Raw genomic sequence first — 107,500 nt, 5'->3', positions numbered from 1 at the left:
TTTGTTCATGTGTGAGTTCACTTTTGTACAGTTCTTCATAAAAACGAATTGCTCTTCTTCGAATGTCAGAAGGGTCTGACAACAAGACTCCAGCTTCTGAGCGTAAGACATGAATAAACCTTCTCTGTCCATTTTTTTTTTCTCCAAATTAAAGAAAATTTTTGATGGTGCATCCATCAATTCTACGCTTTGAAAACATGATCTGACCAGAGCTCCTTGTATAACTGTGTCTATAAGTTCAGCTAAAGAATTTAGAATCAAAATGGGTCAAATTTCCTGTGTCAGCAACCCCCTGAAGTTCCATTAATTCTTTCTCTATCATTTTCATTGAATAGGTTATGTCTCTCGTGAAATTGCAAGTATATTGTTGGCACAACTGTTTAATCTGAACTTTTGCAATGTCCCACCTGCACCACTGCTGTAAGGACTTGAAAGAAGATTTAAAGTAGTTCTAGTAGTTCTAAAAATATTCCAGAATTCTTTAAAAATCTCTTTAAAATGATAATCGCATAATAAATTATTACTAAAGTGCCAGTAAGCACTTTTTGGCTTAATAGAGCTCAAAGGCATTACACACTGTATCAAGCTATGATCAGAAAAGCTTACTGGAACGATTGGACAGCTTCTGAAAAAACTAAGCTGGTGTTTGAAACCATAAAACCTATCCAACCTTGCTAAAGAAATTAAGTTATCGTAAGCATCAGTCCATGTATATTGTCTCTGATTACCATGAAAATTTCTCCAAACATCAACAATCTCATGTGATTTCAATAACTGAATGAGCCGCTTTTGTGAAAGCTTATGCGGTTCAACATGATTTCTATCTAAAATGTGCTCAGTGTTGTTAATGCTGATGCTGAGGAATTACAGTTGCAACATCTCATACAATGTACCTCAAACTGACTAGTGTATCACTGAGAAACGTCCTGCTCGAGTTGTTCTTGTGATGGAGGTTTGGGTTGAATAACTAGTTCTTCCAGTGTTTCATCATCAGACTTGCGCTCGCATTGATATGGTCAAATAGACGTCATTGTTCGTTACTGTGTTTAGTTTACGGTGTAGGAAGCCTCAGGACAAGCAGAGCTGACGTTGTTATGGCAATGGGCGTTTTGTTTTCGACGCACGCTGTACACGGTAAACCAATCACAATGGACTGAGCTGTCTGGGCAATCAGAGCAGAGTAACTCGTGGAAAGGAGGGATTTAGAGAGAGCGATTCATCTGACGAGTCATTTGAGAATCATTGAAAATCTGGTGATGTGCAAATGTATATTATGAGAAAATGAAAGTGTTTTTTTACCTTTGATGCATGTAAACCTGTTGTAGGAGACTCCAAAACAACATTAGGAAACTTTAAAATAGCATAATAGGGGCCCTTTAAACTAACTGAATCGCAGGCTTGCCAGGCTATCATTACATAAAGTGCAGCAAAACTCAACATAACTACTAAAGGTGGAGAAACACATGAAATATACCTTTCAATATCTGATGGTGTTTCTTCACTGGAGTTTGGTCCACCACCTTTTGATCGGTCACTCTTCACAGACACAGAGTCTGATCTTTCACTAATGACAGAGCAGAAGGAAAAAACACTTTACTACAAGAGGTTCCTCTGCATCAATGAAGACATTTGATGTCCCAAATGGTAATTATATACAGTTTAACTTAAACTATATGAATTATTATTTCTATCTTAACCGCAGACATTAACTTTGGACACACTAGTTATCTTTTGCGGTGTTTCACATTTGATTTGCCAAAAGTTCATCTTTTTTTTCACTCCACAGAGATTCGATTGGATGCAAACAAGCTGTTTGTTCTAAAATTAATGTAAATTGTGTAAAACATTAGGAAGTTTTAAACTAAAGTTTTGCGCACAACAATAGTGAGAGAAGCACTCCTTGTTAGGGTTTTGTTCCTCACAGGGAAAAACCTGAAACTCCAGTAGTGTTTAAAATGATAGTGTGAAAACAGCTGCAGTCTTACCTCTGTTTCTCTGAGAGACTCATCTTAGAGAGAGAGTCCTTTCCTCGCTCCTCCGACATTACTGCAGCTAAACAACCAGTGCAAACAGATCTGCACTGGTTTGTAAAACAGTCAGCTCAACATGACCTGGAGATGACAATATGTTAATGAGATGCTACAAACAAGTATACTGCCATGTAGAGATCGTTCATTAATGGATAATTCACGACCAGCTGTAAATGTAATGATTTTAAAAGCACAGCATGGAAGCAAATAACCACATGACAAAGCAGAGTGCATTCAAATTGTTTCATGCACAGCTGTGGATTTCCCAGTACTGACAATTTAAAGCTGTTATTGATGTTTGCTGTGCAATATTTGACCTGAAGGGAAAATCTTTTATTTTATTTTATCACCTATACAGTTAGATCTAGCATTCTGCCTGCTTCCACGAATCAGACATGAAGATGAAGTATTGCATAAGATTACATTTATTTAAATGAATGAATCATAGCATTTATTTGAATTCATTATCGAGGATGGTGGATGGTGGGGGTTGGGGGTTGGGGGGCATATCTCTCTATTAATTGAGCATTAGAGAGAAATATAGCTAATGTAGCCATTCAGTAGTGAAGCATCTTTATTAATAAGTCGCAGGGAAGCTTTGCTATCATTGCTGGCTTAAAACTTCTCACAGCACGTCTAACCCAGATTGCACAGGTATGTCTCTAAGATGCCTGTTAAAGAACGCTTAATGTGGAAACATCTGATAAACGTCTTAATGAAAGCAGTTTTGCATACATTCTAAATCATAAACTTAATCTTAAATATTTTCTAAATGTCTAAAATCTAATCTAATCTAAATGTCTTAGAGACATATTGCAGATGAGCAACTACAACCTGCAGATGTAAATGTAGACATCAAAAAGATGTCTCTGTGATCTAGGCCTACATGTGCTATTAGGGAAATTGAAGAATATTAAGAAATGGACATTATAATTAGGCTACTGTGTTTAAAACTTGAGGCAGCAAACTGAACTCATATAAAGTTCATAACTTTCTGTATTGTAGTTTAATTTTTTTTTTTACACTCATTTATTTCCAAAACTGTTGATTACTTTATTCAGTTATTTTTCTTTTCATTTTTTATTTGATCATTGCCCCAAGTTCACAATCTATTTTATTATTTTTAAAATGGTCCTAAATTTATTTGTACATTGAGAAAAATGTATTATACACCGAATATATATATATATATATATATATATATATATATATATATATATATATAATTAATATCTGTGTGAACCAAAATATTATATTCAGCAGATTATTAGTATTAGTATTATTAATTATATTTGACGTAAACATTCACTATGAGGTTTATCTGTCTTATCTCTGAAGGTCTATTTTAAAATACTTTCGATTTCGCATTATCACAAAGTAACCGCCCGAAATGAAAAAGGAAAACCTTTCTGAAACGTATTATTCGTTTAAAATAACCCTTTCGAATAAACTTCATGTGTTAACTTTCATCGCTTTCAAAATATTTATTCGTGTAAGTTAATTTCTAGCAGCTTCTGCGTCTGTTTGGAGTAACGGGTCTATAATACTTCCGGAATAAAACAGGACTACTTTAACTTCGAATTTTAAATTACGGTGATAAACAGTATAAAATCAATACTATATTTCCCAAAAATAACTGTAATCAAGAAAGCTAAAACTTACTTGAAGTCTGAAGAGAATTTAGACTTAGATTTCTTTTCTGTCCTTCACAGTGTTCGCTTGTCACATGTAGGCTACGAGTCCAAAGCAAAGTCCAGTATCTGGTGGAAGAGATTTGTCGACTGTTCATAAACTTTGTTAACGATTAACTGCTCAATATGACTTCCTCCTTTTGCGGAAGCATGAAGCAAAGCTCGTGCTGAGAACGGTGGTGGTGATGGAGAAATGGCGCCAGGTGCACATGAAGTGTTAAAACCCCCTGTTTTCACAGGATTGTAAATGCAACACAAATTATTGTTCATTAAATTTATTCATTTTTAACATTTAGTCATTTATTTGTAATAAACACTTTAGTGGGCTATTTAAAAAGTGTTTTTTATATGTTAAATAATTTTTTTTAAAACATACGAGTTTTATAATCTTAATATTGTTTCTTATTCAAAAGTGGTTTTCTTTCGTTTAACACTTTCGGTTTCGTTTCTATAAACTCAGTGCGCATTTGCTCCTCATTCTGCCTGTCACGTGACCTTTTTTTTTATTTTTTATCCTCAAGTCTCAAAATCTACTGGTACTGTAATTGCATTAGGAGAGAACAAGGCAAGGGACGATCACACCAAATAGGCCATTGATTTGATTTAATGTAAATTAATTAATTAATAAAATCTATTATTTATTTTTTATTTTGTTGCATTCCAGTCGATATTGGGAATATGTGAACTTGTCTTTTTTTTTTTTTTTTTTTTTTTTTTTTTTTACAGTCTATGGTGTGAACACACAAAATACACATTTATAAAAGGCATATATGTATATATGTATGTAAATCTCTCTCTCTCTCTAAGTAAAGAGTTAAACTGCACACTCACTCAAATATTTTGATTTCCAACGTCATACATGATAAAACACACATTAAAAACTTTTCCCATATGGTTTGAATGTAGATTCTGGTTTGAGTTACTTATAAATGAGATGATCTAATTATCTGATTTATATCTTAATATACATGTTTCTTAAAATAGCTTACTGATGGACTAAAATATAGGCTATGTGCACTTAATGTGGGTTTTATCATACTCTGTCTTTACCAAGTTCTCTTTAACTTGCATCTCATAAAGGGGTGTGTTTGCTAGATACTAAAGGAAATGAAAATCTCTCTCTCTAAACTTGTATAAAATATAAACACCCGTCTCTTTTTTAGAGATGTTTTAATGTCATTTTCAATTTTCTCTGCACAATCCATCATCAGTGGCCAAAAGAAATCGAAGTGGCTTGACAAAAGTGTTCCACCAACAAGTGCCTGTGCCGTTGTACTTTGAAGATCAGGAGCAAATTGATGCAATCCACACTCACCTGACATCACTTCTGGCCAGCGCACACACACACACCCACAGTGACAAGATCAAATTCACCATGTTAATCCCTACAATTCCTTATTAATTTTTTTTAGCAGTGAGCAGGAGCACTTTGACAGGATAGAAAAACAGTTAAAGAAGAGTGGCAAGCTGTAGGAGAGTAATCTACGGGAGTCATCATAATTCATAAATGGGATTAATACATTTTTTTTTTGTGAACAACAATATTGTCTCTTTCTTCTAAATGGCCCTTGGAATTTTAGAAAAGGGATAAATTGTGTTTGTCTCCATAAAATGCTTTGTAAGACACTGTTTTGTAGCTGTATGACGAGAATAGTACAGCAGATATTTCATCGAGGATCCATATGATTACACAGTACTGTATGTCTAATGGACAAAATATGGTTAATGTGTAAGTTTCGAGCGTCGATTTAATTATGTTATTTCCATAGGTTATTTCACAGTATATCCCCCTACTGGACGCATCAGGAACAACAGGGGCGTAAAACTGCCTGGGCCGTATATCTACCGGCTCCAGTGCTGCGTTCCAGTCCACTTTTAGACACGCACTTGCGAACTTCCCTAAGCACTTCCCCACGGGGGAATCCCCGCCGCCATTTTGAAGTGCGTTCCACTTCGTGAAGTGGACGAGGGAAGTTTAGATGGAGAGACCCTCGTTCCCTCGATTTTGACCGAGGGAGCGAGTCTGCTTCAAATGTACACTTCAGGCACCTATATGTCCCACAATGCAACACGATTGTGACGTCAGTGTATATCTCGTCTAATCACCACCACACAGTCAACTCTATGATATATTAATTATATTTTATTTTAATTTAAAACAACCCAAACACACCTATAAACATTTGGATGCTGCATTAAACAAATTCTTAAAGGGAAAAAAAATGTAAATAATAAATCAACTCCACAGCTGATTCCAAGTGATCAAGGAATTAGGACGTTCCAATTCAGCCCATTGCAGTTTCCGCCAGTAGTGGGCACTCGCAATGACGTACATCCGAGTGAACGAGACGGAGGGAAGTTAGCAAGTGATGGGCATGACAATTTTGGACTGGAACGCAGCACTCGTCTGCAGCCGCCCCATATAGAGGGAAACAACACGTCATCAATCCAGAAGTCGGCCATATTGGCGGCACTGAACGTAAACAATGCCACTGAACTGAACGGACTCGCAAATTTGGCTGATTATTGCTGCTGAAAAATGGTCGTGTTTTGGTCTGTACTAATCGGTCACACTGGGGAAAAACATTTGGAGTTCTATATATAACAGGTCAAATATGTGCTTCCACTTGCTACAGTTATTTTCATGTATGGCCCCTTTAATTGCACTCTCCGCCCAGATCTGGTAGTTCACAAAGTGGGTGGATGTCATGTATGCCAAAATGGCATTCCTAATTCGCTGGCCAGATAGAGAGTGCATAAGAGATTCAGTACCATCAGAAATGCGATTCCAGTTTCCCCATAGATTGAAATGACTTTTCAATCTATCACTACACCACAATCTGAATTTATTGCAAAAATGCATGTCTGTTATACAACTTACAGTTTTTTCTATGATTTTTGTGTTTCAGTGCCAAGACCTACTCAAATTATAAGAAGTGGACAACAGCTAAATATTTAATCGCCTGTCATCCATCTGGATGCATCACCTTCCTTTCAAAAGGCTGGGGGAGTCGGGCATCTGATGTCCATATTGTGAGGCAGTCTGGCTTTTTATCTTCCAGCTACCACAAGCCAGGAGACCAGGTATGTACTAGTTTGTGCAGATGTAGCTGGGAACATTACTTGTGAATACCCCTGACTTTTTTTAATCAATGAATTGTTTGTATGTTTGAATTCTCTATTACAGATACTGGCTGACAGGGGTTTTACTCTTCTGGAAGATTTAGCTGTTCTCAGTGCCCATTTGGTCATGCCAGCATTCACTTGTGGCCGGAAACAACTGCCTGGGAAAGAAGTTGAGGAGTCACGTGTGAAATCGAATATCAGAATTCACATAGGTAAGAATTTTTATTTGAGATAATTTTAATTACAAGAACAATAAAAAAACAACAACAAAAAAAGATGAGATATTTATTTTCTTTTTTTTTAAAGAAAGAGTGATTGGGGTCCTCAAGGGACGGTTCCACATCCTGGATGGTCCGATTCCGATGCGTTTGGTGAAGAGCCTAATGAATGAAAGGCAAAACAAAGAAGAGGCAACAATTGACAAGATTGTTCATGTGTGTGCAGCTTTAGTCAACATGTCCAGCAGTGTGGTAAGTTAATAACAATCCCAGATGACAATCCACATACCTGTTGAAGGCAATATTGCTCATTTACAGCTCATTTTCAATTAACTATTGCACCTATATCATGAACTTTAGCATGAAATGTCTGGCTTTACAGGTCTAACTGTCCTATTGGGAAGTACCATCACTCTGCTCCTCTGCTGGTCCCTGCTATGATGCCTGAAGTACCATCACTCTGCTCCTGCCCTGCTCTGCTGGTCCCTGTCACCACTTCCTTTTCTGCTGCCCTTTCTCTTGCCTTTGACTGCACTCTTGTCATTTGCTCCACTACTCCCTGCCTCAGTGCCTGCGATAGTGGCACTACTACAACTGGCTGTCAGATGATCTTAGTGAGAATTAACAGAGGTTTAGATGTTGATATTTGTTTAATTTGAAGTGTCACCATTGTGGTGATCAGTGTTTGCTTTAGTTGGGCTCTTGGTCCCCTTTCTTTTTACTTTAACTTTTCTTTGGCTGCTGTAACAGTGTGTTTGTGTAACACAATTGTTGTGGCAGAGAAAGCCTAGAAAAAGTATGTGGTGTTATAAGCGTGATGATGATGTAATCATCACAAAACGGGCATCTAATATTGTGTTTAAAGTTTTGTGTTTATATTTGGCGTTCATAACCACCAACCTTGTGGAACTGCATTATTGGTGCCAAAAGCATTAAAATGATCACTTATTTGAAGGTGTATAAAAAGCATGTGCACATGATGTTTTGAGCAAATGTATCATATAGTCACACACAGACATCAAGATTTTGCATATGATTCACAACAATGGTGATAAAAAAATAAAAAAAAAGCTTCATGCTGCAATGCATGATGGGTAGCTTTCATAGTACAAAACTCATCCTTAATTCCCAAGCTTTTTTTGTTTTGATTGTCACCGTTGTTGTGATTCATATCCAAAATCTTGATGTCTGTGTGTGACTACATGATACACTTGCTCAAAACATCATGTGCACATGCTTTATACACCTTCAAATAAGTGATCATTTTAATGCTTTAGACACCAATATTGCAGTCCCACAAGGTTGGTGGTTATGAATGCCAAAGCATCTGACAACATTAGATGCTTGTTTTATGATGATTTCATGATCATCAATAAGCTGAAAACAGCTGATCTTACTTGTTATTGTCTTTCTCTGCCACAACAATTGTGTTTTACAAACACACAGTTAAAGCAGTCAAATAAAAGTTAAAGTAAAAGTAACGGGGACCAAGAGCCCAACTAAAGCAAACACTGATCACCAAAATGGTGACACTTCAAATTAAACAAATATCAACATCTAAACTTCTGTTAATTCTCACTAAGATCATCTGACAGCAATAGTCAAAGTAATTATGTCTAAATGAGCCCATAAATGATGCTGAAAATATGTCCACAATGGCCACATCTGAACTAGTTTTAACCTTGTACGAAGGTTCGATGAACGTCTAGATATCGGACGTGCAGAACACGTCAAAAAAAGACGTCATAAAAACTTTCATTCTGGCTCCTCAGTGGACGTCTTTTCAACGTCCGACTTTTGTGACAAAGACGTTGAAAAGACGTGTTTTGGACATCATTTTGTGTTTAGGGTCAGTCTTGGTAGAATGTGGCAGGTCCAGAAGTCGGTGATGGTTCCCACAGCAGAGCAGATGAAGTCTTCACTTCTGGGTACCCGAAAGATGAGTCCATGTTATGAAATCACAGTAGGAACTCTTTGTCACAAACATCTCCATCTGCGCCTACAAAATAATGACACATACTGTACCCATCCTTACTGTAAAGAACTTGCCCTTTCCCGCCTCTCTTCAGCCTTCAACATTGGAAAAATATTTTAGAGCATTTTGCAATCAAATGGCTGTTCATTTTTGTACTATATTGTATACCTGGGTAAAGTAGGGGTGATTGTTTTTCAAAACGGTTGCACTCTGCAGGTGTCCTCTGAGGTCGTTGAGCCACTGATCTAGACTGCTGCCCATGTCTTGGCCCCAGTTGAAGGGACACTTGGCCTCAACAACTCCTGGCCCACAACAGTCACACATTACATAGCCATCACAAGATGCCCCAATGAATGGTTTGTCCTGTGAGACACGGAACCCAGCCCTCTTCACCTGCAAGTTGACATGTGATGCTCCCACTTGGTCATGCAGATAAATCTGGTTCGAAGTTCCTTGTTTTGGTTGGCCAATCCCTAATGCTATCTTATATGTTTCAAGGGCGTCACTCTCATGATTCCTACCCCAGAGGATACATGGGTGTCTTAATGGCTCTGTTCTTAGGTTGACATATGGTATTAATAAGTGATGGAGCAGGAGTGGTGGGAGAGGTGTGAAGAACTCTGTGTGCAATTGATCCTGTGACCCTGCCAACTCTATGTCTGTGCCATAAGGCACTGCTCGCCTGGTTTACAGTTTCTCTATCAATGCTCAATATATCATCCTCTGATATGCCATCAAGATTGTGGAACCACAGCTTTGCTGATCTTGTAAATTTTCTGTGTGTTTTAAGGCCCACTGCACTGGTTCCTGTGGAGGACAACATCTCCAATACTTGCATTTGCTGGGCTTCTGTAGCTGGAGGTACAGGTCCTTTCTGTTTGCATCTCTTGGCAGGTGGTTTTGCCTTGGCTGAGTCACTATAGAAATCAATGTCTTTAATTAAGCCTGGCTCTACTTTTTTAGTGCACACCTTATTCCACTGACATACAAGATCAGTGCATGCCACTTTGTTGAAACCAAGACGGACAGATGCCTCTAGCTTAAAAAGAACAGCCCCCACATGAGAACATGTCTCTCCAAGCCTAATAGGGAAAGCACGACAATGAATTGGTACAGGTCTTAAAACAACCTAAAACAAAGTGTAAAATTCTACTTTGCTGGTATCTGCTTTTATCTTACCCTGCCATACAGTCACAATGGGCTGCCACAACGGTTCCATTACTCCTCACAGCAACCCATGTGTGATGTGATGGGTCTGTGACTCTCCAGGATGGCTTCACATCAGTCTTAAAAACGACGCAGTCTGAGTTAGTTGGTTTGTGGTGGTACACAACTTGCACCCATCCACTGATAAAAAAGTTGTGGGCATCCAATGAACGGTAGTTTTTCATTGTTGTATGAGTATAAATTCCTATCAATAGGTAAGACAAATAATAAACAATCAGCTTTAACTCATACTCTTCTCATGACAAACTTTTAGTAAATCTTTATTGGGAATGTAACTTTCATAAAGCTAAGGCTGTCTCTTGATTATTAATAAATATGTTAGAGGCTAAAGCTAAGCTAAATAAATTATGCATAGGGTTGCCAACTTCAGAAAAGGAAAATACGGGACATCCGTGGTTATTTATAGGAAACTAAGGGACACTCAAAATATTTGTACAGTATCACACAGTGTATGTCATTTCAGTGTCTGCAGGTAAGTAGCCTATGTTCTCAGACATAAACACATTTGTTTTGGTTAACCTATTTATGTACAATTTAATTCTAAAAATACTTTTAATGTCATACACTTCTTTTCTTTTTACAACAAATCATCGTTCAAAATAATAGCATTTATCTGACAGAAAGCTTTTGGACGAATAGGCTAATTGGCCCAAGCTACAGCTACTTGCACACATAGCTAATATAGCTTTCTAATAGCGAACTTGTCCCATTATTTTAGTAACAGTGTGTGTTTTGATCATAGGTGAAATGATGCTGTTACCTGGTGATTCGATCAAATAGTTGTAGATATCAGGGTATTTCACGTTGGGCCATTCAGTCGGATCATTTTTCCAAAAAAAGGAAGGTAAGGAAAAGGGGCACTGACATAGACCAATACAATTTAACTTATCAATATATCTCCTCCTCTCAGGTTCACATAGGGTGGTGAAATAAGCAATCGACATGGTTAAAATTATGAATGTTTTATTTTTTTATTTTTTTACAATATCATGTCGCGTTACAGTGGGCGTAGTTCTCAGAGTAGTTCGAGAACTATTTGCGCTCTGTCTCAATTGATCCACTTTTATGTCCTGAAACAACCGTTTTTTGGGGTCGACAGCATATAAAAATGTATTTCTGGGTTATTTAGCTTGTTTGCTGTACACCTTGTCACATTGCTGCTTTTAGACATTGTTTTATTTTTTGTTATAAGTCATAAATGACAAGGAGGCAGCCTCTCGCAATGCAAAGTCAATGGAGACGGTTTGATTGTTTTCCCCCCGGGTGTGGGCGTGGCCTAAATACGCTGTGTCTCTATGATGAACTGGTTCTGGTAGAGTCATTTAGACTCGCACCAGTCGAGAGTGAAAATGGCCGCGGTGAGTGAGTGCTCCATGTGTTAAATATATTTTAGTAATTATATAACCATTTTATGGGCTAATACTGAGTTATACGTGCGTTTAGAAGTATGTTGTATGATTTGGGTTTGTGTCACTGTTATATGTATTGTAATATCAAGTTTAATGTTCACTTCCAATAGAATATGCACAAGGGTGATTCCTGAAACTGATCACCGCTGTTCTATATTCATTGTCAACAGGTACAGACCAGTTTCAAATGTGTTATTAATTACTGTTTATTATGTAGTTTATGTAAAAGAGTCATTTAGACTCGCGCAAGTCGAGAGTGAGAATGGCCGCGAATATGCACGAGGGTGATTCCTGAAACTGATCACCGCTGTTCTATATTCATTGTCAACAGAATAAACATCTTAAAGTGCGATTTGGTGTCAAGTCAAGTCAAGTCAAGTTTATTTGTATAGCGCTTTTCACAATACAGATTGTATCAAAGCAGCTTCACAGTATTAAATTAAAATAATACAACAAAGTTTGTTTCAAGAGGAATTTATTGATTGATAAAATTAAATTAAATATCCCCAAAATATCCCCAACTGAGCAAGCCAAAGGCAACAGTGGCAAGGAACCGAAAAACTTCATCAAGTGACCTAATGGTGTCCTAAAACTCCATCAGGTGACCTAATGGAGAAAAAAAAACCTTGGGAGAACCCAGGCTCAGTCGGGGGCCAGTTCTCCTCTGGCATTTATGAGCTAGAGGCCGGATTGTAGTTTGAACTGTAGGATTATATGAATGCCTGGCTGAAGAGATGCGACTTTAATCTAGTTTTAAACTGGGAGAGCGAGTCTGAGCAACGAACAGTATCAGGAAGACTATTCCAGAGTTTTGGAGCCAAATGTGAGAATGCTCTCCCTCCTTTGGTGGTTCTGGATATCCTAGGTATGACCAAAAGCCTTGAATTTAGTGATCTTAAAGAGCGCGATGGATTATAGGGTGATAAAAGATCCGTTAAATAGACTGGAGCTAAGCCGTTTAGGGCTTTATAGGTCAGTAGCAATACCTTGTAATTAATACGGAACTTTATAGGTAACCAATGCAGTGATGATAAAATCGGTGTTATATGATCATATTTTCTTGATCTAGTAAGAACTCTAGCGGCGGCATTTTGGACTAACTGTAGCTTGTTTATTGAGGATGCAGGACAACCAGCTAGTAAAGCATTACAGTAATCCAGTCTCGAGGTCATGAATGCATGAACTAACTTTTCTGCATCAGAAACTGATAGCATATTACGTAGCTTAGCAATGTTTCTAAGGTGGAAAAATGCTGTTTTTGTAACATATGAAATATGATTTTCAAAAGACAGGTTGCAATCGAGTATAACACCCAGGTCTTTTACTGTAGAGGATAAAGTAACAGGACATGATGTTAAAGTTGTATTGTGCGAGGTTTTGTGGGCGGTTTTTTGAACCGATAAGTATTACCTCTGTCTTGGCTGGATTTAATAAAAGAAAATTACGGGTCATCCAATCTTTTATATCTTTAACACACTCTGTCAATTTGGAAAATTTTGCGTTTTCATCCGGCCGTGATGAAATATATATTTGAGTGTCATCAGCATAACAATGGAAACTAATTCCATGTTTCCTTATAATATTTCCAAGTGGCATCATATATATTGAAAATAACAGAGGGCCTAATACAGATCCCTGCGGCACTCCATAGTTTACTGGAGTTATGATCGATTTTTCTCCATTTAAATAGACAAAATGGTAGCGGTCAGATAGGTATGATTTGAACCAGCTTAGTGCTTGTCCTTGAACACCAGTATAATTTTGTAGTCGATCTAAGAGTAATGTATGATCTATAGTATCGAACGCAGCACTAAGATCAAGTAAAACTAGTATTGAGATACAGCCTTGGTCAGAAGCTAAAAGTAAATCATTTGTGATTTTAACGAGCGCAGTTTCAGTGCTATGATGCGGTCTGAATCCAGACTGAAACTTTTCATAGATCTCATTTTGTTGCAAGAAAGAGCCCAGTTGAGCGGACACCACTTTTTCTAATATTTTAGACATAAATGGAAGATTTGAAATGGGTCTATAATTTGCTAGATTATTATGATCTAATTGTGGTTTCTTAATGAGAGGTTTTATAACTGCCAGTTTAAATGTTCTTGGAACATGACCTAAAGATAAAGACGAGTTAATAATATTGAGGAGAGGATCTTCCACTACAGGTAACACTTGACTAGGTGTCCATCTGATTTCAACACAACACAACGCAGAGACAACACTGTTACATATAGACTGCCAAAAGTTAAAGAGAAGTGTGCAAAAAACTGATGAAAGAAGGCGTCTGTGGTTGAGAGAGGCACAGCATCAGCTCATCAACCACATGTGTAAATGAAGTGTTGACTATGGCTAAAATGTTGACGTAAAGTGGTTCACTATGGCTACGTTCACACTGTCAGTCCACTGTCAGTCCCGGGATGAGGAGGAGGGAGGGTCGAGCTAACCTCCGTTTTGTTTGACAATACTTTGAACGTCAACAAGAAGTGACGTCACCCAACATCGCTTAGAGCACCTCAAGTCGAAAAAAACTGTGATCAACGCGAAGTGGGCATAACTTGTGGGCATGAGCCCCGTCTGATTGGTCGTGGTGGCGGTGTTGCAACCATCTATAGAGACATTCTTAATGTTACTCAAAAAACAGGTCACAGGTTTAATTCGTTTGAAGTACTTGTACTACATGTTACACTCTTAGATGTAAGAAATAAATCCCTATTATCTGTAGCCTTGGCTACCGTATATAGACCGCCTGGGCCTTACGCTGATTTCCTAAAAGAGTTTGCAGATTTTCTATCAGACCTATTAGTCAATGTCGATAAAGCATTAATTGTTGGAGATTTTAACATACACGTAGATAATCCAAATGATGCGTTAGGGGCTGCGTTTACAGATTTATTAAACTCCTTTGGGGTCAAGCAAAACGTCACTAGTCCCACTCATCGTCTTAATCATACGCTAGATTTAATTATATCACATGGAACCAATCCAAGCGATATATATATTATACCGCAAAGTGATGATGTCACTGATCATTACATGGTAACTTGCATACTACGTACTGCTGAAATTTGTCATGTTGCGCCACGTTATCGACCAGGCAGAACAATCCTTCCAACCACTATAGATAGATTCTCAAATAGCTTACCTGATCTATCTCAGCTGCTCAGTGAACCCAAACAAACGGATGAACTAGAGGAAATGACTAGCACTATGAGCACCATTTTCTCTAGTACATTAGACATCGTTGCACCAATTAGATTAAAAAAGGTTAGAGAGAAAACTAAAGCGCCATGGTATAACAGTCCTACGCATGTTATCAAGAGAGAAACTCGAAATTTAGAGCGTAAATGGAAACAAACTAATTTAGAGGTCTTTAGAATCGCGTGGAAAGACAGTATGTCACATTATAAAAAGGCCCTAAAAGCGGCCAGGGCTGAGCATATCCGCAAACTAATAACCAAAAAACCAAAATAAACAGACATCACCTGAGCAAAATATACCGTTACAGTTCAGTAGTAATGATTTTATGAACTTCTTCACTGAGAAAATAGAAAGCATCAGAAACACAATTGTAAATGTACAATCTTTAATGGTGTCTTATGATTCAGCCTCAATTATCGCCCCTCAAGAACAACTACACCGCTTTACAACTATAGGACAGGAAGAGCTAAATAAACTTATCATTGCATCTAAACCAACAACATGTTTATTAGACCCAATACCCACTAAACTACTGAAAGAAGTGTTACCTGTAGTGGAAGAGCCTCTTCTCTATATTATTAACTCATCTTTATTTTTAGGTCATGTTCCGAGAATATTCAAGTTGGCAGTTATAAAACCTCTTATTAAGAAACCACAATTAGATCATAATAACCTAGCAAATTATAGACCCATTTCAAATCTACCATTTATGTCTAAAATACTAGAAAAAGTTGTGTCCGCTCAATTGTGCTCTTTCTTGCAAGAAAATGATATCTATGAAAAATATCAGTCAGGATTCAGACCGCACCATAGCACTGAAACTGCGCTCGTTAAAATTACAAATGATTTACTTCTAGCTTCTGACCAAGGCTGTATATCAATACTAGTTTTACTCGATCTTAGCGCTGCGTTCGACACTATAGATCACAAAATACTCTTAGATCGACTACAAAACTACACTGGTGTTCATGGACAGGCATTAAGCTGGTTTAGATCGTACTTATCAGACCGCTACCATTTTGTCTGTTTAAATGGGGAAAAAATCGAAGATAACGTCAGTAAACTATGGAGTGCCGCAGGGATCTGTGTTAGGCCCTCTGCTATTCTCAATATATATGCTGCCGCTTGGTAATATTATAAGAAAACATGGAATTAATTTCCACTGTTATGCTGATGACACTCAATTATATATTTCATCACGACCAGATGAAAACAATAAATTATCTAAATTGACAGAGTGTGTTAAAGGAACACTCCACCGTTTTTTGAAATAGGGCTTATTCACTTTCTTTCCTACATTTAGATAGGTGGGCAAATGCATTTTTGTCTCAGTGCATGCATTGTTTTAGTTTGACAGGGTCGGCGCTAGCTTAGCTTAGCACAATGAATGGAATCCTTTGTTGCCAGCTAGCATGTCCTGAGTAAAAGTGATATAAAACATTTAAAAAACCCACCTAATTACTTCTTGTGGCCTGCGTATTCACAACAAGTACAAATAGTGATGCAGATTAACACTAGGCGATTTCCTAGGCAGATATTGACTTATATATTAAGGACTATATTAGGGGGAAGCACAGGCGAAGCACTGCTACTTGGGAGTGATATCTCTGCGCCCAAGTAGCTGTGCTTCACCTGTGCTTCCCCCTATTATAGTCCCAAGTCAATATCTGCATAGGAAATCGCCTAGTGTTAATCTGCATCGCTATTTGTACTTGTTGTGAATACGCAAGCCACAAGAAGTAATTAGGTGGGTTTTTAAAAATTTTTATATCACTTTTACTCAGGACATGCTAGCTGGCAACAAAGGATTCCATTCATTCTGCTAAGCTAAGCTAGCGCCGACCCTGTCAAACTAAAACAATGCATGCACTGAGACAAAAATGCATTTGCCCACCTATCTAAATGTAGGAAAGAAGGTGAATAAGCCCTATTTCAAAAAACGGTGGAGTGTTCCTTTAAAGATATAAAATACTGGATGACGTGTAATTTTCTGCTATTAAATTCAGATAAAACGGAGGTATTACTTATAGGTCCAAAAAACTGCCCACAAAACCTCTTACAATGCAACTTCAATTTAGAAGGATGTCCTGTTACTTTATCCTCTACAGTAAAAGACCTGGGGGTTATACTAGATCGCAACTTGTCTTTCGAAAATCATATTTCATATGTTACAAGAACAGCCTTTTTCCACCTTAGAAACATTGCTAAGCTACGTAATATGCTATCTGTCTCTGATGCTGAAAAGTTAGTTCATGCATTCATGACCTCGAGACTGGATTACTGTAATGCTTTATTAGCTGGTTGTCCAGCATCCTCAATAAACAAGCTACAGTTAGTCCAAAATGCAGCTGCTAGAGTTCTTACTAGGTCAAGAAAATATGATCATATAACACCAATTCTATCATCTCTACACTGGTTACCTATTAAGTTCCGTATCAATTACAAAGTATTACTAATGACCTATAAAGCCCTAAATGGTTTAGCTCCTGGGTATTTAATGGAACTTCTATCGCCCTACAATCCATCGCGCTCTTTAAGATCACTAAATTCGAGGCTTCTGGTCATTCCTAGGATATCTAAGACCACTAAAGGAGGGAGGGCGTTTTCACATTTAGCTCCTAAACTCTGGAATGGCCTTCCTGATATTGTTCGAGGCTCAGATTCGCTGTCCCAGTTTAAAACTAGATTAAAGACGCATCTCTTTAGCCAAGCATTCACATAATACTTACCTTTTATACTACAGTTGAATCAGATTGAATGCATTAATATTATGAACAGCAGCTACGCTAATTATTTCCCATCTGCTTTTCTGTTGTTATCTCGGGACGCTAGTATCTCCAGTTTGTATCCAGCCTCTCATGGAAACTTCAGATGCCCCAACACCCGTGCGGAGACGACTCGAAACCCGTGCGGAGACGACTCGAAACCCGTGCGGAGACGACTCGAAACCCGTGCGGAGACGACTCGAAGCCTGTGAGGAGACGACTCCACGCCGGCGATATGTTATGCCCTAAATTAATGCATGATTAAAGCTGCCGTCGGCAAGTCTGGCAGATTGGGTCGATTAGCCAAAATTTTGAATGTTTACAACTCTCATGCCCCTCCCCACTACCAGCGAGCACCCTCCCATCGAGGTCGTGCTCGTCAGTGCGTCACTGTGCGTGTGTACCTGATTTTCTGTGAACGCGTCCGTCTCTTCAGCATCTATCAACACCATGGACTCGGAGGTAGGCTGCCCTGGCTAATCTATCCATAGATAGCAATAACCGAGGAATTGGAAGCTTGTTAGTAGATTTTCTCTCCGCCATCACGCTTCATGCGAACTTCAGGCGTGGCGTGTGCATGTGATATTAACGTGCGCGACTCTAGCATGGGCGGACTCGGCGGACTCTCTCAAGCCGACGTGGGTGACCCCGATTCGGTTCGGAAGCAGCAGTCCCCCGGTCAACCGCAGCAAGACATAGGGGATATCACTCAGCGCGAGTGAGGGGGATCTGTGGCGTGTGCACGACCTGTGATTGACAGTCAGATATCACACCCCCCTGCGCTGATTGGACCTGATGAAGCGGGAGCGCTGGATTTTTGCTAAACAAATAACACGCTCCAGGTGGAGTTAGAAGCTCGGATTTTTTTCTAAAACCACCTTATTTATGTTGTTCTGTCGGATTATAGTGTCGATTACACTGAATATGATCAAAAAAATGTTGCCGACGGCAGCTTTAACTAACTGTATTTTTCTATGTACATTTCTGAAATGCACTTTCTGTAAAGCTGCTTTGAGACAATATGTATTGTGAAAAGCGCTATACAAATAAATTTGAATTGAATTGAACTTGAAGGGGCGTAACTTGAAGGGGCGTAACTTGAAGGGGCGTAACTTGAAGGGGCGTAACTTGAAGGGGCGTAACTTGAAGGGGCCCAACTTGAAGGGGCCTAACTTGAAGGGGCCTAACTTGAAGGGGCTTAACTTGAAGGGGCTTAACTTGAAGGGGCCTAACTTGAAGGGGCCTAACTTGAAGGGGCCTAACTTGAAGGGGCGTAACATGAAGGGGCGTAACTTGAAGGGGCGTAACATGAAGGGGCGTAACTTGAAGTCTTGCAGGCTGCAGACAGATTCTATTGGCTGTAGTGGACATGCACCATTACATTTAGAAATAGACTAGCTTTGTTTCCAAATGAACCCCTCTTCTCAGGAAACCGAGGTTACGTTAGGTAACCGGTGACGTTCCCTTTCGAGTCGGTCTCTTGACACTGCGTCACCGAAGGTGGCGCTATCGGGATCTAAAATCGTGATTGTCTCCAGACTGCATTAACAGCCGCCATTCAGTACACCAGGCACATGGATAGGGACGGCACTATCGCCTAGCAACGTTCATCCCGGGACATGAGACATCCATACCGCGAGGCTGAGCACCGCACCGTCACAGTGTTTATGGTTAATGGCGGAGGTCTTGCCAAAGCCTAGTACTGATGTCCACTGCAGCGGCGATGCCGGTGCTGTCATGAACATGATACAAGCGTGGTAAACACCATGCAGATGAAACATGAAGGCAGCAGTAGCACTGGTCCCGTCATTCATATACAGGCGTGGATTAATGCACAGGCTTGCGTTGGCTGCAGCCTAGGGGCCCCACGTGTGCAGGGTACCCGGATTGGCCAGACTATTTTTTTTAATTATTTTAAATTTACATCAGCACAAACAAAAAGAAACCCATAAGAAACAATAAAATAATAATAAGCAGGTGATTGGAATGGATAGATGTGACATTTAGGTCACATCTGTCCAATCAGTTGCTGGTCAAATCATGTCAATCATTTTCATTTACGTCACTGCTATTGCCTGACGGCATAAGTTTCATTCGTCTAATAAACTGACCAGTGAGTAGTAATTCAGCACTTGTGGGTAAGTTAGTTCGGTAGAATGAAATGTCCTCATTCCTTTATATCCGTGTGACTCGCATGTGGCGCTGATATCTGTCTCTCATTAGCAATTACACCCTGCTTCATTCCACAGTCATGTTAAAAACATCAATGTATTCACTCATCCATAAACATTATTAGATCCATCAGTATGACGACAAGATCCATAATTCTGCTTATGCATTATCAACATATGCCTGTTACTGTAAGAGGTTAGTGACCCCTAGCGGCGAAAACAATTACATATTGTAGCTTTAAGTATTTAATTTAATATTGTCGTTTTGTAATTAAATCTTTTTTTTTATAAAAGATACTGTTTATCTAAAGTTAGCATGGGTTTGCTACTGTTACAATTTAAAACCGTAGAAGGGTAAAAACATGCCAGACACACACTGATGTAAGCAACACAGCTACAACTAATAAAATTGATTTACAACTAATAAAATTGTGTGTTTTGTATCGGTGAATAATCAAGTATTGGCATCCACGGGGAGGAGTCGGATCTAGATCCAACTCCTCCCACCTTACATATACCTAAACCTACCCATCTCCACCCCCTGATCCCTAAACCCACCCCTAAACCTACCAATCTCCACCCCTTAATCCCTAAACCCACCCCTAAACCTACCAATCTCCACCCCTTATATCTGGATCCAACTCCGCCCCCTGGATCTCGTGTACTGCATTGAGGTGCTACTGACCACGGGCCCCAAGTAAGTATACTTGAATGCACAAAAAAATAAATAAAAAATAATAATAAAAAATAAAATTATATATATATATATATATATATATACACACACAAACAAGTACATTTTGTAGTAGGCTACATTCTTATTTTTTGTGCTAAATAAAATTGTATTATTATTATTAAATTATACACTATAAATACACTAATTAAAAGTATATTTCTACTTCAGTACTAGTACTTCAGAGCACTTGAAAAAGTATACTAAATACCACTAATACTTAAATTGATTTGTAGTGCATTGAAATAAAGTATACTACCACAAAAATATACAGTTTTATTACTGTATTTCTTAAAAGTGTGCTTTGAATTCTTTAAAAATTACTTCAATCTAGACTTTTATATAGTAATCCTAAATTTAAATTAAATTGACTTATTAAAAATATATTACTAATGTATGGTACTAGTTATGAGTACATTTTGCCAACTGTGGTGCTTAAGTACACTAATATAAATGCACTGATTAGCACTAACACTTAAATTGATTTTAAGTGTAGTCAAAGTAAACCAAAAATACATGTATATTGTATACCTGTGCTGCATAGTTTTATCTTCAAATTGTATTGTTTTAGGGCACTTGGCACTTGTGTGCTTTTGTCCCCCCTCCCCAATAAGGTCCGTTTGGACTTGTGTGGTGTGTGAAGGGATTGTAATGGTACGTCACAATTATTATTTTCTTTAACAAACTTTCTTCAAAATATCTTCCTTTGTTTACAACAGAACAATGAAATGTATAAAGGTTTGGAACAACCTGAGGGTGAGTAAATTATAACTCTCGTGGCAGCAAACTCAAGCTCCTCCGACATTTCTATGCAATACATATATGTATAGTATTTTGTATTTTCAACTTGGCGAGCTCAGTGCTGCAGAATGACCCGCAGGGGTCAGTAATGAACCGAGTCACTTAAAGATCCGAACAACACAGAAGAAACGAGTCGCCCTGATGGAGATTGTTGATGGTCACATAATAAAATGTTGATATTCATCGATTTCTGGAGCGGTTTCTCATCTGCAGAGGCTCTTTGAGCTGAATATATCCGTGTGAGGCGCATCGGTGCTTTGAGTTTTCGAGCCCGTGAAAATGTCTGTTGTTTTTGTTCCCAAACGGCAGCGCGGAAAAGCGCAAATCAACCAGGAGACAATTCAAAGAGTGAGTAAACATTTGAACTCGGTGTTTAATTCGTACACACACACACACACACACACACACACACACACACAGAGTTCGGTTATTTATGGGAGAAACGACCGCTTTAGTTTCTATAAACGACCTCAGCCATATATGTTTTCCGGACTCACGGAAGTGACGAACCAGTACGTTAGTTACGTCATTTATGTGGGTCTCGTATGTGTTGTTGTACTGTCGGTAACTTACGGAGATGCAGATATTAGAGAAATTCAATATAAAGATTGTTGATCCAGTCAGTTTCTTTCTTTCATCGGAGCTTCTCTTGTCAGTTGTCCGTTGTGCGCGTTCACGCAAGTTTAAAAACGTGTTCGTTAAGAAATGTTAAAAGATTTTGAAGCTCAAAAAATCACATCTATCCATCATAAAAGTAATCCATTCGAGGGGTTAATAAAGGCCTTCTGAAGCAAAGCCATGTGTTTTTATAAGAAAAATATCCATATTTATAACTTTATAATGAACTATAATCACTGGCTTCCGGTAACGTCCATATGCGAGTCTAGTTCCGGCGGTAGAGTGACCTCTGAATCGACGAATGATGTAGGATTTAGGAGTAGCATAAGCCAAGTAATTCATGATCAGTGTTTTGCTTTACTTCATCTGCGCTTCCGTGTTCATCAATAGGTCAGCGGTTCAGAAAGATGCTTTGAAATGGTCATGAACTAAATTACCTTTCTGGTGCAGACCTATAAGTGTATAATATGTAAAGTTTATAAGTGTTTCCTGAAGTTAGGCTACTAACTGATTGCCACTGTTTTGCAGCTGCTGGATGAGAACGATCAGCTGGTGAGATGCATCACAGAGTATCTGCAGAAGGGCCGAGCCACCGAGTGTGTTCAGTACGTGTGTTTCATGTTCTCTTCATATGCTTTAATGCTTTTAATGAAGTATGTACTTCATCTCCTTCACAGATACCAGCAGATTCTGCACCGGAACATCGTGTATTTGGGAACCATAGCTGATGCCGGCGCAGAGATCGTCCCGGAGGAGACGCAGACTTCTGCAAACGACTCAGTCTGTTAGATGTTCTGGTTACAGGAATATTGTAGACGCGTTATAATAAATGTTAGTCATTAACTATTGTCTTGCTCAACAGCTCAGTTGTTTATGTACATTCGAATATGAGTGAATACAAGTGATGTATGTGCCAAATTTAGGTACCAAACGTTATTGCGAAAATGTTTTCCCACCTGGTTTGGTTATTTATATATATATATTTTTTTTAATCAGAATCCTTAAGAAAACAGAATCCCATTGGCCGAAAGGAATCCCAGATGTCTTTGCTGGGAAACACTGTATTTATGTACATAATTTCATATTTATACTTTAATACTATGTATAATGAATATATGAAATGCCATAAATAAAATACCATGTTTAAATCCATTATGCACAAAATGCAAATCAGACTCCTTTTGAATCCACATGTCATTGAAGTACTTCTGGTGTTGTTGTACTGGCCTTCTGACTTTTAACTGCAATAAAGAAAATTGAGAACATGAATTAAAGCTACACTGTGTAGGATTTACTCCCATCTAGCGGTGAAATTGTTTATGACTACCAACTGAATATTACTAGAGAATGTCTAATAATGGGAGAACTTCCACTCTCAGTACACTTCCGGCTTCTGAACTGGTTGCTGTTCCACTCTGGTTCCACATGAGGGCGCTCACAGGACGAGTGCAGAATGAATGGAGGTCCATGGAGCTATACCCCTAAAAATCCACTTTCCTCAGGATATAATTTTTTGTCTAGTAATTTGAATGTTGTATTCAAAAGGAGATGCAAAGAAATTACACATTGCTGGGTGTTAGATTTTTTTAGAGTCACTTATTTGCTTTAAAAAGTCTTTTAAAGTGTCAATGATGTCATACACATCGTACGACCAGAGATACTGCTTTACGGCAATCCTTCAGTCACTTTGGTGCTTTCGCGCTCGGCACTTTCTTTTCTCTCAAGGCATCGACAACACAGCTGACACAGGTAAACACACAACACACACAGGTAAATACACAACACAGCTGACACAGGTAAACACACAACACACACAGGTAAATACACAACACAGCTGACACAGGTAAACACACGTGCTAGAAGAGTTTTTGTTTTGTTTGTTTCTGGTCCCACTTCGGATGCCACGATGCCATCAAGCGGTATCTCTGGTCGTAATCAGTCCTTCACTGACCAATCAGCGTTTATTAGCAGAATGCTAGCGTGTTATGGGCAAAACAACTCAACCTGTAAGAAATAAAAAGGACATAAGTACTCGTTCATTCAACTTTCGACCTATAACCCATGTTGAACTTGCAAAACCTACAATCAAATTTGCACTCATGGGCGATCGCCCCCAGTGGAACTCTGGTGGAACTACAACCAAAATTCAGTACAATAGGACTTAATAGGGATTTGCCAGGCTCTCCGTAGACGGGCTCTGATATTACTTTCCAGCCCCTCGCATTCCGAGGGCGTTTTAACTCCTACGGTGGCCGTATTATTTCAAATCTGCCGGCAGTCGCGAGTAATCTCCCCCTCGCATTCGTCACGGTGTCACTGAGTGTAAAAACGCGAAAGGCGAAGCTTGAATTTCCAGGTATGTCCCTCTTTGGCTAATGTATTTTCAAGATGGAGGCGCAACATGGCTTCCGCCATTCGAGCGACTCGCTCGTGTGTATTCTAAATGGCAGATTCTACGCTTACGAGAATACTTGATTAGTTGGTACTAAAGTACTAAAAAAAGTAATTACACATTAATGAGCACATATACTTTTAAAAAGAACAAAGTGTTTTTTGCTAAGAATCAACTTTAAAAATTACACAGTGTTGCTTTAACAATCGTTACGGAGATACGAAATGTGAAAGGCTCAGTTCGTATGCAAAATGAGTCAAAGACGAAATGAAAGCAGATGTTATGTTATATATTTATTTTTTGCATTGCTGGTACACTTGGAAATAATCAGTTGCCAGCTCTAGTGAACAATAAGCAACATAAGCCAAGCAGTCGCCCATCATATCTTCTGTCAGGGCAACATCATTTCTTTCTTTTTTTTCTCTTTTTTTTTTAAACTCCTTTTAATTTTTTTTTGAAGCCACTAGTAAACCATTTTGACACAGCTGAGAAATGTTGAGCGTTACAGTCCAAGGTCATTGAAGATGTTTTATCTTTTAAAAAAAAAAAAAAGAAGAAAAAAGCCGAAACAGTTTGGGAGAAAAACACGGACGAAGCAACGAACCTACATTTTTGATTGTGCAAAGCACAGAACTATAAAAAGATATATTTATATACAGCAAACGATTCTCTGTAAACATGGTAAGTATGTTAGTTTTCAGAAAACATGGTCATATCATAAATACAGGCAACATTGGCATCGGCAAACGTCACGAAATGAACATTCTGGGCTTTTAAGATGCAGCCCGAAACCACAGAAACCAACGGAATCTGGGCTCAAAAATAACCCCAAAAAATAAATCCATCCCAATCCGACCAGAACCATTTATTAGTGTTTATAATGGCGTATTTGGTAACCTCTGTAGAAAGAAGGTACAGTTAAACTCTGTAGGAAAGGAAGAAAAAAAAAAATGTGCTTCACATCTTGGGAAAATAACGTTTTACTTATTTTTATTATTAAGCCTATATTATGCTAACTTATAGAGTAATGGTATAATGTGTAAGAAAATACAAAAATAAGATTAATACTGTCAATATTTGTACAAGAAATATATTGTATTTGAAAGGAATAAAATGTTATATTTATGAGAAGTGTTAGTGTCGTTCTGAAGAAAAGCCAATGGGAAAACAAACGCGATGAAGAAGGGATGAAGACCATACAGAAGGGGTTTGTGTTTTTCATAAAAGGATTTTTTTCTTCTCTCTCTCTTTCTAGATATAACTACTACTACGCTCCCAAACAACGTTTCTTTTTTTAAGTTCAAGCACCATTTCCCCCCTCTAAACAATACTTTGGTTAGAGAAAATATCTGCAAGTGCTATTCAAAACAACATGGCACAAAGTTACTTACTGCTAACATCCTTTTTTTTCTTCTTTTTTTCTTTTTTAATCTGTCAGACGTTGAAAAAGTAGTGTATTTCTTTCAAATTACACCTCTGCTATGATTATTATATTTCTGCCGAGCCTGCTCAAAGCCTCTTCATAAAAAGTAAATTATTTATAGTTCTTTTTTGTGTCTTTTTTTCCGAGTCATTTACAAGCTATGGAACAGTAGCTGAGAGCTGCGGTCTGGGTCGTCCCACATGACATTTGGCAGTTACAGCTATTTTAACACAGTATCGTTATATGGGACGTCCGGTTAGCGAACCAGGACCCCGGATCTTCGTAATGCGGCTGCAATAGTGCGCTGTGAGTGAGCACGCTGGCCATGCATATCGGAAAAAAGTCGTGTGTAAACTCGAAGCCGAACGAATCGAGATCGAAGCGGCTGCCAGTGAAATGGTCCGACTAGCTGCTGTTTGTTAACATGAATCATGCATCGTTCGGACAGCGTGGAAGGCAGTTACGTTTCTGTTTGGGGACACGCATCTGTGTACAAAAAGGTTATTAACCACTATGTTAAATGCAAATTTCCCTATAAAAACACTTCTAGTTCACAAGGTTGGACTCTAGACCAGGTTTACGGCACACTTCACCACAAGATGAACAATCCCAGCTGGGTTTCTACGATGAAGCCGTGTTGGGATTATAAAACCCTGGGTTCGACCTCTCCCAGCACGGGTCCAGCTCAGTACTGGTGTAGGTATGAGGGTCGATGCTCGGGTTTGAGCGGGAAGGTTTTGAAGCCTTTGCTCAGGATCTTGTGCTGGGAAACCTGTTGCTGCTGCTGTTGCTGTTGTTGTTGTTGCTGTTGTTGTTGTTGTTGTGGTGTGAACGGGAAGCCAGAAGAGATCCCGGAGGATGGAGGGCAGTCATTGGCTGTCGACCACACCGGAGACTGCAGCATTTGCATGGAGTCGCCCCATTGGCTGGAGGGGATGGTCATCTGGTAGAGGGAAGAGCTGGGATTGGGCATGGTGTTGGTGTGTGAGGAGTGCTGCCACGGGGCTTTAGGAGGCCATGTTTTAGTTTTGCTGTCCTGTAACACAAACAGCACAACACACACATGAAGCAAAACTATCAAAGTGTGCCGAAGGGCCAATGACAAACATTCATGTTCAAGAAGGTGAACGATTAAATTGCATCCAAAATAAAAGTGTGTGTTTTATATATGTGTGTGTACTGTGCATAATTATTTTGTATATATAAATACACACACATGCATGTATTTATATATACAAAATAATTATGCACAGTACACACACACATATATTATGTAAACACAAACTTTTATTTTGGATGTGATTAATCATCGCCCAGCACTTGCATCCGCATTTTAAAGTTTTTAGTTTAAAAGTTTCTCAGAAATGTAACGGTTATATTCATGATCAGAATCAAATCATATCTTAAGAGTCCTTTCTGTGAACTTCCTGGCATCCTGCATGTTACGCCACACTGAATTTCATTTGTCAGAAATTATGTTTATCTGGCTAAGTAAAAAATATAGCATATTACTACTAATTTAGGGAAAAAATGTGCACTCGTGCAAAAAAACTCCACTCCATCCCATTATTTGTCAGCAGCCATATCACCCTGTAGCCCAAGACTGGTGCCCACTGAAGCTAAGCAGGGCTGAGCCTGGTCAGTACCTGGATGGGAGACCTGTTAGTGAGGCCAGCAGGGGGCGCTCACCCTGTGGTCTGTGTGGGACCTAACGCCCCAGTGTAGTGATCGGGACCGTATACCGTCAAAGAGCACCGTCCTTCGGATGAGACGTAAAACTGAGGTTTTGACTCTCTGTGGTCATTAAAAATCCCAGGATGTCCTTCGAAAAAGAGTAGGGGTGTAACCCCGGCATCCTGGCCAAATTTGCCCCTTGGCCTCTATCAATCATGGCCTCCTAATCATCCCCATATACTGATTGGCTTCATCTCTGTCTCCTCTCCACCAGTAAGCTGGTGTGTGGTGGGCGTTCTGGCGCAGTATGGCTGCCGTCGCATCATCCAGGTGGATGCTGCACATTGGTGGTGGTTGAGGAGATTCCCCCCTTCCATGTAAAGCGCTTTGAGTACCCAGAAAAGCGCTATATAAATGTAACAAATTATTATAAATCGAAACGTTAATTATTTAAACATTCTATAACAAAATGTATACATTCTATTTACAGCAACGGCTGCATGTGTGAAAGCACCTACTGTGAAACTCCAGCTCATATTATTATGGAATAAACATGTGTGTGTTTGATTTGTACCTGGTTACTGTCGTCACTGGTGTGGTGCAGTGGAGGAGAGGGCAGAGTACACACTTCCTGTTCACCACAGCTGTGTTTCCTACAAAACACACTCAACATGAGCAACACACTCATCTCAAACACATGAATCATTTCCGATAAAAGTTTCTGACAAACAAATCAAATGTGTGTTACCGTCTTTGTTTGACAGCCGCCACCAGGTCCGGCCCAGAGAACATGGAGAACAGACTGTCCCCATTGGCCGAGGAGGTCTCGTCACTCGAACTAGCTGAATCCCCCTGATTGGCTGACCAGCCGCTGTTGACCGCCTCCCTGCTCAAATACAAACATCTTTATTACACGGCTCTGTGGAATACTTGATTCTGATTGGTCAATCGCACCATCCAACAGTATATTATTCCCAGACAACAACCTCTGAGAACAGGAACACAGGCTCATCCGGGTCACTGAAGCACTAGAAACGTTTTTTTCTTTGTGGAAGTTTTGCATTTAGTGAGCTAATAAAATATTAAAACTCAGTCTAATCAATATTTTGTGTTCAGATATTTAACTATGCCATCCAGTATCATGGACTCGCTCTCTCTTGGTTCATTCAAACGCAGCTGCTGCCATTTTGTGACTATTGTTTTGTACACTGTTGGATTATGAGATACAAACAGGTACGATTTTAAAAGTTAAATCTGAAATCAATATCTCTTATCTCCATAATTATTTATGTGGCGAAATTCATGTGTTAGTGTTATGACTGTATACCGTATCTCTTAAATGTCCGTCTAGTTTGAACTTGCCGCTGCAACGGCTCTCTCCGCAGATGCTCTGCGTTTAAAGACCTAATAAAATATTTCAACCACTATTTTGTGTCTACTTGTATACTGTAGCCGTGTAATAAGCAGGATAATGTACATCCAGCCGGTTGTTATCTCAGAATAAACCCCTTCAGGCTGATGAAGACCCCTCCGCTTCGTGTCGGGGGTTTATTCTGAGATAACAACCGGCTGGATGTACATTATCCCTTACATATCAACATCCAAAACTATTAACGTCAATATTTCCACTACAGGACACCTGAAATAAGTCATGGCGAGCACCATGTGACTGGTCATGTGTCTCTCACCCTTCGCTGTAGTATTCAGGGTGTGCCCAGCCCCTGTGCTGCTCCTCGGGGTGGGGCCAGTTACTGCGGGGGTTGCTGGGACGGCGGACATGTTGAGCCTGGCGTTTCTGCTGCATGGCCTGATTGACCCCGGCAACATAACGAGCAAACTCTGGATCCGAGCCCACTGACCGAGACCGAGACAGAGAGATGTGTGGGGTTAGTCCTGCTCTTTGTTTAAACTGTCCAGCACAGCAGAAACACATAATGGAGTCCAACACACACACACTTAGTCACTCTCTCTACATACACACACACACTCTCCACTCCACTCGCAATGAGAAAACCATTGAATTATTACATTTGACAATTATTGCATGCTATTTGCATTCAAATAAATTCTAAATTCATTACATTAAACTTGTGCTGTCAATTTGATGCATTCTTTCAGAGCAACTAATTATAAAGTAAAAGACTGCAATAAAAGTAATAATAGTACAATAATATTTATTTTAATAAATGGCAGATAAAAATATGCACATTATGGAAAGGTGACTGAATGAATGTGTGTGTATAGAATATATATATATATATATATATATATATATATATATATTTGTATGTGTGTGTGTGTGTGTGTGTGTGTGTGTATATATTTATTTATTTATTGTTGAAAAATTCAGATTTGTTGTTGTTCTTTCTTTACATCATAAAGCAATGTTTGTCATCATACATTTGAATGCATCTCAGCATAGCTTTAATAAAAAAACTCTTTAGTCAAAGTAAGTTAAAAGTATACATAAATAATTAGATCAGAACAGTCATTTGCTCACCCAATGACAGTCAACCACTACAAACACATCTCTGCTCACCTGCAGGGTCAAAGGGCATGGAGTCTCCCAGCACCCCAAACAGACTCTGCTCGCTCTGGTCTCGGTTGGGCCAGGTGTTGTTTCGCGGTCCCTGCGGGGGCTTGTGTCCGAGCATCTCCGACATGACGCTGTCCATGTATGTGCTGACCAGCCCGAGACTGTAGAGGTCAGAGCTGAGGTCGGGCAGACCCGGAGCGGGCCACTGCGTCAAGGGCCCGATCGGTGACAGGCCGCCCAACGGACCCTGGGGCCACTTACTGGGAGCTCTGGGCTGCTGGGAAGAAATCTGTGGTGAAACTGGGGCTTGCTGTTGCTGAGGCTGACCAATCGGCTGCAAGAGATGCTGGTAGAACGGCAGGGTCGGTTGCGACTGCGACTGCGTTTGTGTTTGCTGTTGTTTTGGTGTTGAAGGAAGTTGCTGCTGCTGCTGCTGTTGTTGTGTCTGTTGCTGTAAGGTTTGCGCTAACGTCTGCACGGCGTTATGAGACGCTTGCGAGGTTGGCGGTTTCAAGTCGGACGCATTTGTCGACGCAACCGAGTTCCTTCTCTTGACCAACGGAGACGCCTGCTGGGATTTTCCCATGTTGAACCCTGATAGGAAGTCGATGACGTCTTGCATCTCCTGGTCGGTGGGAAGGTTCATGCCCTGCTCGTCTGCACCGTTGGCGATGTGTGTGTGGCTCGGGTCGGGGGTACAGGGCATGCTGCTCATCTGAAGGATGCTGTGCAGGCGTGCGGTTTTGTCGTCGGAGTTGGTGCTGCTCCGAGACGGGGTGTTTGGGATGGAGTAACTGCCGCCCGCGCTGGAGTTGGACGAGGTTTTCTTGGTGAAGCGTGAGGTGAGTTTGGAGATGGTTTTGGGGAGGCCGCTGGAGGATTTGGTGCTGTTCCCGGCGGGGAGATCGACGGGGCCGCCGTAATCAGTCGTGTCCCGTTGAAGCTGGATCTGAATGGTGGGCAAAGTCTGTTCCCTGCACACACACACATCAGCAGAGAATTACAACCTATCTCAGTGTTATGTTAGTGTCATTGAGATCAATATTATGATTGTTATATATTCCATTTTCAATTTAGTTATTCTGTTGTTTTTGTCTTCTTTTTTTAAATGTTTTTTTTTTTTTAAATATAGTTTTTGATTTTTATTTCAGTTATTTTAGTACACATACATAAAGTGTGTGTGTGTGTGTGTGTGTGTGTGTGTGTGTGTGTGTGTGTGTGTGTGTGTGTGTGTGTGTGTGTGTGTGTGTGTGTGTGTGTGTGTGTGTGTGTGTGAGAGAGTGAGTGAGTGAGTGAGTGAGTGAGAGTGAGAGTGAGAGTGTGAGTGAGAGAGAGAGAGAGAGAGTGAGAGAGTGAGTGTGTGAGCGTGCATGTAAAATATTCTACTAAAATGTATATACTTAGTAGAAATATATATATTTAGTAGAAAATTGTATATATATATATATTATAAATACATATGTATATATAATTTTCTACTGAATTTATGCATATATGTTTTAGTAGAATATTTTTGCACACACAAAAAGAAAATGTAAATTTTTTGTGATTTATTGAGTTTGTAATTTTTATTAGTAAAAAAAAAAAAAAAAAAAATTATATTTATATATATATATATATATATATATATATATATATATATAAATATAAATATATATAAATATAAATATATATATATATATATATATATATATATATATATATATATATATATATAAAAATATAAATATAAATATATATATATATATATATATATATATATATATATATATATATATATATATATATATATATATATGATTTGTATTGATATATATTTCAGTTATTTTAGTACATCAAGTTAAACTAAATGAAAAAAAGGAATGTTGCCTTGGCAACTTTTTGAAATATAAAAAATAGTTAAACATCCTTATCTTGATCTAACGAAAAATGTCAGATTCCTGTTTTGATTCAGCACTGAGTGACCTAAGATGGGTGTGTGATCGCAGCTCTAATGCGTTTGCCACTGACTTGCGCTCCTTCCAGCGGTGGAGGTCGAACACAGCCGTGTAAAGCACGTCCACCAGGCCGAGGGTCTTCTCTGGATCCAGACTGCGCTGCAGCAGAGACATCGTGGCTGGATCCTCCTTCAGACACCTGACAGACAGAACAGAACAGGCACAAGAGTACACTTAGAAGTCTTTTATTTTTTTGTCATATCCTCAGCAAAGGCTAAACTTTGAGGAGAAGCTTAAACTTAGAGAAATTAAATTAAAACAGACAATTATTTACCAAAAATGTTACAATATTTTTCTTGCAAAAATAATAAAATATAGCAATTATATAATCCCTTTAAGTTTTATATTTCATAGAAAAGATGCTTTTAGCTAAATTGACCCAGTTTAACAGGGGTTAAAGGGATACTCCACCGCCAGCTATTTTTTTATTACTTTCACGGCCTCAGAATATTTGTTTTATGAACATCTGAACATGTAATACATTAGAAGAAAGAACAGAGCCTCTGCTTTTAAACAATAAAGTGTTTTTATTATAGCGTCATGCATTGTTTTCTTATAAAATCTTGAATGTTGGTAAGTTTCATAAAAAAAGCTACATTTTAAACAAAGAGCTGAGAAAAATCTAGGTTCTTTTTTCCCCAAAGACTACAACGTTCATAATCAAGGCTTTTATCGTTCGTTTCTGCTCCTTTTTTGCCTGTTTTGATCCAGAGATTCAGTTCTCTTTCAGAAGATTTGTAATAGCGCCCCCTACTGTATAACAGTGAAATCACAGAAAAAGCCAGCAAATTCAGTCAATGGCGGTGAAAGAGTTAAGAGCATCATTTTATTCATACATATTCATACAACATGAGCCATCCCAACTTTGAATAAATGCAGTAAAGCAGCTTGAACTCTAGCAAACTACAGAGGATGGGGATCTACCAATTGATTTCAGTGATGCTGAGGTTTAATAAACTAGTGCTATAATTACCACAGACTTTACCCTGTACAGTTACTCACCATGTGGAGGGAACCTGGATCACAACTTTAGATCCTTCAAGACAGATCTGAGGGGCGTAGGCTTCCTTGTTCTCGATCTGAGCCGTGTCCACCACAACCTGCACAAACACAACATCATCATCATCATCATCATCATCATCAGGTTTAATAACTGCTCTGCCAGTGAATGAATCATTCATGTTACCCGTCCTGTGATCATAAATCATTTCTGTCAAACAAACAACACTTGGACACTCGAGAGCCCCAGTGAACCGACTTTTCATCACTGTCAGAAAGCCGTTTCCACCAGAAAACACAAATGAAATATTTCCCACAGTTCTTGAAAAGAGGCCGTGAAGTTTGAAACAGGGAGTGTGTTTCCTATCAAACAGGAAGTGGGCTATTGTTATTAATAGCGCAGGTGTATCCTCAATGTGACTCAAATGATGGGGACTCTACACACACACGCCCAAAGGTCACGGTCACTCTGACCACACACACAACAAGGACAGAAACGCCGTCATGGAAACGGCTTTATGATTTTTCATAAATCATTTTCCTGTAGCCGGTGGCCTTTTCCAAAGCCTTGAGTTCAGACCTTCATTCTTCCGTGTGAATGTTGCTGACAATGAACCAATAAAACTACGCTGGTGAATATCGGTTGATAGGAAGTTTCCAGGCTTCTGCTGTGAACACGTCTCAGGACGGATTACTTACTGCTCACATTTGTGAGGTTTATGAAATCAAATCTAATAAATTTGATAATTCATAGTTGTCTTTGAGGCACTTAGTATCATATGATGACATGTGTCCAGTCTACTAGAGGTGTCATTGATTTTACACTCTCACACATATACACTCACACTCACACATAAACACACACTCTCACACATATACACACACACACACACATAAACGCACACTCTCACACATATTATACACTCACACACATTATACACACACACATAAACACACACTCTCACATATATACACGCACACATAAACACACACTCTCACATATATACACGCACACAGACACTCGCATAAACGCACACACATACACACACTCACACATAAACACTTACATATATACACTCTCACACATATACACTCACACATATACACTCACACATACATATACACTCACACATACATATACACTCACTCACACATATACACTCACTCACACATATACACTCACTCACACATATATACACGCACACAGACACTCGCATAAACGCACACACACATACACACACTCACACATATACACTCTCACACATATACACTCACACATATACACATACACTCACACATACATATACACTCACACATACATATACACTCACACATACATATACACTCACACATACATATACACTCACTCACACATATACACTCACTCACACATATACACACACTCTCACATATATACACGCACACAGACACTCGCATAAACGCACACACACATACACACACTCACACATATACACTCTCACACATATACACTCACACATATACACATACACTCACACATACATATACACTCACACATACATATACACTCACACATACATATACACTCACACATACATATACACTCACACATATACACTCACTCACACATATACACTCACTCACACATATACACTCACTCACACATACACACACACATAAACACACACTCTCACATATATACACACACACAGACACTCGCATACACACACACACGCACACACACACACACACTTATACACTCACTCACACATATACACTCACTCACACATATACACTCACTCACACATATACACTCACTCACACATATACACTCACACACATATACACTCACACATATACACTCACTCACGCATATACACTCACACATATACACTCACACATATACACTCACACATATACACTCACTCACATATACACTCACTCACATATACACTCACTCACATATACCCACTCACACATATACACCCACTCACGCATATACACTCACACATATACACTCACACATATACACTCACACATATACACTCACACATATACACTCACACATATACACTCACACATATACACTCACTCACATATACCCACTCACGCATATACACCCACTCACGCATATACACTCACGCATATACACTCACACATATACACTCACACATATACACTCACACATATACACTCACACATATACACTCACACATATACACTCACACATATACACTCACACATACACTCACACATATACACTCACACATACACTCACACATATACACTCACTCGCATATACACTCTCACGCATATACACTCTCACGCATATACACTCACACATAAACACCCACTCACACATATACACTCACACATATACACTCACACATATACACTCACACATATACACTCACACATATACACTCACACACACATATACACTCACATATACACTCACACATAAACACCCACTCACACATATACACTCACACATATACACTCACACATATACACTCACACATATACACTCACACATATACACTCACACATATACACTCACACATATACACTCACACATATACACTCACACATATACACTCACACATATACACTCACACATATACACTCACACATATACACTCACACATATACACTCACACGCATATACACTCACACGCATATACACTCACACGCATATACACTCACACGCATATACACTCACACGCATATACACTCACACGCATATACACTCTCACGCATATACACTCTCACGCATATACACTCTCACGCATATACACTCTCACGCATATACACTCTCTCGCATATACACTCTCTCGCATATACACTCTCTCGCATATACACTCTCTCGCATATACACTCTCGCATATACACTCTCGCATATACACTCACGCATATACACTCACATATACACTCACTCACATATACACTCACTCACATATACACTCACACATACATATACACTCACTCACATATACACTCTCACGCATATACACTCACACATAAACACCCACTCACACATATACACTCACACATATACACTCACACATATACACTCACACATATACACTCACACATATACACTCACACATATACATTATACACTCACACATATACACTCACACATATACACTCTCTCGCATATACACACTCGCATATACACTCTCGCATATACACTCACGCATATACACTCACATATACACTCACTCACATATACACTCACTCACATATACACTCACACATACATATACACTCACTCACATATACACTCTCACGCATATACACTCACACATAAACACCCACTCACACATATACACTCACACATATACACTCACACATATACACTCACACATATACACTCACACATATACACTCACACATATACATTATACACTCACACATATACACTCACACATATACACTCACTCGCATATACACTCACTCGCATATACACACTCACACATATACACTCACTCACATATACACTCACACATAAACACCCACTCACACATATACACTCACACATATACACTCACACATAAACACCCACTCACACATATACACTCACACATATACACTCACACATATACACTCTCATGCATATACACTCACACATATACACTCACTCGCATATACACTCTCACGCATATACACTCACACATATACACTCACTCACACATATACACTCACACATATACACTCACTCACACATATACTCACACATAAACACCCACTCACACATATACACTCACACATATACACTCACACATATACACTCACACATATACACTCACACATATACACTCACACATATACACTCACACATATACACTCACACATATACACTCACACATATACACTCACACATATACACTCACACATATACACTCACACATATACACTCACACATACACTCACACATATACACTCACACGCATATACACACTCACGCATATACACTCACGCATATACACTCACGCATATACACTCACGCATATACACTCACGCATATACACTCACGCATATACACTCCTCACGCATATACACTCCTCACGCATATACACTCCTCACGCATATACACTCCTCACGCATATACACTCCTCACGCATATACACTCCTCACGCATATACACTCACGCATATACACTCACGCATATACACTCACGCATATACACTCACGCATATACACTCACGCATATACACTCACGCATATACACTCACGCATATACACTCACGCATATACACTCACTCGCATATACACTCACATATACACACTCACATATACACACTCACGCATAAACACCCACACATATACACTCACTCACACATATACTCACACATAAACACCCACTCACACATATACACTCACACATATACACTCACACATATACACTCACACATATACACTCACACATATACACTCACACATATACACTCACACATATACACTCACACATATACACTCACTCGCATATACACTCTCACGCATATACACTCTCACGCATATACACTCTCGCATATACACTCTCTCGCATATACACTCTCTCGCATATACACACTCGCATATACACTCTCACGCATATACACTCACGCATATACACTCACGCATATACACTCACGCATATACACTCACGCATATACACTCACGCATATACACTCACGCATATACACTCACGCATATACACTCTCTCACATATACACACTCACGCATATACACTCACGCATACACACTCACGCATACACACTCACGCATATACACTCACGCATATACACTCACGCATATACACTCACGCATATACACTCACGCATATACACTCACGCATATACACTCACGCATATACACTCACACATAAACACACTCTCACACATATGATGTTGCTAATAATGAAGGTTTCCTGGGTGTTTGTCATGTGTACAGATAAATATGAAGATGTGTATTTATGTGTCATCTTTATGTGTTATATACTGTAAAACACGAATGATTCTGAGGTTTAACGATCTGAATGTGAATCAGTCATCAGCTTTATCACAGATAAAGAAAGAATCTAACAGTCTTCCTAGCCTTGTTCAGAAAGCAGACACACTCTGTCAGTTTAAATCCAGACTAAAAACACATCTCTTTAACCTGGCGTACACAACACATTATCAATTTCTACTATTCAAATCAGTTAAATGATTGTTACTCAGCATAAATTAGGTCTACCAGAACCGAGAACACCTCCTATAACACCCGATGTACTCGTTACACCGTAAGAAGAAAGGCATCTACGCTAATATTAGTCTGTCTGTCTCCTCCTCATCTCAAGGTTACCGTAGTCAGCCGGATCCGGTCCACATCCAGATCAGATGGTGGACATCTAGACCTAGACACGACCAAAACACAGCCCTGAATGTCAGCGTCTACTAGACAATCCCTGTGAAGGCCTCGTTCGGCACGACAGTCACCGGCACAGATCCTCAGCAGAGACCGTGTGAACCGGACCGGTCCTCCACACAGACCCTATGACCAGCTTCACAGCTTGCAGAACCGCTTTATAGATGAAATGAACTAATGGTTACACTTTATTTTAAGATGCCATTGTTACAGTGTAATTATATATTCAAGTAATATTAATAAACAACATGTACTTACTATAGGGTTAGGGTTTGTTGCATGTAATTATGCATAATTTACTGTTATTACAATGGTAAGTACATGTAACACTTGTAACAAGGACACTGTAAAATAAAGTGTTAGCAAACTATGATCTTTACAACGAAACTGAACAACAGCTGAAATGCATCACTGTAAAGCTGCTGTGAAACAATCTGTATTGTATAAAGCGCTGGTATAAATAAAGGTGACTTGACTTGAGATGACTTGTATAAAAACATCTGCTAAATGTATAAATGTAAACACCACAAAAAAAATATTCCTGCCTGGAATAAGCTGCAATGTGGATAGATATGCCATGTCAGCATCTAAGGCTATTTTCATGGCAAAAATTAAGTTACAAAAATACAAATATCATATAAATACAATAAAACCAAGCAAACAAACACAACAAGTCATATTATAATATATATTTTTTTTAATTAACATAATCTTACTAAATAAGTCCTTAAAGGGATGGTTCGGCGTAAAATCAACCTACATCCTTATGCATCGCTTTCTGCCAGGAATTTTACGTGCTTTTCCCAAATCACTGAAGTGACGTCGACGTCCGGGTTAGCGGTAACATGAGCCGTCAGGCAAGTGTCATTTAAATAAACTCCTGATGTACTTACAAACTTTCCAATGCCTCGTTTTATGAGTACAGAACCTATTTGTACTACTGTAGAAGTTTGGTAGCATTCTGGGCATTATTAGTGGGGTAATTTACCAGATACATCATTGGATCCATTAACGCCTGCACTAAACCATCCGGCTGATATCTCTAAATAAACTCTAACTTTAATAATGTTCATCCAAGGGAATAAAGGCTTCTGGGGGGTGTTTGGCTTGAGGTCATGGTGTAAAGGACCCTAGGTTGATTACCCTAGGTCCGAACCATCCCTTTAAGTGAAATAACTTCATAAAAGAGCATTCTACTTGTATTATTAAACCCAGGACAGTCCAATAAAAAAAATGCTGCAATGTGGACCAGACTCTCTGGCGTCAATCAAACATGTGAAACTCACCAGTCCCGCCTGCCCGAACAGCAGCTGTACTGCGGTCTTACAGGCTCCTCTCCAGCTGGAGGGACACACCTGGTTCAGGACCTCAGTGACGGGGGACTCGTCCCGCACCGCCACGCCGTTCTGATCCAACGCATCTTTGATCAGCTGCAGCACGGCATGCTGGGAAGAGATTACATTTGATTAAATTAGATGATTCTCTTTACTGTAATGTCTTATTTGTAAAATTACAATACAATTTAAATAATAGACACTACTGTTTGAAAGTTTGGGGTCTCTTATGCTCACCCAGGCTGCATTTATTTGATTAAAAAAAATACAGTAAAAAAACAGTGAAATATTATTGCAATTTAATATAACTGTTTTCTCTGTGAATATATGGTAAAAACGTAATTTATTCCTGTGATCAAAGCTGAATTTTCAGCATCATTACTCCAGTTTTCAGTGTCACATCACATGATCCTTCAGAAATCATTCTAATATGATGATTTGATGCTCAAGAAACATTTATGATTAGTATCAATGTTGCAAACATTTGAGATGCTTCATATAATTGTTTTTTTGTGGACAGTTTATTTTTCAAGATTATTTGATTAATAGAAAGTTGAAAAAACGCATTTATTTAAAATAGAAATCTTTTATATCATTATAGATCTCTTTCCTGTCACTTTTGATCAATTTAAGTCAGCCTAGCTGAATAAAAGTATTAATTTCCCTAAGAAAAAAAACTTTACTGATCCCAAACTTTAAAAAAATAAAAAATAAAAAAGCACTTAAATGGTCTTTAAAAAGCCTAATTTTCTTATATGAAAAATATAATTTATTTTTGTTTTGGATGTGAAATACTAGGTTTTGTGAGATTCACATACCAGTGTCTCAACAGTCTGAGACATGCATGTTCCACCTAGTTTTATCCTTTCTAATTTGTGCACTTGATATCATAGATTACATCTCCAGCTGGATCATATCTCTAGTCATAATTCATAATATTGTGTTTTGAGAGAGAACAGAATACCGTTTTGAGCTTGAGGTTATCTGATGCACTTTCGTTGAAGGAAACTCCTCGGAGGAGATGAGAGCCGATCTGGACAGGAATTGTGGGTAATTCACACTGGATTGGCTGAGACGTGGTGTGAAACCGTCCGGCCTGCTGGGCTTCAGCGTCACTGCAGCAGCCCTGCACACACACACACACACGGCAATAATCAAACACCGTTCATATGCACACACAATTAAACCAAATAAACAACACCACACAAATGCATGTGCCTGTGAAGATGCAACAAAGTCATGTTTACAAGTAACAGCTTGAGAGCTTCTGAGGAAGTTGCGGAATTGAAATGTTATATAATTGTGAGTTCGGCAAGCAGTTTTTGAGATTTTAGGATTCCCCCATTCAAGTAGATGGGATTTGAGCAGCACAATATGTGCAGCATATTTAAATCTGTGGACATTCACGTGTCTCTCTGTGTGCGACTGCTGAACACATGAACATCCTGAGAGAAGCTCTAATCTGCACTAAGCTGTAATTCCACACACGGCAAACATACCTGCAAAGCTGCTTCCACTGATTTGGGATTAAGGTGAAATCCGGCCTTCAGCGCGTATTCACTGTGACCCAAAGAGTCTAACGCCACTTTATACGCCTGCAACACACATGCACACAATGTCAGTGGATCACAAAAAGCCTCATTATTAACAAAATACAAAATTATTATTAACTTTAAATGTTAATAGTACTGTAAACTTCTGGATCTATAATACTAAAGATCTCCGTTTCTACATTCAATCCTGTTACAGGTCACTTTTTATTTTAAGTTTTGCACCATCATGATTTCACTTACAAAGTGATCATTACATTCTTTAAGTAAAAATATTTAATGCGCTCAAATACGAGCTCTGATACAACTATTGTTTAAAATAGTTTTAAAGTAATTATAGCATTACGTAGCTCAAACAGTAAAGCATTGCACTAGTAACGCCGAGGTCATGGCTTCGATTCCCGGGAATGAATGAACTGATAAAATGTATACCGTATAACTTAAATGCGATGTCGCTTTGCATTCTGCTAAAAGCATAAATGTACATACTAGATAATAGCATTTATCAAATAATCATCACAATTGAACTGTGATAACATGGTATAAACCCACCAGTCATCACAAAAAGAAAACTTACAATGACAAACAGATTCACTTTCATTAATTATGATTTTACAGCACTAACAGTGTTAGCATGGTAAACTGTTGTAAACGTGTGTGTGTGTGTGTGTGTGTGTGTGTGTGTGTGTGTGTGTGTGTGTTCACCTGTAGAGCGTTGTCGATCTTGGCGTTGAGCTCTTTGAGCTGGTGTTCAGGTATGGAGGTGTTCTGGGAGCAGAAGAGCTGCTGTACCTGAATGCCAGACAGACAGCCGTCTCTCCCTCGCTCCCTGAGACACGCCGTCACCTATAACACACACACACCTATTTTAACATACAAACTTTCCTGCTACACTGCAGCTGCAAACATTTATTCATTCAAATAGTTAAGGAAGGTAGTATGCAGTCTGAACTAAATAGGATGACAGAGACTAAATACTGCATATATACACACATACACATATACATACACATACATACATATATACATAAATATATTAGAAAATATAACTAATATAAATGCTACGCAAATTGTATAATAAAACATACATTAAAACATTAATTTTGCCAGAGATTGTTGACTCAAATGCATCAGTGTTTATTTATTTTTAGGTAAGTATTTGAGCTTGAGTATTATAGCATGACAAACTGGACATTACAAAATACTATTTGGACAATAAAAAGGGTAAATATCACAGAAAAACTAAGAATATAAATATTTTTAAATCTAAAATGTAATGATTATGATTAAATCCTTTTGACTCCAGGCTGTATGTGCACTGATCGGTGGTGTTGTTCACCTCGGACGCTCCTCTCCATGAGCGGATGGCTTCCTCCAGCTCCGTCAGGGGCCCGGGGTTTGTGTTCTGCGTGTGGGCATTCCCACGTCTCTCCTGAACCTGTGCCAGCGCCTCTGCCAGGCAGGACTGTGCCACCGGCTGGACTTTCTGCAACGCCTGCGAGAGGAACTGAAAGTGCACCTGCATGACCGTCAGGAAGCAGCGGCCCAGCACCTGAGAAGAAGAGTCACATCAAGCCTTTAACCATCAAACCCAGAATCACTTTCCTGGTCTCATTGTGAATGGTTCATCAATGCATTGCATATATTACTCTGCAGACAAAAAACAGTCTGCTTTTATCAAAAGAAGTCACTCAAGGTGATGCTTTTATGTAAAAACAAAAGAAATATGTGAAAAATATTGCACTGAAAAAGATTCAGCTTTTAAGTGATAAAAAAAAAAAAAAAAAAAAAAAGAGTGTTTAGTACATAATATATGTGTGTGCTGTGCATAATTATTTTGTATATAGAAATACACACACATGCATGTATATATTTAAGGAATATTTGCATGTATATACTGAATATATATTTATATAGATTATAACAGCAACATATAGCTCGTAAAAATAATGTGATGTAGACACTGGATCATTATGTGCTCAGACCACTTACAACGTTTGTTCTTTGTCCTGTTGGCCCTGCGTATGTTTTCAATGAACAGTATAATGAATAAGATTCAAAATTCAAATAAATGCTGTTCTTTTGAACTTTCTATTCATCAAAGAATTTTGAAAAAAAAATTGTACACGACTGTCTTCAACACTGATAATAATCAAATGTTTCTTGAGCATCAAATCATCATATTAGAATGATTTCTGAAGGATCATGTGACACTGAAAACTGGAGTAATGATGCTGAAAATTCAGCTTTGATCACAGGAATAAATTACAGTTTAAAATGTATTAAAATAGAAAACTTGTCATAATATTTCACAATATTACTGTTTTTTTTTATTGTTTATAATCAAATAAATGCAGCCTTGGTGAGCAGAAGATACTTCTTTTAAAAACATTTACAAAATCTTACTGACCCCAAACTTTTGAACGGTAGTGTATATATTTAAGAAATATTTGCATGTATATATGCAACATATAACAGACTTCAAACACATAATTCAGTCTATAAACAGTGATGTACATCTGGTGCTGATGTTTTATTAATACGCAGGACCAAAACCATCAAGACCAAGAAACCCCATCGAGGTCAGCGCACCAGACAGCGCTTGAAGTTCTGGGAAACGGCGGTCGATCCCGATAGTACCGAGCACGTTCGGGAACATTCCCAGACACAGAAGCATTCAGAACAGATTTACAGTGTTACCGTCGTATCGCTTCCTAAATAGGGAGTCTTTCCTGACTCACGTCTTATTCATCGGCACGGGAAAGTGGAGACAAGCTCGTAAAAATAATGAGATATAGACACTGGATCATTGTGTGCTCAAACCACTTGTTTGTTCTTTGTCCTGTTGGCCCTGCGTATGTTTTCAATAAACAGAATAATGAATAAGATTCAGAATTGCTGTAGATCGGCATAGAATCGAGTCACAATTGCAATGCATGAATTGCTTCTGTTGATAAAGAGAGAAGGCAGGAGACAGGCCTGTCACCCCCACCCACACCAGAAAGGGTTTCTTTTACAGGTATCTGCTGAAAATATCTACAGGCCAAGTTGTAAAGACAGAAATATGCCATCTTGTGCAACAGGAGACAGGAAAAACAAGGTGGCGCCAGTTTCAGTCTTTCACCCCTCGCGCAGAAGCACCTGAGAGACGAAAGCATTTATAGGAACCGGTCTTAAATGTTAGCTAAAGACAGATTTAGACTAATAAATCAACTAACTGTAACACTGTGTCTTAGCCAGATGTGATGCGATAAGATTCCAGCGACGAATAATTTGTCTGTCCACACTAGACGCGACTGCGAGAAGCGTAAAAATCAATCAAAACCCACAGCCAATCAGAACAGTGTGTGGGCGGAGTCAGCCAATCAGAACAGCGTGTGGGCGGAGTCTCGCGGGACCAGAGAGTAATCTTGACGGCACTCGCAAGAAAATGGATAAGTCGCTACATAATCAAATTCACTAATATTACACCATTTCAACATTATTAAAAATACATAGGCTGAGTTACTACACCAATCTTTGTCAAAGAATACACTTGTTTGTTCACAGTTTGAACGTTCTTGTTTCCATTTGTTTAATTTCCAGATCTGAGGTGAATTATCCATTGTTGCTTTTACAGCCACAAAGCTGGAGCACTAAATGATATTCAGAGTCACATTACACGCTTTTAACATTAAATAAAGCACATAAACAGCACCTGAGATTATCATCGCCACACTTTGTGTTTGTTGTTCCAGCGCGACGTCACAGAAAAATAGAAACCGTTTCTAAACTAGGATTGTCGCGTGTCGCCGTCGCGGCTGGATAGGACAAACACTCTCATTAACATGGAAAATAACCTTTTATCGCGTGTCGTCGCGTGTAGTTACCACACGGTGTCGGGTCACTACTTGAACTTCTGTATTCAAAGCTACTTTAATGGTTTCAGGGCTCGAAGTAAACTCTTGTCCACTTGTTGGTGATAACCACAGGAAAGAGTTGGACAAGTGAAACTTGGAACTAGATTAAAATGAATCCAAAAAACAATTTTAAGGTCCAGAAAAATAAAATATGTAATAAATAAAATTGCAATTGCAGAAGAAGCATTAAAAGCTGATTTCTGATTCTAACATACAGTGACAGAAAACGAAACGCTGATGCCATGGGTTAGCCTAATAAAAAATTATCCCATTTGCTAGCTTTATTTTTATGCATACATTTACAAATTATGTATATATAGATATAAAACTCTTTTTTTTTTAAAGGATTTAAAGGCTTTTTTTTTTATATATATATAAAGGATTTTAAAACGGGACTAAAATTGTGGAAAAATATATTACTGTATAATGATTACAAACACTGATATTATTATTATTATTGATTATTACTACTACTAATAAATGATTATTATTATTATAAATATGAATATATAATATTTACTTGCATTATTGTTATCATTGCTTCTACTAGCACTAATGATATTAATTTTATATATATATATATATATATATATATATATATATATATATATATATATATATATATATATATATATATATATTTTTTTTTTTTTTTTTTTTTTATTAACAATGAATTTAAATAATACAATGTTTACTAGATACTAGAAATAGAAACTTAAGTGACTGAAAAGAGTGCAAGGCCATGAACACTGTGAAAGCAAATAGAATTGAAAACATCTAAATAAAACTTCTCAGAATAAGTCTGTTCAACTGTTCATATGCATACAAATCACATCACACAGTTTGGAAACCCGATCTAGGGTCAGTATTCTTATTGAGGGCATGCCGAGACCCAAAAAGAAGAGCGCTGCTGATTGGCCCAGCGATGCACTGGTGTATTTCTGTAGCAGCGCATCACTGAGACAATCGTGGAGTCGGGTAACACACCCCGGGGACGGGAATACCCTGCTGTCGCCCTGCCAGCCCAACGTAAACAGGAGAATGAACTTGCCCCTTCACACACACACACACACACACACACACAGGCAGATTCCCGCGAGGCAGGAAGGGCCACTTGCAAACAAAAACGCTCATTAGCAAATACAAGACGCTGAATAGACACTAGCTGCCGCCTGTAAAGTGCCGTGTTTACAGAGAGCGTGTCCTGCTAATGTACGTGTGCATTTGAGAAACATTTCCTTCGTTTCATTCAGTAGGCCGTGACTAATAAACAGAGCACTCCAGCTGCCAAAAATGCATGAAAGTGTCACTGTCAAAACCCAGTGGTATATTTTTACAAATACAACACTTGTATTTTTGTCTCTTTTTTTTGACAGACACCGTAAAAAAAACATACCAGTTTTGATGCTTTAAAAAAAACACCAGGGCTGCGTCTCCCAAAAGCATCATGAGCTAAGTTGATCATAGAGACCATTGGGGGTAACGGTTCTACGATCTACTTAGGCTTACAATGCTTTGGGGAAACGCAGCCCTGGTGTTTTTTTTAAAGCATCAAAACTGGTATGTTTTTTTTACAGTGTCTGTCAAAAAAAAGAGACAAAAATACAAGAGTTAAACACTTGAAAACAGAGCCGTAACTTTCCGGAATGGTTGTTTCGGACGAGCTGTAAAGTTCCTGTTTGAGTATTCAGGACATTTTTGCTTGTGCAAACATTATAAAACACTTTCAATATTTGAATGCATTCCACAGTAAACTCGTTCAGGGGGAAAGAACTTGGAATTACCAGAATATTCCGTTACATACTTTTAAAAACTTTGGCGTTTTGTGTTTTGGCACAAGGTTCCGTTGGGACTTTGTAAAGCTGGTCTCTAAAGCTGCAGGTCTGGCCCGGGTCCCTGCCACAGCGTGCCCGTTTTAAAGGCCTGTGGTGTGAATCCACATCCACCGGGGAGCAAACCCTCGCTCATAAAGGCATCATTTCAGCTCATATACGAGAGAGAGAGAGAGAGAGAGAGAGAGAGAGAGAGAGAGAGAGAGAGAGAGAGAGAGAGAGAGAGAGAGAGAGAGAGAGAGAGAGAGAGAGAGAGCGCATCTGGTTTCCGAAAATATCTCGGAACAGAGGAATTCCTCTATAAAAGATCTGCAAGCCTCTCCTCGCCTTTGAAAAATATTCAGTGTCTGGAGTAACAAGAGGCTGATGGGAAGCATCAAGACTACAAGCACAAACACCACAGGTTTGATCGCAGGTAGAGCTGGATTTATAAGCATTCCTGTCCTGTCCTTCTAAAACTGTGCTTTGAGAGAGACACTTAACCCCTTAGCTGCTAGATTTGACAAGAAGTCTGAGGTGTAATGGTATTATTATACTACTACTACTACTAATAATAATAATAATAATAATAATAATAATAATATCAAAATAGATCGAGACATTTCCGACAGCAGAAACATCAACATGTATTAACATCAGTGCAGGTTGTTTTCGTGCGACCCACCTCAACGTCCTGCAGGCTGAAGTCGTTCTGGTCTTTGAAGTTAGCCGCGCCTGCGCTGAGCTCCATCAGCATTTTGCCGATCTCGGGCTTTATTGCTGTGGTGAGCCGGCTGGTCGTTTCCATGACATGTTCCTGCACGTCCTTCAGTTGCATTGCCGCTTTGGAGTAACGGGATTCCCGAAACACGCTGCCAAAGAGCTCGGTCAGGAACGCACTCGCACGGCAGAACGCGTTCAACGCGTCCAGGTATTTGGAGATGCCCTGTTGGATGTCCGCGATCGCAGATGTAGCGCCTGGAGGCGGGGCGTGACAGCCAGAAGGGGAGGAGCCTATCGTTGCCATGGGAGAAGGTGTGGAGCAAGACGTGCCCAACGGGGCGCTGAGGGTCCGGCTGAGCTCCGGCAACTGGAACTGCTGGTGCTGCTGCACTTTGTGCTTGGACCCGCCAAGCAAAAAGCGCAGCTTGTAGTCCATTTTACTTTCTTGCGCACTGCAACAATACATAAGTATTCAACGTGCCCAGGAAGAGTCGGTCCTTACGAAGCAGACAACTCTTGAAATATTTGTTTTATGTGCACAAGTTCTCGATGCCTAATTTGGGTCTCCTGGAGTCAAGTAAATAGATAGCTTAAAGATCCCATCAGAGGGGAAGTCATGACAGTATTCCACACCGGATGAGAGCGATGCAAAGAAAGGTTTGAGGAAATCTTGCAGCCCAGCTGCAACTCTGGACGCTGCTCACATCAAAACGTTTCCGCTTATATCCCAGTGAAATGGCAATCCAACTCCAATTAGCTTCAGGTATTTTCTATTAGAACTGGTTCCTCACGAGAAAAAAAAAAAAAAAGATTATCTGCACATCACTTACACACCAAGCACAGCTTCAATTCTGGACGAAAATCCAAAAGTGCATAATCAATCCTTCAAATGGAAGTGAAAAACCCTTCTTTCCGAACTCTTTCCGTAGGCCTCTAATAAAAATAGAAAAATCTTAAAAATCTGTCAGCAAAAACAATATGAATTTTTCAGAAGAGGAAAAACAGTGACACCGTTCAACAGCAAGCACGGAGGATTGGCGTGAGCTACAGGGTGACGTGGCCTGAGCCGCTCTGACGGATCCAGTCGGTCAGAGGCTTTTCTGAGGGCCGAACAGTGGACCGGGGGGGGCTGGTGGATCACACGAGATCGACGGGTCCCTCTTGATCCGTTTCCAGAGCCTGAGGTAGTTAATACTCACAACGGAAACAAATGTGCTTCCAGATAGGGGTCTCTCTGCAAACGCGGACTGCAGCAACAAAAGCACAAATTATCTGTAAGGCCTCTCGGTCATTTCCTGCAAAAGAGACAAAGAGAGAACGTCAGTGAGATTTCAAAGGGAGGATGTGTTCTGACATTTGTTTCCAAGCGTTTCATGTTGATTTGATCAGACGTTTGTTTTCAGACGCCACACTGATTACAGTACAGCTTCTCTAATCTGTTTTCAGTTAAAACGGTGTCGTGTAATCGGCCCCCAAGTTAATCACCAATGATCTCTGCAATGGAAGTGAATCAATCAAAAACTAACTTTAGCTGGATAATAACTTTATTCTAGAGCTGCTGTAAAGCCTAAACAATCTCGGTTACTTTAATTTCCTATTATCACTGTAAAGCTGCTTTGAAACAATCTATATTGTTAAAGCGCTATATAAATGAAGGTGACTTGGACTAGTGGTCATTAAACCACTCAAATGCATACAGCCAAAATCAGGGGTTTTTAAAGTCAAAAGCCTCCCTTTTAACACAACGTACACAATAGCACCTCCCCACCTCCAAATTTTTACTAATTTTCAGTAGTGATCATCAGTGTGCTGAGAGGTTTGTTTGCACATCAATAATAACGGACTCGTCTTGTGCGCCTAATACACGACTTTTACATCTTTACCGTGACTACAATTGACATCCATCAAAACTTTACTAGCGTGACACTGGTTTGCTTTATCCAACCAAGAGATGTAGTTTGCGTATCATTATGCTCATGCAGCGGTTGGGTGTTTTGAGTCAAAGTTCAGTCTGTATTTCACAGTACAATAAGAAACGGCTTGGGCTGATCCGAAACAATCACAAAAAAGGAGAGAAATTGAAGCCAAATACACTATTCTCTCTGCCATCTCTTTTTAATAATTTTTGCCTTTATTGTGATAGGATAGTATAGAGTGGACAGGAAGCGAGGAGAGAGACGGAGGACGGGATCGGGAAAGGTCCACGAGCCGGGATTCGAACTCGGGTCACCCGAAGCGCAGCAGCGCTATATGAGGCTATCGGTGCCGACCTCTCTCTGCCATCTCTGATGAAATCGGCCAAGTTTTCTCTGCATTATGGCTGTTTTGGACTGACTGTTCAAATGCATTTGCTTACCGGATCCGGGGACTGAAAACTTGGGGTTTACAGTTTAATGATCTGATCGAAAACAGACGAGCGGAAACATAACGTCTCTTTGATGTATTTTTCGCTTTTTTAAAAGTATAATTTCCGCTATAGTGTACTGATTGAAATTATTAATCATTAATTAATTACTTCTTTTTTTGACCATTCTGCGATGAACAGTGTGTCTGATCACTTAGTAAAGTTATTGAATTAAAGCAGATATAAAATAAAACAAATATTAGATGAAAAACGTAAACATTTAGAACTAAATAAGTGTATGCTGAAGTGCTAAAAAAAAAAAAGATGACAAAAGCACATAAACATACTATAACAAATTAAAAAGAAAACAAAAAATATGTTAATTAATAAATACAAAATATTAATAAATACTTTAAAATAATAGCCTACTTGATGCAACACACCTCTCTTCAACAAGACAAGATTTGAGGAATCATTCATGTCAAATGGAGCATGTTTAGATGCTTAAATGTATTAATTTCGTATTACAGGTACCTTTAAATTGCAATGAGCAACAGTAAGTAATGCACGAGTTAGTAAACACTTCTATATGACAGGCACTGAAACAACAAATCACAATGGGCCTTACAAATCACAATGGGCCTTGAAAAAAATCAGTGTTTAACCCTCATTATTCAAACCTGACAGAACACAATAGGATCCGAAAGAGCACAGCATCCCACTGTCTAAAGAACAGAACAGGGCCATTGCCGTCACAATATCTGCAATTCAAAACCATCAGGCAAAACCCATGAGAGACGTGTTGTTTCGGTCTGTCATTATGCAAAGAGTCCAGTCAGATTTGCATAAGCTGGAGGGAAAAAAAGAAAAAAAAGAAAAAGAAATGCTGCACATTTTTGCTCATTTTCACAGCTCAAGTCGTCACGTTTCAGGTGACAGACACAGGTGCTGGAGAGTCTATTATTGAACACAAAAACACACCCTGTGTGAAACACGCCATTTTATATAAGACAACCCATAGACTAGAAGAAAAACAATATTTTGCACATCCCTATTAGTAAGCCTGGGCGATACGACCAAAAATATTATAACATTAAAATTATTCAGAAACACTATTTTAAGGTGTCCGTGTTACAGTGTAATTATGCATTTAAGTACAGTGTAATAATAATTAACTACATGTACTTACTATTGGGTTCAGGGTTTGGTTTAAGGTTAGTTGCATGTAATTATGCATAATATATAGTTATTACTGCAGTAACTACAAGTGTAACGGAAACACTGAAATAAATCAGGATATTCATTTCATCCTATTAATTGGGAAGGAAATCATTTCACATGTTTGATGGACCTCAAGAATGAATGTAAACATTACTTGTTTGTGTACATGTAAACTACGACATTTATCACCCCAAAATTCAGTTTTTTCTAGATTATGTGTTTTGTGTTTTAACTCAAACATATCATCAAAAATGGTGTCTAATAATTAAATGAATTCATAAAAATGTAATTTAAATAAAACATTTAAAACAATTTAATCAATTGAAAATATCAGAACATTGCATACATTTTCTAATTAGGTGCTGCACAACAGAACAGAAGTATACTGTCTGTATATATTAAAATATAGATGAAAAAATTATATATTCCTTAAAATATATTCCTTAAAAATAAATCATAAATCAAATGTAATGCTTCAAGAAATTGTATTATTATTTCATTGTTTAATTTTCTTAAGGAATATATTTTACTGTAGTTCACACAGATGAAAAAGTGTCTCTTTCCACTGTCATTGTGCCGCTATGGTAACTCGTGCGGTTAAACAGCATAAAAACATTCCAGAAGTCCCTTATGTTTATCTTGCCTTGTTCCAGTGACCTCAAATCTCACTTCCTTTGACAAACAGCGAGCAGCAATCTAGGAAAACACTTGCTCACTTGCACAACGGGACCAAATCGCAGACAAACACTCGCGTCACCTTTAGACGACAGACACGGGCTCCTCGTGCGAGCATCTGGTGTCTTTCAGAAAGAGAAGAGCAGACGTCTGTCTCCTGTAAAAGCCCAGTCTTTGAGCGCATGACAAGGAATAGGCGAGCGCAGTTCCTGTCTGTAAACCCTGCGGATTAAAGTGTGTTTTCAGTGCCAACCGGGTCAAAGCGTTCACTGCTGCTTTACCTGCTCAACAACACACAACAGAGGAAACAGGGTGGCACAAAGACAAGCTTCACACACACACACTAGCCGAATGGGAGATGGTTAGGAAGCGCCACGGCCCAGAGAAAAGATTAAAAGGAAGTCTTGTGATGATGGATCATCTGTGCTGAAGGTCTCGTGCTAAATAAAGTCCAGAGCTTCCTCTGTCAGTGCAGCTTCTTTTTGTGTTGACAAAAGAGCAATACTAGAGTATCAGTTCACAGAACACAAATCAATCAACCAGGGGTGTAGCGATACCCTCATGTCATGATTCGATACACATCACAATACACAACTCACAATACGATACTGCGATACTCCAAGACATTTGATAAAAGGTTAACAATTTTTGTTTTAATGTTGATTTAAATGAATAGTCTTGGACTCAGTGCTGGAAACCCAATGCACAGGACAATAGAGACACCAGAATAACAATATTCATGATTCTGAAGCTGAAAATACAGAATTATTTTAGATGAATATGCTTGCACTGTCACTGAACAGATATGTGACCCTGGATCACGTCACGAGTCTCACGGGTATATTTGTGGCAATAGCCAACAATACATCGTATGGGTCAAAATTATACATTTTTCTTTTATGACAAAAATCATTAGGATATTAAGTAAAGATCATGTTCCATGAAGATATTTAGTAAATTTCCAACCGTAAATATATAAAACATTTATTTTTGTGAGTGAATGCGGCACAATCGCCAACATAAATGCACAACTTTAAAGAAGATTTTCTCAATGTTTCGATTTTTTTACACCCTCAGATTCAAGATTTCCAGGCCACTTTTTACTGATAAGATATTTAGCATTATCATGACACACAAATATTCCCCCATTGCATTATTATACATTATATTCAACATTATATATAGTAGTTAATTGTAGTGCTGAAACTAAAACTCGAAGTAAACTTGAATTTTTCCCCTCACACAGTAATTTTAATTTTAGGTGAATTACACACGATACATATTGTTGTATTGCGATATATTGTGACATGATATATTGTTACACCCCTACAATTGACCAGATAATATCGATGCAAGCTTGTTTTAGTCCACAATGATCCTAAACTCACTTATAACAAAAAGTCAATTGCCGAACACATTTATCCAGAGACGCACCGACACACAGCAGTTACAGCGACTGCATTGAGTTCGAAAGGCTGTAGCATTTTTATGATTTCATGTTATTTAAATATAAATATGAATTCAAGTCTCACTGCAAGCTAGTTTAGATAAAGCACACACTACAAGTTTGGAGTCAGTAAGATCTTTTTTAAGAAACTAATACTTGTATTTTAGCAAGGATGCATTAAATTGATCAAAAGTGACAGTAAAGGATTAATAAAAAAGCATTAAAAAAAATGCTGTTCTTTTGAACTTTCTATTTAAATCAAGAAAAATTTAATTACATCACAGTTTCCAAACAAGTATGAAGCAGCACAACTTTTTTTCAACATTGATAATCATTTCTACAGCAAATCAGCATATTAGAATAAAGGATCATGTGACACTGAAGACTGGAGTAATGATGCTGAAAATTCAGCTTTGATCACAGGAATAAATTGCATTTTTCTATATATTCACAGAGAAACCCATTATTTTAAGTTGTAATAATATCTCACAATTTTTACTGTATTTTTGATCAAATAAATGCAGCCTTGATGAGCATAAGAGACTTCTTTCAAAAACATTTAAAAATCATACGGATCCCGAACTTTTGACCGGAAGAGCATATATTATACAGCAGGTTATTGGATATTGTCTGAGTGCTGGGTCCTGCTATATTAAACCAAACGGCTGCTGTGTTGTATTTCAGGGTCGTGTAGAAACGGAAGAACTGGGATCGCGCCGCGGGGCAGCTGTTGTTCATGATCCACCCGGGACTGTTCCTGACGGGCAAAACAACGCTCCACAAATACACGAATAATAAAACGTGAAAACACAACTGTCCAACCACAGCTTTCCACTCACAGGACACACTTTGAAATCGTCCTTCACATCTGTTACTAATGAAGCCCAGGAATGTTCCGCTCCGCACAGAAAGGTGGATCATTATCAGCCCGAAGACACCGACGGAGAGGATGGCTTTCGTCTCGCTGAACGTCAGAGGAAGATCACAACGTCATTTATAACACAGATCACACAATCACTCCTGCAGTGAGAGGCAAAACTCAGCTAGTTTTGGGAAACTCAACAAAAAAGGGACAAACCGGCAGCACACGTTCAGCTGAATTCCACACATGTTTTCCAGACAGGTTTTTCTGTCTGATCCGGGCAACGAGAATTATTGAAATATCAACTTAAAATCTTCTGTACAAGGAGATTAAAAAAAAAGTAGATTTAGCATATTAAAATAATAATTTTAACCTACTTAACCAGCATAATTATTAAGGGCTTAATGCAAACTTGACTAGTGTGTCTTAAGAAGCCCTAAATAATTATGTTGATTTATTAATTGGGGAATGAAGCTTCTTGGAGAGGGTTTTACTGTGCTAAAATAAAATGCAATATTAATGCATCAAATTCCTCTCATACTCATAGAAATACATATCTTTGCAACATTTAATTTACAATCTTGTCAAATGACTATTTTCACCCTTTTATTGAAGCATAAGCCAATCCTTTATAGGGATTTTCCCACAGCTAAACACACTTCTTGCCTAGTAAGAACACTTATTAATTGTGGTAAAATCACTGTAAAAATTATATGATCATTAAGTTGTGACAACATATGTTTTAACATTGCTTTAACTCAATTCAACTTTTTTGTTATACAAGATTCAACTCATTTTTTAAGTCAGTTTAATGTAATTTAAGTTGAAATAACTTAAATATCCAAGTTATGTAATGCAGCAACTTTTTGTTTTACACTGTAAAGTGTCTTCATTGCATTAATCATGTCATGCTGAAATAAAATGCAATATTAATGCATCAAATTCCCTTCTCTTTTGTCATGACAGCCTACAGTTAAGGCTAATGAAATACCTTTATAATATTGTCAAACAACTATTTTGACCATTTTATTGAAGCATAAGCCAATGCTTTACAGTGATTTTCCCACAGCTAAACACACTTCAAGCCTATGAACATCTCTTAACTGTGGTAAAATCACTGTAAAGTGTCTTCATTGCATTAATCATGTCACGCCGCTGCAGAAAACAGCCTGTTTTTCATCATTTCTTCTCAAGGATCAATATAACATTCATTCAGATGATCTATTTATGCAGTTCACTGACTCCAGAGCGTCTGTGGGATTATTCCTGGCATTTCCCATTCAGAAGACAGACAACAGGCGAACACAACACAAGTGTTACACACAGCGGAGACCCCTAAATCGACACGTGCTGCACGCAGCTGTCATATGTGCTTATGTCAGCGCATAGCACCTATAATCGTCAACATATATCAGTCCCGTGCGTTTATACAAAACCCCGTTAAACAAGAGAAGCAAAAGAAACAACAATACCAGATCTAACAACAGATCCTCACAAAGTTTCCCCTGACGAACGAGTCTCCGTTCCACGATCAGTCATATATACAGTATCTCTCCATAATTCCTGTTTTAGATGCGGAAACAAGCGTATGACCCCCTGAATTCAGACCCTTTCTCCAACTCATGACTCCATTTCAGCCGTACGCCAAAAGAGAGCACGGCTCGGGTTTCACACGCACGTGGTGCATTGTGGGAACGATGGCCTTCTCTGCTACTTGGCTCGGAAGCAGGCCTGACGTGGAGAAAAACTCTACTGGGAGTCTGAGGACTCTGTGATTTCTGCGATGGAAATGGTTTCTGTGGCTGTGATGGTTTCTAAATGCAGCATCCGGATATAAAACTGAAGACGACAGGCGTGTTAAAGCGCAAGCTTGATTATAAACGTGCATGACATTTCCCAGCTCTCCAGTTCATCTGACTTTACCCTGCACTTTTCCCAAAGCGAATCACATATTACATTCCTTGATACCCAACAGAACTGGACCGGAAACCATGAGAATAACCCACGACTTTATGAGCTCAGGCCATATTAATGCACAACTCTCAGTTTGGACTAATGCTGTTATTGTTTAATAAAATCTCTTTTTGAGGATTTCAATATTTATTAAGTCAATTATGTATTTGTTTTGACACTTCATGATTCAAAACACTGCAATATATAATGTTATATCATGAATATAACTGTACAAAAAGCTGAAAATATTCAAAGCAGATTTTTCTGCAAGTTACAACAAAATAACTATTTAAATGATAAATTAATTTCACATAAAGTAGTATATCTATACAGTAGTATTTCTAGTATATCTATAAACACCATTATTCGCCAAGTGCACATTCAAGAACATTTAAAAGTATGTCAATATTACAGTGATATTCAAAATAACATGTAATCTACTGTATATCAGCAACAAAGGAATGAAACAGATCACTACACTGTGAAACATTATATGATCAATAAGTTATGACAAATGTTTTTACATTGCTTTAACTCGTCAAAATAAGTAAAGCAGTTTTCATCTTTTTATTATGAGTTATACAAACTTTTTTTTTTGTCAGTTTAATGTAATTTAAGTTGAAATGACTTAAACATCCAAGTTGATTGTACTTAATTTAAGGCAGCAACTTCTTTTTTTTTTTTTTTTTACAGTGTGGGTCAAACGTTTTAACTATTAATAACTGTCACAGTAATATAATTTTCCCATTTATACCTAAATAATATATTGGTCAGTGAAGCACCTCAATAACATCACTGACCAAAATGACTAAGTACAAACGTCTCTCACTGAACACTTTGTTTTGTATTGTTTTTACTATGGACAAAAATCATTAATTTGACTGATGACGGCTGATTCTTGAAAATGCAAGCTTCATAAACTAAACTATTCCTAAACCCACCTAAATGTTTCCCATGAGCTATTAACCATAGGATTAGGACACAGCTATTAAACAACATGAAATGTTTTATGGTGGTACCATGGTACGGTGATGCTATCAGAAGCCGATACTACGGTACGGAATCATTAAAATTCACACACCAAGGTATTTAAATGGTGTATTTTTAAGTACCTTGGTGTGCCATGGAAGTACATGACTCCAAAAACATAATACCATGGTACATTCTGGTAAATACTGAGCACTTTGGGAAGATCCTACACTTTCAAATGGTTTCTGGTGTTGACGATTTCGAAGACGATTTCAGCAGAAGTCAGAAATATTAATGTAGACAAGACTGCTTGCTTGGGGTTTTTTCCCTCGGGAAATTAGACACGAGGGAAAGTAGACAAGCAAACGAAACAAGTTTAGGCCGGTTACCTCAGAAACCAAACAGAAACTACCCCACGTAACCCCATCCAAATCCATCACAGTCCCAGATATCAGGCCAAACCAAGCATCTAAATCTGTACGATCACAACGATTTGGGACAATTTGTACAGGAATGCACAGAAGTGATCCAAAAATAAAAAATAATTTGCTCACTCTCATGTCACCACTTTCAAATCTTGTTTGTGCTGGCGCTAATCCAAACTTTAAGATCACAATGATCCCAATTATTTTTAGACAAATATGCTTGCACTCTTTCACTGACCAGATATATTTAGTAATGTAGGCCACTTTTTATTTGGTAACATAAGACCTTTGGCATTATCAGGACCCATAAATATTCCCACATTGCATTATTATACATTATGTTCAACATTAGATAGTAGTTTAATGTAGTGCTGACACTAAAACTCTGAAAACTTGAATTTTTTCTCACACAGTAATTTTCATTATTGTGTCACTATCCACAATACACTGATGCATTTTTGTATTGCGATATAAAGTGACACGATATACTATTACACCCCTACCTCTGAGAAAACAGCATTTCCTCATACACTCTTACACTAAATGGAGACCCAAACGAAATCCCAGATCCATCACTAAACAACAATTTAACACTTAAAAACGTCTGAGGGAAGACTTTCCTCTTGCGCCCTTTTGGCAAACTTGGAACAACGTGACCTCTGCGAACACAAAGCTTAAAACAAAAGAGTCTTGCATTCATGCTGAATGACCTCATTGCTTACTAAAAGCAGTCCTGACGGCTCCGATTCTGCCGTGGATAAACTCGTAACAGTGAGAGAAGTCATTTGTTTTGAGTCTAGAATGTGGTCTTTGTTCCTCAAAATCTTTGGCTTTGGCTGATGAAAAAAACAGCGAGCCTGCGGCGCACGTCGAGGAAAGCCCTGCTTCCCGTGAGGACATGTTTGCGGAGGGCGAAACTGAACCCTCTGTGAAACTCAAGAGTCCTTCCTGCAACACCTGTTTTTCAGATGACATCATCGGCGAGCTGATGGACGCTTGATTATCTGAAGATTTTCTGATTTGAAGGGGTGGATAAAAAACTCCCTACAAATCTGAGGTAATACATGTTGTGCCAAACCTGTACGACTATGTTTTAATAACATTAGTGGGTTATTTCGTATTGCAATAACTGCAGTTTTCTATTTTAATGTTCACGTCAACATGCAATCAAAATTAATACATGGTTCTGGTCTCATTTTGAATGATTTATCAGTCCACATTATTCCAAAGAGAATAATTTTAGGTTTATAAATTGTAATCAGATTTTCCTCCACCTTTGAAACAACTACATATATTTTAGTTGATGTAACAAATCCCTTCTCTTCTCCATCCACATGACACCATTCTGTAGGGCTGTACTGTCCCAGTCGATTAGTCGATTAATTGGTCGATACGTTCTGGTTCGACCAAAATTCTGATTGGTCGATTTTTTGCCGCGTTCATTTCATCAGTTTTGCCGTGTTTATTTCATCAGTTTTGCCGCGCTGAGGCGCGCTCATTTCATCAGGTGGAAAGCACTAACTGCTAATGGGGGTGTTTTCAGAATACCCTTGTTTCACTGTAACAGTCTGTCTTCAGAACACCCCCCTTGTTTTCACCTTTTTTGGATTAGCCCAACCCAAGAGAGAGCGATAACTATAGAAAGTTTGATGCTGAATATTATTTATTTAATTGTGAGAGCGTTTTAGTCAGTCCTCTTCTAACATGTCAACAACAAAGAAATCGACAGTGTGGCAGCATTTTGTTAAAATTGATAACAGGAAAAAGGTCGAATGCAAAGTTTGCAAGCAACAATTTTCCACAGCTCGACGACAAACATGATATATCATCTTGGTAAGCTCACTTGTCTGCGTTAGCTTGCCCTGTCTGTTTTGAGTAGGCTATATGAACATATCAGAATTTGCATATTTCAATGTTTTAGTGTGATAACCTAACTTTTTTATTTTTTATTTGGAGCCTAATGCGCAATTGCGCTGTGCTGTTGGTTGTGTTAGCTTTGAGCCTAGGATGCTTTATTTTTCAGTTATGCACTTTATTTCGTTTCTGCTCTTGATCTGGTTTGTTTAATAAATATTCTTTTTTTATTAAAGTGGACGAGCCTTTTGTGTTTATTAAGAGTAAAAGCTTTAAGTTAATAGTCTATTCGTGTCTCAGCTGCGAAGCTGAGCTCATGTTCAGCCTCGATCGCTCGGTGCGAGGACATGCACGGTGAAATGATAGTGTCTGACAGTTATAACTTATTATTATAACGTATGACAAAAATAATTGTCTAAATTATGTTGCATATTCCTCAACAGTTCTTGTGATGATATCACTAGTTGACAACATAGTACTATTTTCGGAAATCATAAGCTATGATATTGCGCAGGTGCACGTGATGCAACGCTGTCAGAGCCGACAGACTCGAGTGTCAGACTCATTTCAGTGCAAAATAATTAGGTCAAAAACGATTTAATATACTGCAAATAGCCTACTAGTTTTTTATGTTTATTTATAATTCATTTAGGCGGACAACAAGGCTACCAAGTACTGCGTACATTGCGCGCATCTAATTAATTTAACGTTTTTTTTTCTACCATCATTTTTAGTCGATTTTGGTCGATTTTTAGTCGAAAATTTCAGGACTTCAGTCGACCAAGATTTTCTTTGGTTGAGTACAGCCCTACCATTCTGGTACGTAACACGCAAAGTAACACACTTTTTATGATTCAATCAAATCCCAATAGATGAAGTAAAGTCTCATCCATTTTTTGGATGGTAAAAAAGTCCAAAAGATACAGAAAGATACAGAAATGTATCAAGTCTCCTGTAATCGCTCAAGGTTTCATGGAAAGACGTCAGTAAAACATCACGTTTTGATACATTTAACTCAGAAAAGGAGCATTTTGCTAAACATATGCACATGTTTCTTTGTACACAACTCAGTTTGAGACTGACAAAGACTTTACAACCACACATTATCTTAATTTCTGTTACATGTATTTATATTATCACAGAAGTAGGCAACTGGGATACAAATATTCATATTATCACAGAAGTAGTGGGATTAAAGTTTATAGTTCGGATATAAACACTTGTGTCTACGGTAGCAATAGGAGAAAAAAAAAAGAAGTAAATCAGCTTATGAAAGTCACTTGGAGCTTCAAATAACAATTGTATGGATTACATCGTTACGCCACCATGTGTCGACAAGTGACCGTTAAAAATGTATTTGTCATTGAATCATTAATCAAAAAATGATGATTCATCCAGTAATGAAACGAGCGAGTCATTGAATCATTCACTCAACCCAATTTTTTTAAATAGATTTTTTTCAATTAGATTGCAGCAATTAACATTTTGTCAGAACCGATATTAAAGTGCATGTTATTTTGTTTAGTTGCCTGCTCAGAATTGTGGTAGAATCGTGATTTCTGATTTTGTAATTCTCAATTTATCCTGAATCATGCATCTCTAAATAAATAGTAAGGGTGTCACGATTCTCCAAATCCTCGATTCGATTACATTTTCGATTCTTAAGTCACGGTTCGATTCGATTCTCGATTTAAAAAAAAAAATTTTTTGAAAGCACAAGCCATGCCATTTTTATACTTTTATGCAATATAATAATATCTGACCTTTGTTCGCAATATACCACACACTACATTGTCAAATTTAAAATGTTTATTAACAACATAATGTAACAATAACTTATATCTTTAGTCAATTGGAAACTTAAACAATATAACCTATTATAGTCCCGGGGCTCCCTGGACTCCTCAGAGCAGTCACAGGCGAATAGCACAGCGTTTGCAACGCAGTACGAGAGAACGTTCTCGTAAGGGAACGTACTTGGTTACTTGCGTAACCTCGGTTCCCTTAGAGATAATGGAACGAGTACTGCGTTGCCTTGCCGTGCTATTTCGCTCATATCAGGTACTTTGCTTCAGTCGATTTAAACCTAAAGTCCTTTTCTCTGAATTTATACACTTCAGCCGCGTCCAAATTGGCGTGCTCGAGGTTGGCAGGGCGCCAAGCGCTCCTACTCGCCATAGGTTCGTGCAGTTGCCGCAGCACAGCCAATCAGCTCGCTTAGACGAGCTATGATGCTCTCGCTGTGCAGCTGCAATGCGTTTTAAAATAAACGCTTCAATATTCTCGAGAAAAGGAGTTTTACCTATTACAGGCAAGCCGAGCTGACGTGACACATGGGGCGTGGCAGCATCGACGATTCCATTTTTTGATTCGATAATCGAGATTGAGCATTCATTTCAATTGAATTTTGACCCTGGTTTTTTTTTTTTTTTACCTTTAATATTGTATCAATGTACCAACTAACAGGGTTCCCTGTATATATGCGAATGTAGGCTATATTATATTATAAGAACCTTGAAATCTGTGTATTATAACTGTACATTATTGTTTTTTTTGTCAACTGTTTACTTGCTACATATTCATTATATTTTTACTTAACCTGTTAGTGATGTCTCGTTGATTGTATGTTTGAATAAATCTGTTATATAAAAAAAATTGTCATAAAAGACTTTTTGTTTTTCAAACTAATTGATATCAAATCGGAATCAAAACAGAATCTAATCAAGAGTTTTTGAATCCAATCAAATTGATTCTTGAAATCGGTGTTAATACTCAGACTTAGAAAATTGTTTTACGGTGACTTTAAGGTGATTAATTTAGTAAAGGCTGAAGTGCTGAAGCCAAAAAAAAAAAAAGCTGAAAGCTCAATACTTCTTTAACACCACTTTAAAAAAAAAAACTTTTAGATAAACCTGTCCTAAAAAGATTAAGCTTCTTAAGTTCGGCTTCAGACAAAACTTAGCACTTAAAAAAAATCCATAAAGAGTGAGAAGTGCTAATCTGACTTCTGTTAGAAGCACACACACACACGCCCTTCCCCCATGAAAAGATTCCATTGTGACATTCTAAACTGCAATAGCAGTCAGAGAGAGAATGCAGCATATTCCGAAACAACACTGGAATGCTTTGTTAGAGGGATATCTTTCAGCCTGCTGGCCCGGCCAGCAAGCGCACACACACACACACACAGAGAGAGAGAGAGAGAGAGAGAGAGAGAGAGAGAGAGAGAGAGACCTCTGGCTCTCGATGTATCCAACCCTAAATGCATGCAACCTTGAAACGTCCCTCTCTCAACTGAGCTAGAAGTCTAAGAAAAACCAATTCTATTTTCACAGACTGTTAAAAGAGCAAAAGTTGCCATGTGTTGCTCAAAGACTGAGGCTTCGGTTTAAGAGAACAGAAACTTCATGAAACGGCGCGTTTGGTCGCTGGCTCGCAGAAGACCTGAGCATTATTGCCATAGCAACAGTATTAGCCAACACCAATGCTCATATTCCAAACGCTGGTCAAATTAAAGAAACAGACGAGATTGTGTTTCACAGGACGCAGTTATGCAGTGTACAGATTGTGCATGATGCGTTACATCTATATAAACATACAGCAATGCCAAGAAATGCAATTCAAAGCATCTGGGGAACAAATGCAAAACAATGCATATCCTTTTGAAGCATCATTCTCACAGATTTGATTCTAAATTATTTAAAGGGTTAGTTCACCCAAAAATTACAATTCCGTCATTAATTTCTCACCCTCATGTCGTTCCAAAGACTTTCGTTGTTCATCTTCAAAACACAAATGAAGATCTAATTTGATGAAATCAGAGCTTTCTGTCCCTCCATTGACAGCTACGCAACTACCACTGACGCTTCATTCTCGTGTTACGCGGCACGTTTGAGCTTCTGAAGAACCAATGAGGTTCATTCTCGTGTTACGCAGCACGTTTGAGCTTCTGAAGAACCAATGAGGTTCATTCTCGTGTTACGCAGCACGTTTGAGCTTCAGCAAGAACCAATGAGGTTCATTCTCGTGTTACGCAGCACGTTTGAGCTTCTGCAAGAACCAATGAGGTTCATTCTCGTGTTACGCAGCACGTTTGAGCTTCTGCAAGAACCAATGAGGTTCATTCTCGTGTTACGCAGCACGTTTGAGCTTCAGCAAGAACCAATGAGGTTCATTCTCGTGTTACGCAGCACGTTTGAGCTTCAGCGAGAACCAATGAGGTTCGTTCTCGTGTTACGCAGCACGTTTGAGCTTCAGCAAGAACCAATGAGGTTCATTCTCGTGTTACGCAGCACGTTTGAGCTTCAGCAAGAACCAATGAGGTTAATTCTCGTGTTACGCAGCACGTTTGAGCTTCTGCAAGAACCAATGAGGTTCATTCTCGTGTTACGCAGCACGTTTGAGCTTCAGCAAGAACCAATGAGGTTCATTCTCGTGTTACGCAGCACGTTTGAGCTTCTGAAGAACCAATGAGGTTCATTCTCGTGTTACGCAGCACGTTTGAGCTTCAACAAGAACCAATGAGGTTCATTCTCGTGTTACGCAGCACGTTTGAGCTTCTGAAGAACCAATGAGGTTCATTCTCGTGTTACGCAGCACGTTTGAGCTTCTGCAAGAACCAATGAGGTTCATTCTCGTGTTACGCAGCACGTTTGAGCTTCAGCAAGAACCAATGAGGTTCATTCTCGTGTTACGCAGCACGTTTGAGCTTCAACAAGAACCAATGAGGTTCATTCTCGTGTTACGCAGCACGTTTGAGCTTCTGAAGAACCAATGAGGTTCATTCTCGTGTTACGCAGCACGTTTGAGCTTCTGCAAGAACCAATGAGGTTCATTCTCGTGTTACGCAGCACGTTTGAGCTTCTGCAAGAACCAATGAGGTTCATTCTCGTGTTACGCAGCACGTTTGAGCTTCAGCAAGAACCAATGAGGTTCATTCTCGTGTTACGCAGCACGTTTGAGCTTCAACAAGAACCAATGAGGTTCATTCTCGTGTTACGCAGCACGTTTGAGCTTCAGCAAGAACCAATGAGGTTTGTTCTTGCGCATCAAGCAGGTTCGGTTGAGCTTGTGTTTATATCCACTGATCAATATTTAAATGTGAATAATAGAAAATTTGGATTAAACCGCTCAATTCATATGGTTTAGTTTTACGTTATCTATGAACTTTTTGAAGCGTCAAAGCGGTAGTTGCGTAGCTGTCAATGGAGGGACAGAAAGCTCTGATTTCATCAAAAATATCTTCATTTGTGTTCTGAAGATGAACGAAAGTACGGGTTTGAGACGACATGAGGGTGAGTAATTAATGACAGAATTTTCATTTGTGGGTGAACCATCCCCTTAATACAGTAGTGGCCAAAAGTAATACAAATATTTGTTTTTAATGACCTTGCAACTCACATTAAACAATAAAATATTTTAAATATGAGGGAAGAACAAAATACTAAACTTGATTAAGGTATTTATCAGACACACATAAAGAGGTCAAATCCGTTTCATACATAGTGAAAAATCTCCCGGACTATAACAATATTCCTGCATTGTAAACGGGTCAGGAAAAACAAAATGTTCCAGGCGATCATGAGAAAACACTTCTTTAAATAACTAGTCCTGCTGCAGCATCCATTAAGCAGCGAGTCATGCTTTTTCTTTCATTCCCAAAACTGAAGGGACCCAAACAGGAAATACATTCCACATGAACTCAGAGAAGCCACTGCCAGAGTCGGGATACAAAAGCTCTGAGGGGCTGGCCGTCTGCTCGCAGCACTTTTCAAAAGAGGGCTTAACGAAAACCCTGCTTGCAAAACACAATGAGGTTCACACAGAATAGAGCGTAATTGACCTACTCGCAGAAATCTAACAAACTAATCACAGGCTTCTGTGGAATCCAGGGTGAAGAATGTGGAAACCAACCATTAGGATCACAATCACACCGTGTAAAAATGCTGTTTTTTTAGTTTGTGAATACTGTACATGAGTGGGTCACATGTCTGTTTTGACTGATCATAGAGACCAGGGGAATAATATAATGTGACTTTTGCAACAACAAAAAAATCCTTATCAACTTCTAAAAAGGAGGAGGGATGTTTTACACATTTTTAGATGTTCCGCAATCAAACTCAGCATTTTGAGACAAAAACTCATCTCTCACATAGTAAAAGATAGTTATATTAGAAAGTCAGGTTGTGTCACATGCCCTCATCCTCAAAAACCATAAACACTACACAAGGTAAAAGAAACCAGAACACACTCTTAAAATAGCAATGTCATAGAGGAAGCATTTTTGGTTGGTTCCCGAAAGAAACTTTCAGTCAACAGTTCTTAAATAAATAAATAAATTCTTAGTGTGAAGATTTTTTTTTTTAAAGAACCTTGTTCTACTATAAAGAACCTTCGGAGGTTCCAAGAATCTTCCTGGAACCGTCAAAGCCAACAATAAAGATGATAAATATAGTTTGCACAGACCACAACCATGTGTATTGTGTGATGCATCACTGGCTTAAAAAATAGCATAATTAATTAGCCTATAACTTTCAACAATTGATCATGATAATCAAATCTGGTCCTGTTTTGGGTCCCTGCCTGAACAATGTACAAATTGGGTCCTGAAACAAAACCAACTGCTAAAGCACATTCAAGAGACAGTTCACCCAAAAATGAAAAATCTTCAGCAAGAACCAATGAGGTTCATTCTCGTGTTACGCAGAACATTTGAGCTTCAGCAAGAACCAATGAGGTTCATTCTCGTGTTACGCAGAACATTTGAGCTTCAGCAAGAACCAATGAGGTTCATTCTTGTGTTACGCAGAACATTTGAGCTTCAGCAAGAACCAATGAGGTTCATTCTCGTGTTACGCAGAACATTTGAGCTTCAGCAAGAACCAATGAGGTTCATTCTTGTGTTACGCAGAACGTTTGAGCTTCTGCAAGAACCAATGAGGTTCATTCTCGTGTTACGCAGCACATTTGAGCTTCTCAAGAACCAATGAGGTTCATTCTCGTGTTACACATAACATTTAAGCTTTAGCAAGAACCAAAGAGATTCATTCTCGTGTTACACAGAATGTTTGAGCTTCTGCAAGAACCAATGAGGTTCATTCTCGTTACGCAGAACGTTTGAGGTTCATTCTCGTGTTACGCAGCACGTTTGAGCTTCAGCAAGAACCAATGAGGTTCATTCTCGTTACGCAGAACGTTTGAGGTTCATTCTCGTGTTACGCAGCACGTTTGAGCTTCAGCAAGAACCAATGAGGTTCATTCTCGTGTTACGCAGCACGTTTGAGCTTCAGCAAGAACCAATGAGGTTCATTCTTGTGTTACACAGAATGTTTGAGCTTCTGCAAGAACCAATGAGGTTCATTCTCGTTACGCAGAACGTTTGAGGTTCATTCTCGTGTTACGCAGAACGTTTGAGCTTCAGCAAGAACCAATGAGGTTCATTCTTGTTTTACGCAGCACGTTTGAGCTTCAGCAAGAACCAATGAGGTTCATTCTCGTTACGCAGAACGTTTGAGGTTCATTCTCGTGTTACGCAGCACGTTTGAGCTTCAGCAAGAACCAATGAGGTTCATTCTCGTTACGCAGAACGTTTGAGGTTCATTCTCGTGTTACTCAGCACGTTTGAGCTTCTGCAAGAACCAATGAGGTTCATTCTCGTTACGCAGAACGTTTGAGGTTCATTCTCGTGTTACGCAGCACGTTTGAGCTTCAGCAAGAACCAATGAGGTTCATTCTCGTGTTACGCAGCACGTTTGAGCTTCAGCAAGAACCAATGAGGTTCATTCTCGTGTTACGCAGCACGTTTGAGCTTCAGCAAGAACCAATGAGGTTCATTCTCGTGTTACTCAGCACGTTTGAGCTTCTGCAAGAACCAATGAGGTTCATTCTCGTTACGCAGAACGTTTGAGGTTCATTCTCGTGTTACGCAGCACGTTTGAGCTTCAGCAAGAACCAATGAGGTTCATTCTCGTGTTACGCAGCACGTTTGAGCTTCAGCAAGAACCAATGAGGTTAATTCTCGTGTTACGCAGCACGTTTGAGCTTCTGCAAGAACCAATGAGGTTCATTCTCGTGTTACGCAGCACGTTTGAGCTTCAGCAAGAACCAATGAGGTTCATTCTCGTGTTACGCAGGACGTTTGAGCTTCTGCAAGAACCAATGAGGTTCATTCTCATGTTACGCAGCACGTTTGAGCTTCTGCAAGAACCAATGAGGTTCATTCTTGTTTTACGCAGCACATTTGAACTTCAGAAAGAACCAATGAGGTTCATTCTCGTGTTACGCAGCACGTTTGAGCTTCAGCAAGAACCAATGAGGTTCATTCTCGTGTTACGCAGCACGTTTGAGCTTCAGCAAGAACCAATGAGGTTCATTCTCGTGTTACGCAGGACATTTGAGCTTCTGCAAGAACCAATGAGGTTCATTCTCATGTTACGCAGCACGTTTGAGCTTCAGCAAGAACCAATGAGGTTCATTCTTGTGTTACGCAGCACGTTTGAGCTTCAGCAAGAACCAATGAGGTTCATTCTCGTGTTACGCAGCACGTTTGAGCTTCAGCAAGAACCAATGAGGTTCATTCTCGTGTTACGCAGCACGTTTGAGCTTCTGCAAGAACCAATGAGGTTCATTCTTGTTTTACGCAGCACGTTTGAGCTTCTGCAAGAACCAATGAGGTTCATTCTCGTGTTACGCAGCACGTTTGAGCTTCAGCAAGAACCAATGAGGTTCATTCTCGTGTTACGCAGGACGTTTGAGCTTCTGCAAGAACCAATGAGGTTCATTCTCATGTTACGCAGCACGTTTGAGCTTCTGCAAGAACCAATGAGGTTCATTCTTGTTTTACGCAGCACATTTGAACTTCAGAAAGAACCAATGAGGTTCATTCTCGTGTTACGCAGCACGTTTGAGCTTCAGCAAGAACCAATGAGGTTCATTCTTGTGTTACGCAGCACGTTTGAGCTTCAGCAAGAACCAATGAGGTTCATTCTCGTGTTACGCAGCACGTTTGAGCTTCTCAAGAACCAATGGTGTTTGTTCATGCACATCAAGCAGGTTCGGTCGAGCTTTTGTTTATGTTTGCTGATCAAGGTTTATGTGAATAAAAGCCTAAATTCAAACTGTTCATCATATAAAGAGATAGAGGAAAATCTGGACTAAACCACTCAATTCATTCAGATTAGTTTTGTGATCTCTTTATGATCTTTTAAAAGCGTCAAAGTGGTGGTTGCGTAGCTGTCAATGGAGGGACAGAAAGCTCTCAAATTTCATCAAAAAGATCTTTATTTGTGTTCCAAAGATGAATGAATGTCTTTCAAGTTTGGAACGACATGAGAGTGAATAATTAATGACAGAATTTTCATTTCTGGGTGAACCATCCCTTTAAAAACAACCAAATAAAATCCAATGAAAATACCTTTTCACTTATGGGGCAACAAATACATTTAACTTCACACTGCAAAGTGTAATTTAAGCTACTTACAGGGTTACACTGGTGTGCAGTCGAGTATAAATATCCTGAAATATTCTGAGCTACAGCCTCTAGAACCACAACAGGAATCTGGATCCTCCTGACACTCGGACGGACTCTCTGACATAAATTAAATTCAACAAAACACACTGTTCGTGCCTTCGACCCTCATTCCAGAGAAACAAAACAACAAAAAATAGTCCGAGCAAAACTAACAGTCAGGACTGTTACACAGCGTCAAACTACCACTAGAGCCGGAGTATGATGTCTGATTACTGATGACATGATCATGCATTGATTTGATCTTCACGATGCTGCAGTTCAAACCAAATCCAGCAGTTTCTGACACTTCAACACCCCAAAAATGCCTAATCCATCGCCGATGACACCCGCCAGGGGTTTGGGTGTGTGTGTCACCCGTCGGCTGTCATTAGGGTGTTAAAGGGCTGCAGTGAACCGTATCTGTGCCTTTTCAGGGCGTTGAAGGGTCTTCAGCCCCAGCGTAATTTAGGGACACCGTGGGCAGTTAATCACGTCGTTAATTGGAGTAATTAAGACCAGACAGTCAGACTGCAGCAGATTTGATGAGATTTAAACGGCTCAGTGCTGATACAGATGAACCAAAACCACTTAACGACCAAACATACACGCTTGACGTCGCTGAAATATCACTTTAATGTTGTCCTCCTGTCATTTCACTTTTTTTAACAGCCGCGAAATGACATTTCAAATGATTTTACAAAAAAAATAAAAAAAATCATCAGTATTTATGGAGCTAATCTCAGTTAGCCGTTAGCACCTATCGTTGACACGGATTCAAAAACATCTCAAACACGTCAAAACACAAGCGCTTGGGTGTTTCGATTTAACGTGGGATTAACGGACACGAGTCCTACCTGTAGTGGCTCCGGGAAAGGCGTTTATTGGTGTGAAAAACAGCCCGAGCAGGCGGTCGGATCACGGCATCACTTACCAGCTGTTTGTCCCCACCCTCCTGTCTGTGGAGAGAGGAAGTGACGAAGCGCGGCTTCCGGGCGCGCGCACACAGAGCACGAGCACGAGCGAGATCGCCAGGCGATGTTCGCGACCTACAATACCATAGAGCGCGTGCACTTTATGGTAACCATAGTTTTCACCAAAGTACTAATGGCTATGGAACTTTTTGTTAATACTGTAAAATATTGATGAAAATAATACATTAAAATTCGTTTTTTCTTCAGAGAGTTTTATCTGTTATTTATGTTTACTTTATTTATTTGATGAGTGATAATTATTAGTGGTGATAATTTTTTATTATTTAATAATATTTTGTTTTACATTTTCTCATTTTACTTTGTTTATATTATTTTATTTTTATTTTATTTCTTATGCTTTATTTTATTTAATACTGTTTCATATTCTTTATTTTATTTCATTTTTTATTATTTTTATTATTATTTTATTCTATTATTTAATTTAATTTTTATTTAATTTTCATTTCCCCAGCCACAGATGACTGAGAGTGTGATTGATGTGATGGACTCCTGTGTCCCCTAGTGTTCAATGTTTCAACAAACACAATATTCAGTGTCTTTCACATGATAGATCGATAGATGGCGCCACAATCAATCACTGGATCATGTTGCTATTTGTAGATTGTTTCCAGACACAAATGTAAAGTTATATTTACATATTGTGTGCGTGCGTGTGTGTATGTGCTTGTGTGTGTGTTTAGGCCAAATTTGATTTAATAAATACAATATATTGTACAGTACATAATATATAGAGAAGTGTGTGTGTGTGTGTGTGTGTGTGTGTGTGTGTGTGTGTGTGTGTGTGTGTGTGTGTGTGTGTGTGTGTGTGTGTGTGTGTGTGTGTGTGTGTGTGTGTGTGTGTGTGTGTGTGTGTGTGTGTGTGTGTGTGTGTGTGTGTGTGTGTGTGTGTGTGTGTGTGTGTGTGTGAATGAGGGGGTGTGTTGAGCTGCAGATCAGCTGCTTTCTTCGCCCTTCATAAGGTGGATCTGTGACATTTGGGTTCAGTTCAGCCGGAGGTTCTTACACACACACACACACACACACAGGTTCGGTCTGATACACGTCACGATGGGACTGACAAGCGACCCAAACTTTCAGAATCTAGAAAAATGGTTCAAATCAAACGCCGCGAATCTCAACATGAGGCAGATGTTCGAGGCTGATAAAAACCGATTTCAAAAGTTCAGGTACTTTATTTATTTATGTAACTATTCTGCATGAAACGGGTCATTATTTAAAGTAATATTTCATTTATAAAAAATATAGCAATTGACCTTCACAAATTTAGTGGGCGGGGTCATAAGTACAATCGTTTTTTGCCATCCTGTCAATCATTATGAAACCACACATCTAATTCATAACTTTTAAAATGTAAACTTTACAAAATGGCATAAAATATGTTAAGTATGTGTGTATTTATGAATTGTATGTATTTTTTATGTGTAATTTTAACTTAAGTTAAACTATCTGGTCTCAGGTTTTGCATGAGTTCAGCTTTATGTGTTTTCCTCTGTAACCAAGAGTTCATCTGAAGAATCCAGATGTTTGTATTCTTTTAACAGCTTAACTTTAAAAACAGACGAAGGAGACATTTTGCTGGATTACTCTAAGAACCGTATAAATGAAGAGGTTATGAAGATGCTCGTGGAGCTGGTAACGTTTTGAACAGATGAATGTTTCATGAGAAATAAATAGAATTATCCTTCCTCACATGTTATTGTTAATATTGTGATTCGCTTTACCCTAGGCAAAGTCTCGTGGTGTGGAGGCATCCAGAGACAAGATGTTCTCAGGAGAAAAGATTAATTTCACTGAGGTATTTCATATGTTTGTGTGTCTGGGTTTAAATCAACACATGCCCGAATACACATCCCATTTGCTGCGTTTATGGTCGAGATCAGCTGAGCTCTGTTTGCACTTTCACGTTTTTTAATGGATACTTGTGCTATAAATGATTCTGGTAACACTTTATAACTGCATGCTGTGAATCATTAGTAAATAGTTCATTCGTAATTTTTAAAGCATGTAATACATCTCTTTTGTAAAAGCTTTTTGAGGCATAAATAGTAGATGAGCTCGCAGAAATAGTTTACTGACAACTACTAAATGTTTTATAACTACCTGAATTAATCATGAGTTACAGTAGGAATACACGTTAATAAAGCATTTATTAACACACTGAGTAACTTACTATATGTCTGAATAAGATGTATAAATATACATTTAGTTTATTATGCACTTTCTAAATCTTATGAACCATTATAGAATACAATTATTAAACACATTATAGATATGCTTATAATTCAATAATAAAGCATTTAAACTGCTTATTAATGTCTATTAATGCTTTATAAATGATGAATTAACTATTTACTAATGCTTAAATAAAGATTCATAGCATTCAGTTATTATAAAGTCTTACCATGATTCTTTATTTGTCTGACATTTTTAAATGTAAGATGCACTTGTAAAATGCTTGCAGTTCTTATACACAGTCTAGTAGCAACAACAGGGACATGGGTTTGATTCTCGGGAAATGCATGAACTTATATCTTGAATGCAGTGTAAGTTGCATTGGATTAAAGTGTCTGGCAAATGCATAAATCATAACTGTAAGCATTGCATGATGATTGTGTCGTCTACAGGGTCGAGCTGTTCTCCACGTGGCCCTGAGGAACCGCTCAAACACACCCATAAACGTGGATGGGAAAGACGTGATGCCAGAGGTGAACAAGGTTCTGGAGAAGATGAAGGGCTTCTGTCATGTGAGTGTTATATCTGATGATGGGATGCTGTTCAAAAATAAGCAAAAATCTGCTTTAGCAGAGACCAGGTGTGGTTTTTGGGCTGAGGAAGAAGACGAGGCGAGTGTAGCAGATCTAAATGCAGCAGTCGCTTTATTAAGCAATACAAAAGACAGATATACACAAACGAGAGTCAACGAAACAGTGTCCAACACCAGACAACGAGCAAACTGAACTGAGGGCAATGGCTGCGTATGAAAACTTAAAAATGCTGCCTTCGAGACATGTCCGGATCCAATGTTAGCTTCACTTCGTGTCTCCTGAGATTCCTTCATCAGATCGATTTTTAAGGCAGCATAGACGCATCCTTCGCTGGCTTTGATATCCCACAATCCTGTGCTTTCCATTCTGTGACAGTTGAGACTAGTTAAAGAAAGATGGCGTCTGAAAGTTGCGTTTGCTGGTCAGTTCATGTGTAAATGTACGTTTTTGATCAACGTTTGTCACTTCTGATGTCATTTCTAGCGAGAAATTACTATTATAGTAATTAATACTTGCTTAGTTTTCACCAAAGCTCTCTCTATTTTGGCTGTAGATTATTAAACCGTTATGCTACCTCAGAAGTCTGTCTGAAATCAGTTTCGTGAGGAGCCTTCGTGCGCAAACGCTGCCTGCGATGTCTATAGGCAATGACTCTGTAGGAGGCGTTTGCGCCTGAAGGCACTTGTCAGCTGCCTAAGTTTTCGAATGCAGCCAATATTACGCAGCCAAACTCAGTGAACGAAACAAGGATCAGGTGTGAGAAATCAGTGAAACAACGAGTAACCATGACAACCAATGAAAACATACTTAAAGTCCCCCTGTGGTGAAAATCCAGCTTTTAATGTTGTTTATATGTCTATGTGATGTTTTTAATATGCTTTAAGACAAACCATGTGTAGATTCATAAGTCGACAGCATTGCTGAGTATTTTCTCCTTAAAACTGCAGTGAACCAAAGACAGTCTCAAAAACACACTTTGAAATCGCTGGTGTTTCTGACGTCACAAACTACCTTGTAACCAATCAGATCAACGTGTGATCATCAACCAGTGGATCTCCAAGCTGAGTGAGTGAGTGGAGGCGGGGCTCATTTGCATATTCATAGAACCGCGCATACTAAATGAGGCAAGGGTGTCTAATTACATTCAAGATATTTTAAGGCATTAAGAAAAAAATGTCAAGGAAAAATGTTTAAATATGTCATTTTGGTGATCAAAGATGAGTTTTAAGGGATACAATTATTGACTACTGGGGGACTTTAATAAACAAGAAAACTAAGGAAACACAGGAAAGAATGAGAAACAAACTAAAAGTCCATGAAAACGGAGCTAAAACAACAGCGGGATGTTATTATAACTCACAGGTTTTTCTTCCCGCCACAGAAAGTCCGCAGTGGCGAGTGGAAGGGTTACACTGGGAAATCCATCACTGATGTGGTCAATGTCGGCATCGGTGGATCTGATCTGGTTTGTGAAATCAAAACTCTATATTTTATTCTTTTCCTCCTGCTTTGGTGTTCTAGATTGGGGTTTTCAATCTTTTAGATGCCAAGGATCCCCATCCTAAAATTGTACAGGCATCTATATAGTTGTTTTTATATACTGTGAAAAATTAACACTATAAATATATATGTGTGTGTGTGTGTGTGTGTTTCAGGGTCCTTTAATGGTGACAGAAGCCCTGAAGCCCTACTCTAAAGGCGGACCTCGGGTCTGGTTTGTGTCAAACATCGATGGAACGCACATCGCTAAGACTCTGGCTGAACTCAACGCTGAGACCACACTCTTCATTGTCGCATCGAAGGTATTCAGAAAATAAACATATTTTACAGCACTAGCAGAGGTACACAAACAAGCAGAGGAAATAAACATTTTAAAGAGGCCATTTTATGCACTTTTCTTGATGTTGTTTCTGGGCTCTACTGGGTTTTCCTGCTTGAATGTTGATTATTTCCTCATATTCTCCATTGTTGCGGCTCCTCTCTTCCCAGTCTGTCAGTAACATTCTGTTTACTTCCTGTCTCTATGAAGCTCCTCCTTCTGAAAAGCACACTGTACTCTGATTGGTCGGCTGGAGCAGTGTGTTGTGATTGGTCAAGCGCTTCGAGCGTGTTTGGGAAATGTCCCGCCCCTTTCCATAACCGCCAGTTTCAACACACTACTAACTAACTCAACCAGGCCCCGCCCCTTTATTCTGCGCATGAATGATTTAAATGAGGAATATTGTGACGTGTTCGTTCCCGGAAGAAACTCAAGTTTCAGGGAGTTTAGAAACACTGACACTGATATAGAGAAGAACTGGAACAAAATCAATTTGATATTATATGTATCATAATGATAAAGTTGTGAAGTGGTTTGTTGTCTGTTTGTCTTCCTCAGACATTCACGACTCAGGAAACCATCACGAATGCTGAATCAGCGAAGGAATGGTTCCTTCTGGCTGCCAAAGACGTGAGTCGCATCTCTCACAGTGACGTGAGACGTGAGGCGTCTGTGCCACGCATTGATTTGTCTGTCGTTTTTATCATTCTCACAGAAATCTGCAGTTGCCAAGCACTTCGTGGCGCTCTCTACCAATGGAGTAAGTTCATTCTATTTTAGATGTAAAGGGCTCATATCATCAGGAATTACATTTTCCATAAACTTTAAAAATGAAACACTTCATTGTATTAAATCATATTGTAACTTTCAAAACTCAAAACAAACCAAAAAGAGCATTTATTGAAACTAAACTGCAAGAAAATGTCTAAGGCAAGGCAAAACAAGATTATTTATATAACACACTTCCTACACAGTGCTTTAGATCAAATCATTTCTTTAAAAAAATCCATTTACATAGAAGATGCACTTGAAAAAATGCATTTTATATACAGTATTATTTTAGTATCATTGAGAGATATTATTATAGTTTTCATAAATATTTTTCAATAAAATTTTAGTTAAAGTTTTATTCATTTTGTTGTGTTTTTGTCATTTGTTTTTTGGTTCTGTGTCTTAAAGATACAGTAGCAAAAAAAAAAATAGTCAAAGAGACTAAATTATGACCAAATTATGACTAATTGACCAGCATTATATTATGGTCATATCAGGGAGAAAACATAATCAATAAAAACATGACCTGATCCCTTTAAAAAAGCAGACATTTGAAAATATTGCATCAGATTTTTTAAGTTCTCAGACCAACTTTATTCCTTTCTGTGTTTCAGCCCAAAGTGAAGGACTTCGGCATCGACCCGGAGAACATGTTTGAGTTTTGGGACGTGAGTGTGTGTCCGTCAAGGGCCTGAGTTATTTTTGCCCTGTTGAAGTAGGTGTGTGTGTGTGTGTGTGTGTGTGTGTGTGTGTGTGTAAGCTCACAGCAGCAGCTGCTGGTAACCAGAGTCTCTCGACTGACTCGCAGTTATTCATGATCCTGACCTTATCCGAGCGCAGGTCACTGGAAAGGCCGACGGGATACTTTTACTCACATTGTTGATATTTAAAGGGCAAGGTTCCTTACAATCCCGTTCATTATGGACACTATAAGCTCTTCATCTTACTGTATGTTTGATCAAGTAAAGAAAAGCTTGATTAGTATGTTTACAGAAAACTCGAGTGAACATCTAATAATGCATAAATCACACTGTGTGCAGATCTGTATTGTGCCTCTTTTGATTTCAGTGGGTCGGCGGACGATACTCCTTATGGTCTGCGATCGGGCTGTCTATTGCACTTCATATCGGTGAGTGTTATCATGTGACTCTCGTGTCAGATGATGAGTGTGAGAGATTCTCAAGCGTCTGTCTGATCTCTTCTGTCACAGGATTCGAGAACTTCGAGAAGCTGTTGGCTGGAGCTCATTGGATGGTGGGTTTTATTACTGGAGGACGTTATCAGTATTTGACCTTCATTAGCAAACCATAAAAATGTGCTGAATTAAAATATTCAAATTCAAAGTCAAACATTTATGTATAATGACCTGCAGATACACGTGCGTTTCAGAAGTATGGGGCTAATAAGATTTTGTAATAAAAAAAAAAAAATTTTTAAATGCAGTTAAAATGTCAAATATTATTAGAATTTCAAAGAACTTGTTTTCTATGTGAATATATATTAAAGTGTAATTTATTCCTGTGATCAAAGCTGAATTTTCAGCATCATTACTCCAGTCTTCAGTGTCACATGATCCTTCAGAAATCATTCTAATATGATGATTTGATGCTCAAAAACATTTATGATTATTATCATTAATGTTGAAAACAGTCGTGCTGCTTCATATTTTCGTGGAAACTTTTTTCAGGATTGTTTGATGAATACAAAGGCATTTATTTGAAATAGAAACTGATCAGGTGAATGCATCCTGTGCTGATCTCTTTTTAAAAGCGTGCTTAAACTCTCTGGCAGGACACTCACTTCCGCACGGCCCCTGTGGATCAGAACGCACCCGTTCTGCTCGCTCTGCTGGGCATCTGGTACATCAACTTCTTCCAGGCGGAGACACACTGCCTTCTGCCGTACGATCAGTACATGCACCGCTTCGCTGCGTACTTCCAACAGGTAGAAAACACACACTCCTGCACAGAGCTTCTGTTGGAGTATGCTGTATCTAATGCTGTGGTTTTACAGGGTGACATGGAGTCTAATGGAAAGTACATCACGACTAAGGGTAACAAGGTGAACTATCACACCGGGCCGATCGTGTGGGGTGAACCGGGAACTAACGGACAGCACGCTTTCTACCAGCTGATCCACCAAGGTGCACTCGCTGACCTGCTCAATCTGACATACAGAACGAGGGGCGTCTGTCTGACCCTTCTGTCTCCTCAACAGGAACCCGCATGATTCCTGCTGACTTCCTCATTCCTGCCCAGACTCAACATCCAATCAGAAACAGCCTTCACCACAAGGTACCGAGCTGAGGTTGTCGAGTGGTTTACTGAAGCACATTTCAGACATGAGCAAAAACAAATCTTGCTTTAGTACATCGTGATTATGACATAAAAAGTCAAAATTATGACAAAAAGTCGAAACTATGAAAAACAGTAATATTTATGAGATTAGGTTTTATGACAGTTGTGATTATGAACTATTCAAAAATATGAAATTTGACAAAAAGTCAAAATTCGGACATAGTAAGTCGAAATCACGACTTTAAAAAAGTCACAAGTATGACACAAGTCATAATTATGACATACTAAGTGCGAGTTTTGACATAAGTCACATTTATGAGATAAAAAGTTGCAATTATGACAGTTGTGATTATGAGATGAAAAGTTGAAAGTATGACTTCAAAAGTCATAATTATCACATAAAAAGTCAAACATTATGACATATTAAGTCAAAATCATGACTTTAAAAAGTCAAAATCAAACTAAATAAATAAAAAACAAGAATTGTCTATTTTGATTTCATGGCGACTTTAACTTTTATTTTCCTGTTTTTTTGTTGTTGTTTTCTTACGTGAAGCTGCTCTGACGCAATCTGTATTTTACAGTATTAAATGCTATATAAATAAATGTGATCTGACTTGTAGATCCTGGTGGCGAACTTCCTAGCCCAGACCGAGGCACTGATGAAGGGAAAGACCACAGAAGAGGCGAAGAAAGAGCTGGAAGCTGGAGGACTGAGCGGAGAGAAACTAGAGAGTATTCTACCACACAAAGTGAGAACAGAAAGTCCACCACTGGCTTATACTGACCCCTACATGACACACATCACAACTACATCCCAGAAACACCACCACACTACTCTTAATACTCACGCAGCATGTATAATGTGCACAGTTTGTGGATTTTCTGTATGAATACCCATATTATGTATATATTATATTATATAGTGTATGAGATAATGTATCCCACAATCATGACCTTCAGTTTCCAGTGTGATAAATAAGCAAGTTGACTCACGATTTGGTTCCAGATTTTCCATGCAAACTTATAATTAAATTTATTTATTTCATATTTCTATTTTTATTTGTTAATTTATAATATTTTATAATGTGCAAATCACATGCAACATAGTGAAGAGCAATGTAGAATACTACTATTTGAATATTTATCATTGCGTAATGATAATTTCAGATACCATTATTAAAAAATAGCTGTTATACAATGTATAAGTATACAATAAGCAATACTACATTTTGAGCACAGCTGAATTCTGAGTATTGCAGTAGCATTAGAACATAATCCATCCGTTTCTGTCCAGGTATTTCAAGGAAACAAGCCAACGAACTCCATCATCTTCAAAAAGTTGTCCCCGTATACTCTAGGCGTTCTGATTGGTGGGTTAAACGCTGTTTGAAATGTTTTAGTGTATTAGATATCATCAGATTTGCAGGTTCCTGACCTCTGACCTTTCTTAACAGCCATGTACGAACACAAGATCTTCATTCAGGGCGTCATGTGGGAAATCAACAGTTTTGATCAGTGGGGGTGAGTCAGCCAATGGATGAATATGATTAAATAAATTGAGTTTTGATGCGTTAAGTAGCTATTATTACCAGACCATTGCTATTTTATTATTAGTTTTTAATAATATTGTAAAGTAGTTTTTATTTTAATATTATGTTTTATTATTAGATTTTTATATTATATTTGTAATTTTATTTTTGTAATTTTGTTTTTATTAGTTTAAAAAAACATATGCCTAGTTTTTGTTCATTTTTATTTCACTTTTAATTTTAGTTTTTTTACTGCATCAAGTTAAACTAAATTGAAAGGAGAAATGTTACATTATACTTGAAAATGTTTTCTTATGGTTTTAGTTTTAGATGACTGTAATAACTTGATAACTTGAATGATCTGGAATAAATAAAATGATATCTGGAATGTTAATGAAACAGAATAAACCCGTCAAAATAATTATATTTCTGATCCTGAGCTCAAGTTTAATTTGTTAAATAATTTATATATAAGACCAGTTTTAATTTAGTATAATTGAAATACTATTATAGTTTATTTTTTATATTTTTGGAATTTCTGTTTTCATTTTAATGTTTTTTACCTGATCTCGGGTTGTTTTATAAAGTTGTAGACAATTGTAATGACACATTTGTATTGTAAAAAATACGAGTATAGTTGGCCTGACTAGCCACGTCCTCCATAAAACACAAAACAATCCCAAACAATTAATAAAAGAGCACATTTTATACAGACACTTCATATTTAATGGTGCTTGTTGATTTGTAGATTCAATTTGATAGACTAACCTTTCAAGAAAACATTTGCAAATGGTTTGTAAAAGGTGTTTTTATGCTGAGTTTTCGTTGCATTTACATTGTTTTGGCCAGCAGGGGTCGCCAGCGTGTGGCGTTTCCAGCGCTTTGAATCAGTGAATCATTTTGAAGGAATTGATTAAATTGATTCAGAGTTTCTCACATCACTATTGTTACTTTAGTACATCAAGTTAAACTAAATGAAAATTATAAACTAAATGAAAATAATGTCACGGTCAGGATGAGGAAGAAGACGAGACGTAGCTTTATTTTACAAAACCAAGAGAGAATTAAAAAACACGAGAAACGACGCAACATTCAACATCAGACAAAGACCAACTAAACTGAGGGCTAAAGAGTACTAATGATCTAAACAAGTAACAGGTGTGAGAAATCAATGAAACAATGAGTAACCATGGCAACCAATGAAAACATACGTAAACACAGGGAATAATGAGAAATAAACTAAATGTCCATTAAAACAAAACTAAAACAACTAAACTGAACTGTTTCAAGTAACAAAAGTGTTTTCTTACGGTTTTAGTTTTAGTTCCAGATTCATTTTGATACATATTCACGTCTGTCTTCTCTCTATTCTCAGCGTGGAGCTCGGGAAACAGCTGGCGAAGAAGATCGAACCCGAGCTTCAGGATTCTGCCGAGGTCAGTTCCCACGATTCATCCACCAATGGCCTCATCAACTTCCTCAAGAAGAACTTCGCTTGAATGAACCAGGAAGAGAAGCTTCACCTTTTCCCAGAATCCCCTGCTGCATCCCAAAACCACACCAACCTTCTGAAAGCACACGGCACAAATAATGAGGGTTGCACCAACATTTTTTAATTAGATTTTTAAATATTTTGAAACAATAATGTAGTTTATTTTTAACAGACAGTTAACGCATTATTGTGTAACCATAAATATGCAGTATTGTGTTAATTTATGATTATGCATAAGTAAAAAAAGTTAGCATCTTTGTTACACCAAACTCTGTGAAATATCCCTCATCTGAAGCACCACGTGTTTTACAGTTTGTAAAGTTTCTGTTTTCATCACAAGTGGGAGTATTTTTCCCCCCAAAATAAATCACTTTGCACTGAACTTCTGTTCAGATAGAATATTGTCATAAAAATATTTGAGCAGTAAATAGTGTGAACACTACACATGAACTGATCAAATGTAAACACTGCAATCTAAGTCACTTTGGATATAAGAATTTACAAAATCCATAAATCCCAGGCAGCAACATAGTGTCGGCCCAGACCCTGTACATGTGGATTCCTCGCGTACCAGATGTGGGCCGGATCTGGGCCGACACTATGTTGCTGTCTGGGATGTAAATGCACACTGCTATGGATACTGTAATGTATCCCACAATGCAATGTGCTCAACTTCATATTTCCAAAGCTGCATCCAAAATCGCATACAGTCTTGAGTAGGTTCTTGTTTTGAATAATTACTCCACGACCGCTAAAAAAGTGTTTCATATAGTATGAGTGTAATCTGGACGTACTACATTATCCATGATGTCATTATCATGTGACACTTCCAGCGTCAGTTGCGTCGCTTCACTGCCATTCAAAACTCCTCTCCCGTGGCCTTATGGGAAACACACACACACACACACACACACACACACACCATCATCACCACATCACATGCATTAAACCAGCAGTAACCACTGGAAATCCAAGTGCCATGGGATAGTAAAGTGTCCATCAAATGCATATTTCATTTAGTAGTAGGTCATCCGTGTACTTTTTGCCGACTCTTTTATGAATTTGGACATACTTCTTTTGTCACATACTGTTTTTCGCCTACTCTATAGGGTAAGTCGGGGTAAGATGAGCCATCACCTTAATTTTTTCTCCTGACCGTAATTGACACAAAATCTAATCTCAGCGCTTTTGATGAATGGCTTTGCTATTTTTCATCTGAATATCAACATTTGTGAGCTTTAGTCAGCCGAAACAGTTTTGAGAATTATTGATCTAATTTTGTGTCTCTGGAAAATAGTGAACTATGACACTGTGTTATGTTGAGTATCAAAGTTTTTTTTTTTTTTTCTGTTTGTTAATGAGGGATTTGTGGACACATTCATGTTTAGTTATAGTTTTTATTTTTACGTAAAAAGATAAAATTAGACCCTTGGGGTAAGATGGGCCAGCAGAATTAGCACTGAAGGCCCAAAGTGACTAATGTTATTATTTTTTAAATGTAATAATTATTGTAATTAATGGGGTTATTATTCAGTATTTCCATGAATTAGATGTACATTTCGGACATCTTCGCTTTCATTAAAACCTATAGGTTAGTTTAATGAAATCATTTTATATGCGTTCTTAGTGTTGCTATTATGACATATCTTCTTCAACTTCAACTATCTGGAATATGATATATACTGTATATATGGATCAGAAGGACGAGTTGTTCACCAGCAGCAGGTGGCGCTGTAAGTCCATATGCATAACAGTTCATCAGTTTCCCGGATCCCAGTGTTTCCCTCTTTTGGATCATGAGGTCAAAGGTCAGTTGTGTTCAGTTCCACTCAAATCCCAAATCACACAGAGTCAGAACCAAAACTCACATCTGGAAAACATCATGTGAATGAACAACAGTAAATTACCCTATATTACCATACAGAAATGATTAATCGCACGAGTTTTGGAGCTGTAAATAATTCCTGCATCTGATGAAATGATTGACAGATCACAGAGAAATCTCAGAGAGAGATCAGATCAGGGGAAAATGTGCTTGTTGCCTGGCAACATGACTTTCACTTCAAACATCACACGCCTGGTTATTTCCGGCTTTTTCCTGGAAGAAGAAAAAATAATGATCAGGAGGAGAATGATTTCTGAAATTTCATCTGAGCTGAGATAAAACTGGCAGAATGCAAAATGAATTAACATATCAAGATCCTCACAGCCATTTGAAAGGCAATGCAGTTACCGTGGCAACAAGGCTAAAAACTATCTGGCATTTTCCATAAATGGAGCTGGTGTCCTTTTAATTAAAGCAATAAAGGCTCGAGTCTCCTCTTCAATCGATCGATGATGTGAGATAAGAGACACGTCAGTCACTCTGAAGGAAACACGTTTCTTCATCATTTATGCTCAATAACTCATATCTGATGTGCTTTCTTTCTAGTGAACGTATAAAATTGTTTGCTTGTGTATACTGTACTATTATTACTATTGAACAAGCACTGAACATTAATGTATAATGCCAAAACATTTGGTCAGTCTCACCTCAGCCTTCACGACTGGATCCAACATGAAAGAATAAAATAATTGTAATAATAATATAAATAAAAGTTATGTAATTTGGCACACAGATAGAGGACAGTCTAAAATGTCACTACAGCAAATTTGGAGTCTTTAACTCAATCCCTCTAGCGCCACCAACTGTCCAAAGTTGCACTCACGTTTGTTCAGAACTTTTGAACCGTAAGGGTTAGAAATACAATTATTTCCATAAGTAATAATAATTATTAAAATTATTATTTATTTTTCAAAAATCACAAAACTGGCCCCTTCAGATTCGGTGCAGCATGTCAAGTCGAACGATACCCAATTTTCCCATTTCAACCATTTGGGGCGTCAGACATTTTGAATTTTGTCGTAAAATGCTATTTTTTGTGAATGCATTGGCGTATCCTTATGAAACATGATATGTGTCTTTGGCACCATGCCCAAAAATACTAACAACTTTTGATAAGCTTTGCCTATTATAATGAAACTGGTGTTCATGGATTCCTTGGGTCATGCCGAAACATACATACCAATTTTGCCACAGTCGGCCGAACTTCCCGTCCGCCATGTTGACTTTCTTTCAAAACGTACTTTTTCGAACTAATCCTAGACAGTTTGTCCGATTTTCACCAAAAACTAATCATATTATCTTAAGATCATGCAGGCAAAAAGTTATGGATTTCATGTCGATAGACAAAAGGTTTTTCATATAATGCACCAACAAAGTTGTGGCATGATGCCAAAATAACTCTTAGGCTGTTTCTCTGAAATGCTTTGGCAGATTGACACCAAACTTTGCATGTGTCATTGTCGCCTCACACTAACCACACCACATCAATTTCATAACAGCGCCACCTACTGGTCAAAAGTGATAAAGCATTAAATCACATCACTAGTGATTGTATTTATGATTTTTCAGCCATTTTGCCTGAAATGATCTTAATGATTTATCATGTGTTTGTGCTTGGCCTCTTAATGGCTGCTTTCAGCTATATTTATTATTAATATTAATATTATTAATCACCAAAACATAATATTTAACTGCGTCTCACAGTTACTGCATTACGTCTCCCTGAAAGTTCTCTATAAAATTGTGACACACAGAAAGTTAAATCATTTGGATTCTTTTTTCAGGATGGAAGTAAATCATTTCATTTCCTTCATTTTTATTTCCACATATTTTTTGTTTGAATATTTTTCACTGCATTAGTCGAGCTCAACCATTTAACCCTGTAAACAAAGACTTTTCATCAATTTGGGATAAATATAAGAATCAGTCAAACAACTGATATCAGTATGAGTTTGATATGAATTAAAGAGCTCACAGGCGGATTTAGATTAAATTCAGTGAAATGGAGGATCTTGTTGTAATTTACACAATAAATGCATCACTGCTTTATTTTCTCATAAACTGATTTTAAATCCTCTTTGCTGACTCTGTATTTGATCAGACTGACAACATTTCAAACTGGAGTAAAAGAAAATGCAAAATAGTATTTAATTATGAGACAATAACTGGATGCTGTTTGCTGATTTAAACATGCACGATGTTGTTCAGTGCATACAGCATAACTGTTCACATGCTATTTTTGCATGCATGTACACTAGTGCAGACCGAGCACGGCCTTTGACATCATCCCTGTATTTATTTGAGGTCAGTGGCACCAGATTTGACCCGTCCTCATGGACTTTCATTCATTCGCTGTTCAAACTCCATCACAGAAGTCACAGAAGGCCAGAGACTCATGGAAAACTTTGCTACTGAACTGATCTCATCATGCGATCAGCTGCGATTCTTCAATCTAGGAAAACAAGAGCAGCAAAAAGTCCCGTGATTAAATTACACATCAATCTAATGGCAGAGATGCGGAGTGGAGCTCTGATTCCCAGCGTCACGGCTGGATTTACACACACACACACACACACGTTCCCACGGATCCAGTAGTTATGTGAAGCCAATCCTCACTGTCCCGAGATTTTTGGGTGGTCCTTTGGCCTGGAGCCCCGACACTGTCATTGACAAAGAAACCCGGTTTGAAATGGAAAATCTGCTTCAGTTTCAGCACTGATCTGGGGTCAGACGGACCTCTGAATCAGCATGATTTTCATCCGAGACCAGAGTATCACAGAGACCAGAGTATCACAGAGACACAGACACAGAGTCTGTGTAACAAAACCAGCCCAATAATATCAAAACTCAACATATGCTCTTCCCATACATACAGAACAATCACAGCAGTGAGTTTTGCATCTCCTTGAACGTTAAATAGCATATGTACTCCAACACAACAGAAGCTGTAACACTCCACTGGAGACAAGTCTGTAGAGAACCCAAGTGCAGTTTATTTACAGACTGAGATCAAACATAAGGCATGAACATGACAGGACCTTCCCACAGAGAAACAATACTTGACAAAGACACATGGCAAACATGAGGGCTTCAATACACAAGACTAATGACTAGACAAGGGACACCTGTGAACAATGAACCAATGACATCATGACGACACAGAACACATGGTAGGATCACATGACAGACATGAAACAGGAACATGACACAAAACCAAATTCGTGACAAATATTCTTGGGACGAGACCCTGGAACGGCGGCGGCCATCTTGGCCGAGGGCTCACTGTCTGGAGCCGGTGTGTGTGTTCCCACACACTCAAAATAGCCGTGGCGACTGTATCTCCCGGAGCTGACCCAGGCTCGGCTGACATGACGTGAAGAGGCTCAGGCTCGGCAGACCTGTGGGGTTGCAGGGATTCTCATCCGCACAACCCACAGTAAAAGTTGAGCGCTCAACAGAAGGGCATAGTCTGTGTATTGGGCAGGGAAAAGGGAATATTCGCCCCTGGCAAACAAGACCGGATCGGTTCCTTGAGACTCACTCTAAAGATGTCCTTGAGCGCAAACGTCATTAAAATCCACCAGACAACATAGTCCTCCAGGGGACGATTGACTAGACAAGACGAAGACTAATGACTAGACAAGGGACACCTGTGAACAATGAACCAATGACAGCATGACAACACAGAACACATGGCGGGATCACATGACTAGAACAGGGGATCACATGACAGACATGAAACAGGAGCATGAAACAAAACCAAATCGTGACAGAAGTGCACTTAAAGTCTCCCTTTTAATCTGCTTTAAGTCCAACCATGTGTAAGTTCATAAGTCGACACCATTGCTGAGTATTTTCTCCTTAAAACTGCAGTGAACCAAAGACAGTCTCAAACACACGCTTTGAAATCGCTGGTGTTTCTGACGTCACAAACGACCTTGTAACCAATCAGATCAACGTGTGATCGTCAACCAGTGGATCTCTGAGCTGAGTGAGTGAGTGGAGGCGGGGCTCATTTGCATATTCATAGAACCGCGCATACTAAATGAGGCAAGGGTGTCAAGTTACATTCAAGATATTATAAGACATGAAGACAAAAATGCTTAAATATGTAATTTTGGTGATGAAAGATGAGTTTTAAGGGATACAATTATTGACTGCAGGGGGACTTTAAAGGTTTGATATGACCTTATGAAAAAGAAGTACACTTTAGCATACATGCTTTTAAAAAAAAAAAGAGTACAAATTACAAATGAATACACTTCAAAAGACTATCTTTATGCGAACTAAATGCAATGTTTTCTCACTTAATTGCATGTTATTTGCAATTGAATAAATGCATTAGTTTAAATTTATATTAAATGCATTAGTTGAACTTTTTTGACCCACTGAAGTTGGACGTTTTAGTACATCTTTATATGTTATTTCATAATTACGTCTATTGTCTGAAATTAAAGTGTGCTGCATTGTTTACAGTCTCTGGAATGAACTGAGAAGCATGTATGGTTAACTAAAATATACTGTCATTTCTAATTAAACTTGTATGTCATGTATTTTAAATCGCATATGAATTGCAATTTAGTACATTTACAATATATATTAAATATAATATCAAATAATCCAACAGATAAAATGACAAAGATTTAGTACATGTTTGTACAGTACAAGTGCACATTATATGCAATTAGTCTCACTTGTATTTCACACGGGTCTGTAAGAGATGAACAGAGGAAGTGAAGGAGAGAAATAGAGAAACACACAGTAAGAGTCTCATTAATGTGAAACACATCTTCTGTTTGTCATGAGCTGATAATGAACTCGACACCTCTCCTGTTCAACACCGTCTCATAACTCAAGCAGGATTTCAGGAGGAAAGATCACGTTTTGTCAGCAGTTTTAGTGTCTACCATAAACATAATTATAGACTTCATCGCCTCACGCTGTAAACTCAACTATAACGACGTAAATCCACCGACTTATATACACACATTTAATCATTATACATTTAGATGGTATATTAATATATTTAATTTAATATAAATTCATAAACAAGAACATATTTAGAAAAAAATTGTGTATATATAAAATGTATTAAGAATTATATATACATATACATTTAATTCTTTAAAAAATTGTACATTTCTGTATAATGATGTAATATGAGGAAAAACATTCAGACTAAATCTGTATATGTGTGTATACCCACACACACACACACACATAAACATTCACACACACACACACACACACAGAAACACACTCACACAATTTTAGTCTGAATGTTTAACACGCCATTATTTTCTTTTTTTAATATTATTAATTGTATCTGTATTATATTTCTTCAGTCTGACGTAAACCCAGATTAGAATTAAAGCAGAGATTAAAAGAAGTTGTTCTTTACGACCTAATTAATGTTTGGACTGTGAGTTTAATCCTGAAATCTCCTCAGCAACACTAGAAACACCCCAGCAGCTGCAATGGACTCAGTGAAGCAGCGCTTTACTCCTCTGAGCCGATTACTGGCAAAACCAATCAAACACAAGCGGACGGAAACTTCACATTAAAAGAGCAATTACTGCTAACGCTTTATGTTGAGGAACTGTGCAACTACATGTCAAGTAACTCTCATATTAGAGTATTAGACTGTTCGGTTCGGGCTAGTAGAGTAACTTGATATGTAGCTGCAAAATTACCTATAGTCAGTGGATTGTCTGAAGTGGACAATCAAAATAAAGTGTTACAAAATAATTTGGGTATAATATACAATAATATGTAAATGACACATAACCGAGAGCTCCATTATCCGGCATCAGGGCGCGGCGAGTGTGTGTGTGTGTGTGTGTGTGTGTGCTGGACTGAGATTACTGAGCTGATATCAGCGCTGGATAAACACTCCGATACCACTGGAAAAACACAGGAAAACAACAAGAGGTTTGTGCTGGAAAACTGCTGGAAACCGAGAGACTTCAGACAGGAGAGAACGGGGAGCGCAAAGGTCAGGAAAATCACTTGTGAGTGAGAGACTCCACAGTCAATATGGCCGACAGGATGTGATGTCATGCTCGTGGGATGCTGATCTGAATGAACCAACTGAAAGAAACAAATAAAACATTCAAGATGTTCAAGGGCCAGATTTACTGACAGCCGACATACGTCATGTGACACTGAAGACTGGAGTAATAATGATGAGAATTCAGCTTTTCATCACAGAAATACAGCATATTTTAAAGTATTAAAATAGTAAACCATTATTTAAAATTATTTTCACAATATTACAGTTTTTATTCCCTGTAATATAAGACTTTGAAAACATTAAAATTAGTAATATTTCCAAACTTTGACTGATACTCTCTCTCTCTCTCTCTATATATATATATGACAAAATCAAATGACAAAAATACATAAGAATAAAAAAAGTTTACACTTTATTTTAAGGTGTCCGTGTTACAGTGTAATTGTAAATAAATTATATTTTAAAGTATATTAAAATAGTAAACCATTATTTTAAATTATTTTCACAATATTAGTTTTTTTTCTTCTGTAATATAAGACTTCTTTCAAAAACATTAAAATTAGTAATGTTTCCAAACTTTGACTGGTACTATATAAATATATATATATGACAAAAATAATTTACACTTTATTTTAAGGTGTCCGTGTTACAGTGTAATTGTACATTTAAGTAATATTAATTAACTATACTATAGGATTAGGATTAGATGTGGTTTAGAGTTAGTTGCATGTAATCATGCATAATTTATAGTTATTACTATAGTAACTACATGTCACAAGGACACCGTAAAATAAAGTGTTTTTATTAGAAATGCCTGGAGTGACAAAATTTTTTCCTATTTTATTTTGTTATTAACAAAATAATGATAAATACCTCTAAATGAGCGTGAGTTTGTGAACCGACACAAATAACATCACAGACACACAGTTTAAGTTAACTAGAAAAAACCACTTTATTGAAAAAGCAGATTACATAAATCTACGGTTAAATGATACACCCCGACTTTTCATACATTAAATAACTTTAAACTTTTTCACGTTTAGATAAATAAATCTACTTTGCCTTTTCTTTATTTATGAAATATCTAGGAAATCGAAACATTGTACGATAAAAAAAAAAAAAAAGGTGATGCAACAGAACGTAAGATGTGCATTTTCTTAAGAACTAACTGAAGGAAAGCTACCATTGGTGGAGTCTCCGATAAATGCGGGAAACACGTTCTACACTGTTTATGTACAGGGACTCTAGCGTTGTGCTATACAATAGTAGTACGTTTTAAAAAGTGGATTAAGACAACGTGGAGAGAAATATTACGCACTTTAGAAAAACAACACACTGGTGGGAATGATCAGAAAGCGGAATAATAATGTTACTGAACTGTTTAAAGGAATGTTCAATGCTGTCGATTACCATAGAAAGTACATCAGCTGGTGTGAATAATGCTTTTCTCTGGGAGTCGACGGCATTCATCCAGAATATTGCTTGAGCTAAATCTGCGGGAAACCACTAAAAGCGGGTCGGGATGACGAGATGTGACACACATCTTCACACGAGTACATCACAAGCTTTTACAGTCAGAGAAGAAGCGATGCTCTGTATCAGATCTTCTCAGGTCAGTAGTATCACAGACAGACGAGCATTACACGCTTCACACGGTCTGAACACGGACACCTCGGGATCTGTCAGGATCAGCTGGTGGTTTTAGTGCATGCATGATGTCAGATTTCACTGACTAGATCTAATGTTTTAGCATTTCAAACCTGACAAACGCCTTTTTGTGTCCGAAGTGTCTTCATAATGAATGACACTTGCATTGATATTTTGATTTACACTCTTAGAAGAAACGGTTCTATATGAGAACCCGCAGGATTCCATCAGGCACTTCATAGAGTTTATAGAACCTTTTAGAGGTTCCATCATTTACGGATTTTTGTTTTCATTTATTTCATGAGTTAAACAGCTCGTAAACATGCCACTGCAAAAAATTAAGGCCCTTTCACACTGGACGCGATTTTGACGCACAAATAATTTGCGCGATGGTTTTATTTTTTGAACGACTTTTATTTTTTTCACTTCGATGACGATTTTTTTTTTTTTACTTTTGCGGCGACAGAAAAGGCTTCAGCCAATCACAGACTACAAGGACAACGATTTCAAAGACAATGTGTGGCGTAGCATTGCCAACCAACTCGGTTATCACGACTGTGTGTAGTGTGTATGTAGTGTGATAGTTGTATAGTCCTGTGCTGTGAAGGCTAGCAGGCTAAACTACATCTGGGATAGAAAGCTAACACTATTATCGTCAAAGATAGAGACAGAGACCGTGTTTACTTTGAACATGTAACAAAATGTAGTGAGACTATTTAGGGCTGCTTTTAGTATACATTCTTTGTGTGATATCTACAGTTTCTAGTCGAATGATTTTAACTTGTTACATGTAATGTGTATTGGCATTACAAAACAAACTGTGTTTAGCTGAAGACGCAAAAACACTGTGGGAAAACCTCAGGGACACCGATGTGAGAGAAAGGAGAGAGGAAAAGGAAACTAAAAGTGCACATTAGCATATACTCTCCTTCAGACTCTCTGTTCTGTAAGATCGGCTGCACCCAAAACCTTCTTTTCTGTCTTTTAAAGCAAATGAACAGCTCGTCATCACTGGATGATGATGATGATGATGATGATGATGATGTGTCCATGTTTTCTCAGCTGTCGGAGCGAAAGTTTTGGAATGTTGAAGCTCTGAACGTCACAGACGTCACAAATTCGCGTCGCGGCCGATGTGAACGGTTTTGACGCGAACTATTCGCACACGAACTATTCGTTTTTCCGTTACGCATCCGGTGTGAAAGGGCCTTAACGCGATCATTTAAGACATTTCAAACCTTTTTGGCATAAAGGGTTCTTTAAGAAGTTCTATATAGAACTTTGTTTTCCGAAGAGTGTAATGCAATGACATTCAGATGTTTTTAAGTGTGTAAATACTTATCAGGGTCACTGTATATGGAACACACACACACACACACACACACACACACACACACACACACACACACACACACAGCGGCCCAGCCACTAGTGTACATGAACATATACACAACTACACACACAGACGAACACACTCACAACACGTCCTAACCAGATGCAATGCAATAAGCTTCCAGCGGCACCGAATTTTCATTCATGTGAATCTAATAAAAAAATAAGAGAGCTTTCATTTCGTTTTGATCATTACATCATTCCCAGACTTCCACGTTTTCATGACTTTATTACTCTGACATGTGCAAAACGTTCTGTTGCTCGTAGCTTGATTGCATCGCGGCTGATTTGGACAGCGCGTCACACACAAACACACACACACACTGACTGCAGGACAAATGCAGGTAATCTCTAGCAGGCCTGGTTGAGTCCAGCACATCCAGGCTTGACCTTTGACCCCGGCGCACATCAGAGTCCCTTCAGAGTCTCCTGAGACACGTTACAGTGCGTCTCCTCCACGGTAAGGAATATGTAAGGCAGAAAGGCACCTCATCCGGAGACAAACCAGTGTTCACAGATCCGACCCCGTTGTGCTGGTGTCAGGTCGTAACGGCCTCTCTGACTCCGGCCAGAGAGACTCAAAGTCAGACTTCTGCAAAATATACATCAGTTAGTCCTGCTATATGCAGCAGGTTTCACAAGAAGAAGACGCCAGTGATGCATCAGTGTTCGGCCCACTGCCGCCACCAGTTTACGCATTTACTTGATGCTTAAAGGGACAGTTCACTATTATTCACTCACGCTCATGTCATTCCAAAACTGTACACGACACCTCAGGGTAAAATATTAGCTAACAGATATCACTATAATATCCCCCAGTTGATTAATCACAGTAAACTGAGACAATAGTTCGGAATTATACGTTTTCTGAATATGCAAATGAGGAATTATCTAATTAAATATGCGCTCATTTGCATACATTTCAAGAATAGAAATCTGAACATTGGTTTTCAAATTTCTTGTTGCTATTTAGTCGTTGTCTCAATTTTTTCTTGTTATTTTGTCTCAATTTGAGAAAACAGCCTTTAAATATTATGCGTTGTAACTGAAATCTATAGACACAAATGGAGAAAGTGTAATAACATAAACACTGTGTGTTTTGGATGTTTTCGTTCAACCAGTCTAAATAAAAACATGTTATGGACACAAAAGAGCCTCAAAATGAACCCGTGCATGAAAAACAATGGTTCTGCCAGTAGTGTCTTGGCTTAAAAAGGCATTTTTAATAAATAAAAGTCATACCGGTTTCGAAGCAACATGAGTGTGAATGAATGATCAATGCACTTCATTTTTAGTGAACTGTCCCTTTAAAGACCCGGGCAGCTTGGCACGACACACACACACACACGCATACAGAAATGGTGCATGTCGAAGGCAGTGAGCGAGGTGACGGGATATTCGATGAAGGCACAAGAAGTCGTAATCTCAGTCTGTGTGTGTTCAGTGCTGTTGTCTGGCGTTCAGAGGACACGTTCCCCTGCCGCAGTGCATTCTGGGTCGCGACCGAGGCGAAAACCCCTCGATACAGCGAACCAGACCGGAACGTGTGAGGAAGAAGGTGATGAGGGATGAGAGTAATAATAAAAGCCTCCCTGGTTGGTCATATAAACCCCAAACAAGTGGAAATACGTAGACCGATTCCCCTGTTCATTGTTCGGGCTTGTCGTCACACCTGTTCTCTTCTTCAGCGCGAGTCCATGTGTTCACAGTTCAGTGACGTGTAGCGGGTAGCTCGGGGGCGGGTGTGTTGGTCCAGGGGTCTTTAGCCGGTGCAGATGGCATCGGTGGCACAGCAAGTGCCCCTCCAGCGGGTAACAGCGATGCCCCTCTTCATCGTTCAACTGAAGACCACAATCCTGCAACACACGTGTTATTTCTCAGCATGTTTGACAGAAAGGAAGTCAGGCCCGATAAAAGGCCTTTTCATGCACCAGAATACAGTGAATCATCATCATCAACATCACTCTTGTGGCAGGACCGACACTGTAAATCATTTAATGAACAACGCTTCTTTTTTACATGGAAATTCCTGCGAGCCAGTCGGGGAAATCCAGAGCTAGAGGAAGAAATCCAGAACTGCGGTTTGGATTGTAAATAAATTACCATGAAAAACAAATATGGATTCAGTGTTTTGACAAGGCCTTCAACCTATCACCCTAATCTCAACCCTGTCACATGACAATTTTGTTTAAATTGTGAATTGGAAGACATATTTTCGTGATAAGGGAAAGATAAGAGATGTAAAAGTAATCAATTGAAGCACACACACACACACACACACACACACACACTTTCTCTCTCTCTCTCTCTCTCACATACAGTATATGTCATTTTTATTTTTATATTGTTTAGAATACATTTATATTGTTTAATATATTTAATATTAATTTTACAAACAAATAATAGAAAATAATTATATTAATTTTGAATAAAAATATATATTTCTGATATATATATATATATATATATATATATATATATAATTAGATATAATTAGATATAAAAAACTGTTTATTTTTTATATTAAATATAGGGCCTATATTACATAAATTTTTCATAATCTTAATTTTAATAATTAAAAAATATATTATATTAATGTATATGATAACCATCTGCTCATTGACAGTTTTTTTGGGTTGCTAAAAAAAAAAAATTACTTGAATATCAATCAAAATATTACTAAAATTATATGTTAATAAAATATTAAGATCATACTGGAGCACAAAAACCGCTTTAGCAGAAAAACTGAGCTTTCATAATGAATAAGTCTGAGATGTTTGAGTCTTTGAGAAGCGCGTTTAAGTGAACACTTTACCTCTCAGACTCACAGTTTAGCTGAATGTCATCAGTCAATGATTCACAATATTAATGCACATTTATACCCGAGCCGAGGCCTAATACACACAGAACACATCTTACATAACTCCAGAGCATTGTCCAGGAGTGCAAACATGACCCCTCGTTAGGTGCCATTTACCAGACGCACTTTCCTCTGAGCGAATCACAGTAAACCAGTGATATAGCATGAGGTTAAACCAGGGATTGATCCTGCAACCTGTAGTTCACAGCAATAACCACTGACTTATGAACGAGTCTGAATTACCTCACAGTGATAGCATTCCACATGATAATCTTTATCCATGGACACCACCCGTACAGTCTCCTCTGAACCCTACGAACACACACACACACACACACACACACACACACACAGCTAGTTAACCTCTGTCCTGAAGCGTGACCTCAACATTCAGTCAGTATTACTGTCCTCAAACTCTTGTACCTGTGCTGGGAGGATCGGCTGGTTACACGAGGCACATTTAGGAGCAAAAACCCTGTGGAGATGAAGACACATAAAACCACATTATGTAATTGCATTTTGCGGCTGGATGTACAATATCTCGCTTATGACATTGAACACAAGTAAACAAATAAACATGAAATGTTGATTTGATCTTCTGCTGAGAAAAACAGTTTCTAGCCAGCAGCTTTGAGCCTTGACGAACGAACAAGGTCAAACAAGACGGACATTTATGGGATATTGCACATTTGACGCTTTTCACCACATAAAAATATTGATTTGAGAAGAAACCGTTGAGAAATTATTGCTCAAAATCTATTTCTCTGTGGAGAACATGAGTGGAGTTTTTGCTTCCGGGACCCGACTGTTGCTCTCTATAATAATGCTAGATTAGGGATGGGACGCTATGAAAAGTTCATATCACGATAATAGTGACCAAATTATTATCAATTATTATCTCATTATCAATATTATCACGGTTTTGTTCAAACGAGATGAAAGTGTTCAAAAATAACTAATGCTCACATTGAAGACATTTCAACAAGTTTTATATTTGAAAATCAACAAACAACAAATAAAACAAGCAGCTCTATGCACTTCTTTAAGCAAGATTATATTCTGTGGCATGTCCTTCCTTAAAATGACCGTCGTCAATAGCAACGCATTATGACACAGCCCACATCACGGACGCGCTCTCTCGTTTCATTCAAATACAACTTGCCGTCTTGCGTCTCCGTTTTTGATTGTGTTGAAAATGAAATCAGAGTTGATTTATTGTTTACTAAGTTTGATGATATTTGTGTGATCATCTTGTCTGGATGATTGTTTTGTACGCTCTACAAAATAAATTTATAAACGGGTAAGATTTAAAACATTAATTTGCCTTCCGCCATTCCTTCTCGAATAAAAAAACAACAACATTGTGCGCTGCGCCGGCGCCAGCCTGTTGCTGACAGGACAGGATTTACAGTGAGTTATTAAAATCACGATAATCAAACACGGTTTTAATGATAATTCAATTTTAAACGATAATACTAACCGTCAGTACATTTTATCGTGGTTTATAGTGAAACCGGTAATCGTCCCATCCCTATGCTAGATGTTATGAATATTCATTATTATACAAAAACACCTTGGCTATGAAATCTAAAACAGGGTGAGCGTGAGGATATGACTCACGTGTGGTAGTCTTTCACACAGTAGATGTTGTCTTCCACATCCACGGTGAAAGGAACGCCGTCCAGACCCTCCTTACACACGACACAGCGGAAACAGCCTGGATGATACGACTTTCCCAGAGCCTGCAGGATCTGCAACACACACACACACACACACACACACACACACACACACACACACACACACACACACACAGGTGAGACGGCCGTGGGCTGATGATGCAGCACTAATGAGACACAATAACATCATTTCTGTATCCAAGTATAGACACACATCACTGAGCCGGAGTATTTCAAGAGATTATCCCGCTTTGATAATCCATTTTTGGTTCCACATTTATTTAAAATGGTAAAACTAATTGAAATGACAAGCGGTCCTTCCTCTGATAAATTAGAGCAATAGTAACAGTGCAAAAGCACCGGGTGGAACTGAACTCGTACCATCTCCATGATGAGGTGTCCACACATGAAGCACTTCTCCGCTGTCTGCTGGAAGCCGGAATACTATAGAAGAAAACACCACAGATAAGATGAACATCATATTTGATCAGCAACACACACTTCAGATCAGTGATCAATTTAATGCATCCTTGCTGAAGAATTATTTATACATTTTTTTTATCTTACCCCAAACTTTTATATGTCCAAATGCTTCCAAATGTGTGTGAATGAAATTTACTGAGGAGTCATAAGCCGCGTTTCCATTAGCCTTCAAATTCCGAATTGAAAATACGCCCAATGGAAACACGTCAATTTCACAAAAATTACCATTTATCGCAAAAAAGTTTTCCGCTCGCATGAGGTTTTTCAGGCAATTCTAAAAATAAATATTTCGCAAAACTACAATGGAAACAGTTTTTGCGCATTTCCAGGTCACCTGACGTAGACGACGCGGTGAGTTTGGACAGAATACGAGACAGAGCTCTTTATTAAACTCATAAAAGACAAAATAATTACAGGAATAATGGATTCTAAACCTCAAATAAATGCCACAATCAAGACCTCGAAGCAGATCTGCAGGAGAAACACCCAGAAACACCTCATATGAGCCGCTCACAAGTATAATAAGGGTCGTTTCTTACCATTAATGCTTGGAAAACACACATACATCTCCTTCCATTAATAATAATGGCTAGTGCTGGCTGGGATATACATAATCCTACCAACGTCTGTTGCCATGGTTTCTGGTATGATTTTACTTATATTTACTTATTTAGTTTTAGTCGCATAACATCGGTTAATGGAAACGCCATAATTTCGCAATAGTTTTTTGTCAATATTTAAAAAGTTTTGCGCAAATCTGTAATGGAAACGCGCCTATAGATAAATTTTTTTCAAGTGCACAATCATTTAGATGTTTATTAAGAAGATTTGGCTGAGATATTTTACTTATTTAGTAATATTATAAAATGCGATATAAATATTATGCAAGTAGAAATAAATTATAATATTTTTTAATACAAATAAATATATCTTATCAACAAATAATTCATGTTTATGAGAAAAATAAGTAAGTAAAGAAGAAGTAAAATATCTAAAAAGAAATATTACACAAAATATTAAAATAATATTATATTGAATAAATAACGAACTAAATACATTTATAATATAAACATATATGATAAAACATAGCATGTCACACTGCACCACCTCTCATGTCAACTTCCAAAATGCAAAAAAATATCTAATTCCAAAAACGTCCACAAATCACTGAGCAACATCAATTTATTGAACTGGTCTGAAGAGGGCTCTCTCTCTCTCTCTCTCTCTCTCTCTCTCTCTCCCCAAGAGAACACACACACTCTGTCTCTCCATCTCTCTCTCCCCCATCTCTCTCTCTCTCTCTCCCCCCATCTCTCTCGCTCTCTCTCTCTCTCTCCCCATCTCGCTCTCTCTCTCTCTCTCTCTCTCTCAGCTTCAGTAACACCCTATGAAGTCTTCAAGTCTTCTGATTAAACTCTTGAGACATCAACAGAAAATCCCAGCTGATCATCCGCACGATCCCTGAGAAGCTCAACTCGACGGATTAAAGTGATGGCCACTACAGGTATCGCCCTGAAGGATAACCAAAGCGGTTCCTCTTCTTCAGCATGAGGGTTTAGACCTCTAAAAAGACTGTCCTGAGATTAAAAACATCTCCATTCTGGAATAAAGTCTTCGGAGGTTCTTAATGGCGCACAGGTTGCATGCGTCTTAAATCCAGCAACGACCCTGAGGGGAGCCATCTGTCCCGGAAAAGGGTTTTGACCTGGTTACCAGGGTTACAAGGGTTTGGAGCGCAGCCATTAGAGTAAAGATGTTCTCAAACATGCGCTCTATGGAAATGAGTGGCAAAGGCCACACAAGATCTCCGGATTCTATTGAAGGAACCAAAGGCCACATTTTAACGATGGAACTCGGCTCATTCCCTACTGATGACATCACTACTCGCCTGAACATGCTTTTCTTTGGTGTTTGTGCGTTAATTGTGGCGCGAGGAGGACCAGCAGGTGGGGTTGGGAGGGACTGATCAATACCAGGACCCCCCCCACCCCGTCCCATCAGACGGACCATCTGCCCGACCCCCGGCGTTCCTCAGCCAGTCACGTCAGCAGAAGTGCTGTTTGGGTCAATCATGAATCTATTAAGGGGTCGACTAATGTGTTTGTTTTTTTCAATGGATGATACCAATGCTGATATCTGTGCTATAATTTTTTTTTACAAAATACAAATATGAATAACAATAACAACAAAATTATATATATCTATATATATATATATATATATATATATATATATATATCAGAATAAGATCACACATATACACACACACACATATATATATATATAATATTATTATAATATTTTAATTCACTGTCATTGAATATTTAAGATTTTTTTTCTTTTTTTCTTGTTTTTCATATATATATATATATATAAAAAATGGTAACACTTTAGTTTAGGGTCCAATTTTCACTATTAACTAGTTTATTAGTGTTTATTAGTACTTAAAAAGCACATATTAATGCCTTATTCTGTATGATCATATTCTACATCCCTTAATCACCCAATACCTAAACTTAACAACTACCGTACTAACTATTAATAAGCAGACATTAGGAGTTTATTGAGGCAAAAGTCATAGTAAATAGTTAGACATAGTTAAAACTGGACTCGAATCTAAAGTGTGCCAATAAATATTAATTTAAATAAATAAATCTATCGCAAATATTGACCAAATAATTGTCCTGGTAAATATATATCATCTGCCCATATAATCAGGACTGTCACATGAAAGTTTAGTGACAATAATATAAGACAGGAAGTTGATTCCTGAATGATGGATCTGCTATCGTCCCACCTCTCCTGACGTGTGTGTGTGTGTGTGTGTGTGTGTGTGTGTGTGTGTGGGGCTTTAGGCAGAATAAGATCACACTGGAGTGAATTGGGGAGGTGGGAGCATCTACAGCATCTGTTCTCCCAAGAGACTTTGACGTCCATCCATCCACTAATGAGTGCTAATCAATACGGCCCTCCTCTCCACCTCCCTCTCAGGAAACATTCAATTAAATGGAGCGTTGCAGCTTTATTGTCGAGACACTACAGCTGGTGTAACCCTAACCCTACAGCATGACTGCAGACGAGAACAGGTTCTACAGAACGAGCATCAACAATAGCGACAGGGACAGACACTGCCTGCCTCCTTATAATGGATTCATGCGTCACATTGTGTCAGAATTACTGTAATTATGAGATTAAAAGCTTGCGTATGCTTGTGTTCAAAATAAAACATTTCTATAGCAATGCCAAAAATTTGAAATAAAAAAAAGGATGGGGGGGGGGGGGGTAATCACTGCATTAAATTATATCCATGTTCTTGCAAAACAACATTCCATACTTATATATTTTATTTAGCAAGGATGCATTGAATTAATCAACAAAACAAAAAAACAATTTCAAATAAGATCTATATATAATATAAATATTAAGCAGCACAACTGTTTTCAACACTGATAATAATCATAAATGTTTCTTGAGCAGCAAATCATGATATTATAATGATTTGTGAAGGATCATGTGACTCTGAAGACTGGAGTAATGATGCTGAACGTTCAGCTTTGATCACAGGAACAAATTACATTTTTAAAAAGAAACACAGTTATTTTTGGTAAAATAAATATAGCCTTGTTGAGCAAACCATTGGTTACCCTTTATTTTAAGGTGACGTAGTTTCATTGTACTTAATACTGAGTAATATTATTAACTACATGTACTTACTATGAGTTAGGGTTTGGTTTAGGGTTAGTTGTAATTATGTGTAATTTACTGTTATTACTATAGTAAGCACATGTAGAAAAGGGGTAAATACATCACCTTAAAATAGTGTTACCAGAAAAACCTTTTTTTTCCAAGTGAATGCAAATCTCCGACTCACCAGGAAGTCCTCTTCACAGTACACCTTCCCGTTAACATTATAGAAAGCCTTTCCTCGTAGTCGCCGTCCTGAAAAAAAATAAATAAATAAATAATGGTACCATTTCAAATGAGTTTCATCTTACAGAAGAAACTCCATGTGCGTTTACAAACAGCTTCCACAACAAACAAGCAATTATTTTTAACTGGCAAACATCAAATGATTGAAAGGATGAAATATGTTTTTATCTTTGCCGCATGTTAAGTGGACAGCTGTGTTCATTCCCACAACACACACACACACACACACACTCACAGAACCACCAGCACCTGATGTGTAATGCACACAAAAATGCTTCTTAGGGTGTGTGTTCACACTCGTAATTCGATGCGATCGGTCAGAAAAACAAAACAACACAAAAAAACATTTAGTTCTGGTCCGCTTAGCGTTCACACTGCCATTTTAAAAGCAAACCTAAAGGCATGGGATATGCTCACAACCTGATTGTATATTTCACCACAGAACTTACCGAACATCCAAAACAATGCTGTGTTCTGGGTTAAATGTGCTTGTTGTATGTGTGTAACGTACATATGATAGTATTTAGACCAGCTGAGAACTCGTGAAGAGCTTATAAAGGAGTCAAAACAGCGACAGGAATCCCTCCGTCACACACAAATGAAGATCTGCTGCGAGGAGACGCGGTTCTGATGCCTGAACTGAACTGTGCTGGACAGCATCACGACTACTGATGAGAAAAAACAAGTATGCTTGACACCGTGTGTTTAACCACACGCGATAAGATTCCAGTGACAAATAATTTGTCTGTCCACACTAGACGCGACGCGACTGCGAGATGCGTCAAAATCCATCAAAACCCACTGCCAATCAGAACAGCGTGTGGGAGGAGTCAGCCAATCAGAACAGCGTGTGGGAGGAGTCAGCGAATCAGAACAGCGTGTGGGAGGAGTCAGCCAATCAGAACAGCGTGTGGGAGGAGTCAGCCAATCAGAACAGCTTGTGGGAGGAGTCAGCCAATCAGAACAATGTGTGGGAGGAGTCAGTCAATCAGAACAGCGTGTGGGAGGAGTCAGCCAATCAGAACAGCGTGTGGGAGGAGTCAGCCAATCAGAACAGCATGTGGGAGGAGTCTGCAGAACAGCGTGTGGGAGGAGTCAGCCAATCAGAACAGCGTGTGGGCGGAGTCTCGCGGGACCAGAGTGTAATCTTGACGGCACTTGCAAGAACATGGATAAGTCGCTACATAATCAAATTCACTAATATTAGGCTACATCATTTAAACATTATTAAAAATACACAGGCTACTGAGTTACTAAGACAATCTTTGTCAAAGAATACACTTGTTTGTTCACAGTTTGAACACGTTCTTGTTTCCATTTGTTTAATTTCCAGATCTGAGGTGAATTATCCATTGTTGCTTTTACAGCCACAAAGCTGGAGCACTAAATGATATTCAAAGTCACATGACACGCTTTTAACATTAAATAAAGCACATAAACAGCACCTGAGATCATCATCGCCACACTTTGTGTTTGTTGTTCCAGCGCGACGTCACAGAAAAATAGAAACCGTTTCTAAAGTAGGATCGACGTGTGTCACCGTCGCGGCTGGATAGGACACACACTCTCATTAACATGGAAAATAACCTTTTATCGCGTGTTGTCGCGTGTAGTTAGGACACGGTGTCGGGTCACTACTTCACCTTCTTTATTAATTTTATTAACTATTTTAACTTCTATACAAATATGCTTGAGCCTTCTGTCCTTTTTAGTGTTGCACCTTGTGACATCATGTCCTGTTTTTGGTTCGCCTACATTAGGGATGCGTGATATATCAAGCACCATATCGGTATCAACTAATACATTTTTAAATTCAGGTTGTTGTTATCGATATATTAAAGCTGATAAATAGTGGATTATTTCCTCCAGCTGAGACACTTCAGACTCGCACTGATGGTTTTGAACTGCTTGAAACATGATTGGATACAGTTCAGTGCAACATGTGCAGTGCAAGTCTGTCATACAGGCGATATAATAATAATATTATAATGAGAACATTATAATTGTGTGCTTGGGACATGAATTTTAAAGCTGCCGTCGGCAACATTTTTTTGATCATATTCAGTGTAATCGACACTATAATCCGACAGAACGACATAAATAAGGTGGTTTTAGAAAAAACCCGAGCTTCTAACTCCACCTGGAGCGTGTTATTTGTTTAGCAAAAATCCAGCGCTCCCGCTTCATCAGGTCCAATCAGCGCAGGGGGGTGTGATATCTGACTGTCAATCACAGGTCGTGCACACGCCACAGATCCCCCTCACTCGCGCACGTTAATATCACATGCACACGCCACGCCTGAAGTTCGCCTGGAGATTGCATGAGGCGTGATGGCGGAGAGAAAATCTACTAACAAGCTTCCAATTCCTCGGTTATTGCTATCTATGGATAGATTAGCCAGGGCAGCCTACCTCCGAGTCCATGGTGTTGATAGATGCTGAAGAGACGGACGCGTTCACAGAAAATCAGGTACACACGCACAGTGACGCACTGACGAGCACGACCTCGATGGGAGGGTGCTCGCTGGTAGTGGGGAGGGGCATGAGAGTTGTAAACATTCAAAATTTTGGCTAATCGACCCAATCTGCCAGACTTGCCGACGGCAGCTTTAATAGTGAGACTTTTGTTTTTGTAATCAGGCTCTCAAAAATTATATAAAAATTTGGATTTAGATCAGAATATATCGGTTATCGACTTTCAAATATAAAGAATTATCAGTTATTGGACAAAACTGTCCTATCGGTGCATCCCTAGTTTACATGTCTTTGGTCCGTGTTGCATTCAGATTTCATTCGAACCGCACCAGAGTTCGTTAGGAAGTTCGTTTACACTTACTCAAACGACCCGCACTAACAGAGCAATCGCACCAGGGTTCGTTTTAATCCAACCAAACATGCCAAGCGTGAACACACCCTTACAATCAAGACGCACAGGTTTATACCAGCCTGAAAACAAGTGCAGACTGTGATTGGTCAGACTGTTTGTGTCTAAATGGGCGTTTCTTGGACAGAAGCAGCGATCTGACTTTATGCTGCTCGTCTGACTGAACGAGAGTAAGACCTCTGTATTCAAACACACACAGAAAACACAAAACACTCATCATTGTCTTTCTCTCTCCCTCTCTCCCTCACACACACACACACACACACATAAATCAGACTGACCCCTTTCCCCGTCCCTTCATTTACAGCGCTCAAGGCAGACATCTCGTTTCTTTTCAACCTTCGCAAAATTTATGCACTTGCCACATTCAAACAGCCAGTGGCCCGACAGAGACACGAACACCCGACGTGATTCAGAGTGATAAAGCGCGATTCACACACAGACGTGAGGAAAGATTTTCAATTAGGGGTGCAAACACACGATTTACACCGGCTGGAACTTTATTTGAACATTTTGTGCATGTTTTTAGATAACTTGCAAGTCACCCAACCAATATCCAGCCATCGTTTTTGATATTTAAATTTTTATGCAAAAAAACTAAACAAAAAAAGTTGGTTTTCAACATAAAAATTGAAAATTATTGAAATTATTTCAGCGGGTGTATCAGTACTTTTTGAAAATTTCCAGCACATTTTAACAATTGATTATTACAAAATTGATTATTTTGGTCACTATGATCATGATATGAAATTTTCATACTGTTTCATCTCTATTAGCAACCATCCAGATCACTCTAGCATGAGTGCAGGTTTGGTCGAGAACCACTCAAAATATCCTCAGAAAATACAATAAAAAGGTGTAAATGGTTCAGAGAATACGAATTTATTTATTTTTAATTTTTTTAATGAGATGCCAAAGTTAGATGTGGACGCGTGTTAACACAACAAACGACGTTGAGATCACTGAGATTTCAAAACTGAACACAAAAAGAAAGAGAGAGAGAGAGCGAGAGAGAGAGAGAGAGAGAGAGAGAGAGAGAGAGAGAGAGAGAGAGAGAGAGAGAGCGAGAGAGAGAGGTCTGAGTAAACGGGGACATTCTTTCGGACTGAGGTCACCGGCTGGTCCCAGTGTCCCCCCCTCCACCACCACACACACACACACACACACACACAGAGAGAGAGAGGGGGGGAGGGGACGGATGGCTAGATTCCTCCAGGCTTTGTCAAAGACTCGGCCACAGTCAACTACATCTCTCCTGCGAAAACTGCTTATTTGCATCAAACACAAAGTTAATTTGTGGCAGATATCTAGCTCTTCCCCAGCAATGGTGAACTTGCAGAAAACCTTACCCCCAACTACAGATTACCGGTGCAAACAATCAATACTGAACTGAAATGTTAATTCACTTCAATTATTTCAACAGTGAATGAAAATACATTTTTAAAAAGTTATATCAAAAACGTTCAATAGACCCTTTACACAGACTGTGATGATGCGCTTCCAGTTATTCACATCGGAAATCGCCAATAATACACTCTCACACGTTCATTTTTGAACGTTTTGGGAGTAAAATACGCATTCGTGGTTTCAACAAACAAATGCATTTACACCGGTCCAGTTTAATCTCAGATCTCCTCCAGGACAGGTTTGAGTGATCGGATTCAAATCCCGATTCGGACGTCATTTACACAATCAGATCGAAATCCCTTCAGAGAAAACGCACGCAGTGACCAGGTGTAAACAGGAGTTTTCTTATATAAACGATAGAAGTTTATCTGATGATAATTTCCACTTCTGAGAGCCCTGGAAATGTGAAAATGGTCCATTACCCAAAAACTTTTTCATGCACATGCCTCTCTTCTCCTCCGCTCTCCTCAGAACAGTGTGTGGGCAGCTTCATTTCCATGGTCAGCTGTTTTAAATGCATCTTTGATTTAATTTCTACACTTGAGATGCTTCAGAATGCATGTTTCCCACGACTGAGTCCTCTACTGAACTTAGTCAGGGTCGTCGACTCTAAAAATACATATTTACACAACATTTCCAGTGGACAACAGCCTCACTTTCACTGATTTTAAATGTTTTGTCAGCTGAGCGATCGACAGCAAGATGCACAACCTAATGGACTGTACTTATGACAACTAACTTTATGACAAATTAAATGTGGCATTAACTCTGATTGAAGAACATAATCCCTCAATGAAAAGTAGCAACATAAAATGAACCTCAGGGCATATACAAGAAAATAAACACCTGTGATCTCCCATTAGAAAAAGTGACTGACAGAAACCTCACTTTGTCTAAGCGTTCAAAGGGTTATATGATTTTCTCACTGACAGCCTGCACACACACACACAGACCACATCTAAAGTGTTATGAAACTCTGTGATTAAAACACAGCACACAGCTGCCGAGGACTGCTGGGAAATCTGTCTCGAACATTATCAAAGATTCACAACACACCAGCGGAGAGAAATGCTGAGCGCAGCACTAAACACACTTAAACTGAGAAAATATCACATGTTCAGCAGAATAATAAATACACAAACATCATTTAATACAAAACGATAGATAGAAATAGGAGATGAAACTAATTTAGGAAAGAAATTAGTACTTTTATTCAGCATGGATGCATTACGTTGATCAAAAGTGACTAGTAAAGACATTTATAATGTTACAAAAGATTCTATTTCAGATAAAATCAAGGTTTAATATTAAGCAGCGCAACTGTTTTCAACACTGATAATAATCATAAATGTTTCTTGAGCATCAAATCATCATATTAGAGTGATTTCTGAAGGATCATGTGACACTGAAGACTGGAGTAATGATGCTGGCAATTCAGCTTTGATCACAGGAATAAATTACACTTTATTATATATTCACATAGAAAACAGGTGTTTTAAATTGTAATACATTTTTCATCATTTTACTGTTTTTACTGTATTTTTTGTTGAGCAGAAGAGACTTCTTTTAAAAACATTTCAAAATCTTACAGATCCCAAACTTTTGAACTGTTAGATTGATAGATAGATACAACGATAGATTAAATGATAGATTGAACGATAAGTCGGTAGATGCTGTGAGAACAAAGCATAACTATGTTTCCTGATGCTGTGAGAACACACACACACACACACACACACACACACACACACACACACACACACACACACAGAGCGAGAGAACAAGCGGTTCTTTATCATCTGCAGGTGGGTTCGCCCCAGTGAATGATGGGATACTGGAGGTGATGAGTCACTCAAAGAGTGTATGTACATGTTTGGGAATTCACATCCAGATTGTAGAGAGTGTGTGTATTAGTGTAAAGAGGGGAATTTTAGTCTGCGGTTCACGGCATGTGCAGACCTGCTGGTCACACACACATGTTCTTCTGCGACCTCTCTCACTATAGGCTAGTATATACACACTGTATATATACTGTCTGTATCATCTGTGTTCATTTAATGCCCATTTTATGTGCTTTACAGGAAAGACAAACATCTGTTCTGACTACATGGCCAAAGCACAAAGTGGACCATGGGAACAGTGAAAAATAAAACCCACTACAGTCAAGTTTTCAGTGAATCAGTTCAAATGAATCATTGGAATGAAACATGCGGTTCAGAATGACTCTCGTGTGTGTGTGGAGGGACATGAATGCAGCTCAAACACACACTCACAGAGCACATACACTCACCTTTAGAACTGTTACAGGGTGTTTGTGATGCTGTGAGTGTGTGTTTATGAGAACAGGTTACGTGAGTGAGTGTCATGACTGATACAGCAGTGGTACAGCGAGACGAGACACACACAGAGAGAGAGAGAGAGAGAGATGGAGGAATAAATGAGTGCATTCCTCTCTCTCTCTTTGATGAGGACGGGACGGGTGCAGCTCTGGTCATGACAGAAAAGCTCAATTATATAGAGAAGCACAAAAATGGCCAGAAAAGCATCAAGAACTCTGTCTCTCATCGATAGATCGATATTCAGATGGAATGATGGAAATTCAAATAGATAGATATAACGCACAATAGATTTAACGAACGTTATACAAAACAAAAGACAGATAGACAGGACGATATATAGATATAACTACACAATGGATGGATGGATGGATGGATAGATGGATGGA

General features: G+C 38.5%; 6 protein-coding genes and 2 long non-coding RNA genes across 12 annotated transcripts in view; 5 read left to right on the top strand and 3 right to left on the bottom strand.

Moving 5' to 3' along the window:
* Window positions 1–3,940, bottom strand: part of LOC309507893 (uncharacterized protein) — a 313,871-nt gene extending 309,931 nt beyond the window's left edge. The window contains exons 1-3 of the mRNA XM_082182320.1: window positions 3,693–3,940; window positions 1,986–2,111; window positions 1,475–1,564 (exon numbers count right to left, since the gene is read on the bottom strand). Coding sequence (XP_082038446.1) covers window positions 1,475–1,564; window positions 1,986–2,044 — 149 coding nt within the window. The 5' untranslated portion in view covers window positions 2,045–2,111; window positions 3,693–3,940. The remainder of the gene's footprint in view (window positions 1–1,474; window positions 1,565–1,985; window positions 2,112–3,692) is intronic.
* Window positions 2,061–2,654, top strand: LOC309507965. Its single transcript, XR_014209328.1, has 2 exons — window positions 2,061–2,170; window positions 2,565–2,654. It is a non-coding gene; the product is annotated as an uncharacterized lncRNA (long non-coding RNA).
* Window positions 3,941–6,635: 2,695 nt separating the features above from the next.
* LOC309507961 lies at window positions 6,636–7,578 on the top strand. The gene is made up of 4 exons (XR_014209325.1): window positions 6,636–6,805; window positions 6,909–7,059; window positions 7,154–7,317; window positions 7,448–7,578. It is a non-coding gene; the product is annotated as an uncharacterized lncRNA (long non-coding RNA).
* Window positions 7,579–21,438: 13,860 nt separating this feature from the next.
* On the top strand, window positions 21,439–23,114 carry ss18l2 (ss18, like 2). Of its 3 annotated transcripts, none has more exons than XM_082182419.1 (4): window positions 21,439–21,692; window positions 22,491–22,567; window positions 22,640–22,793; window positions 22,976–23,114. In XM_082182419.1, exons 1-3 carry the CDS (start codon window positions 21,624–21,626, stop codon window positions 22,749–22,751), a joined length of 258 nt encoding a protein of 85 aa, XP_082038545.1. In that variant the 5' UTR covers window positions 21,439–21,623; the 3' UTR covers window positions 22,752–22,793; window positions 22,976–23,114. The 3 variants fall into 3 exon arrangements, with proteins under 3 accessions (XP_082038545.1, XP_082038544.1, XP_082038543.1); XM_082182418.1 differs by having other exon boundaries at window positions 22,959–23,114; XM_082182417.1 differs by having other exon boundaries at window positions 22,640–23,114.
* Window positions 23,115–24,627: 1,513 nt separating this feature from the next.
* garre1 (granule associated Rac and RHOG effector 1) lies at window positions 24,628–69,925 on the bottom strand. 3 transcript variants are annotated; one of them, XM_082182329.1, is made up of 14 exons: window positions 69,860–69,925; window positions 47,633–48,965; window positions 42,577–42,789; window positions 41,943–42,083; window positions 41,187–41,282; window positions 40,652–40,813; window positions 39,640–39,798; window positions 32,987–33,084; window positions 31,998–32,123; window positions 29,991–30,961; window positions 29,140–29,305; window positions 28,200–28,337; window positions 28,026–28,104; window positions 24,628–26,813 (listed from the first exon to the last, which is right to left on the bottom strand). In XM_082182329.1, exons 2-14 carry the CDS (start codon window positions 48,134–48,136, stop codon window positions 26,463–26,465), a joined length of 3,204 nt encoding a protein of 1,067 aa, XP_082038455.1. In that variant the 5' UTR covers window positions 48,137–48,965; window positions 69,860–69,925; the 3' UTR covers window positions 24,628–26,462. The 3 variants fall into 3 exon arrangements, with proteins under 3 accessions (XP_082038455.1, XP_082038454.1, XP_082038456.1); XM_082182328.1 differs by having other exon boundaries at window positions 69,783–69,905; XM_082182330.1 differs by lacking the exon at window positions 69,860–69,925 and adding an exon at window positions 58,289–58,908.
* LOC309507922 (uncharacterized protein) lies at window positions 63,291–69,788 on the top strand. The gene is made up of 2 exons (XM_082182387.1): window positions 63,291–63,295; window positions 67,461–69,788. The coding sequence occupies exon 2, from the start codon at window positions 67,476–67,478 to the stop codon at window positions 68,574–68,576; it is 1,101 nt and encodes a 366-aa protein (XP_082038513.1). The 5' UTR covers window positions 63,291–63,295; window positions 67,461–67,475; the 3' UTR covers window positions 68,577–69,788.
* A 946-nt stretch (window positions 69,926–70,871) lies between the features above and the next one.
* gpib (glucose-6-phosphate isomerase b) lies at window positions 70,872–80,995 on the top strand. Its single transcript, XM_082181591.1, has 18 exons — window positions 70,872–71,086; window positions 71,462–71,552; window positions 71,647–71,715; window positions 72,545–72,664; window positions 74,067–74,150; window positions 74,341–74,487; window positions 75,063–75,134; window positions 75,220–75,264; window positions 75,890–75,943; window positions 76,344–76,404; window positions 76,486–76,529; window positions 77,067–77,219; window positions 77,289–77,418; window positions 77,493–77,569; window positions 78,196–78,324; window positions 78,870–78,945; window positions 79,030–79,096; window positions 80,480–80,995. Exons 1-18 carry the CDS (start codon window positions 70,968–70,970, stop codon window positions 80,601–80,603), a joined length of 1,662 nt encoding a protein of 553 aa, XP_082037717.1. The 5' UTR covers window positions 70,872–70,967; the 3' UTR covers window positions 80,604–80,995.
* An 8,426-nt stretch (window positions 80,996–89,421) lies between these two features.
* The window catches only part of wtip (WT1 interacting protein), a 34,788-nt gene continuing 16,709 nt past the window's right edge, over window positions 89,422–107,500 (bottom strand). The window contains exons 3-8 of the mRNA XM_082181356.1: window positions 100,427–100,494; window positions 96,454–96,516; window positions 96,014–96,144; window positions 94,817–94,868; window positions 94,637–94,705; window positions 89,422–93,389 (exon numbers count right to left, since the gene is read on the bottom strand). Coding sequence (XP_082037482.1) covers window positions 93,237–93,389; window positions 94,637–94,705; window positions 94,817–94,868; window positions 96,014–96,144; window positions 96,454–96,516; window positions 100,427–100,494 — 536 coding nt within the window. The 3' untranslated portion in view covers window positions 89,422–93,236. The remainder of the gene's footprint in view (window positions 93,390–94,636; window positions 94,706–94,816; window positions 94,869–96,013; window positions 96,145–96,453; window positions 96,517–100,426; window positions 100,495–107,500) is intronic.

The sequence above is a fragment of the Leuciscus leuciscus genome (genome assembly GCF_965113295.1).
Source record: "Leuciscus leuciscus genome assembly, chromosome: 10".
Classification (NCBI taxonomy): domain Eukaryota; kingdom Metazoa; phylum Chordata; class Actinopteri; order Cypriniformes; family Leuciscidae; genus Leuciscus; species Leuciscus leuciscus.
The sequence above is the reverse complement of the archived record's forward strand: the minus strand, read 5'-3'. Positions and strand labels throughout refer to the sequence as shown.

Bases quoted from the DNA above. Each gene is read 5' to 3' on its own strand.
- ss18l2 (XM_082182419.1), top strand. From the start codon at position 21,624: ATGTCTGTTGTTTTTGTTCCCAAACGGCAGCGCGGAAAAGCGCAAATC. The intron at 21,693-22,490 runs GTGAGTAAACAT...ACTGTTTTGCAG, and splicing joins ACCAGGAGACAATTCAAAGA to CTGCTGGATGAGAACGATCA. The intron at 22,568-22,639 runs GTACGTGTGTTT...TCTCCTTCACAG, and splicing joins CGAGCCACCGAGTGTGTTCA to ATACCAGCAGATTCTGCACC.
- garre1 (XM_082182329.1), bottom strand. From the start codon at position 48,136: ATGTATTGTTGCAGTGCGCAAGAAAGTAAAATGGACTACAAGCTGCGC. The intron at 39,799-40,651 runs GTATTCTGTTCT...ATCTCTTCCCAG, and splicing joins ATAACCTCAAGCTCAAAACG to CATGCCGTGCTGCAGCTGAT. The intron at 33,085-39,639 runs GTGAGTTTCACA...GTGTTTGTGCAG, and splicing joins TGTTCGGGCAGGCGGGACTG to GTTGTGGTGGACACGGCTCA.
- LOC309507922 (XM_082182387.1), top strand. From the start codon at position 67,476: ATGAGGTTCATTCTCGTGTTACGCAGCACGTTTGAGCTTCAGCAAGAA.
- gpib (XM_082181591.1), top strand. From the start codon at position 70,968: ATGGGACTGACAAGCGACCCAAACTTTCAGAATCTAGAAAAATGGTTC. The intron at 76,405-76,485 runs GTGAGTGTTATC...CTTCTGTCACAG, and splicing joins GTCTATTGCACTTCATATCG to GATTCGAGAACTTCGAGAAG. The intron at 77,570-78,195 runs GTACCGAGCTGA...TCTGACTTGTAG, and splicing joins GAAACAGCCTTCACCACAAG to ATCCTGGTGGCGAACTTCCT.